Here is a 129,650-nt window from a genome sequence, read left to right as displayed (position 1 = left end):
TTTACACACCATGGTCTGTGCGGCCGTGTCATATAAAAGGCTGACAAAGGGAGGGGGCTCCCTATGTCACTCATTGGACCCCTGCAATGTGATCATGGGGCACTGATGGGTTGCTGTGGCACCTGGAGGGTTGAATACAGCCTCTGGGTTGGCTAGCTACAGTGGCCTATGATGCTCAGCCTCTAGCAGGCTTCTATAATAGATTGCAAACGGGAAACAATTGCATTGTAACTAGAGATGAGCGCGCGTACTCGCTAAGGCAAACTACTCGAGCGAGTAGTGCCTTATGCGAGTACCTGCCTGCTTGTCTCTAAAGATTTGGGTGCCGGCGGGGGGCAGGGAGCGGCAGGGAGGAACGGGAGGGGGGGGGGGGGAGATCTCTCTCACTCTCCCCCCCCCCCCCCCCCCCCCCCCCCCCCCCGCTCACTCCCGCAACTCACCGCTCTCCCCCGCCGGCACCCGAATCTTTTGAGACGAGCGGGCAGGGCAGGTACTCGCATAAGGCACTACTCGCTCGAGTAGTTTGCCTTAGCGAGTACGCTCGCTCATCTCTGATTGTAACTCATCATTACCCCTCAATTGTGTGTGGGGTGAGGGTAAGGGTCAATAGGCTGATGGATTAACTGCTTATGTGCTTTTATTGAGTAATAACTGGTTTTGTACCACTTGACCGAGTATTTTAACTGGCCTTTACATCCTATGCCGCATAGTGCATGTGTCAAACCCAGTTGTGTCAGATTGAAAACCGTGTGATTGTTCTCACTGAGAGAAAACAAGTCCCAAATTCTTCTGTGACGCTGTGACTTAGAGTTGCCCTTGAGTATGATAACTCTTACCTGCTCTATGCTATGTCTCTGACTACAAAAATGTTTTGCTACAGGTAATTCAGTCTGTCCCGCTCTAATTGAGTGGCAATAAGATCTCATCCCGGCTCTCGGTTTTTGTCCTGTTTCCTCAATATAAAGTCCCCCAACAGAATATTTACTGCACAGGATCATGTACACAACATTGGACGTGGAACATATGAATGTCCTGCTGTGTGTTGGGGATCAGTATCCTCTCCGCAGTCAGTATATGTGAGCAGGTCTTACAGCTCCTTACATTACAGGGATAAGTTCCTTTTTGTGTGTCAGAGGGCAATGCACTCCTGATTATAAAGTTCCTCAAATTAGGAGGTTGCCTATAACCTAGATGGGGAGGGTCCAGGAATATGATTTTCAGATGGTCATCCTTGTGTAAGGTATGATGGAGTTTCTTTGCAGTCTTCCTTAGTACCTCTAGCTGTGAATTGTAGGTCACTACCAGAGGCACCTGTCTGTTTTTTTTCTTTCTCCTTGTATTGAAGTAGTTGATTTCTAGGTATCCTGGTGGCATATAAAAGGCTGAGAAAGAGAAGGGGCTCCCTCTGTCACCCATTGGAGCCCTGTAATTTTGATTTAAAAATGTCTTTTTGAGATTGTGTAAATGTTCCTCTCTGTCTGTTGGGTTGGAGCAGATCCACTTGTATCTGATGGCCTTGCTGTAGACTATAGACTTTTTTAATGTGTTTTAGGATGGGAACTGTCCCATCTGAGGTATGTGGGTCGATCAATCTGTTTCCGATATAGGGATATCTGTATTGAGTTGTTCAAAATTTTTATGGTGGTGTCCTAAAAGTTGATTTTCAGTATATGAGTAGCTTAATGTCAGGTTTATGGTGGGGTGGAATGCATTGAATCTCTCATGGAATTTTATTAGTTCTTGTTCGGTGTTGGTCCAGATGATTTATGATGTCATCAATGTAGAGGAAGTAGGCCAATAGTTTGCTGGGGCTGGAGGCCAGAAAGTCACTCTCCAGTTTTGCCATGAAAAGGTTGGCGTATTGTGGTGCAATTTTACTGCCCATGGTAGACCCAGTAAGTTGCTGGAATATCTCCTTGTCAAAGGAGAAATAATTGTGTGTGAGTATGAATCTTGTGAGTTGTAGCACTGACTCGGAGGTAACCCCATTGGCCTCAAGGTGCACCTGGCACCTGGTCCATCTTTGTGTGGGATGTTGGAGTATAAGGACGCCACATCCATTGTGGCTAGGATAGCGCCATCGAGGAGGGGACCTATGGTTGACAGTTTGTTCAGTAGGTCTGAAGTGTCCTGCAAGTAGCTGGTTGTATTCCTCACCAGTGGTTTGAGGACACCTTCCACCCATCCTGAGATTTTTTCAGTGAGGGTTCCCATACCTGAGATAATTGGCGCCAATGGGTTGCCAGCTGTGTATAGTTTGGGAAGCATATAGAATACTCCAACCCTGGGTTCTCCAGTATCAAGTTCAAAAGTCTTGTAGAGCTCACAGAAAGGCTTCTGGTGACCCCTCTCAATTTCCTCACGTATTTCTGAGTCGGGTCTTGATCCAGTTTGGTGTAGTATCTGGTGTCCTTCAGCTGTCTGTCTGTTTCTTTCTTGTAGTCTGTATTCATGAGGATTATAGCGCCACCCTTATCTGCAGGCTTTGGTGATCTCCTTGTTCCTCTTTAGTGCATAGTTGGCCCTTCTTTCCTGCATATTGATATTCCCTTTTCTGTTTGTCCAGTATAGTAGATTGCACCTCATGTCTAAAGGAGTCTATATATTTATCCAAGGTGGGATTGCGGCCAGGAGTAGGTGTCCAATCAAACTTCTTCTCGGTCCCTAGTTTCTCCTGTGTTTGAGTGCTTGGAAGTCCTATCTCCTCTTTGTCATGAAAGAACTCTTTCAGTCTTAGTCTCCTGAAATATTCCTCCATGTCACTACAGAGTTCTTTTTCAAGTTGCAGCGTCACAGAAGAATTTGGGAGTACACATTTATGGCCATGTTTGATACCCTCAAGAATGGAATGAACCTCAGCCCAGGATTCTAGCATAAGTGGAAAATATCAAAGGTCTAAAGGAGGTCAAGAGGGATGTCCTCTTTCCAGTTTTTTTTTAAACTTCATAAAAATTCTGAACTTGACTTGTAATAATGTTGCCATCCACTAGGTGGTGCTGCATCTCCTTCCATGTGCAGGTTGAAGGAGAGAAAAGACTCCTCATAAAACTGTTACATTCCTGAGCTCAATGGACTGAATAAGTAGTGTCTCAGCTCAGTTTTTGTTTTAAGTTTTGAGTGCAAAACAGTCTCAAATTTCTGTGTGAACATTTGTATTTCAATCAAAAGGGGGTGTCCTCTCAGCATTTATATATGTGCCCCATCCAAACCAGTTTTATTTTAGCCTGAGAAACAATCAATAGAGGATCCAAAAGCTTGCTATAACATTATGTATTTTTGTTAGCCATTACAAGGTATCATACCTACAAGATTCCTTGGTTACTCTCACTGAGAACAATCACACTTTGCTCTACTGGCTAACACGGTACCAAACCTTTTTTTCCGTTATACCTAGATTGAAACCAAACATGTCATTGCACCCAGCACATGTAAATGTGTGTTCTGCAATTCAGGAGCTGCCTTGACATTTAAAGTACAGCATACTTTCTATTGTCTACAGGAGAAAATCAGACAAAGTATTCACATTGGTTTTCTCATAGCCTCGAGAGGTTGCAAGTGTATGCAAAAGGGATTCATTGCAGGAGTTACTGCTTCTAAAAGTTATTTAAAACAAACGTGAGTGTGGTTTGATTTTAAAATATGTTTTTTAAGTGTGTGTAACTTAAAATGGATAACTTAGATTGAGCGACTTTATAAGGGAGTCATTTATATTGATTTACTGTTATTTTGACTTGTATATAATATTTGATTTTTATCTGTACCATCTGCATTGAAAATGTGCTCCATGATTCACAATGCCGTCCAATGTACATCTTGTGCTGTATATGCAGTCAATGAGCAGTTGTTCGAGGGTGTATACTGCTATATGTGTGTGCCACTTAAAAATTGGGAGCCCATATCCTGGATCTAAATGCGGAACTTGCAACATTGGGATCCATTACCAAACTGGAAAATAGTTAGATGCTCACTGAGCAGACACTCTGGGGTAGAGGTGGATGGTAGCATGGGAAAGCAGAATGATCAGACAGCTAGCTGGGTTACAGAAGGAGGCTAATCCTGAACTGTCACACCAACAAGTTTGCAAAGTTGGCAGATGGGGAATGCTGTTACAGGGTTACCACTGCTGCAGCACGACATGTCCCCTGACCACAACGGTGGATGTCTGCTCCAATAAGAAAGGGAATAGGAGCACAGGGCAGGCTAGACCTGTCCTGGTAGTGGGAGACTCAATTATTAGAGGTATAGATAGGGCTATCTGCTATAAAGACCAGGATCATAAATGGTGTGTTGTCTTCCTGGCGCTTATGTTCGACATATTGTAGATCAGGTTAACCGCTTTCTCGGAGGGGCTGGCGAGCACCCAGCAGTCATAATGCACATTAGTAACAATGACAAAATTATACATAGGTGGAAGGTCCTTAAAATGATTTCAGGGACCTAGGATGTCGTAAACCTAGGGCAAGGACCTCCAAAGTGGTATTTTCTGAAATACCATGTGCCACACCAGTAGATAAGGGAGGTACACAAATGGTCCAAGAATTCGTTTAGGAAGGAGTGATGTTGGTTCCTAGAGAACTGGGCCAACTTCGCTGCTGGTTACAGGTTCTATCATAGGAATGGGTTGCATCTCAATGGAGAGGCTGTAGCTGTTCGGAGGGAGGAGATGGCTAGTAGGTTGAAGGAGTTTTTAACCTCTTAATGACATGGTCTATGCTGGTTCTAAAAAACATAATGAGTAGAGATGAGCGAACCTACTCGTTTCGAGTAATTACTCGATCGAGCACCGCGATTTTCGAGTACTTCCGTACTCGGGTGAAAAGATCCGGGGGGCGGGGGGAGGCGTGGTGGAGCGGGGGGTAGCAGCGGGGAACAGGGGGGAGCCCTCTCTCTCTCCCTCTCCCCCCCCCCACTCCCTGCTGCAACCCCCCACTCACCCACGGCGCCCTCCGAATCTTTTCGCCCGAGTACGAAAGTACTCGAAAATCGCGGTGCTCGATCGAGTAATTACTCGAAACGAGTAGGTTCGCTCATCTCTACTCATTATGTTTTTTAGAACCAGCATAGACCATGTCATTAAGGGGTTAAAAACTCCTTCAACCTACTAGCCATCTCCTCCCTCCGAACAGGGGGCGTGGCCGAGTACGCTCGCTCATCTCTAATAATGAGTTTTTGGGGGCTTTTCACTCAGAACTGGCAGAACCATTAATAAGTATGCACTTGAAATAGAAAATATTGCCAAAAACTTCTAAACTGCACTAATGATAGAAGTCTGAATAATAAAATTGAACTGGAAGTAGTAATTGTGACGGTAACTGGGTTACAGTGGATTGGAAAGGGTTAAAGGGGACTGACTGTCACCAACCTGTGATGTACTGTTAAGGACCGCTACACATGACCGGTCACATTAACCTTTCAGGCCTTGGGTTCCAAATTAGTTCGTACCTGGATGCATCACGGAGGCCAAGAACCACACAAAGAGTCGGTTTCCAGTTCTCCTCAGATACGTAGAGAGAGCCCCGGCAAGTATACAGCTCACTCTGCTTAAGGCGTACGTACTCTGAATCTTTACTAACTTTTCATAGCGTTTCTCAATACAGGAAAGGAATGCGTCATTAGTCATGGGGTTAGTCTCATTAGGTTAAAAAAAACATTACAGCATAGTGTGAGAATATATATGAAATGTCCTTCAAATGTTAATGTTATCTCGTCCTCCCTTGTGAGTTTGGATGGTCGCAGCATCTTATTAGCGCGATTCGCTCTTTTCCCAGAGCTCAGGGCGTGGGAGGATCTCTTCTGATAACGATTGTTCCAGGCTTGGTTCTCGGAAGAATAAAAACAAATCATTAGACATTGCACCGAATCTCATGCTCTAAAGTTATTTCTGCTTGAATTATTGTTTCACTATGCACAAGCTTATTTACATCTTATAATGCTCCATTTTGTATCTAGCTGCCATTTTGAGACAGATTCTTTATTTTTTATGGACCTGTACCTTCTCAATCCCCCCTAGAAACTGTCTCAAAATAAACGATACTTTATTACTTCTACAGGACGGGGTAAGGTTTGCTTTCCCTATCTCTAGTTTATGGTCTATGCCCTACCTATCATTGTTGGTCAGCTGTCCAAGGGCTAATCCCTTCCCCGACAACTAATCCTAACTAACTAAACGCGAAGACCTAATAGACACAGAAGTGATCTACAACACACATGCTACTCTATTCTAATGGCTGGGAAACCCCTGCTTCTGCTGAGACAGATCCATAAGGGGACAAATCGCCCTGTTGTATTATAGACATATAGCCATTGCTTGGGGTCTCTACATCTACGTATACGGGGGCGACAGGCACCATCTGATCTGTAAGCTTAGCACAGGAGCGTTGTATGCAGGGCACAATACAGACAGAAAGTAGCAGGAGTATGATAAGAGTAACCAGAATCCCTATTCCTATCTGCATCAAGAATTGTTTCCATTGTCCGGTCCATGCAAACCACTCATCCCAGGGGTTAGTTATCCCAAAATTACGCTTCAGCTCTTCTGACAATGTGGCCAATTTCTTTATTGCGATAGTCACTTTACCTGTGGGGCCTGTATTATCTGGAATATACGTACAGCAAGTCTCACCAATCATTTTACAAACACCCCCTTTCTCGGCTAGAATCATATCCAGAGCCATTCGGTTCTGAAAAGTCATGGTGGCTGTGGGGCCTAATTGATCAGCAAGCCCTTGAAGTGCATCTCTTGTATAGTTCACGAACCTTTGTTGGTTGTAATATATATCAACATTCTTATTGATGGTTACTATTCCAAACAGGGACTCAAATCCGGCCTTAACTGATCCCTGGCTTTAAACTCATCTGGCACCCCCCCTTGGCACTCTGATTGCATCTATATATATACATGTGGATCAAACCTGCCACCTGGATCGTCAATTTCTCTCTTAGCACGATGCGGTGTTGGATTCTCACCCTCAGTGTAGTCTTATTGATTGTATTAATTTGTTCTGATCCCTGAAACAGGGGGCTAGTGTACAGTAGTCAAAGGTGTATGTGGCTACTTGTGTGTGTTAGAGGAATTGTACCACAATGTCACTGTGACATCCACTTCCGCCCAGGTCCCCAACCCTGCCCATAGCCTGTAAAGTATATGCAGGATCATGAGTTCTGTGCTCCAGGACCCAGGACCTTTTTGCAGTGCGAGGTGTGGATCCAAGTGGACTTTCTTTCGAGCTTGACTGCAGTTGGGGTGGTGAGCAACATCTGTCAGGGACCTTCAAACCGGGCTTTTCTCTCAAACTTTTTCACATAGACCCCGTCACCTGATTTTTAGATTGTGACACTCGTCTGTATGACCTGAGAGAGAAGCAGAGACTACAGAGTGCGTTACTGACAATTCCTTGGAGAGACCTATGACAAAATTACCAAGAGAATCATTTCCCAAACTTGGCTACTGTGGCATGTACCCTCTGGAGAAAAAGAAAAACTAATGGAAGACACTCAATTCAAAATTTGCCTGTTTCCTCCATTGTCTCTTGTATCTACTTTCCCACTACTCTGTGGTTGGTAGAGTGTGTGAAAAGCCTGGAATATACACAAAGCAGACATGATGTGTTGCATTATTTCACCTGTGAAGTGTGTACCTTTGTTTGACCCAATCACTTCCGATACCCCGTATCTGCGGATTACCTCATTCATGAGCTTCTGTGCGGTTACCTGCTTATTTACTTTGGTAACAAGGTAGGTCTCCAACCTGAAAAGAAATCAACAACAAGCACATATTCATACTTCCCAACAAGTGGGAGCTGAGTGTAGCCAATTTGCAATCCCTGAAATGGGTAGAGTGGTCTAGGCAAGTGTTATGTGGCAAATTTACTTCTGCCCTGCTGCTTACGGCAAAGATCATGCAAAATTGGACAAATGATGCAGCAGCTACAGAAAACCCAGGAGCCACCCGTCCTCGTTCAAGCGCCTACATCATTGCTGCTTTGAGAGGTGCATCTTGGGGCACAGGGACCGTGGTAGGCAAGTTCTGTTGACTGTTCGCCATACACCGTCTTGTTTCTGTTGCTCCCATATTTAGTCCATTTGTCTTTTTCTTCCTTGCTGGCTTGTAACTGTAAAGTCTTTAGCATATCAAAGTCCAAGTTTTTATCATTGTCCAAAGTTTAGTCAATGTCCAAAGTTTAGTCAATGTCCAAAGTTTAGTCAATGTCCAAGATTTTTGTCAAATTCTTCTTTTCTTCTTTTCTTCCATGGCTTGAGGGCCGCTGCCTTTGCTGTGTGGTCTGTGATGGTGTTGCCTCTTGCTTCTCCGGTGTAGGAATTGGTGTGAGCTTTCCACTTTGTTAGGTAGAAGTAGGGCCTCCGTGAGACTCTGCACCGCTGCATCATTCCTAATTGGCTGTCCTGCTGAAGTAAAAAAACTGTCTGGCTTTCCATATTGGGCCGTAATCATGAGCTATGCCAAATGCATACCGTGAGTCCGTGTAAAGGGTTGCCGTCTTACCTTCTTCCACTCTACACGCCTCAGTGAGGGCCTTCAGTTCCGCTTCTTGTGCTGAGACATGCGGAGGCATTCTGCTTTTAGGACATCTTGTTGTGTGACCACAGCATATCCAGTGTGGAGTCGTCCATCCTCACCCTGGGACCATCTATAAAAAACAACTCAAAATATGCATTGTTAACAGGGGCTTCAGTAACCTCTTAAAACTTACATTTTCTTGTTGCATCACTGCTAGACAATTATGCTGATATTCTATTTCAAATAGATCAGAACCTTGTTGCAAACAATTTAAAAATAGCTGATCTGCAATACCTAGATCACCTATTCCTTCTCCTCCCCCCCTGTGAACCAGGATACTCAATTGAAAGAAGAGTAGCCAGGTTCAAAGTAGTGGCAACATTGGAAAGAATGAAAAGAGCACATTGTAGCCGGATCTGGCAGGCCAGAGATAAGTGCTTGGGTTGCACTTGCATGAGTATGCTCTGGATGTCATGAGGGGTGAGGACCACTGGGGGGGGGGGGGGGTGTAGTCCAATACCAACTCAGAAGATTTGTCAACCATTGCCTGTACTGCTGCCACCGCACACACGCATGAGGGAGCTCCTCGAGCCACTGGATCCAGCCTCATGGAGTAGTATCCAAGTGGCCGTGGTCGTCCTCCGTGCTTTTGTGTCAACACTGTCGTCACATGGCCAGAAAGTTCAGTACAGAAAAGAGTAAAGGGTAAAGTGTAGTTGGGAATACCCAAGGCTAGAGAGCTGCTTCAGGGGTGAGAGAGAAAAGAATGATTGAAAGACAGTCATAGAGTAGTTGCATGAGAGAGGAAACCGAGTGGATCCATGGGCGGCAGTATGAAACAAGGCCCAGAAAGGTGCGGACTTTGGCAACGGATGTAGGTACAGGTATGGCCTGGACAGCAGCCTTTTGTTCCTATGTCAATTGTCCAGTTCCTTGGCCTAAACAATGACCCAGGAGAACAACCTTTGTTTTGCAGAACTGGAGTTTGTCTTTAGAGGCTTTACAGACATGTTCTGCAAGAAAAATTAACAGTGTAATTGTGGCTTGTTGGCAGGCTTCCAAATTATCAGCACACAGCACCTACATCACACAGCGCCGACAGCACACAGCGCCTACATGCGGTAGGCGCCTGGCTGACCCTTCAGAGTCTTTTCTGGACTGGAAAAAGAGGGGTGTTTGTTGGAGCAGTTAGTTTACAAGACTCTTCTGAACCGGCACCTGAGGTCTCAACCCGTACCGATCCATCTGGTGAGAATTTGATGGATGCAGATAAGGCCTGTAAGATATCAGTGCCAATAACAGAGACATGAATTACATCAGGGCAGAATAATCTACAAACACCTATTAATATTTGGAATGTGATATTCCTTAAGCAAATTCATTATTAGTCTGGTCCTGCTTGCAATGTCTCATCAAATTTGAGGAAACAAAAAACTTTTACTAGTTGCTCAAGATTGTCACCCCTTCTTTGTGAACGAGAGGCTCCACCCCTTCGATACTGGCTGCTTGCTTCTTTCTTCACACCTTCATTAAAAAACTCCACAGTCTGCGCATCCACATCACAAACAAGTAAAGTCCCATGCAGAGGGAGGAAAAAAACACGTCTAACTTCTATCCCCAGTCAATATCTGCATCACACATCTTACATTCATCACAGTCGGAACACGGGTCATTAACTCTCATCCATCCATGCGGTCAAATCTGGCTCTCTCAGTCAAATGCCTATGATTCACACACACACAATGTTTGCGCTGTTACAGAGTTCAGGAAATTGTGGATACATTGCACTAGGATGCACACCGTTCACACCAGGAGATAACGCGTATGATGCAACTGTCCTCATCTTGCATACAAATGCATTCAATCACTCCCACCCCTCCCTGGAATCAATCAAACGTTAACTGTCTGTAATACTAGAGATGTACAACAGATTCCACAACAACCACTTCATCACTAATATTTCCTATAAAAGGAACACACATTTAGCAATTATGCACACGTCCAACCAATCACAGAACTGACATTTACAAAAAGAACAGCAAAAATATACCTTAGAATTCCTACCTTTCCTATTTTTATGACAGTAAGATTCACTGGATTCATTACGGGTTCTATTCTATTCAAGCAAACATAATTACTGTGCAGGGTTCTCGGCACCCAGGGGCAAACCACAGGGTTGACTTGCTCCCAACTCCCCGAATCCTGCACTCATGCAAGTTAGTGCTTAAGACATACCCAGGCATGCCCTAAAACACTTCGCTGCCACACCTATCTGTTTCTGACAGGTAAATCAGGCAACTTGATTCTGCTCACTGTGTGGATACGAGCGTTCCCAATCCCCACTAGCCGTAACACAATTAATATACCTCTGGGGTTGTGGATTACTTTTTTGAGCCACCAAGGACAAATTAAGTTTTAAGCTTTAATCTAAAAAGGTTAGCAGTGTTTAAATGTACAAAAGGGTAAGGAACATATAAAGTCCACGCAAAACTGTTATTAAAAAGAATAAAATAGAAAATACTAGTCTACGAGGTTGATTCAAATAGTCCTGGTTTTGAGGAGCATGCAGAATGATCCATAGCCCTGCATCAGATGAAACTCCTGGGTCTAACAGTCCAAATCTTCTGGATGGAAGCCAAATGTAATATTTCTGCCATATTTGCCCAAGAGGGAAACTATGGCTATCCTGTTTCATAGCATAAATTTACCAACAATTAGACCTCTAACACTGTATGTACTGGATGATTAGTCCAGCGGGTGTGTGGTTCCATGTGTTTTGGGAAGTGGATGCATTGTATCCGTGATACCATCTCTGTTCAGAAAATATAACTTGTGTCTGGCTAGGTCTCTTAAATCACTCACAATCCCAGTCATTAATTTTTCTTTGTCTCATCTCAGTATATGGCTGTCACAGTCGGTCAGTCTGCCAAATGTGTATTAGAAGACTAGGAAGAACAATGGCATCTCCTGTAATTTGCTAATTTCATTATCTCGGAATATAGGGCTTTGCTTTTCTCAAAAGCAGCAGATAGGATTAAGGACCTCCCATGTACAGTTGTGAATATTGATGAGCTCTGCTTGTCAGGATATATGCTTAAGGCCCTTTTACACTGAAAGTTTATCATTCAGAAAACAATGGAATGATAATTTTCAGTGTAAACATGGCGAATGATTGAACGGTTATTTCCTCATCGGTCATCTTATACAGGCATAAAATCATTGTTCGCTTATTCACAACTTATGTGTAAAGAGAAATTGATCAGTTATTCACATTCACTGGTTTAGTGCATGTGAACGACTGAATAATTGAATTTACAAAATTTTAAATTATTTATCTGCATGTTTAAACTGGATGCATAAGCAAACTCTGTTATAATTCACTCGTGAGAACAATTTCTTATTGTGTGGAAAAAGAGCCTTGGAACCTCCTCGCAAACCTAGAGGAGCTCTCGAGCTGGGCCAGTGGGACTCATGATAAATTCATAGAAACATGGTGCCCGTGGCGGTTCGTGGGGAGGAACAGCAACGTTTGAACTTCCATCCTGTGGCCCGCGCAGAGCAGACGAGAAGTAAAGTCCACTGCAATGGCCCCCATGATAAAATGGACCGGCTCTGGGTAGAGTCCTGTGCCTACAAATGGCCCTGTGGTCCTTCCCAGGGCACAGCCTCAGGCTGGCCCCTTTTACTGGCCTCTCTCACTGGCATCTCCTACTGGCACCTCTTAAAGTAGACTGAGATTTCTTCCCCCATCCCCCCCCCCTTCCCTTTATCCCCTCCCTCCCCACCCCTTAGGTCTGTACGTCTTCTTCAAAGTTAATAAGGGGTCAGTAACACTTTTCTTAGCTCTTTCTTCTTCATTGACACTGTACTCCATAGTTTTGGCTCACTGTTTGAATATTCCTCACCAGGGACTCAATGTCAGCTCGAATTGTTCCTTTATTACCAAGAGTGTACTTCTGTGTCCCGATGAGTTCTGTGTATATTGAGCTCAGACCTTCCTTGTGTTACTCTGTATGCATATACTGAAAAATTCTAATAAACACTGAATTAAAAAGAAAAAGAGCCTTGAACATCTGCCCAAATGCACCCAATTTTCCCACATCAACAGGTGTCTGATACAGATAGATACGCCATCTTTGTGTCGTATCACTTTTTTACAATACTGTCTAAAGAAAACTATGACATAATGGGAATAACTGAGACTTGGTTGGACAAAAGTTGTGAGTGGGTAATTAACTGGTTAATTTACAGGGTTATGCTTTGTTCAGAAGGGATCGTAAAAAACAGAAAGGGAGAGGGGTTTGTCTTAATGTAAAGTCCTGTTTAAAGCCCATACTATGTGAAGATATATGTGAGGAAAATGAAGAAGTGGAGTTTCTATGGGTTAAAATAGACTCCTTCTAGGGGAGGAATTTTTTTTTTTTTTTACAAGGAGTTATTGATATCGAATGAAACTTTCTATGTGTGATTGTAACGCTGATATGTGATTACAATATCAGGGTTAATTTATTGTGGAAAACTGAGCCATTGAAGGGAGGTTCTAGTACCCAGTTGTACCGCTTGTACGCTAGTTGTGATATCTATGAGCATGAAGGCAGCGATTTTGGAATGCGCATGACAGCGTATCTCAGGCACGTTTCCTTGTTTCTTTTGGGTATAAGGCTCAATGATTGCAATCCCACAGAAGAGCTACTGTAGAACAAACTGCTGAAAAAGTTAATGCCAAGAAAACTTGTCACTTGGAGATGATGCAAATGGTGAATAACACTTCTAGAGATGAGTGAGAATACTCGGTTCGGGTGTTTTTGCACTCGAGCACCGCTTTTTCCGAGTAACTGACTACTCGGACGAAAAGATTTGGGGGGCGGGGGGCCGCATGGTGGAGTGGGGGGTAGCAGTGGGGAACAGGGGCAAGCTCTCTCACCCCCGGCACCCCCCGAATCTTTTTGTCCGAGTAGTCAGTTACTCGAGTACGCTCGCTCATCTCTATACACTTCTTTTCCAGCATATTTGCCTAGTGTATCAGATGAATTGTACTTAGATCCTTTTCATTTGTGCTTAAGTCATACCCAGGCATGGTCTAGCATGCCCTAAAACACTCCGCTGCCACACCTATCTGTTTCTGACAGGTAGATCAGCCAACTTGATTCTGCTCACTGTGTGGATGCGAGCGTTCCCAGTCCCCACCAGCCAAAACACAATTAATATGCCTTTGTTATGGATTACTTTTTTGAGCCACCAAGGACAATTAAAGTTTTAAGCTTTAATTTAAAAAGGTTAGCAGTGTTTAATGAATATGTACAAAAGGTTAAGGAACATACAAAATCCACACAAAACGTATTAAAAAGAATAAAATAATAGAAAACACCTGTCTATGAGGTTGATTCAAATAGTCCTGGCTTTGGGAAGCATGCAAAATAATGGATAGTCCTGCATCAGATGAAACTCCTGGGTCTAACAGTTGGGGAGGTGCCCCCCTTTAGTTTTAAAGGCTCTTCAATCTGCACCTCTGCCCTCCCCGCAATGGCATCACAAGAGGCCAGCTAAGTAGATGCCCAAGTCTGCTGGATGGAAACCAAAGTTAATATTTCTGCCATATTTGCCCAGGAGGGAAACTATGGCTATTATGTTTCATAGCATAAATTTACCAACAATTAGACCTCAACACTATATGTACTGGATTATTAGTCCAGCGGGTGAGTGGTTCCATGTGTTCTGGGGAGTCGATGCATTGTGTCCGTGATACCATCTCTGTTCAGAAAATATAACTTGTGTCTTGCTAGGTCTCTTAGATCACTCATAATTCCAGTCATTAATTTTTCTTTGTCTCATCTCAGTATTTGGCTGTCGCAGTCAGTCAGTCTGGGAAATGTGTATTAGAAGACTAGGAAGAGCAATGGCATCTCCTGTAATTTGCTAATTTTTATTATCTCAGAATATAGGACTTCTTTGCTTTTCTGTACATTTATGAATATTGATGAGCTCTGCTTGAGGATATATGCTTAAGGCCCTTTTTACACTGAAAGATTATCCTTCAAAAACCAATGGAATGATAGTTTCAGTGTAAACATGGCGAATGATTGAACAATTAACATAAGTTACAATATCAAGGTTAATTTATTGTGAAAAACTGAACAGTTGAAGGGAGGTTCTAGTACCCAGTTGTACCGCTTGTACGCTAGTAGTGATATCTAGGACTACGAAGGCAGAGATTTTGGAATGCGCATAACGTCGTATCTCACGCACGTTTCCTTGTTTCTTCTGAGTATAAGGCTCATTGATTGCAATACCATGGAAGAGCTACTGTAGGACAAACTGCTGAAAAAATTAATGCCAAGACAACTTGTCACATAGAGATAATGCAAATGGTATTTGCTTAGTGTATCGGATGATTTTTTACTTGGATCCTTTCCATTTGTACAGGAAGAACTTCAGTCATCTAAGACCTGGAAATGAACGCAATTAACTTTCAGGATGTATATAGTAGTTGATAACGTCAGGCAAAAAATACATAAGTTGCAGAAAAGTGCCTGTATTGTCCTCATGTGAACCCCACATCCACCTGTATACAGTAGCTCTCTAAACAGGAAAGCAGCTGCTCCATTTTCCATTTCACTGTTGCATTAGTCTTATATTTATATTATTCTCCTCAAATAAATGGAGGCAAATTAGAGACCAATTAATCCCCTGAATTCTTGAAATGATCTATTTTTGGCATGTTCCCGCCATGGCTGAAAGCAGGGGTTATAATTAGAAGCCTTGCATGTATTTTGATGTACAAAAGATTCTCTGTGCAAACACAAATTAAGAGAGCTTTTCTGTCTAGACTCGCCAAAGAGTAGGATTTCTATTAATCACATCCTAAATTGCTCTGTGTTTGCAGTATGTGCTTGAAAGGAGTAAAAATTGTGCACTGTGTAATGAAGATGCTGAATAATTGAAAATGGGAAAAACATAAATAAGAGCCACTTATAAGGCACAATCACAGCCAATTAGTCTGTGGAGAGCGGATTGTAGAGGTTTGAATATACAGTAATAAAAGATATATATCTGAAAATGTATCCGCTTGAGGGACACTATGTGAGACTAGTTTACTTTTATTTTTCAATATATATATTGCTGATTGATACAGTAATGTTAAACCAACAAAGTAAGGTTATCCTTATCTTATAAAGTGCTGGCATACCTCCTTGTACGCGGTGGTGGTCCAACCTATAAGACCTCCACGTCCCCTGACGATGAAGGCAGAGGAACTGCAGCAGGGCTCCGTTCAAGTGCATGGGGCTGGTTGCAGCTCCCTCTACACAGCATGGTGGCCGAAACATTGTAGTGCTGAGTACTCCTTTAAGGCCTCTTTGCACGGGTGACAGCGATATTGCCGCGAGAAAATTACAGCGATTTTGCAGCTGTGTTCTGTGCGATATTACTGCATTTTCTCATGGCAATATCGCGATTTTGTGGCACGACTTTGTTGCGCTCTTTGCCGGGATTTTCAGGGGAAGGGGGAGGGGGGCTTGAAATATAAGCCCTACCCCGAAAATAAGCTCTGGCTACATTAAAAAATAAAAACAATACATTACCTAACAGGTGCTGTCTGCTTCACCAGACTTCTTCTCCGGCAGTTCTGCCACACTTGCTTGTAGTCTTCAGCCATCGCTTCCTGGTCAGAGGGTTCAAAATCATGCCTCCAGGAAGCTGATTGGTTCTTGAGCTCCGTGGGTCAGCCAATCACAGCCATTCAATGAGATGCCTGTGATTGGTTCATTGAGCGCTGCAGTGATTGGCTGAGCTGCAGCACTTGAGAACCAATCACAGGCATTGCATTGAATACATCGCATTTGAAAATAGAAATTGGGTTTTATGTAATCCCTTTAAGTACCTATACACTAATCAGGGCACGTGCCATGGTGACCTAAGTAAATATGTTCTAGCCTTGTTGACTAATAGGTGGAATAAATAAAGGGCTCGCATGCACTTAGAGCTGACACCCAGATTCTTCTATTGTAACAGTCTGGTTCAGAGCCTCTTGTTGCAACCAGTGCTGGCAGTTAGCATAGTCAGGGGAAGCCAGAGGTATGTACACAGGAACAGCTATTGCAGTATACAGGAGCAGGCAGGTAACGAAGCTTGACTAAAGGCTGAGGGCACAATAATCTCACAGAGGAAGGAGGGACAAAGCCAGGTTTTTATACTGAGTTCAATCAATCAACAGGGTGGAGCTAATAAAGCAAACAGGAGCAGGGAACCAGGACAGGCTAAGCAGAGGAGCTATCCAGAGAGCCTGAATAGCTCAGCAGGAAGAGCCGCCGCCTGGAGCACAGGAGCTCCTGGAGTCAAGTCCTGACATCTATACTGTAGAAACATGTTATCCATCTAGTGAATTTTGGCCAGTTGGATATAGCTCCCACAGGCTGGTGGGAAGTATAGTTACTGTTGTGTATAGCAGCAGAGGTTAACTCATGTGAAGACCTGCTGCATTACTGTTAGGCAATATTCCAGTATGCTGCCCCCATTTTGGGTGGAGTTGTTCTGGTGTGCAGTCCCCTTAATAGCCTCTGCTCTGATGCTGCTGTGGGGGGGTCTTCTACTGATGGTGGTCTTCTATTATCACCACCTAGTTTGGGGACTTTGCATTACTGCTGCTGGTCTTCAGTTGACTACTTTATAAAAGCCAGCTTGTCTGGGGAGAACTTTGACATCATGTCCATTGACCAGTCCATTGACACAAAAAAACACACTGAAAACAACACCTCACTTGGCATCACTGGCGTGAACAATTTGCAAAATCATGATACTGATTAGGGATAGTTACCTGCTGTGACCCTGCATCAAAACACTTAAAAGCCCAAAGTACATAAACGCAGGCATTAATAATAAAGGATTTAAAGGGGGTAAAACAAGATTTAAAAGGGTGGTACCCCTTACAAAAGGAAATAGAGATTTTTTTTTTAAAGCGGTTTTAACTAGTGTTGCAAGTCTTGATCACCACGATTTTCACCAAATCAAACTAGGTATGTCGGCCCCGATTTTTGGTGAAAATCATGGGAAAAGCGAATTTCCCAAAATGCCTGCTACAGAGGTCAGAGTGCAGCCAATCGGTAGCCAGGGTGCCTCGATGATGTCACCAAAGGGCTGCATTGGGGAACTTCTGGAGGGTAAATCAGTGAACCTAATTTTCACTTCAATTGACTTTAATGGGAGTCATAATTGGCCGTCCCGACAATGATTTTCATGACATTGGCCATATCCAGACATGAACCGATTATTTCACTAATTGCTCATCACTAGTTTTAACCACATCTCAACTGCACCATATGAATACATTCTTATAATAATTGTGCTCCATCCACTTGACTTTCACAAGAAGATGTAGCCAGATAGCGCCTCAGGTTGTCATTCAGTGGAAAACGACACTATTCTAATCCTCCAATGCAAGGGGGAGAGCTGCAGAAATAATTGGGGTCTCTCATAAGAGAGTGGTCCCAAAGGAATAAAATGCAAAAAAGCTATCAGCAAACAAAATATTTTCTGCGCTCACAAAATAGTGTGCATCCACAAATAGTATTCTGTCAAGGAAAAAATGCATAGGAGTTACACTTACTGGGGAGGAGGGGGGTATGATGACCATGAGCCCCCTCCTTGAAGTGATGTCTCCCTCTGTCTCCAAATAGCTGTTTCCACACGTATACGAGATTAAATAATAACACCTTTTATTCTCAGACTTCACTTAAAACAACGGGCAACGCGTTTCAGTGCGCACAGGCACCTTTCTCAAGCCATAATAAAACAGTATGATCGTTACATATATATAGTATATGAGTCACTTACATTGCATGCTGCTGGTGTCTCTCAATGGCCGCAGCCATATTGGAGGTGTGTCTCAATTATCAGCGTCATCACGCCGGTCACATGACCGGCGCGCTGGTGTTCCATCACTGCCAATGGGGCCTGGTGTTAGCGGCCATATTGGGGGCGTGTTATAGCAAGCCCACGTCATCGCGCCGGTCACATGACCAGCGTTCCGACGTCCCTCATTATTAGTGTCTCCCGGAGGTTGTGGTAATATTTAGAGGCGTGTTTTATCGATCGTCATCCCGCCGGTCATGTAGTCGGCGCGAATGACGTTCTGCCTCTGCCGAAAAGGCCTGGTGATAACGGCCATATTAGGGGCGTGTTATAGCAAGCCCACGTCATCACGCTGGTCACATGACCAGCGTTCCGACGTACCATTACTATTAGTGTCTCTCGGTGATAGCGGCCATATTAATGGAGGGTTTACCATTCAACAATGTAGGTCACATGATCGGTATTTTGACATACCACCTTAGAAGGGCAGAAGAGTGTTTAAAAGATCACTAGAGTCATATTTAGTATGTAATACATCGTTAGGGTCATAGAATCAACCTCTATTCAGACCCTACCCTCTGAATTAAAAATAATACCAAATCAATAAAACTGACTTCATTCTCTCTGTTATGTAGTACGTTGAAGATGCAGCTGCATCCTGCACAATGTTGTGATATTTCTATCTATACATATCAATATGGTCTTTCTTATTTTACTAATAACACAATCCATTTATAGGCTTATTCAAATGGTTGCACAGTTTGCACTTGCAAAAAAGACAATATTTTTAGTATACACCCGCATCAAGCGTTCACCATAAAAGCTTGTCTACAATAAAATATATATCATTCATACGAGATACCTCAAACTACTATACCCGATCTTATAACAACTACATTAAAACCTAAAAGCCGCTTTTACCCCTTAGATAGCAAAGGTTGCTATATTGAAACTTTTTATCAGAAAGTACTAAAAGATCTTACCATACTCTGTAATGCAAAAGAATCAACATCTGGATATAAAAATCTAAAACAAAAAAGTATACTCCTTAATTTAGCTAATAATGATCAAATCGTAATCAAAAAGGCAGATAAGGGAGGAGCGATAGTGATCATGGACGTTGACTATTATGAAAAAGAAGCTAACAGGATTCTAGAGGACACTGAATATTACACTAGATTATATGAAAATCCCCTGAAGAAAATATCCCATGAATTATATGAATTGATAGATGGAGCGTTAGAAGAACAATGCCTCACGAAAGATGAGAGGAATTACATTTGCAACAAAGAAGCTGAAACCCCATATTTTTACTTCTTACCAAAAACGCACAAAAATAAGGAAAATCCCCCAGGGCGCCCAATAATTGCAGGGATAAATTCGATAACGTGTGCATTATCGGAGTATGTAGATCATCAGCTACAAAGAATTGTAATAAATCTACCAGCATATATAAGCGACACCAGCGACTTTCTGAAAGCCTTAAAAATTAACAACTGGCAAGAAAATTATTGGCTATGCACTTTGGATGTAACATCTTTATATTCGAACATCCCACATGAGAAGGGTATAGCAGCAGTCAATCATTTTTTAACTAGAGATACAACTATGCCAGACCATCAAAAAAAGTTCATTCTTAGAGCAATTAGATTCATCCTGCAGAACAATTATTTTTCCTATAAAGATCGATTCTATATCCAGAATAAAGGAACCGCTATGGGCACGAAATTCGCGCCGGCGTATGCAAATTTATTCATGGGGGCCCTGGAGGAAGAGATAAAAGAAAAAATATTATTTTTTATCATCGCTTTATCGATGATGTGTTTTTTATATGGGGAGGAGAAGAATACGAACTAGAAAACTTTATTAAAAATCTAAACTTGAGGGAGTGGGGACTCGAGTTCACAGGAAGTTTTAGTCAAAATAATATAGTCTTTTTGGACGTCGAAATATTTATTGATAAAAAAATAATCAACACAAAAAACTACTTCAAACCCACCGACACAAACAGTTATTTAAAGTTCACTAGCTGTCACGCGAAATCGTGGAAAAATAACATCCCATATGGTCAGTTTGTACGTATGCGCCGGAACTGTACCAAAGTCGAAGATTTCATCATACAATCAGGAATACTAAAACAACGATTCCATGAAAAACGATATCCAATACAACTTGTAGAATCGGCCTACAAAAAAGCGTTGGCAAGAACAACTGAACAAGGAATAGGTGATCAGGAACGAAGAAAGAAAACGGGAAAAGAAGAGATCCATACCCTCCAATCAAGATTTATAACAAAATACAACACACAACATGGAGGAATTCGAAATATTTTGCAAAAACACTGGAATATTTTAAAAGATGACCCTTTTTTACAAAAAGATCTATCTGAAAGACCAATAGTAACGTTCAGAAGAAACAAGACATTAAAAGATATACTAGCCCCTTCCTGCCCTTTCAAAAAACAGAAAAATAAACAAAATAAAGTCACAAATGATGCGAACCAATTCCTAAAACCCATTCAAGGTACATATAAGTGTGGGATATCCAGATGTAAATGCTGTACACATATCACACATGGAAGAAAAGAGGTACCACTCTCGATAACATCTCCAAAAAAAGCACATAAGATCCAATCCTTTCTAACATGTAGCTCAAAATTTGTGATTTACCTTCTGCAATGCCCTTGCGGATTAAGATACATAGGACGCACTATCAATCCTTTACGAACACGTATCAACAAACATCGCAATAACATAGTGAACGGTTTCGAGAAACACAGCGTCTCAAGACATTTTAAAAAAGAGCATAATAAAGACGCCAGAGGTTTAAAAGTCACACCACTAGAGAAAGTGAAACCTGAAATATTTTCTCTCCTTAAAAAACGGGAGATGTATTGGATTTTCCGATTACAAACACTGTATCCAATAGGTTTGAACGAAACTCTGGAAAAAAATTTAAAAATTTTTTTTATATAAAAAAACTTTTAAACGATTAAGTCTTTTAAATTGAACAAAACATAGCCACGTTCTAGTATTTAAGGATATATAATGGCAGTAAAAATGTTTTGTTGTATGTACGTCCATAATCTATACCTTATGAATGATATATATTTTATTGTAGACAAGCTTTTATGGTGAACGCTTGATGCGGGTGTATACTAAAAATATTGTCTTTTTTGCAAGTGCAAACTGTGCAACCATTTGAATAAGCCTATAAATGGATTGTGTTATTAGTAAAATAAGAAAGACCATATTGATATGTATAGATAGAAATATCACAACATTGTGCAGGATGCAGCTGCATCTTCAACGTACTACATAACAGAGAGAATGAAGTCAGTTTTATTGATTTGGTATTATTTTTAATTCAGAGGGTAGGGTCTGAATAGAGGTTGATTCTATGACCCTAACGATGTATTACATACTAAATATGACTCTAGTGATCTTTTAAACACTTTTCTGCCCTTCTAAGGTGGTATGTCAAAATACCGATCATGTGACCTACATTGTTGAATGGTAAACCCTCCATTAATATGGCCGCTATCACCGAGAGACACTAATAGTAATGGTACGTCGGAACGCTGGTCATGTGACCAGCGTGATGACGTGGGCTTGCTATAACACGCCCCTAATATGGCCGTTATCACCAGGCCTTTTCGGCAGAGGCAGAACGTCATTCGCGCCGACTACATGACCGGCGGGATGACGATCGATAAAACACGCCTCTAAATATTACCACAACCTCCGGGAGACACTAATAATGAGGGACGTCGGAACGCTGGTCATGGGACCGGCGCGATGACGTGGGCTTGCTATAACACGCCCCCAATATGGCTGCTAACACCAGGCCCCATTGGCAGTGATGGAACACCAGCGCGCCGGTCATGTGACCGGCGTGATGACGCTGGTAATTGAGACACACCTCCAATATGGCTGCGGCCATTGAGAGACACCAGCAGCATGCAATGTAAGTGACTCATATACTATATATATGTAACGATCATACTGTTTTATTATGGCTTGAGAAAGGTGCCTGTGCGCACTGAAACGCGTTGCCCGTTATTTTACTGAAGTCTGAGAATAAAAGGTGTTATTATTTCATCTCGTATACGTGTGGAAACAGCTATTTGGAGACAGAGGGAGACATCACTTCAAGGAGGGGGCTCATGGTCATCATACCCCCCTCCTCCCCAGTAAGTCTAACTCCTATGCATTTTTTCCTTGACAGAATACTATTTGTGGATGCACACTATTTTGTGAGCGCAGAAAATATTTTGTTTGCTGATAGCTTTTTTGCATTTTATCCACTTGACTTTCATATTCCCCTTTGTTTACTGTTTTGCCCTGTCCTCCCTTTCTATCACTCTACGTTAGAGGTACTGGTGTAACTACAGGGAATGCAGTTGTGCCTGGGCCCAGAAGCCTTAGGGGGCCTATAAGGCCTCTCTGCTCCATGTAGGGAGCCCAGTACTATGAATAAAGCATTATAGTTGGGGGCCCTGTTACAGGTTTTGCATTGGGTCCCGAAGCTTCAAGTTACACCTTAACGTTAAGGGGTTAAGAGACGTTGGGGGACCCAAAGATGAACTTTTGCACCCGGGCCAATGATCCTTTATCTACGCCCCTAGTTTGAGGGAAATGCTTGTAGTTGCATTCTGACATATTTATTTGTAGTTAAGGTATAAAACAATGAATTAAGCTGAGACTGACAATCTTCAGAGGAACTCTTGTGTTTTGTGTCTTATTTAGCTCAGGTTTGGAGGTTGCCGTTACTTGTTGGGTGGGAGCTCAGCAGTATAGTGTACAGTAGCAATCGACATCAAAAGTCCACCATTATAGATTAAAACAATAATACGCTTTATTAGATACTCATTCAACATCCAGACAAAGAATAATCCACATATACTCAGAATAATATAATACTAGGACCCAACCACTAATGGCTAGACATCGAGTTGAGACAAGGAAAACAGATCAACATCCAATAAGATGTGAAAATTAGGGCGTATGATATATGTCAGGATAGCTTTAATTTGTTCAATATGCAGTCTTAACCCCTTGAGTGGCGGGTTTCTTACCACCCTGTCAGATCCACCAGGGCAGTTTTTTTTAAATGGGCAAATCATTTAATTTCAACTAATTTTCCAGTCGCGTTCCAAGAGCCATAACTTTTTTCATTGACACGGCCATACGAGGGCTTGTTTTTTGTGGGACAAGTTGTACTTTTTGATGGCATCATTTTTGGGTATATATAATGTATTGCATAACTTTTGTAAAAAAATTTGTAGGGAGATTGGGGGGGAAAAAAAACGAAATCCTGCCATTTTTTTTTTGGATTTCATTTTTACGGCGTTCAGTGTGCGGAATAAATAATGTGATAACATTATCAGCACGATTCCGGTGATACCAAGTTTATACAGTTTTTTAATGTTTTGCTATCTTTGTACATTTAAAACATTTCTTTTTTATTAAAGGTTTGCTTTTGTGTCGCCACATTCCAAGAGCCATATTAATTTTTTTCCATTGCCAGAGCCCTAGAAGGCCTTGTTCTTTGCAGGATGAATTCAAGTCTTCATTTATCTAATTTTTAGAAACATGTAAAATTTTGGTCACTTTTTAGTGCATTTTTCTACGGCAAGATTAACAAAATCTGTAATTATGGCATGTTTTTTATTTTTCACTGCATTCTCTGAGCAGTATAAATAATATATTAAAGTAATTCTACAGGCCGGTACGATTTATGCCAATACCAAATTGTAAGAGTTTTTTTTTTCTTTTTTGCTACTTTTTTTTTACAGTTTAAAAAAAAGTAATAAAAGTTTAAATGCCCCTCCTTTTGCCATATCTATAATAAAAAATCTAAATCATAAAAAAAAACAATTTGGTATCGCCGAGTCAGTAAAAGTCTGATCTATCAAAGTAGGGCATTATTTACCCCGCACTGTGAACATAGTCTGAAAAAAAAATAAAGAACACCAGAAATGCACTTTTTCAGTCACCCTGTCTCCCAGAAAAAATGCAATAAAAAGCGATCAAAAATTTGTATGTATTCCAAATTGGTACTAACTAGAGATGAGCGAGTATACTTGCTAAAGGCAATTGCTCGAGCGAGCATTGCCTTTAGCGAGTATCTCCCCCGCTCGAGACTGCAGGTTCGGGTGCCAGCGCTGGGGGAGCGGTGAGTAGCGGCTGTCAGCAGGAGGGAGCGGGGGGGGAGAGAGGGATCCCATTATTTCACCTGTGAAGTGTGTACCTTTGTTTGACTCAATCACTTCCGGTGCCCCGTATCTGCGGATTACCTCATTCATGAGCGTCTGTGCGGTTAGCTGCTTATTTACTTTGGCAACAGAGTAGGTCTCCAACCTGAAAAGAAATCAACAACAAGCACATATTCATGCTTCCTAACAAGCGGGAGCTGAGTGTAGTCAATTTGCAATCCCTGAAATGGGTAGAGTGGCCCCGGCAAGTGTTATGTGGCAAATTTTACTTCTGCCCTGTCGCTTTACGGCAAAGATCATGCAAAATTGGACAAATGATGCAGCAGCTACAGGAAACCCAGGAGCCATCATCATTGCTGCTTTGAGAGGTGCGTCTTTCCGTGCATCAGCCGGGCCATCATGGGGCACAGGGACAGTGGTAGGCAAGTTCTGCTGACTGTTCGCCATACGCCGTCCCTTTTTAGTCCATTTTTCCTTTTCTTCCTTGCTGGCTTGTAACTGTAAAGTCCTTAGTGTATCAAAGTCCAAAGTTTTTAGTCAATGTCCAAAGTTTAGTCAAAGTCCAAAGTTATTGCTAAATTCCTATTTTCTTCCACGGCTTGAGGGCCGCTGCCTTTGCTGTGTGGTCTGTGATGGCGTTGCCTCTTGTTTCTCCGGTGTAGGAATTGGTGTGAGCTTTCTACTTTGTTAGATAGAAGTAGGGCCTCCATGAGACTGCACCGCTGCACCATTCTTAATTGGCTGTCCTGCTGAGGTAAAAAACTGTCTGGCCTTCCATGTTGGGCCGTAATCATGAGCTATGCCAAATGCATACCGGGAGTCAGTGTAAATGTTTGCCGTCTTACCTTCTGCCACTCCACACGCCGCAGTGAGGGCCTTTAGTTCCGCTTCTTGTGCTGAGATATGCGGAGCCACAACTTTTAGAACATCTTGTTGTGTGACCACTGCATATCCAGTGTGGAGTCGTCAATCACCCCTTGTACCATCTATAAAAAACAACTCAAAATATGCATTGCTAACAAAGGCTTTCAGTAACTTTTTAAAACTTAAATTTTCTTGTTGCATCACTGCTAGACAATCATGGTGATATTCTATTTCAAAAAGATCAGAATCTTGTTGCAAAAAATTTAAAAATGGCTGATTTGCAATACCTAAATCACCTATGCCTTCTCCTCCCCCCCCCCCTTTGAACCAGGGTACTCAATTGGAAGAAGAGTAGCCGGGTTCAAGGTAGTACAACATTGGAAAAAAAAAAATTTGATGGATGCAGATAAGGCCTGTAAGATGTTGGCGCCAATAACAGAGACATGAGTTACATCGGAGCAGAATAATCTACAAACATCATTAATATTTGAAATGTGATATCCTTTACGCAAATTCATTATTAATCTGATTCTGCCTGCAATGTCTTATCAAATTTGAGAAGAAAAACTTTTACTAGCTGCTCAAGATTCTCACCCCCTCCTTTGTGGACAAGAGAGGGATGACCCATTACGTACTTTTACATCATCTAGCTCCACCCCCTCGCCACTGGCCGCTTGCTTCTTTCTTCACACCTTCATTTAAACTTTACAGTCTGCCCATCCACATCACAAACAAGTAAGGTCTTATGCATGGGGGAAAGGAACACTTTTATCCCCAGTTAATATCTGCATCACACATCTTCACATTCATCACAGCCTGAACACTGGTCATTAACTCTCATTGATCCATGCGCTCAAGTCTGCCCCGTCACCCCCTCATTGAAGGTGCACCAGTACATACAGATGCACAGAAAAAAAAAGGTTTGACAAACAAACATACATCAGTTGAAAAACATTGAGGTGAGTGCTGTAATGTTATAAAGTACATGATTCTATTGAGATGAGATTGTAAATGAGCTCTATTTTTGACAAATTATGGGAAAAAGTTTGCTGAGTGACTGAGACATTCTCTCTCTCTTATTTACTGAAGCTATTATATGCTATTAGAGATGAGCGAACGTACTCGTTTTGAGTAATTACTTGATCGAGCACCGCGATTTTCGAGTACTTCAGTACTCGGGGGAAAATATTCGGGGGCGGGGGAGGCGTGGGGGAGCAGGGGGTAGCAGCGGGGAACAGGGGGGAGCCCTCTCTCTCTCCCTCTCCCCCCCACTCCCCGCTGCAACCCCCCACTCACCCACGGCGCCCCCCAAATCTTTTCGCCTGAGTACGGAAGTACTCGAAAATCGTGGTGCTCGGGCGAAAAAGGGGCGTGGCCGAGTAGGTTCGCTCATCTCTATATGCTATATTAAATCCTGATATATTTTAGCCCAATTCACAGACGTGACTAACTCTAAAAACTTATATTTATTAATAACTATATTAAAACACATATACTGGGCACTACAATGACAGCACACATATACCAGGTTCCTCCAAACACCTAACAATTGTAGGAGGTGAGTACCACTGGGGGCCTGGAATTATTTTCCACTCAATAGGAGTAAGAAGTGATTGTATGTTATAACAAACACGCTCTACCCGAGATAGTTTCAAGAGAACATAGGATAATTCAAAAATCGGAGTTAGGAGTCCTGAGTTATATTGTATACAAGAAGAACAAGGTGTCGATTCGAACTAACACTTGTAATGATCAGGACAATCACATTATTAGTGGTCCGAACTCCAACTCCAAAATTATTTTATATACAAGCAAGACAAGATCACCATTTTGATTTCTCGCTTGTAACAAATAGTACTTAGACTCACTCGCTAGTAGTGGTCAGTACATAGACTTGTTTGAGTTCTCACTTGTAATGATCAGTACTTAAACTCGCTCAGTTGTAGTGATCAGTGATGAGACTCTGATCAGTACTTAGACTCGCACACTTATAGTGATCAGTACTTTAACTCTACGCGTTTCACCAATAGTTTAGTGGATCATCAGGAGGTATAGTACTAGAGTTTAAAATTCAAAGGTAGAAGAGATTCAATATATTGAGGAGACCATCAGTCTGAGTTAGAGAAAAAAGCTGAATCTCAGATTTCTAAAGATGCAGCGAGATTTATGTAATGGTCAATGTAGTGACCGGGATGGATGTCCCCATTGACCAGAACATACAATTGCTCTTGCAGTTGGGAGCCTGCGTGGGTGAATTTCTAATTGGAGGTAAATTACATGCTAGTGCTCTATAGGTGGATAATGCATAGAGGTGACAAAACTAAATGTCTTGGTTTCCCGCTATGCAAGTCGATACAGATATGGAATTTGAGCAGACAAAGCCCCCAAGGTATCGGGAGAACCTATCGGTCCGCTTGTGAGTTGGAGTCAGGCACAGAAGAAATACTCCATTAGATATATCCGGAGTATTGAATAGTTAACATACCAGAGTTAAGGCTTGGGTCAGTGATGCAGAGAGGAGACACAGTATGTGTGTCTTAATCTCCTGACTCAATTCAATGGGCTCTAGACGCCATGCATAGCTTTTCAGCAGTATGGTCTATTGTGCTGAATTCCAACCCTAAGTGCTTAAATTTAGGTCATAAATATAGGGATGAGACATAAATATATGTCTCGATCACTAGACCTAAATGCACTTTTAAACGCGGTGCATGATTTTTAAGAAGCCGGCTAAGCTTTAGTGCTAGTTCCAACCCAAGTTCTGATTCTAGTCAGCAAGTTCCTAGTCAGCAGTTTCTAGCAAGCAACCCCAGCAATTCCCCCAGATGTAGGGCTCAAGGAAGAGCAGAGAAAAAAAGCATGACCCTTCGCCTTGATAGTAGGCTAGGGAATGAGGAATGTCCTGTCTGATGCTGCTTATGTATCGTATAGACACGCCTCCAGAGGGCCGGCCTAGCCTGACCGGCCAATCGTGGCACTCAGATCCATAAACATGAGATAACTAAACTGTGAAGCGGACTAGTTAGGTAGAATAGCCCTTATACAGAGGACTATGCAAAATCAAACCCGAGGCTGGTTGCTGATCGCGTGTACAGTTACTCGATCGTCCGCCGAGCGCCGGGGGGAAGGACGCAAGCGGCGGTGTATGGCTGAGACGCGTCCCGTCCTGTTACCATAGTGACGGGGTCTTGGGCTAACGTCATCGCGTGCGTCGAGCGCACGTACAGCGCTTCCATTGGGATACGCCCACCTCTTAATGCCGTTGCCTCCTAACCTGGCGTCATGACGTGGGCCCCCGTGCTGTGCTAAGCACGTAACATGGGAGTGTCGAAACCCAATGATTTACCAGGGGGAGGGCACCAAGAGGCTGGGAGAATACCGAGCCGAACAGATCGTGACATCATGTGACACATGTGAGGTGCCAGGTGGCTTAGAAGGCCACTGGGGGCGTGAGTGACTGTCAATTTGACAGCATAATGGAGTATGAACCCCATTATTAAAATAAATAGACTAATGTCTCCCTTATGTTTATTATGTGTGTAATTCAATTATTACAGCTTATACATGAAACATAACCGCTACTGCTTCGCAATGGTATAATTTTTGATAAATGCGGAAGCGGCTTATGTTTGAAATGTAGCGAACCCAAAATGTTTAGAGATGATGTATTGGGTAAAGATTCTCTCAGGGGGATAGAGGAATAATATATGGGAGAAGCAAAACTCCAGTTTCCGAAGAAGACCCCTAAAGAAAACAATTAAAGAGCAATTGTTCATTAAGGCCTGCCGGTTGGATCGTATCACACCGATAGATCCATCCTGCTTCTTTCTGCAATAGCAAAGACTCCACATCACCTCTCCTTCCATCAGATTTTATAACTTCCATTCCCTGGAATTTCAAACAGTTTGCATCACCTCTATGCGATTGTAGAATATGAGTTGATACTGAGGTGGCTTCGTTCCTACCAATGTTGCCTATGTGTGCTAAAATCCTGCGGCGGAATTGTTGCCTTGTTTTACCTATATATTGTTTCCCGCACGTACAGGTAATCAGGTAGACAACATTGGTGGAGAGACAGTTGATAAAGTCTCGTATGGCGTACTCTTTCCCTGTTGTGGTAGACACAAAGGTGTTCCCTTTTTTTATGAATTTGCACGCCAGACAATTATTACATGTGAAAGTGCCCGCGGGAATGGAACGAGAAAGCCAGTCGCCTTGTGATTTTGGTGGTTTAAGGAAGCTCTTAACCAGGTGGTCTTTGATATTGCGGCCACATCGGTAAGTCACTTTGGGATGTGGAGGAATAAACGTTTTTACGTCTTTATCGTTTTGAAGGATATCCCAGTAGGATTGGAGTATCTCTAGGATTTTTTTATGTCCAGTGGCATAGGTGCCGATGATGCGCATTTCTGTTGACTCAAGCCGTTTCTTTGGAATGAGTAATTCATTTCTATTACAGGTGAGAGCATGTTGTTCGGCTTGATCTAAAATATAGGTGGGATACCCTCTTCGTAAGAACCTGTCTCTTAGTTTTTGGCATTCACTATTAAAAGTGTGTTCCCCCGAGCAGTTCCTTCGGATTCTTAAGAACTGCCCCTTAGGGATGCCTTTTCTCAGGGGTTGGGGATGGAAGCTGTTCCAAGAAAGTAAGCTGTTGGTTGCAGTTTTCTTCCGATACAGGTTAGTCGAGATCCTACCATCTTGTTGAATTTCAATGGTTACATCCAAGAATGTCATGGATGATTTGTTGATATCAGCTGTGAATTTTAAGTTTAGATCATTGTTATTCAACCAAGTGACAAAATCTCGGAACTGTGGTTTAGAACCGGTCCACAGGATCAGTATGTCGTCGATATATCTGATCCAAGTTACGATGTTCTTGGACCAGTCAAGATTTTCGGTGGAGAAAACGCATTTTTCTTCCCACCAGCCCAGGAGTAAATTTGCGTACGTGGGGGCGCATGGCGTCCCCATCGCGGTACCCCTGAGCTGGTGGAAAAACTTTCTATTGAACAAGAAATAGTTGTGTGTTAATACGAATTCTAACAGTTGTAAAACGAATTCGTTTTGTGCCCGATAGTATACACTTCTCTGAGACAGGAAATGTGCAATAGCTTTTAGCCCCACTTCGTGAGGGATAGAGCTATAAAGCGCCTCGACGTCAAGGCTCGCCACCCATGTATCTGGGGTAACTGAGATACCTTCAATCTGACGTAGGACATCCATCGTATCTTGCGCAAATGATGGTAAAGCTGAGACGAATGGTCTCAGTAAACGATCCAGGTAGATGCTGGAGTTTTGTGTGATGCTATTAATGCCGGATACGATTGGACGTCCTTTGAGGGGACTGGTGCCTTTATGGATCTTAGGTAAGGCATAGAATATTGCTATTCTCGGTGTGGTTGGGGTCATAAATCTGAATTCTGTTTCGCTAATGCATTTGGATTCTTTAGCAGTACACAGAATTCGATTAAGAGTGGTTTGAAAGATATTAGTTGGATCATCTCTGAGCACGGCATAGGTGGTTGTATCACTAAGAAGATCCATACACATTTCAATATATTTGTCTCTGTCTAACAAAACCACATTGCGCCCTTTGTCGGATGGTTTAATTACGAGATTCTCATTATTTTCAAGATCCCTCAGTGCTGATTTTTCTAGTCTGGTCATATTAGGGGTTTTTACATATTCAGGCTTAATTTTTTTCAGGTCTCTTAGGACGAGTTTTTCAAACAGGTCCAACTCTGGACAATTAATGACTGGTGGGTTGGATTTATTACGGAGTCTACAGTCAGTGCCGGCTGTGGTTGTTTCCTCTTCTAAACTTTGAAGGACTCTTATGGCTGGAATATCAGAACTGGCCAAACCAAGTTCGTTGGCCAATTTCTCATCCTTTATGGAGAAGTATTTTTTCCAACAGAGTTTTCTGACGAAGAGGGAGATGTCCTTTGCCCAGACGAACGGTTGGAACCGGGTCGTCGGGACAAAGGACAGCCCCCTCTTCAAGACTGAGATTTCTTGACTTGTGGGTGTGTATGCGGACAAGTTCACGATCTTCATTTCTTCACTAATTGCTGAGTCACCAGTAATCCCCTGATGTGTTTCGGGGTTAACAGAAGATGTCAATAATTTGTTTGCTGGTCCCTGCGCCCCCGTAAAAAATATTGTGAAATGGGGAGGTCCTGAGGGGATTGCTGATTAGAACGTCCTCGACCTCGACCCCGTGCCTTATTACGTCCTTGATTATGTCGAGGATAACTCAGTCTATAGGGAATTTTAGATCCCTCAGTGTCGGACTGGTCCGTCTCTGAAGAACTCATCTCTGTTCCAGAGTACCTGTTTGTGCCGAAGTATGCCCTATTCTCCTTAAAATCAGCTAGGTCTCTCATAAACAGGGAGTGTTTTCTGTCCTTAATATGTTGTGTATATTTGGAGATGTTTTCTTGTAAATTTTTTTCTAAAGGGGGATATTCTGGGTCTGTGAGAAAGGTTTTAGATTTCTCTATCAGATCTTCTAGCTGTTTCTGATCTTTAGTGAGGGCATTTTTTTCTTCCTCTAATAGAAGTTTGATCAGTCTGAGAGAGGAGTTTGTCGCCTCGTCTCCCACTTTTTGAGAAACTCAGAGTTGCGGCATCGGATAGGGGGCAATACAGAAATTCTCAAACCCCTGGGTACAATTTTGTGCTCCTCATATTTTGACAACCCTTGTATCTCCCACCAACATCTCACGTACTCCCTGTAAACTTTCGTTAGTTCTTTAAAAACGGATCGAATTGAGATACTATCTCGACTAGGGGTATAGCCTTCTTCGGAGAACACGGAATTTGCCTCAAATACCCATTCTGTTGTACAAATATCCCGTGAGAGAAAGCCTGCCATAGGTAATGAATACAAGACTTTCACAGAGGGGGCAGTTAAAGTCAACAAAAGAATATAAAGCCCAATTCACAGACGTTAGTCACGTCTGTGAATTGGGCTTTATATTTTTTTGTTGACTTTAACTGCCCCCTCTGTGAAAGTCTGATATATTTTAGAATGTGTGGGTATCTTTCAGCTCCCTCCCTGTCTTTCCTTCTCTGTCTGTGACCCTGAACAAAGAGTGAAGTCTGAAAGCCCCCACCTTTGCAAAATAACTGTTCTCTCTCTACGAATATGCATTCACCGACTGAACAAAGTTGTTTTAGTTTAACTATTCCCTGCATTTGAACTCATAAATAACACATATGCTGGGGCCTTCTGACAGCTCAACATGTTCTGCATTTTCAACCCCTGTATTCTTAAAAGCCCCCACAGGATGTGAGTGGGGTATAACTTTCTTACACCTGTATGAAAGAGACCAATATGTGCCCATTTGTGACCTCAGAACCCAGTAAGAATGTACCTTAAAACCTTTCCTAAGACAGTATAATTCATTAGATTCATTACAAGCTTCTATTCCATTAAAGCAAGCAAGGCTACTTTCCAAGGTTAGTATTGCATTCTCTCTGCTCTGTTATCTCTTGGCCTTGAGAAGCTAGACTAAGACACTGCAGCTTCAAGTAAACAATCCTTCTCCCACTAAAAGCGAGCTCAGTTAACCATTTGTACATATATATATATACATATATACACACACACATACATCTATATCTATCCACCTAGTATTATACACCTTTTCCTCTCTCTCTCTCTCTGCCACCAAAGCACATGCTTTGTAACTTTCCTCTCGACTTTGCTTGTTCCCCATACTTCTCTCCCTAACTGCCAATGTAACCTTCAGTAGACACTCTCCCGACACCCTCTTGATCACTTACTGTACTTTCCAACATTTCACTTACGGATACTTTCTTAATACGTGTACATACTTAACTTTCTCTGACTGTCACTCTGCTCCTCACTTCAGCACTTTCTAGTAAACCTTGGTCTTTCAAGGCACCCTTCTTGGTCCTAAGGACCTCCTCCCAGTCACCATGCTGTAATCTGCCATGCGGGTCGATGTCACACATTTTCATAAGAGTTTTCTTACAGTTTACAAATTGGGACCCTTGTCTCTCCTCCACCAATTTATCCGCACGGCGGCGGCCCTTGAGGGGCTCCGTCTTCTTTAATAAGGTCTTACGCATATTAGAACAACAACAATAATAATAATAATAACACGCTCCATAGAGTGCATCCTTCTGACCCGAATTGTCAGCCCCTTATGTATGGCAAAACAACTGAAGGTATCTCCTTCTATGGAACCAGTCCCATAGAGAGCATCCCGCTCAGCTAAACCATCAACAACTAACTAAACTAAAACGGAGGGTTCCTTCGTCTATGGGACCTATCTCACAGAGTGCATCACTCTCAGCTAAACCATCAACAACTAACTAAACTAAAACGGAGGGTTCCTTCATCTGTGAGACCAAATGAAAAGAGAAAGAGAAAAAAAATTCTTCAGATACAACAAACAACCTTCACTATTGCTAAAATGCTATGCACTTCAGAGTACAAATAGACTACAGACTAGTTCCTGGGTGAGTGATTGGTGCGCTTATCATGGTTAGTGGTCCGTGACGGCAAACCCGAAGCCCACGAGTTACCATGTAGAACTCTTAACCCAACCCGTCCAGTCACAAAACACAGATAGTCCCTCCTGCTGCAAGACTCCCAGCGTAAAACACAACATAAATATATGCCGGTCTTACCTGGAGTTCTGTGAGTTGATCAGGCTCGGTTTGCAGCAGGACGGCTTCCCCGTGGTGTGGATCCGGGCGTACAGGCCTGCACGGCTTCGGTTTTGTCACCCCACGTTGGATGCGCCATCTGTCAGAGAAATTTCTGCGTACAGCACCAATCAGGCCCACCCCAATGCCCCGCTGCCGGCGGTAAAAAAGAGACACCACACACGGAGGTCTGGTATAGTTCCTCACACGGGGACATGACTGCGCACTTTATTACAGATTACATGGGGTCTTATACCCTTTGGTCACGTCACTAGGAATGGGTAATGGTCTCATTGGCTCAAATTCACCGCATAACCATATATGTGAAGTCCGCATTTCCGCCTGAGGCAGTGTTAGTCATATACGTAGTTACACAGTCGTTATCTAGATACGGCTCTTCTGGGAAAACAGCCAAGCACGTGGCCTTCGTATCCGGTTCTGTATCAGCTCTGAATTTCTGGACACATCTCTCTCAGCCTTGCAAACCTTTGGAATATCTGATGTAAGGCGAAATATTACGTTTTTCTCATTTTAGCATTGAATAGAACTTGCATACAGGTATAAAAGCATAAAAAACATATGGCAATATATACATATACCCTCACACTCTGACAGCCTAGCACCAGCTCTCCCTGCCACAGAGACCATCGGCCGGCTTCTGACAAGCCGATGGTCTCCGTGGCAACCTGTAAACAAAGCAGTGCAGGAGTTCAAAAAAAGAAGCGGAAGGTTGCCGGCAGATCGGTACTATCTTCCTGCTGCTTTTTTTTTTAAAGTCCTGCACTATTCTGTGTGGGACTGTGCAGGCAGAGCACAATGCCACAGCTTATGGCATTGTGCTCTGCAGATCCCATAGTGAAACATAGCCCAGAAATCTTCCAGGCTATATTACTATGGGCAGTGGAGCTCGTCCCGTAAAATCTCAGGCGTGCCACTCAAGGGGTTAAATCACAAAAATAGTGGGGGGAAAAGTCTCTATGTTTTTGTTACTATAAAAGCTCTGTGCCTAAAGACAGAATGAACTACAGAGCAGCTGGAAGGAAGACCCCCTAGTGGCAGCCACTTCAGACATGATTTACAGTGGTAACGCAACAATATTTTTAATGCAAGTATATTAAGGAAATGATTACACTAACCCAAGCTAGTGGATGAGCACAAGTTGTCTGAAAAGTTTGTGCCCCTTAAAATTGACCTGTGTTGCAGATTTAAAATCCACAGCCTGTTTATTTATGCTTCCAATTTTCACCATAGATCTCGCTATTTGTAAAACATAATTTAACTTTCACAATATAAGTAAGTGACTTACTGTGCTACAGCTAGTGGAATCACCTCTACACTGCCTAATATTTCTCTAGTGTCCTCCATGATGCTGTTATTTATATCTGTGTGATACACAGAGTTGGAGAGCAGAATCTGCTGTTTTCTCCATGTGTAGTGTATGCAGCCATCATAACAGCAGTCTCCCGCAAGCTCAGGGACAACTGAGAATTAAATGGTCACTGAAAAATCTCTTTAAAGCGCTAGCCACTAGGGGTCTGCCTTCCTTCTAGTGTGCTGTCAAGTGAAGTCTATCTCTAGTAACAGAGATAACAAGACTGATAACAGGAAGTGGGGGAGGGTGTTCACTTATGCTGTGCATAGAAGTCTATTACCAAATGGAGGACAGATGAAAATTTAGAAATAAAGTCTGCATATAGGGAAAATATTGAAACTTACAGGAGACAGGTCAAATAATGGCCAGAAATAGTGTTATTCATCATGCGCACTTGGAAGCTTATTCTGAAAAGGTAGGTATATAGTTTATGGGTCTCAAAGAGGATGACCAGTTCCCTTTAAAAATTCCCATATCATACTTTCCATAGCTCTAAAAAAAAATCACATCAGCTTGTTTATTTCATGGAATTTAATAAAGATTTCAATGAAATTAGAATTACATGGGATGCCTTAAAAACTTTATTTTTAGGTGTCACTTCTTTAGTTAGATTTAAGAAAGTGTGAAGGGCCCTACTATATGGATTATCCCAAAAGTACATCAACCTGCTAATATATAGTGCAGCCCTCTATGGAACATAAGACTAAATGGGAAAAACTCTGCTTTTCTCCAAAAAGTTGTCAGCAGTTTGTCCTGTCCAAGTTTCAGATTGTTAGAGACACTTCTATCAAATGGTTAGTTTTATAGAGCATTCTATTCCTCTAAGAGACAGTTTCCCTCAGTTGATATATTTGAATTTTTGGAAATCGTTAATCTACCTAAATTGGAAATGGAACAAGCTGACAAGTTAGATTCCCTTGACCCGGGTATAATGGAGTAATTCCCAGCTGTAGCCATACCACCTTATAACACTCCCACAATCTTCCCTTAAATAACCCCATTAAGGACATACGCCAATTGCTTTTTGGTAATTTTGGCCACAACAGCCATTTTATTATAAACATAATTACATAAATAACATTTTGCTAACGCCAGTATTACAGTAACCAAAATGAGGGAAGGTCCCTAGAGTCCCAAAATCCATCACCTCAGCATTTACGGAAAACTAACTATAATGCTTCCCATTGCAAGTACTCTACGCGGGAGACCCAAATTTCTCTTTCAGTTGCCTCCCCATCTCCAGGAGACCCAAAATTGCCTATTGCATCCCCGCAGCAAGTTAACCAACTCAGGAGACCCAAATTGCCAATTGCCTCCAGTCGCCTAACTCCCGGCACAGAGAATCGCTAGCCATTACCAGGTAGACTCCACTATCTCTGCAGGCACTCCGCCCTGTCAGAGCCAAGAGGTGGCACACCCAACATAACTGCATCTCTCCGTATGTGTCCTGTCCATCCGCACAATATAACAAGACTGTACACATTTTACACTGTCTATTTTTGGTGTAAAGCATACGCAAAATACCTCGCAGTTTGCGTAGCATCTTGACGCAGTGCATTATACAACATGATCAACACTAGGGGTAAGGGTCGAGGACGTGGATGTGGGCTTCCGTATGAGGGTGTGGGCAGAGGCCGAGGTGAAACGCCGCATATCTAAGCTCCCTAGCTTCACCTCACAGTTTGCAGGTCCGCGTGGTAGACCATTATTAAAACCACCTTATTTTTATGCCAACTCCAAGGATGCCCACATCCGCTGCTGCTATAGCAATACAACACATTCCCCCCATTTCTCCTTTTAAAACTCAATACAATGAACCTTCCCCATCCCACAATAACTCTTCCATAGAGCGGGTGGGTGCTACTTAATGGTTCTCCTGGTGTTCTCTCTTCTCCTTCTTCTTCTTCAGTGTCTCTTCCGCTCTTCTGTATCTCCTCCTCTTTTGTCTTTTCCCCCCCACTTTTCAACTCTGCCCCTCTGTCTGTTAACCCCTTTCTCCCCACTCCCCATTAACCCTATCATGGGTGGCCTCTGCCTACAGCCCTGCAGACCTCTGCTCCAGGCCTTACTGTTTAGGCTTCTTTCACATTAGGTCTTCTGTATATATTTACCATATACGCTGGAAGCCTATGTGGCACATACATATGGTAATCAGATTCCTAAACCCCTAATTGCCAATGGAATCTACTTTGACCTCTGTTTGGGTGCTTCCTGTCAGGGTTTGTGTGTTCTTTTGCATGGAATATTGACCCTATAATTTCTGCCCATAGATAACAAACACTTAACAAGTATCACCCGTGATTCCACCTTCCTAGATGGGAGCTGTATAGGAACTCTGTGGGTCATTTCAATACATAATTTGTTTAAGAGATCCTCTCTTACCAGAGACTCAATTACGCAGTTATGAATTATAGACATTACTCACTTCTCAGAGAGAAGATAGATATGGGAAGCAGCACATCCAACCAAACAGTGAAGCACTTCCAGGCTTACAAGTGCACGATCCCACACGATGATCCGGACCCAAGGATCAAATAGCAAGAAGTCCATAGAATTGTAGTCAGATCAGCACTGCGCGGTTTTGCACTGCACTCCTCCATGTCCAATTTCAACTGTGTGTGATATTGTTGGGTGGGGTTAGTAGTAAGCGGTTCATATACATCCGGATCACTGAGCTGTGAGATTATCTCACGGTGGTAGTTGGACGTGTCCATAACCACCACCCCACCCCCTTTGTCAGCTGGTCTGATTGTTATGGTGGAATCACGGCTCAGTGATCGTAATGCTGCCTTCTCACCACTAGTTAGGTTAGACGATCTACATGCTCTGGTTGACCTCTTTAATCTCTTAATGTCATTACTGACCGATTTACTGTATGTACTTATAGCCGCATCCTTGGAAGGTGGATTTAACGAGCTTTTGACTCGTAAATCCAGCTCCCTCAAGGTAAAGCAACCTGTATGGTCTACACAACCACCCTCCTGAACGGTAGGACTGTTGGTGTCTGAAAAAAACATTTAAGGTTCAGCAAACGAAAGAAACGCTTACAGTCCAGTTCGATGTTAAACCAGTCGGGCATGTTATTTGGACAGAATGTGAGTCCTTTTGACAGAACACATAGTTCGTTCGGTGTTAGTTAAAGTCTTAGATGAAATATTAATAACAATGGACGTATCAGGAACAGTCTCACCTCCTAAGTCCGCATGCGGGAGCTCGAGCGAGTTGGAATCCTCCTTGCTCTGCCCTTCTGGTGCGATGGTGTTTGCGTCCTCCTCACCTCTTCGATGGTTTCTTGTGCGTGGAAAACCACGACCTCTCGCCGGTGGGCGCTTCTCTAAAAAAGAGACAGAGGCAGTAGAGGGATCTTGGGACGCCGCTGTAAGTAACACGTTTATGCACTATACAATTTATTCAACTTCTGTCAGGTGCTGCAATATGTTTGCTCTATTATCATGTTATTCATCAGCTGTGCTGCCTATCCCTGGCCCAATGGTCATCACTTATGGGTGGGTACAATGTCGTTGTCCTGTTTGTTATTGGGTATGTGGATTTTATCTGTATGTATATAGCTGTGGGTTGTCTGTATCTTCTTTTATGCTTGATAAGGATCCTATCTGTATGGATCGAAACGTCGCAATGTCTTGATGTTGAGGAATAAAGTTGCTACTTTTTAAGAAAACCCCGCAGTGCTGATCTGACTACAATGCTATGGACTTCTTGCTATTTGATCCTTGGGTCCGGATCATCGTGTGGGATCGTGCACTTGTAAGCCTGGAAGTGCTTCACTGTTTGGTTGGACGTGCTGCTTCCCATATCTATCTTCTCTCTGGCTTGTAAGGACCTGGAGAAGCGTGCACCCATGACGTCTATTGATTTATCTATTCATCTGGAAGGGGGACCTCCGGATATCTCAATACCATTTGCTTATTCTACGGAAGATGCGGACCGTATATTGTCCGGGACTGAGTCGGATTCATCATTCCTTAATGATCCTAATATTAGGACTACACAGCGCAATTGTGAGTCTGTTAATCGAAAATTAATTTCTTTGAAATTACATGCAATTATATCACGGGAATACTATACTGCCAAGCGCATTCCTAGGGGTTTACGGCCCCACATTCAACCTACCCTTATGGCACATGACGCTGAATGCTGTGCTCGTTTCATTAACATTACCAACAAGTACGCCTTTGATCTTAATTTGCTGAATCTCAAAATCCTACAAAAGGAAATTGTTGTGTATACCGAAGCGATACTAAGGCTGAGCTGGAGCTACAGGCGCTAATGCACAAAGATGATTGGCAAGTTTTCAAGGATAAATTGAATGAGTCTCTCTCACGATACAAGTCTGATCTTGAAGCTACCAAACGTAATAAATGGCAGAGAGACTTGAAGGACTATCAAAGAGGATTTGTATTTGGATGGCAAAATCCTAAACACAAACCTAATTCCCCAAGAAGAGAATCACGACCGAGGGGCAGAAATAGAATTTTCAGACACAGGGAATTTGGGCATCAGTCTTCCTCTTTCACCTTTGAATCTGCTGATGAGGCTACACGTGATGACCCTATTATAAGGGATAAAGCTTCCTCCTCTACTGCCTCTGTCTCTTTTTTAGAGAAGCGCCCATCGGCGAGAGGTCATGGTTATCCATGCACAAGAAACCATCGAAGAGGCGAGGAGGACGCAAACACCATCGCACCAGAAGGGCGGAGCAGGAGGATTCCAACTCGCTTGAGCTCCCGCATGCGGACTTAGGAGGTGAAACTGTTCCTGATACGTCCCTTATTATTAATATTTCGTCTAAGACTTTAACTAACACCGAACTATGTGTTCTGTCAAAAGGACTCACATTCTGTCCAAATAACATGCACGACTGGTTTAACATCGAACTGGACTGTAAGGCTGGGTTCACACTTGCCGTATTCCCGTCGGAAATCTCGCGGTTTGGCCGCAGCAAAAACTGCGAGATCTCCGCCGGGAGAACCGCCGCCGCGGCTTTGAAGCGGCCTGGCCGCTTGCTTTTCCGTTGCGGCCGGCTCTCCCATAGAGGAGAGCGCGGCCGTAACCTAAATAAACAAAAATCCGAATGTAAACAGACATGCTGCTTCATTTGAAACAGCGGCTGCGGCGGCCGCAGCCTCGGTTTCAATCGGATTTACCGCAGCGGATTAGCCGTCCTGTGTGGACGAGATTTCTGAGAAACCTCGTCCACATGGCTGGCTAATCCCGAGATTAGCGGCCGCGGGCGGTTTTGCCGCGGGCGGATCTGCTGCGGCAGAACCGCGGCAAATCCGCCCTGTGTGAACCTAGCCTAAGCGTTTCTTTTGTTTGCTGAACCTTAAATGTTTTTTTTCAGACACCAACAGTCCTACCATTCAGGAGGGTGGTTGTGTAGACCATACAGGTTGCTTTACCTTGAGGGAGCTGGATTTACGAGTCAAAAGCTCGTTTAATCCACCTTCCAAGGATGCGGCTATAAGTACATACAGTAAATCGGTCAGTAATGACATTAAGAGATTATAGAGGTCAACCAGAGCATGTAGATCGTCTAACCTAACTAGTGGTGAGAAGGCAGCATTACGATCACTGAGCCATGATTCCAGCATAACAATCAGACCAGCTGACAAAGGGGGTGGGGAGGTGGTTATGGACACATCCAACTACCACCGTGAGATAATCTCACAGCTCAGTGATCCGGATGTATATGAACTGCTTTCTACTAACCCCACCCAACAATATCACACCCAGTTGAAATTGGACATTAAGGAGGCTGTATTGAATGGGATTATAGATAGTAAATTAGTGAGCTTTTTGTGTCCGAAGCATCCAATTCTACCTATTCTGTATACCTTGCCTAAGGTGCACCAGGGCGTCCAATAATTTCGGGTCGGGGTTCTCTGTTTTCCAATGTGTCCAAGTTTTTGGATAAAGTGTTGAGGCCACGTGTGGAGAACAGCAAATCATATATTCGTGACACCATATCCTTTCTGAATAAAATACAAGGAATGGAAGTAAACGAGGGTTGCCTCCTAGACTCGTTCGATGTCATGTCGTTATAAACGATTATTGATCATCAGCATGGATTGGAGTCCGTTAGGTGGCACCTGGCGAGATCTCAGTTAACGGACAACTAGTTGAACTTTACTTTGAGCCTGCTGGAGGATGTGCTGTGTAAAAATGTATTTATATACAACGGCAGTCTTTACAGACAGCGACGTAGGACGGCCATGGGGTCAAACATGGCCCCCAATTATGCCAACCTTTTCCTAGCGCATGTGGAGGAAACACTCATCTATACCTCCCCAGCCTGGACCTTTGCTCAGGCTTGGTGGAGGTATATTGATGATGTGTTTTTTGTTTGCAGGGGCTCTGAGGAGGATCTCATGACCTTCCACTGTGAGCTCAATAATCTCATGCCTTCTTTAAATTTACTATCACCTACTCCCATGAGGAGATTCAATTTCTAGACGTTAAGGTCATTAAGAGAAATGATAAACTCATTACCGACATGTATCGCAAGCCAACTGACAAAAATAATGTTTTGAATTATTCTAGTTTTCACCCTCCGGGTACTTGAAGATCCCTTCCCAGGAGCCAAATGCTCCGTGTAAGGAGGATAGCTGATGATGAGTTTTTTGAGACCAGATTGGAGGACATGGCAAATAGATTCCTGAATCGGGGTTACCCCAGGAATATAGTACAAGGGTACAAAAATTCAGTAAAAGAAAAATGAGAGGCGAGTTATTATCTGCTAAGAAACCGTCCAGGGGTCTCAACCGTTTTTCCTTTGTTACAACGTTCTCTACAATCAGCCAATCATTATCCAATATTCTAAAAAAACATTGGCATATCCTTTCTGTTAGTCATCCTGGTATCCAAGAGTTCCAGGAACCTCCCCTAATGTCATACCAGAGGGGAACTAACATTCGGGATAGGGTGGTATGTACCAACAGAATGGTCTCCCATGGGATGCATGATACTACGACTACCGACAGGAGGTGGTGTTTCCCCTGTATGGGCTGTGCGTCATGCGGCAATCTGATTAAGGGGGATTCTTTCACCCACCCAAGAACGGGCCGCAGATATCAAATAAAAGGTCATTTCACATGCCGCTCGACCTATGTAATTTATATGATAGTCTGCCCATGCGGTATGTTCTACATTGGAGAGACCGCGATGGAGATACGTCAGCGTGATACGTCCAAGCACAAAAGCACAGTGCACACGAAAAATAAAGATGTCCCTGTTGCTAAGCATTTTTCAGAAGCTGGCCACACAGTTAGCCAGCTTCGTTTTTGGATTATAGACGAGGTGCGTGACTCCCCAAGGGGAGGTGATCGGAAAGGCAAACTAAAGTTCCTGGAGTTAAAATGGATCCACGAACTCAACACATTAACGCCGGAGGGACTTAACTTTAATGTGGCACCATATATCTAAGCTAATTAAGCTGTGTATGGACATGTGCTGAATTTAACTGCATGTATAAATATTGTAGTGCGTTGTTATTACTTGTGTATATTATGCAAGTTGTGAGCTGCATTAGGATATAGTATACTTTTGGGATCATGCTTTTAATTTAGTGTCTTTTTGTATGCTTCTCAGGTGATGCACCAGGACCAGGACTATGCTGCCAGCTGATACGAGTTTCTTTCTTTAAACGTGGTTTACAGAATTTTTCTGAATCTATAATAAAGGAATTATTGAGCATTCATATGTTGCAGCATTTTCCTTGTGTTCCCCTTCTTTGGGTTTTTCGAACCACTGGTCAGGTGTCAAATATAAGGACTATTATATCATGCAAATGTCGAATAAAATAATTTTTCAGTTGGATTTGTTTAACATTCCCCTACTTTATTAATTTGGCTGCTACGGGTAAAGGAGCTTTAGATCGGCTCATTTACTATTATGTAACCTTCCCATGTGTAGCTTGTGCCAGACTTTGAATAGTGGAATAATACATGCAAGTGGAGCGGAATAACACACACTGATGTGATTGATAAGTTGTCATCTTTTTGCAATAATATATGGGGGATTAAATACTTTGGCCTGTATATAAGCTATAGGGGCTTTGCTTGGCAAAGCATATTTGTCATTAGCGCTATGGTTGGGTCTGCACATGCGCAGATGAGACCTTCTGCCTGTCTTTGGTATGAATGCAGTTCCTGATGACGAGTATAGTGACGTCTCCTGATGACATCAGCGGCACATGCGCGATAGGGCTCTCGGGCAAGGATGTATTCCCTGACAGTGAGGTAGTCTGACTACGTCAGTGGCGCATGCGCAGTTGGCTTGTTCTGCCCGTTAAGGATATGGGCGCTTCTCCTACTGGATGGCAGTGAGCGCCTGCACGGTAGTGATCTTGGGACGCCGCTGTAAGTAACTCGTTTGTGCACTATACAATTTATTCAACTTCTGTCAGGTGCTGCAATATGTTTGCTCTATTACCTTGTTATTCATCAGCTGTGCTGCCTATCCCTGGCCCAATGGTTATCACTTATGGGTGGGTACAATGTCGTTGTCCTGTTTGTTATTGGGTATGTGGATTTTATCTGTATGTATATAGCTGTGGGTTGTCTGTATCTTCTTTTATGCTTGATAAAGATCCTATCTGTATTACTTACTTCTCTATTTTTACCGTAATCAGCACAAAAAATACTGTTAAACCCACTAATTAAATATGCTACAGGTTTAATATATGCAATTTGTGGAGCCAAGGACTTAATTTCACTATTAAAGCCCTAAAGAGCTCCTAAAATGTCACGTAGCGAAGGCTATCGCAATAACTCATCATTAGGTTGCACATTTAAAGCACTGGCAGTTGCCCAGGGTTTTCTTGCCCCACTGGTTCTATTGTCATCTTAGCAGGTGCTTTAGTAATTGCAGGCAATTTAGAATTGGGCAAGGATTACGTCTCCCGGAAACAGCCAGCACTAATGCCTCACTACAATTGCCCAATAGGGATGCCTTATTCATTCCCATAGATTGGGAAAGCTTCCATATTTATCTAACTTTGAGGCCTCTGCCCGTATGAAGACCCTATTTGATATATTTTTTCCCCCATCACTGGCAGATCGTGTCATATTTCATACAAAATGAAATGTGCAAGTGCCTGTTAATGCTACAAATTCCCTTTAACGGTATCCTTGCAGAGCATAGAAGTTAATACATCAATGCAAATAGATATATTAGTAGCAGGGGTAAGGATTTAGGTAGCTACTACTATGGTACTAATACATACACTCATTGTCAAATAAATTCCATCCCCTAGAACAGTGATGGCGAACCTTTTAGAGACCGAGTGCCCAAACTGCAACCCAAAACAGATTTTTTTACCGCAAAGTGCCAACACGTCAGGATGCGGGGCTTATCACAACGTATGATTTTACCCTCGTTGTTCTAAAAAAGGACAGGGCTGATTCAAAATAGAGAGGTTGCGGATTTAGACTGCTTTTTGGATGCGGAAATACTGCAGTGGAAATTTCTGTTGAAAATTCTGCAGCATTTCCACATCCAAAAAGCAGTCAAAATCTGCACCCTGTCTATTTTGAAACAGCCCTGCCCATTACCGCCACATGTGGTAATAGTGACACCCCACAGCGGCCCCCAGCATAGTAGTGACACCCCACAGCGGCCCCCAGTGGTAATAGTGACACTCCACAACGGCCCCCAGCATAGTAGTGACAGCCCACAGCGGCCCTCAGAGTAATAGTGACACCCCACAGCGGCCCCACAGTATGTGCTGCAGCCGCTCCGTATCCTGCTCTCCAGCTGCTGCCGCCGCTCCCTCCAGCCTCCGCTGGTGGTGGCTGTGCTCATGCCACTGGCGCTCTGTCTCCTGCTGCCAGCACCGCTCCCTCCAGCATCCCTGCTGCTGCCTCCGGCGCTCCGTGTCGTGCTGATGCTGCCACCGATCTCTCTGCTCCGTCCCCCGCTGCTGGCTGTCATCGTGGCACCGCCCGTGGCTAACGTGATGCCAGCGATGCCACTGCAGCTTCCCCTCCTAAGGCCACACACGCCCCCAGCCTATCAGAAGCTGGGGGTGTTACAACATGTCAAACTCCTGTATTATGTCGCCACCCCTAAATTCCGGTGGCGACATAATACAAGAATACCGGGGAGCCGTGGTCCCTGCCAGTATTCACAAGTGGTGAGCGGCCGATGGCGGCGCGTGCCAGCAGGGAGGGCTCTGTGTGCCGCCTCTGGCACGCGTGCCATAGGTTCGCCACCACTGCCCTAGAAGGAGTTAAAATCGAATGAAACTTTCTCTGTGATTGTAACACTGATATAAGTAAATGATTACATTATCAGAGCAAAAGGAGAATTTATTGTAGATAACTGAACTCTTGAAGGGAAGCTCTAGTACCTGTTGTACCGCCTCTAGCTTGGATACAAGATGTGATATAGGCGGGCATAGAGCCTCTTGTATCCTGTTGTACTGCCTATAGCTTGGATACAGGTGGGCATGGAGGCTCTAGTACTACCCTGTTATACTGCCTCTAGCTTGGATACAAGCTGTGATACAGATGGGCATGGTGGCTCTAGGAAACTGTTGTACCGCCTCTGGCTTGGATACAAGATGTGATACAGGCAGGCATGGAGGCTCTAGTATCCTGTTGTACTGCCTATTGTTTGGATAAGGGCGGGCATGGAGGCTCTAGTACCCTCTTGTACCGCCTCTAGCTTGGATACAAGCTGTGATACAGATGGGCATGGAGGCTCTATTACCCTGTTGTACCACCTGTCGCTTGGATACAAGATCTGATATAGATGAGAATGGAGGTTCTAGTACCCTGTTGCACTGTCTCTATCTTGGCTACAAGATGTGATACAGGCAGACATCGAGGCATACAGGTTCCATATGGTATCCTGTGGCATATCAGTCCACATTTTCTGTAACTGAGCCTCTAGATCATGCAAACCTGTAGGCTGTCAAAGTTGGAGTCCAAACGGTTCCATACATGTCCTATTAGTAATACATATTGCGACTGGGCAGTGACGGTAATGGAAAATGCCTCTTGGAAGCCCTGCCATGAGAGGAACACATGTGGCTGCAGGATGTCCTGCGCATATCGTTGAGCTGTAGAGATGAGCGAGCATGCTCGTCCCAGCTTGATGCTCGTTCGAGCATTAGCATACTCGAAAGTACTCATTACTCGAGCTAGTACCACGCGGTGCTCTAAAGAATTTCACCCTCTCCTCCCCACATGTTTAGCGGCTTGCACATGCAGGGAAGGCTTTGGCACCCCCTGCTATGACGTGCCAACCCTGTGCACATCTCTAGCAGTGACTGGCTGGCCGGATCAGGTGACCTAGGATCATAAAAACTCAGGTCACCTGATGCTTGCCTCACACGGAGTCTGGAGGGACAGAGCTGCTGTGAATGAGGGAGAGCGTTAGTGTAGGTTAGAAGGAGCTTTTAGGCAGGGATCCATTTTCAAAGAACCCAGCAGTCCCTTTTAGCACTACAACTCCACTTTTGTGCATCATCCTGGGTGGGGTGAAACAGTGCCTGCTGCTGAGGGAGAAGTAGAATGCCGCGTATCTAAGCTCCCTAGCTTCATCTCACAGTTTGCAGGTCCGCGTGGTAGCCTATTATTAAAACCACAAATATGCGATCAGGGAATGACGTGGATAGCGGATAACACGTCCAGTAATTTATTCAACACCCAGTCTTTCACGCAGTCCACTCATGCTAGCCAAGGGACTGGACCTGTTAATCCTCATGCTGATCCTCCTTCCTCCCAGCCTGGTCACTCCAGGAAAAGGCAAAATTCAGAACAGGCATACTCACAGAAACTGTTCTCAGGTCCCTTCCCTGAGTCGCAAACAATGGTTCATGAGCCACCTGAGGAGTTTGTCGTGACCGATGGCCAAAATTTGGACCTTTCACAGTCTCAGGGTGATGAGGGTGGGGACTTCCAAGTAGTGTCTCAAGCGGTATTTGTTGATGATGATGAGACACAGTTGTCTGTCAGTGAGGTTGTTGTTAGGGCAGTTAGTCTGACGGAGGAGTAGACTGAGAATTCAGGGGAAGAGCTGGTGGATGATGAGGTGACTGACCCAACCTGGGTTGGTAAGCCTACTGAAGACAGCGCTTCAGAGGGGGAGGCAAGTGCAGCACCAGAACAGGTTGGAAGAGGCAGTGGAGTGGCCAGAGGGAGAAGCAGGGCCAGAGCAAGTAATCCCCCAACTGTTCCCCACAGCACCTCCTCGCGGCAAGCTCCCGTGCAGAGGGCTAGGTGTTCGAAGGTCTTGAGGTTTTTTAATGAGAGCGCGGACGACCGACGAACAGTGGTGTGAAAACTGTGCTGCACCAAGATCAGCAGGGAAGCCACCACTACCAGCCTGACCACCACCAGCATGCGCAGGCATATGATAGCTAAGCACACGACAAGGTGGAACGAAGGCCATTCACCGCCTGCGGGTCACACCACTGCCTCTTCCCCTGTTTCACATGCTGGTACTGAGATGCAATCCCCCTCCCAGGATGCAGGCATGAGCGTCTCCCGCCCTGTACCCACCCCTTCACCTGCACGATCCTCTACTGCCTCCACCAATGTCCCAGCGCAGCGTTCAGCTGTCCATTACACAAACATTAGAGCGCAAGCACAAATATGCAGCCACCCACCCACATGAACAATCGCTAAACATGCATATATCCAAACTGCTGAGCCTGGAGATGCTGCCATATAGGCTGGTAGAAACTGAGGCTTTCCGCAACCTCATAGCGACGGCCGTCCCTCGCTACTCGGTCCCCAGTCGCCACTATTTTTCCCGCTGTGCTGTCCCCGCCCTACATGAGCATGTGTCACGAAATATCAACTGTGCCCTCACCAACATGGTTACTGGGAAGGTCCCATTAACCACCGACATGTGGACAAGTGCTGTGGGCAGGGACACTACATCTCCCTGACGGCACATTGGGTTAACCTGGTGGCTGCTGGGAACGAGTCTGACCCTGGGTCCGTTCACGTGCTACCCACACCGAGGATTGTGGGTCCTACCTCAGTCATGATTTCTCCAGCTTACTATGCCACCTCCTCCAACCCCCCCTCCTCCTCCACCTCTCAATTACCATCTGTGAGCACATCGCCTTCAGTCGGTAGCTCGAGGCTCTGCAGCACTGCCATAGGTAAGAGACAACAGGCCGAGCTGAAACTCCTGAGCTTAGGTGACAAGAGGCACACCACCCAAAGCTGTTACAGGGTTTGACGGAGCAGACAGATCTGTGGCTTTCGCCGCTGAACCTCCTACCAGGCATGGTCGTGTGTGACAATGGGTGTAACCTGGTGGCGGCTCTGCAGCTTGGCAGACTAACACACGGGCCATGCCTGCCCCACGTGTTCTACCTGGTGGTTCAGCGCTTTCTTAAAAACTACCCCAAATTGTCTGAGCTGCGCAGCAAGGTGCGTCGGGTGTGCGTCAGAAAGTCCACCACAGATGCTTCCACCCTCAGGACACTGCAACAGCGCTTCCAGCTGCCAGTTCACCGACTGTTGTGCGACGTGCCCATGTGTTGGAATTCAACTTTGCACATGTTGGCCAGGGTTTACGAGCAGCGTAGAGCCATTGTTGAATACCAGCTGCAATATGACTGTCGGAGTAGTAGCCTCCCCAGTTCATAGAGCAGGGCATGGATGTCTGACATCTGCCATATCTTAGTAAACTTTGAGGAGTCTACACAAATGGTGAGCGGCGATGCGGCCATTATCAGCGTAACCATCCTACTGCTTTGCCTGCTGAGAAGGTCGCTGCTAAGCATTAAGGCCGACGCTTTGCGGATAGAACAGGAGATGGGGGATGACAATATGTCGCTTGATAGCCAGACCACCCTCAGGTCTGTTTCTCAGCGCATATTGAAGGAGGGGGAAAAAACTGCTGCCCACACTGCAAAGGGTACCCATGCTGCTTTCTTCACATCTGTTCAGCGTGTATGGGCTGAGGAGGAGGAGGAGACTGAGAGTCATCCTCCAAGTGAGGACACCGATGTGTTGCGTACTGGGACTCTGGAACACATGGCTGACTTCATGTTAAGCTGCTTTTCTCGTGACCCGCTCGTTAGATGCATTCTGGCCAACATGGATTACTGGGTGTTCACCCTTCTCGACCCACGATATAAGGAGAACCTTTCCACTCTCATTCCCGAAGAGGAACGGAGTACGAGAGTGATGCAATACCACAAGGCCCTGGTGGAAAGGCTGATACTAAACTTCCCATCTGACAATGCTAGCAATAGAGGACGTAGTTCAGTGGGCCAACTAGCAGGGGAGACTAGGGGAACAGGCAGCATGTCCAGCGTAGGCAGGGGAACACTCTCCAAGGCCTTTGCCAGTTTTATGGCACCCCAGCCAGACTGTGTCACCACTCCCTAGTCTAGGTTGAGTCGGAGGGAACATTGTACAAAGATGGTGAGGGACTACACAGCCGACTGTACCAACGTCCTCCGTGATCCCTGTGCTCCATACAACTATTGGGTGTCAAAGCTGGACACGTGGCACGAACTTGAGCTGTACGCCTTGAAGGTGCTGGCCTTCCCTGCCGCTAGTATGTTATCAGAGAGGGTGTTTAGTGCTGCTGGGGGGGATTATCACGGATAAGCGTACCTGCCTGTCAACTGACAGCGCCGACAGGCTTACACTTATTAAGATGAACAAAGCCTGGATTTCCACAGACTTCTCTTCTCTACCGGTGGAAAGCAGCTAAACATAAAGTATCTTTAAGCTGGAACTGGAGAACCATGCACCCTCTATCACTCCAAAAAAGGGTAGAAGTTGCTTGGTCTACCCTTCACTGATCTTCCTCCTCCTCCTCCTCCTCCTCCTAAACCAGCCTGTCAGGATGCTGAACAGCCAATTCTTCAAAGGGCCAAAAGGCTATGTAAAAACTAGTTTCTTCAGAGGGCTGCCTCCAGGCTCTGTCAAAAAATGTTTTCTTAGGGCCGTCTCCAGGTTCTCGCCCCTAATTTTGAAGAGGTTCACTACTAGAGTTCAGCAAATGTGCTGGTTCCAGCTTCATGCGCCCACAGAGTCCACAAATGTATCCCAGCGCAGTGTCCAGCTATCTGACACCGAGACAGAATGAATTGTCCTGGTTTGGCCACTCTAATTTCTTCATAGTACATGCTGTCTTTCCCTGGGGCACTGGTTAAAAAGCCCCTCGGGGAGAGGCAGGGGCTAGGACAGGCGGTAGCTTGCCTGTTGGTGGAACGCCACCTAGATCCCATTAAGCAAGTACGAGCTCTATGTTAAAAAAATATTTCAGGGGTTTACCTGCACTCTGGGTAAACAAATCTTTCAGGCGTTCGCCTATACTCGTGGTAAACAAATGTTTCAGGGGTTCACCTATACTCTTGGTAAACAAATACCCTGCACTCTTGCTCAAAAGATCTTTCAGGTTCTCACCGGCAATCTTGGTAAAAAAAAATTCTTCTTTTTAAAATGGGTTGTTTTCTTTATTCAAAATGTAGAAGTACTGGCCTCTGAGTCCCCCCTATGTGTTTTGTGGCTAATGAAATGCTGCAACGGAGGTGGCCTGGGATGGCACTTACAATCATACATTAATTTGTCTGCGATTTGTCAGCTATGAAGCACAATTTTAAAAGGGTCACACGTCGTACAGAAACTTATCCCAGCGCGGTGTCCATCTTTGGCCACTAATTTCTTTACAGTTCATGCTGTCTTTCCCTGGGGCAGTGGTTAACAAGCCCCTCGGGAAGAGGCAGGGGCTGGGACAGGCGGTAGCTTGCCTGTCAGTGGACCGCCACCTGAATCCCATTAAGCAAGTACAAGCTGTCGCTCAAAAAATCTTTCAGGTTGTTACCTGGACTTTTGGTAAGCAAATCCTTTTAGGGGTTCACCTATACTCTTGGTAAACAAATTTTTCAGGGTTTCACCTGCACTCTGGGTAAACAAATCTTTCAAGGGTTCAACTACACTCTTGGTAAACAAATCTTTCATAGGTTCACCTGCACTCTGGGTAAAAAAAATCTTTTGTTTTAGAATGGGTTGTTGAATTGTGGAGATGTGAAATACTGGCATCTGAGTCCCCTTTATGCCCATGTTTGTGGCTCATGAAATTTTGTGACGGTGGTGGCATGGGATTGGAATTATAATCATACGTTAATTTATCAGCAATTCCAATCAGCATTGTTGGCTATCACCCACAATTTCAAAGAGGGTTGCTGCTAGGCCCTGCCAACCCTCTGCAGTGTGTGTCTCCTGTTTCTCCTCATACAATACGCACTTATAAAAAGACATAAGGGTGGTGTGGCTATCAAGCGATTGTATGGAATGGGGACAGCTGGACATTGCGCTGCGAAAAATTTTAATATGCTGTGGACTACTGCGTAGGCAAAGGGGTGTGCCTTACCCCATCTGGGTTGGGGCAAGCTGGAGGCTGCACTGGTAAAAGTTTCAGTACGCTGTGGACTACTGAGTAGGCGAAGGGGTGTGTGTGCCTTACCCTGTCTGGGATGGGGACAGCTGGACGCTGTGCTGGGAAAAATTTCAGTACGCTGTGGATGCAGGCTCGTGCCTGCGTCCTGGGGGGGATTGGACAGCAATGCCAGCATGTAACACAGGAGAGGAGGCAGTGGTGTCACCCGCAGGCGGTGATTGGCCTTCGTTTCACCTAGTGTGGTGCTTAGCTAAGATGTGCCAGCGCGTGTGCCTTGCTGATTATGTAAATTGTTAGGGGGGTGACCACCAGGCTTTTGCCCACAATTTGGCTTAATAGTGTGACCTGGGAGCCTCAGATGCATCCGTGCATGCTGCCCCTGCTGTTCCGTATCCATTTCTGTGGTGTTTCCATCACTTTCTGATGTTTTCAGGTGAATCACACACCCTCCCCTATGCAGAGCATGGGTCACCTTGAAAAATGCTCGAGTCTCCCATTGACTTCAATGGGATTTGTTACTCGAAACGAGCTCTCGAGCATTACAAAAAGCTTGGCTCACATAACGAGCACCCGAGCATTTTGGTGCTCGCTCATCTCTACTGAGCTGTCATTGTCCCTCGTACCACTACTAGGGGTGACTGACTGTTGTATGTGTAGTGTCCCAGAACAACGTCCTGGTCCCCTCCATAATTGTCATACATGTATTATTTAATGCAGATGCACTTTGCAAATCTGCTATGTCAATCTTCTGTATGTGTGTTTCACAGCTGCAGCGTCTGAAGGGTTAACTCACTTAAAATCATTGCCTGTCAGCTCTGCTGCGGAATGTATCTATTCTTACTTGCAGGTTAACCCAGCACCAGCTTCATTGTCTGACGCCGTGCCGAGTTAGCCAATCAAAGCATTAGCTTTCTGCCGGCATGGAGGAGAGAGCGACAGCCTGCAGCAGCGCCGCGGGAGGCGAGTATTGATTTTTTTTTCTGCAGCGTATTCCCAGCATATAAGTCAACAGTTGGGGGTCATCTTATACGCCGGAAAATACGGTATATTCTAATCATTAGTAGTAAAACAGTTCATTGTATAAATGTAGCTCCAGAACCAAGCTCAGTACATGCTTACAGCACCAGTACCAACCTCAGTACATAGATACAATAGTACAACCAAGCTCAGTACATAGATACAGCAATAGAACCAAGCTCAGTACATAGATACAGCACTAGGACCAAACTCAGTACATAGATACAACACTAGAACCAAGCTCAGTACATAAATACAGCACTACAACCAAGCACAGTATAGGTGTACAGCACCAGAAACAAGATTAACCCCTTAGTGACGGCGCTATCGTAAAACTACGTCCTGCTGTTGCAGGACGTGTATGGAGGGAGGTAGCGCCTCTATCTCCCTCCATACAGCGCGGGCGTCAGCTGTTTATTACAGCTGACACCCGCGGGCAATAGCCGCGCTCGGTCGTTCGGCCGATCGCGGCTATCAACCCTTTAAATGCCGCTGTCAATTCTGACAGCGGCATTTAAATCCCCCGAACGCTGTTTGGGGGTCCCGCACGGCCCCCCCGCGGTGAGATCGGGGGAGCCATGCAGGTGTCATGGCAGCCGGGGGCCTAATGAATGGCCCCAGGGCTGCCTTAGCAGACTGCCTATCAAGCCATCCACACAGGGTGGCTTGATAGACTGCCTGTAAAAAAGCAGTATGACGTAATGCTATAGCATTACGTCACACTGCAGGAGCGATCAAAGTATCGCATGTTAAAGTCCGCCAGGGGGACTTCAAAGTAAAGTAAGAAAAAAGATCAATAAAGTTTTTTAAATTGTAAAAGTTATAAAAGTTTAAATCACCCCCCTTTTACCATATCAATTATTAAAAAATCTAAATCATAAAATAAAAATATGTATTTGCTATCGCTGCATCCGTAAAAGTCCGATCTATCAAAGTAGTGCATTATTTTTCCTGCACGGTGAACGTTGTCCGAAAAAAAATAAAGAATGCCAGAAATACACTTTTTTAGTTACCCTGTCTTCCAGAAAAAATGCAATAAAAAGCGATCAAAAAGTTGTATGTATTCCAAATTGATACTATCGGAAACTACAGGACATCCCGCAAAAAAATGAGCCCTTGCACAACTACGTCGACAGAAAAATAAAAAAGTTATTGCGCGCACAAAATGACCGCAGAAAATAATTGAAAAAAATTAAATATCTTAAAAAAAAAATACAAGTACTACAGCAAAAAAAAAACTATATAAGTTTGGTATCGTAGTAATCATACTGACCCATAGAATAAAAATATCAGGTCGTTTTTGTTGCAGTTTGTGCGCCGTAGAAACAGGACGCACCGAATGATGGTGGAATGTCGTTTTTTTTTTTCCATTTCTCTCCGCTAAGAATTTTTAAAAAGTTTTTCAGTAAATTATATGGTACAATAAATAGTGCCATTGAAAAATACAACTCGTCCCGCAAAAAACAAGCCCTCATACAGCGACGTCGATGGATAAATAAAGGAGCTACGATTTTTTAAAAGGGAGTAGGAAAAAACAAAAAAGCTCTGTCACTAAGGGGTTAATAAAAGAGATAAACTGTAAAGTCAAGTCAGCACCTGCCGTTTACCATTGTACAGGTCATATTAGGAAGTTCAAACTTAAAGGGGTTGTCCCGCGCCGAAACGGGGTTTTTTTTTTCAACCCCCCCCCCCCCGTTCGGCGCGAGACAACCCCGATGCAGGGGTTAAAAAAGAACAATGCACAGCGCTTACCTGAATCCCCGCGCTCCGGTGACTTCTTACTTACCTGCTGAAGATGGCCGCCGGGATCTTCTCCCTCGGTGGACCGCAGGGCTTCTGTGCGGTCCATTGCCGATTCCAGCCTCCTGATTGGCTGGAATCGGCACGTGATGGGGCGGAGCTACCAGGAGCCGGTCTCAGGCACGAGCGGCCCCATTCAGAAAACAAGAAGACCGGACTGCGCAAGCGCGTCTAATCCGGCGATTAGACGCTGAAAATTAGACGGCTCCATGGAAACGAGGACGCTAGCAACGGAGCAGGTAAGTGAAAAACTTCTGATAACTTCTGTATGGCTCATAATTAATGCACAATGTACATTACAAAGTGCATTAATATGGCCATACAGAAGTGTATAGACCCACTTGCTGCCGCGGGACAACCCCTTTAACGTATGATGGGAATTGTCAGTTCACAAACAAGAATGCTATTACTCATCATCACTCTACAGACCAAACAGTGATTATAGGACTAATCATAGGTAGTCAGTGGGAGCATAAACATATCCTGGTCTCCTCCATAATTGTCATACATGTATTATCTTATGCGGATGCACTTTGCAAATCTGCTATGTCAATCTTCTGTATGTGTGTTTCACAGCTGCAGCATCTGAAGGGTTAAAGGGGTTGTCCCGCGCCGAAACGGGTTTTTTTTTTTTCAATAGCCCTCCCGTTCGGCGCGAGACAAACCCGATGCAGGGATAAAAAAAAAAAAACAGATAGTACTTACCCGAATCCCCGCGGTCCGGCGTCTTCATACTTACCTTGTGAAGATGGCCGCTGGGATCTTCACCCTCGGTGGACCGCAGGGCTTCTGTGCGGTCCATTGCCGATTCCTGCCTCCTGATTGGCTGGAATCGGCACACGTGACAGGGCGGAGCTACGAGGAGCCGCTCTCCGGCACGAGCGGCCCCATTCAGCAAAGGAGAAGACCGGACTGCGCAAGCGCGTCTAATCGGGCGATTAGACGCTGAAGATTAGACGGATCCATGGAGACGGGGACGCCAGCAACGGAACAGGTAAGTGAATAACTTCTGTATGGCTCATAATTAATGCACGATGTACATTACAAAGTGCATTAATATGGCCATACAGAAGTGTATAACACCACTTTGTTTCGTGGGACAACCCCTTTAACTCACTTAAAATCATTGCCTGTCAGCTCTGCTGCTGAATGTATCTATTCTTACTGTGTCATGTGGTACAAGTGAGGTTATAAAAGGGAGTGTCTGAAAGCGAGAAAGGGTCTTCTTCAATCTGTGTTGGCGCAGGGTTCCATCTTACCTGCTGCTCGGAGTTAACACAGATCCGCATGAGAGCACCATCAGCTTTCATGTTGGCGAAGATGGAGGAAAAGGAAAGACTACCCATGTAGAGTGGATGTCACATGAGTGAGTCCATGCCAAAGAAAGAGAGAGCGCACAACCCCCAACATCCTACTTCATACAAACCAGGTACCCGTTCACACTACAGACATTTATTTTGTGGCCGTCCGCCAATAGGATCACCACACAGAGATACGTGATTTTGACACCCATACGGAGAATGTGCGGAGTGCTTCTAGGCTAAGCCTTCTTTTAAATAATTTTCTTGCCAGAGAGTAAGTGGAGAGGTTCTTGTCTTTTTACCTCCTTCAGAGTATATTTCATGTCCAGGACCGGTGACATATAGATAACTTGGACTATAGGGCCGTATTGTTCCTGTGTATTTTTCCTCCCAACCTCTGAGCTTCTGCCTGTAACTGCTGCTGTGAATGTACCTGTGATTACCTGTTTGCAAAGTTTATTCACGTAAAGTTTTACCGGGCCTCAACCATTCCTGAGGACCCGAGGTACGATACACTTGTCCAGTGTTTGTTACTCCGTCGCATAGAATAACAGTGTGGGAACGGTGGCGTCACGACGTGATATACATATAGACTTCCATAAGCATTTCCTCTGTTACCACTCGGTTACACTGTGACAAGGACTAGGCCTCCAGCCATACCCACGGTAAGTGGGATTGCAGAATTGGGGTCCATAGTCCGCCCCGTGCCTGTTGCAGTTTGGCATCCCTCACAGGACGTTACACATGCGATGGCTCCCCAGATCATCATTCCAGTAGGGGGGGCAGTGTACCGTTCCATAGCAAAGGCAGGACTGAGGTGCTCATCCTTAGGTCACCAGATACAAAAAGTGCTGTTGTCAGTGCCCAAACTAAACCTGGATTCATCACTGTAGACAACCCAGTTCCACTTCGTAGCAGTCCGGTTTCGTCATTCATGACACCACTGCAAATGGAGGCGATGATGGTTGGCTATAAATTACAGTACACATAATGAGTGACGTGAGACCAAATGTCATTCAGCCAAATGCCTGGAAATTCTTCCAATTGACAAAGAAGTCGGTAACGGGGATGCCACCTGTCTCTGGATGGCACATAACGAAACTATTGGAGCTGCTAGTGCTTGTTCAAGGATCAGACAATCCTCACTACTGGTGCCCTTTCGAGAGCATCCTGAGCCTGGTTGCCTTGTGTGCATGCCCTCTTGCATCCACTGGTCCCAACACCTACTAACAGTCTGGTCAGAACGGCCCAGGTGGTGGGCAATTCGTCAATACAACCATCCAGCTTCTCACATTCCAATAATGCGTCCCTCTCAAACTTTCTGATTGCATTGTAGTGGTCAACAAGATCTACACAAGTGGAGCCTTTTTATAGTCCAAAGGTAGAACCACTGTAAGGGCCTCAGGTGTCAAGACCGTTCATCTATTCATACCACAACTGTAAGCATTTACAGTTTTGGAGCAAAAGGACCAATCCTTCTAGAGAAGCAATTTTTTTTTACAAAGAGTGTAATTACAAAACCGTTATATCCAGTGACTCAAATGTGACATCTTCTGTGATTGTAGATCCTAGAACTATAGTAACTGAGAAGAAGCGTTTCATGAGAGGCAGATAGGAAGGGAAGACTGAGGAGACAACACAGTCTAGAGTGGTACAATGGGGTAGGAAGAAGAGGGCAGCCTCGGCAAAGGAAGGAATGATCTCACACAGCAGAGGGAGGTGGAGGGACAGTTATATGTGCCTTGATTGACAGCCCTATATTGTGCTCACCCCTGTGAAGTTAGCCTTAAGACCCATTTACACAGATTGATGATCGCTCAAAAATCGCTAAAAAGCGTTCGTAAGAAGAATCATCGTTGCATCTAAACGCACGGCCATCATGCAGTTTTCGTGCACTGCTAGCTGATCGTTAAATTTAGTCCAACCTAAAAATCGTCATGCGGTCTTATCAGCAGTTTTCCACGGGCATTGTTTCCTGTCAGAGAACAAAGGAGCTGAAAGCAGATAAGATTAACTGCTTTCAGCTAAAGGCTTCATTTGCACACTAAATAGCTATTAAGTAGCTGAGTAGCTACTTAATAGTTTATGCAAAATGATCGCTCAAAGCTGTCACTCAAACTGTCATTTGAGCAATCTTTAAGCGATCATCACTCCGTGTTCAAGTTTTTTGTTACATTTTTGAACCACTATTAAAATCATATCAAAAGAAACGCATGCAGGATTAAAAACCACATGTGAATTTAAACAATACATGTGTTTTTTTTTTTAAACTGTGTGCAGGTTTTTCATGTGTTTTTTAATCGTGTGTAAAGTGTGCAATTACCGTATTTTCCAGCGTATAAGACGACCTTTTAACCCCAAAAAATCTGCTCTGCAGTCGGGGGTTGTCTTATACACCGGGTATAAAGTGTGAGAAAAAAAATCAATACTCACCTCCTACGGTGCTGCTGCAGGCTGTCACTCACTCATGCAAGCCGGCAGAGCATTGCTTTCTGCAAGTGGGGCTTGAATGCCCCGCCTCTAGAAAGCTAATGCTCTGATTGGCTAACTTAGTCTGGCGTTAGCCAATCACAGCCATTCATGACGTCATTGAATAGCTGTGATTGGTTAACCCAGCGCCGGCTTTTATTGGCTGGCGCCACGCCGAGTTAGCCAATCAGAGCATTAGCTTTCTGGAGGCGGGGCTTTCAAGCACCGCCCTCAGAAAGCAATGCTCTGCCGGCACGGAGGAGGGAGCAACAGCCTGCAGCAGCGCCGCGGGAGGCGAGTATTGATTTTTTTTCTACAGCGTATTCCCGGCATATAAGTCGATAGCTGGGGGTCATTTTATACGCCGGAAAATACGGTATATTCTAATCATTAGTAGTAAAACAGTTCATTGTATAAATGTAGCTCCAGAACCAAGCTCAGTACATGCTTACAGCACCAGTACCAACCTCAGTACATAGATACAACAGTACAACCAAGCTCAGTAAATAGATACAGCACTAGAACCAAGCTCAGTACATAGATACAGCACTAGAACCAAGCTCAGTACATAGATACAGCACTAGAACCAAGCTCAGTACATAGATACAGCACTAGAACCAAGCTCAGTACATAAATACAGCACTACAACCAAGCACAGTATAGGTGTACAGCACCAGAAACAAGATTAATAAAAGGGATAAACTGTAAAGTCGTCAGCACCTGCCGTTTACCATTGTACAGGTCATATTAGGAAGTTCAAACTTAAAGTATGATGGGAATTGTTAGTTCACAAACAAGAATGCTATTACTCATCATCACTCTACAGACCAAACAGTGATTATAGGACTAATCATAGGTAGTCAGCGGGAGCATAAACAAGGACATTGTGACTCACACGGGATGTTATGTCTAACAAGGATTGGCATTTTTTTCATCCTGTCTAGATTGCCAGTGCAGGCCCGAATGCAGCCAGCAGAATTGCCACCCCCTATACTGGGAAAGTGCTCATCTCACCTCATAGACAGTTCAGTGCCCTTGTATAAGCCCTATCTTCTGCAGCAGGCCTGCAGATTACCTATAGTGTAAAACCAGAGGTGTAAACACCAAAAAGGGTTTAAGAGGCTGGCCTCACATACTATCCTTTGTGTGGGAGTTGCCACTTCAACCAACGCCAAGTGATCTGGAAGCATGGTATAGCGTCAGAAGTGCTCCTCTGCTCGGTCAGTCTTCTCACCACTGCTTGTGCAACGGTTGAGCTGAGCATGCCAAAGTGAGGGTGCTCTGCTCAGGGGTTGTGCAGTGGCCTAAACAACATACCGTGGTACATGTAACATATGAATCTGTTGTTGTCACGGGTGACGCCTGTACTCCTTTTTGGGTCTCTCGGGATGGCATACCAAAGAAATAAATGAGACGAGTCAGGTAGCTTGTAATGGTAAAACTGGGAGTACTCAGGTTTACTAAGCTGTTTTACAAGTACAATTTCAACATACACTTGTAGATGGCAGTGATGCAGTATTACACTTGATGATGGTAGTAATGCAGAGATTTCAATACAATGTACTCCTGAAATTGTGAAGGAAATACTTCAACGTTCTCTCTCTTTTCTTACTTTCACTGACTTGAGACAATTCCCTGCTAGCTTGATTTAACTGACTGTGAGCAGGGGGTGGATGAAGGGAGATTTAAGGTGTTCTCTAGAGCATCGTGTATTGGGGCTTCGCCGAGTATATTGAAACTCACTGTTACAATGGATGATCAACATCCGGAATTTCTTCTACTCACTATCACGGAAGCACCAAGGAGCGGAAAGGGAACCTCGCTCAACCTCGGGATGATGAAGGTGAACTTCTTTCTCTCTTCTGTCTGGATCTCCTCCTCTGCTGACACGACTGACTGCACCCTCTGACACTCTGACTGGCTGAAAGCCAGAAGCAAAAAGCCAAAAGCCCCTGACTGCTCACTCACTACTGCTTTTATCTCCTCTTCTCATTCCCACACTTTTTTTCTACTCCTCCCACTCTGCATAAGGACTTGTATTATTGTTTTCCCGCTCCTGGACTCTGCACCAATGGCTGTGAAACTGACTATCAGCCAATAGGAAACCACTTGATTTAAGGGTTAAGCTCAAGGCTTGGTAGAGAAAAGGGGAGAAACAGGGTCTTTCCTACGGACGGCACCTTCTCTGTTCAGGGACGGCACATAGACAGGTGTGACAGGAGAGATGTTGCTGCAAGTGTTCTGTAGGACCCGCTGAGCCACTACACTTGTCATAGCTGCGGTGCTCCATGGCCACTCCTTGTGCTCCATTGTATAATGGCAGAAAGAGAAAAAGCCCTAGGAAATCTTGAATCCAAAATTGGATTGCAAAGGGTTAAACCCATTCATGTATGTCCCTTGCACAGCAGTGGAGCAGTGTAACAACTGGAGCCACAGAGGGAGCACTATGGGAGCCACAGAGGGGAGCATTTTGAAGGCCATAGAGGGGAGCATGTTGGGGGCCACAGAAGGGAGCATTTTTTTTGGGGGGGGAACTATAACTTAGTGGGGACATCAATAGTAAGCTCTGTCCAAGCAGAATGTGTATTAGTTTGTGGGACCACAGAAGGTGTGCTGGTATTATGATGGGCCAAAGATGGGGCATTAGTACTTTAAGGGTAAGGAAGGGGGTAACTGAGTGGTTAATTGAGGCTAATGGAGGATGGGGATAGTGTGCAGAGAAGAATAATGGCTGGAAAAAGTCTAAATGGCAGTCTGGGCCCAAATAAGGAAGAAAACGCATAACACTGTTACCTGGTAAAGAACACGTGGCGCACGAAGATTGGACTCTTTTCAGATTCCTCCGTCCTCTTCCATACACGTTTATGGGAGAGTGCGTGTGCACACGTGAACCTGAAGAGACTCAGATTTTTGTACCATGTACCAACTTTATCGGGTAACAGAACTGGATCTTGATAGCAAGAAAGTATTAAAAAAAAAAAAAACAACACCCAACTGCCTGTCACATCCCCTAACAGTGTCATAACTTAGTTTATGGTGCTATGGGGTTGTCCCAGGTTCCCTTTCAGTCCCTTTCCAGGGTGAAATAGGCAACACAATCGTCAGGGGTGGTTGTTGTCCTTCTGTTGCAAAGAGGGACAGATTGCTATCAAGGGTCAAAACATAGTTTGCAGAATTTTGTTTCTCTGTTACAGTATAAGGCCGGGCTCACATGACCGTATCTCGCACCGTGCAGACTGCGAGGTATGCCTGCACAGCACACAGCCAGTACAGATGGTCCCCGACTTGCGAACAGGTTCCGTTCCAGGAACCTGTTCGCAAGTCGAACAAATGGTTGTATGGAGGGGATCGCGGGTGGATCCCGCTCCATACAACGTCGGGTGCCGGCTGTTCTTACAGCGGGCACCCGGCGGCAGCAGTTCCAACGAGCCGCGACGCTCGTCTGAACTGTTAACACTTTAAATACCGCTCTGACAGCGGTATTTAAAGTGTTAACAGTTCTGCCAAGCGGCGCGGCTCGTCAGAACTGCTGCCGCCGGGTGCCCGCTGTAAGAAACAGCCGGCACCCAGCGTTCAGGGGGCCCGTATAGCGTTCCACGATGAGATCGCGGGACGCTGTGTGGTTGCTAGGCAGCCGGGGACCTCCTGAAAGGCCCCAGGGCTGCCTATGCAGAGTGCCCATCAAGCGCACGGCTTATTAGGCGCTCTGCATAGACAGCCCTAGGGCCTTTCAGTAGGTCCCCGGCTGCCTAGCAACCGCGATCTGACCGGACAGGCTTCTATCAGGCTTGATAGAAGCCTGTCCGGTCCCTGTACAGTATAATGTAATGCTATAGCATTACATCATACTGTGCAGAACAGATAGTTCGTATTTAGCGAAATTCGTAACTCGAATGTTCGCAAGTAGGGGACTATCTGTACACAATTACATTGTGTACTGGCTGTGTGCTGCCCATCGCCATGTACTATCTTGGCATGCCAGCATGAATAATAAGCGCCAAGATAAAACATACTGCGATGTTTCTTGCGCGCATCTTTCGTGCAATTTTTGTAAGCAGTAACATGGCTGCCTGTGGGAGATTGGTATAGCGTATTCGCTTACCTGTTACAAAGGCAGGAACAGTCCCGCAAAAGATATAGCAGGATCTATACTTGTATAGGTCTCATCAATCATATTATAATAGAGGTATAAGAACAGCACCTTGGCAAGTCCAAAAATATCAAGATGACATCAAAAAATGAACGGGAACTTACCCGATGCAAGTGGTGGTCATGCCAAAAAGGATTGGGGAGAGCGCTACACCCAGAAGTTGCCCTCAGAAACCAGTACAGACCTCTTACAGAATCTCACGCTCCCGAAGTAGAGAAGAACTTCTGGATCCACCACCAGGTACCGCCAAGGTTACTAGGATGAACAATGCAAAAAAAAATATTGTGAAAAAAGGGATCTTGCGCTCTTTATGGGGTTGGTAACTAATGCAAAGTGAAACAATATTGTTCACTTACTTCTTGGGGGATCTTCTCCCTGAAGATCCCCCTAACTTGAAGCAGAAACATTCAAGATTCCGTGCCAATAGAGACCTCCGAACCCAGTCCAGGGTGGTGTTTCAATCCAAGGCAATTATGTAATTTATGAAATGACTATTTATACCAGCACACAAAACAGCTAAATCAAACATACTACATAAAAAGGCATAGGATATGGAAGCGACACGTTTCAGAGTGTCCTACCCCTTTATCAAGCTGTCCTACTTACAGATTAGTCCTGGTGCCATTTTTATAAACAGGTTAAGGGTATAAGGACCCAGTTGGGCTGGCTATACACTAACAAACCATGCCCGCCCCTAGTGGCCAATGCACACACAATTATGCCAATAACATGTATTGCCATGGTTTGTCTTGGTATGGCCAGCTGCATTGTTGTTTCCACCTTAAGGGCGAAGTCAGACGAGCGTTTTATTATGTGCGCCTATGTGTGCAAAAAAAGCATGTCTAATAGAACCATGGGTTTCCTGTCATGTGTTCACATGTCCGTCTTTTACAGGCGCAGAATACTCGCACCTGCAAAAGATAGGACATCCATGCGCCAGGAATGTCCGTGCTGCGCGTAAAGATTTCCTGCGGGGAGTCCCCTCATCACTGAACACTGTGACAGCACTGTCACAATGTTCACTGATGATGGGACTCCCCGCAGGGATGAAAGAATTCCCTGCCACAGCTGTCACAGCTGTGGCAGAGGACCCCGATGCCTTCCCATTGCTTTCAATGGGGCTGGCGCTACTGCTGCCCCATTGAAAGCAATGGGAGTGGGTCGCTTACCCCTGCTGCGGCTGTGACAGCTGCAGAAGGGGATTCCTTGGATGTGATAACCCTGGGTGCTGTCACATCCAGGGGTTTCACCTTGTTCTCAATGGGGCCGGTGGTAGCCCCGCTGGCCCCATTGAAAACATATAGAGAAGATCGCGATCCTCTGCCACAGCTGTGACAGCTACGACAGGGAATTCCTTCATCCCATGGGAACGCAATATTCTCCCGAGGGCTTTCAATGGGGCCAGCGCTGCTGCCACTGGCCCCATTGACAGCAATAGGATGCAGGCAACCCCGCAGAGATTTTAGGAAAAGGGCTTTAAATATAAGCCTGATCGCAATTATTTTACAAATGCAAAATATTGTATTTTCTTTTTTATAGCTAACAAGAAACTAAAATCTATGCAGATCCGTGATGAAAGCAAACAAGTCTAAAGTCTAAAAGTCAACAGAAAGCGGTTATCAATTTTATTCAGCTTTTTTCTTTCTTGATGGAGAAAGTACACGACCTTTAAGCTACTTACCTCGGTTATGTAAAAATGCACAAACACAATGTAGAACTTGCAGAACAAACTGTGTCAAACGTGACTACAGTTCATGGTAATCGCAGTCCGCTGTACAAGATGTGCTGAACCAGGTGACTCTCTTCATACAGGAACACATAAGATCAGGTTCCAATCTGTAACAGGTAGCCACGTGTGCAGGACGTGAGATCGTTGGGTTCAAGCCAATTGTCCCTGTTTGACCACATCAAATAAAATAATGAAAATGTAGTAAATATACAGTTGCAAGTAAAGCTATGTGAACTCTTCGGAATTCCCTGCATTGATTAGGCTACTAATAAAATGTTGTATGATAAGTTACAATAGTAGGCAAACACAATCTAACTAAACTAATAACTAGAGATGAGTGAGCGTACTCGCTAAGGCAAATTACTCAAGCGAGTATTGCCATTTTCGAGTACATGCCTGCTCGTGCCAAAAGATTCGGGGGCACTCGCTCATCTCTACTAATGACCCAAATCGTTACTGCGGTTTGGGTTATACTGCGCACAGTTCTCGTCACCGGTGCTCAGGAAAGATGTTACAGTACTGGAGGGGGTTCAAAGACGAGCAACTAAACTAATACATGGAATGGGAGAACTGGAATACCCAGAGAGGCCATCAAAACTGGGATTATTTACTCTAGAAAAAAGACGGCTAAGGGGTGATCAAATAACTATGTGTAAATACATGAGGGGACAATACAAGGATCTCTCCCACGATCTGTTTACACCCAGGACTGCGACGGTAACAAGAGGGCATCCGCTACGTTTAGAGAAAAGCAGGTTTCATCACCAACATAGAAAGGAGTTCTTTACTGTAAGAGCAGTAGACTGTGGAACTCTCTGCCTGAGGATGTGGTGATGGCAAAATCCATAGAGGAGTTTAAAAGGGGACTTAATGTCTTTCTGTAGAGGAAGGATATTATAGGCTATAAATCTTAGGTTAATTGTTAATCCGGGTTTACAAGCAGGTAGGAACTATTAGGTGTTGATCCAGGGATTAGTCTGATTGCCATTAGGGAGTCAGGAAGGAATTTTTTCCCAAAAGGGCTATTTGGCTCCTGCCTCTTAGGGTTTTTTGCCTTCCTCTGGATCAACAAAACAGGAGGATAGACGGGCTGGACTAGATGGACATTGTCTTCATTCGGCCTAACGAACTATGTTACTATGTTACTATTATACAATTCATGTCTTTTATTAAGCACATTGACTAAATATCCATGATGCAGGGAAATAAGTAAGTGAACCCTTGAATTTAATAACCAGTGGATCCCCTTTGTACCAATAGCTTCCACCAAATGTTTCCTGCAAATAAGATTTTCACAACGTTGAGGAGGAATTTTTTATTTCAACATATTTTATTGATTTTATGTTGCATGTATAACATTACTTAACAAGTAGCATTAGTAGCGTGAAATTCACATCTCAAACTGATTGTTGCAACTATTAAAGAAAACATTATGAAAAACAATGTTATTTTGTGTAAATTCTCTTCTGTTACCTGACAGACACGGGAAGGTGGTGGGGGGGGGGGGGGGGTAAGATATTAGAGGGAGAGCGAGGTCAGGGGGGGGAGGTGAGGGTGCGGTGGGGAATCCAGGTTGAAACCCTTTGGTTTTTATTCACAGTCGCCGTCCCGTAGCCACCTAGTGAATACGGGAGTTACATGCGTCTATCCAGGCTGCCCAAGTGCGGTAGAAATTCTCTCGTCCGGTTGTGTCGTCCTGTGATCTCAGTCTCTCTAATTTCTATTTCATCCATTGCCCCTACCCACGCGCCTCTGGGGATTTCCATGTCCTGTTTCCAGAATCTGGGTATTACCTGCCTCGTAGCCATGATAAAGAATTTCAGCAGGCCTTTTTTGAGCGAGTGGGTTCCTGAGGGAGGAATGGATAGAAGTGCCACCTCAGGTGTCAGGGTCAGTGGTTCCCTGCACACCTTCCCGTATAATTTTTCCATGTCTCGCCAGATGGGTCTGATCATGGGGCACTCCCACCATATATGTATATGCCATCGAGCCCACTTCCCCAAGGCATCGCCAGCAGGTATTTGAGGCCGATGGGAAGAGGGAGCGAAGCCTCTCTGGTGTCATGTACCATCTTGATAGTATTTTAAAGTTCAGTTCCTGCAGCTTACTGGCCACCGACATCTTATGGGTGTGTTGGAATGCTTTGCTCCAGAGCTCTCCGGGGAAGGATCTGCCCAGGACCTCCTCCCACGCAGTGATCCACCCGGGGGTATGACCATCAAGTTTCTCCTCCAGTAGCTGACTGTACAGTATTGACACGGTATGCCTCGGCGCCTCTTCCCTACTGCATAGTTTCTCAAATGGGGTAAGGTTTAGGTTCCACCCCTGTTCAGGTCTCACCCTCCCCAGGTAACTACGAATCTGTAGGTATTGCATCCATGAGCCCGGGGGAGTTCCCCCTGTTCCCTGCATGTTCGCCAGGTCGCGCACGCCCTGAGTGTCTATCACCTCCCCTATTTTAGCTTCCGTTCCGAGGGGTAGGAATCCCAGGCTGCGAATGCCCAGTGTTGCAGGGATCTGAGGGTTTCCGGTTAAAGGGGTGAGGGGACCCGGGACTGTTGTCCGGCAGCCCCCTTTCCATGCCCCCAGGAGGGTGGTCATCAGACTTGAAGCCTCCGCTCTCTCCCAATTGACCCCTTTCGGGATCCAAAATGCTCCTTTTGGTGAAAAGGTGTTATTCTCGTTTTCGATTTGTACCCATAATTTATCTGATTCGTGGTGGTGTAGATCTAGTATTAGGGTTCCTATAGTGGCTTTATGGTAGAGGGGAAAGTCGGGTAGGCCCGCCCCTCCCTTAAATTTTGGCTTGGACAGGCTTTTATAACTGAGTCTTTCACAACCTCCCTTCCATATGAACCAGAGTATCAAACTTCTCAGTCTGTCGAAGAAGATTCTCGGGGGGTTACATGGTGCTGATTGGAAGGTATATAGTATCCTAGGGAGGATATCCATTTTAACTGCGCTCATTCTGCCAAACCATGACAGTGAGCCTCTAGCCCAGCCTTCCATGTCCTTTTTCAGGGTCGGTAGTAACGGCTTGTAATTCAATTCGAACAGCTGAATTGGTTCAGCTGGGATGTGAATTCCCAGATATTTGAGTGAGTCGTTTCTCCATTGAAATGGGAAAGCTGCGGCCATATTACTGGCCTCCTGTTGTGGGATAGTAATATTTAAGACTACAGATTTCTGGGCATTTACTTTATAATTGCTAAGCTTGCCAAAAGTGGCGAACTCTTGTATGATATTGGGGAAGCTTACGTGTGGTTCGGTGGCATACAACAGGAGGTCGTCCGCGTATAGTGATAGCTTTCGTTCCTCCCTACCAGTCTGTATTCCGCATATTGAGGGATTGTTCCTAACTGCGTTAGCTAATGCTTCCATGACTAAGATGTATAATGTGGGGGATAGGGGACACCCCTGTCGTGTGCCATTCCTAACCTCAAACGGGGTTGACAACTTGCCATTGACCCTGACCTGTGCCGAGGGGCAATGATAGAGGGCCATTATCCGGGCTAAAGCTCTTGGTCCGAGTCCCACCTTGCGGAGAGTTGCTTCTAGGAATTTCCAACTGATTCTGTCGAACGCTTTTTCAGCGTTGACAGATAACAGGCATAATGGGATTCTTTTCTTTCTTGCCCGGTCGATCAAGGCCAGGGTCTTTATGGAGTTATCTCTCGCTTCTCTCCCCAAAACGAAGCCCACCTGGTCTCCATGGATAGATAATTCGGGGGATTGTAGGATTTAACCTATTTGCTATCATTTTTGAAAATATTTTTAAGTCACAGTTGATGAGAGAAATTGGTCGATAACTGCCACACGACAGGGGGTCCTTCCCGGGTTTGGGTATCAGGACGATGTGGGCCTGAAGGGCTTGAGGTGGGAAGGGGCAGCCCCCTGATACCTCGTTGAAGGCTTTAAGTAGCATATCTGAGATCAGGTCTCCACAAGTCTTATAGAATCTCGGGGAGAACCCGTCTGGGCCTGGGCTTTTCCCTGGTTTAGTTTCTGAAAGCACCTGTTTGAGTTCCTCTGGCTCAAAGTCCTTTTCTAGACCCTCGGATTCCTCTGGCAGGAGGGGCCCTGGGGCATGAGAATCCAGATATTCTGATAGCCTTTGTGCATTTTGAGTCCCTGCTCCCTCCTCAGTCTCACGTATGTTATATAGTTTGGAGTAAAATTATCTGAATTCCCCTAGTATTTCTTGTGGAGCGTGGACCCTCCCCCTTTCGCTGAGTTAATGGAGTGTATGTGTGGATGTGCCATTCTTGGATGTAGAGCTTTGGCAAGCCAGCTACCGCACTTGTCCTCGTATTCGTAATAACCGGCTTTCAGTTTGTCTCTATTACATAATGCTCTTTGATCTAATATGTCTAGGATTTTGTGCCAGAGTTCCGATATCTCTGTTTGTAGAGTGGCCGACGACGCTGTTTTGTTAGAGATTTCCTTTATGTTAAGATCACATATTAATTGGGTGAGGCGTGCGGTGTGGTCTCTTTTGATCCTTGCGCTATGTGAGATGAAGACACCTCTCAACACGCACTTTAGAGTTTCCCATTTTATTGGGGCGCTTGTGGGGTCTGATTCATGATCCTTCTTAAGGTTTTCTATAGTTTTTCTGATGTCCTGTGCACATGCGGTGTCTTTGAGCAGGCTGTCGTTGAGCCGCCAAGTACGTCCCCGTCCCCCCCCCCCCCCCGGTGTCCCCCGTGCCCAAGGATGCAAATACTGGGGAGTGGTCAGACCAAAGGAATATGTCTAAGGAACACTTGGGGGCTCCGTCGAGCAGACCGTGTGAAACAAATATGTAGTCAATTCTACTGTATGAGTTATCTGCCATCGAGTGAAAGCTGTAGTCACGCTTACCCGGGTGGAGGATGCGCCAGAGGTCGATTAGGTCTTGAGGAGGAATTTTAAACTATTCTTACCTGCAAATATGTTCCATTTCCTCATTATAAGCTTTGCTTGCACGGTTCGCTTCAGAGTTTGGCGGATCTAACATGACCATGTGAGCCGTATTGCCGCACACGAATCTCTCTCCCGCAGGCACATAGCAAGTACGCAATGGCATCCAATACTTGCTACATGCCACCAATCCCCATTCACTATATTGCAGTGTATGCAAGTGTAAAATGCGCAAAAATAGTGCATACCGCAAACAGAAAAATGCTGGTGTGAGTGGCCCAATAGAAATCAATGGGCTATTGGCATCACATGTCGCTTGTGGGCACACTAAGTAGTCCGCCCCTTCTAATATTATAATGGACGGAGTACTTAGTAGCAGCACTCAATGCATTGAGCAACAGCTTTCAGTGTTGAAATCTGGAGAACGACAGGGAAGGCAAGTCTAACACTTACATCCCCGGACTCAGCAGGTCACCTACCTACAACCCATAAGCTTAGCTTATAAATCTCTAAGTAGTTTTCTGCCATCAAAAAGTTGCCAATTTTTTGCGCAAATAAGGTCTTGCTCAAAATTTTTCGGTTGTATGCCTCCCACTCCTCTCTTCCAAGGTGTCTAGGCAAAGTGTTTAGGCCACCTGCACCCGGGGTGGATTTGCATTACAGAATCCGGTGTGGGCGTCTGCCTCTGGGTTCCACAGCAAATACCGCCCGTAGCATGCTATGGAAAAGTAATTCTTTCTGCACTTGAGCAGAAACTAATTGCACTTTCTGCTCACGTAGGAAAAATCGCAGCATGCTCAATTTTTGCACGGATTCTGTCTGGACGGCTTCCATTGAAGTCAATAGAAGCCATTCGATCCAAGGCCCTTTTGCAATTAACAATGCACGAAAAGTCACAGATTCTGCGTCATCACTAGGCATTGATGCAGGAAAAGCAGGAGTTTAAAAAATAAAATCTGTACTGCGCGAGCTATGTGGACCATCCGCAGTACAGATGAAGAGAAAAGAAAGCAGGTACCTGCCGACGGCGCTACTGCTAAGGACGGATTCCGCTACAGGATTCTGCATGCAGAATCCAACCCGCTAGTGTGCGGGCGGCCTTAGACAGATTTAAGAAATGCAACTTTGCAAAGTTGCAAACATTGTTGTAGTCTCACTCCAGTAGCTGGGCGATGCAAAAAGTGACTCCACATTTCTAGATCTATTTAATAATGCAACTAATTTATCCTCCGAGTGCAACTTTTGATACATTTGTTGCAAATAAAAGCAATGTGATCTCCAGCAAAGTGGACTTCAAAAACACTACACAAGATAAATTCCCCCCATAGAGTTTGGCTGGAGTCAGGAAGGGGGCTGGGCACTGCATGGAGGAACGGGGCAGCAGGTATCAAGCACTCGCAAACGTAACTTCTCCAAATTAGCGTGATTTCACATCTGCGCTGGCACCTCCATTAGGATCCGTCACAAACTACAGGAAGAAAAAGTGCTACATGCAGAGCTTTTTCTTCCAGTAAAATGCCAGACAGCAGAGCGGAAACCAAACAGACCCCTTTATAGTCAATGGAATAAATTTGGTGCTGTTCGGTTCCTTCATAAGACAAACCCGTTCTGCCAAGGGATCCCCTTTCTTGCTCCCCAAACAGAGCAGGAGAACAGAACACCCATGGCAGATGTGAAAGCCGCCATACATGCTCTTTCGAGTGCTCTTCTGTGCCCTACAGCTTCTCCACTGGATACAATGTTTGTGACTAATCTAGAATTGAAACATGATATTTTATAACAGTCTAAGTATGCAGTCGTTCTGCTCTTTGAACGTCAGAGAAAGTCAGTTTTATTGCACTTCAATACAACTATTATATATGACCTTGATATACAGATAAATATAACCAACAATACCTGACGTTACTTTATAGTCAATATCTCTTTTTTTTCAACAAAGAAGAACACCTTGCTGAGAGAAGAGGAAGATATGTTAAAATAGATTAATTGCAGCCGGCTCATATGTAAAACTTTGTTGAGTCACCATTGAGACTACTAGATGAGAAAAAGAGAATAATTGGCAGCCACCAAGCTAGGCAAGTCATTGGTGCAGAGCAGGGAGCTCAGTCTCCTCCTTAAGTGAATACTGTTATAGCAAAGCTATTAAGAGGCATTAGATTACTCTGTGACAGAGCTTGTACCTATCCTGCTTATAGACACTTTGCACTTCTGAGCTGCTATGGATACAGTTCAACATATCTTCAAAGGCACTTTTATACATTCAACTACGAGGTGTGACTGTGAGGTAATAGAGAACCACATCTTGGGTGTAGACCATGCTGGGAAAGTAAGTATATTCTTCATTAGTAAGATCATATGCATGTATACAAGTACTAATGGTCATAAAGGAATAGAATTGGATTGCATACTTATATAGTTGTCCATTTTTGTATAAATTCAATTTAAATTTCTATTTACATATTTAGCCATTTGTGGGGATGAAGGAAGCAATCTTCTTGTCACTTATTACAAAAAGCACTGTGTGGGCATATATCATTCATTTACTGTCGTTACACTTCTGTTAATTTGTGGGTGGCAAGTGTCATATCTGCTGCATCCGGGAATTTTCATGCTGGATCATAAGTGGAGGGATCTGTAATAAACAGGAAGCATCTTTCAGAATTTTTGTATTATCGCTGTTTGTTAGTCTAATAATAATTGGAAAATCTGATCATCTGGACCTTAGTGTTTTTTGGTCTGTGATTGCATGAAAAAATATAGGACTAAATGTCTATTTAGACACAACGATTATCGCTCAAAATTCGCTCAAAAGCCGTCTTTTGAGCAATAATCGTTCTGCCTAACTACACTGAAATCATGCAGTTTTCGTTAAGTAGTTGGAATTCACAGCGGGATACAGCTGATACTATTGTTTCAGCTGTATCCCTCTCCCTGATGACAGGCTGGGTATGAAGAATAGAGCGTTCCAGCTCTGTTCTGCATACCCCACTCGGAGCACTCGGCTGTATAACAGCCAGGCGCTCCGAGCAGAGAACAACTGAATGCAGAAGACAAGCGGGGCCAGCGGGCTTGTCTTCTGCATCCTCTGCTCGAAACACAAGGTGATCATGGGGATCGTGAGTGATCATCTTGTGCTGTAAATGACACGATGATTATCACTCAAAAGACGTCTTTTGAGCGATAATCGTTGGGTCTAAATGGGCCTTAAAACATTGCTTTTATTATAATGGGTTTAAACGCAAATAATGCAACAAACAAGAACACAAAAAGCAATATTTAAAGTTGTAAAAAAAAACAACTATCTGTGGGAGTAAACTCACTTAACCCCTTGAGTGGCACGCCCGGAAAATTTCCGGGACGAGCTCCACTGCCCATAGTGATATACCCCGGAAGATTTCCGGGCTATGTATCACTATGGGAGCTGCAGAGCACACTGCCACAAGCTGTGACAGTGTGCTCTGCCTGCACAGACCCACAGAGAACAAAGCAAGGGCTTTGAAAAACCAGCAGAAGATATTGCCGATATGTCGGCAATCTCCTGGTTTGTTTACAGGTTGCCATAGAGACCATCGGCTTGTCAGAAGCAAGCCGATGATCTCTGTGGCAGGGAGAGCTGGTGCTTGGCTGTCAGAGGACAACTAGGTACTAGCTCTTACAGCAGAGATCAGAGAAAACCTCCGATCTCTGCTGTGTTAACCCTTTACATGCTGCAGTCTATGTGACTGCAGCATGTAAAGGGCTGTCACTGCAGCATGTAAGGGGCTGTCACCATCGGACCCCCGGAATGTGATCAGGGGTCCTGATGGGTCCCTGTGGAAGTCCCCTAAAGGGACAAAAAAAAAAAAAGTTAAAAAATTATATAAAAAAAATAATAAAAACACTTGTCTCCCTTTACTTTGTAAAAAAAATCAAAAATACAATCACACATGTGGTATCCGTGTGCGTCATAATGACCCAGAGAAGGAAGTTAATACATTATTTAACCCCTTAATGACATGGCCCCTTTTTTTCTTTTTTCCCCATTTTTTTTTTCTTCCCCCCTGTTTAAAAAATCACAACTTGTCCCGCAAAAAACAAACCCTCATATGGCCGTGTCAATGGAAAAATGAAAAAGTTATGGCTCTTGAGACTCAACTGCAAAATTAGTTGAAATTCAATGATTAGACCATTTTAAAAAACCTGCCCTGGTGGGCACGACAGGGTGGTAGGAAACCCGCCACTCAAGGGGTTAAAACACCCTACATAAATCTGCTTGATAAATAAACCCCTATGGGCTTTTATATAGGGCATTATTTTGCATTTTAAACCTATTATGATAAAACTTATGTTAATGCAGATATTTTCCAGTATTTTGAATGGTAACAAATCTCCTTACTTAGTGGTCAAGATAAACGCAATGTCAACAAAAAATTCTCAATTGCTTTGGACAAGACTGGAACCTGGCAGCGGATGTTCTAACTTATTGGCAGTCATATGTAATTATGGTAAAAGGCAATATAATATATATAGTTTGAATGCTGTAGCATTGGCAGCCATATCTCTGTAAATGTAAGATAACCAATAGTAGGTACGGGGAAGCGTGGATTTTTGTATTATATTCCTTGCTTTATTTCAAATTCATGCTTTACATGGTCAGGCACATTGCTGCCCATTCTTTTAAACACTAAAAACAATTAACCCTAGTTAAAAAGCACCTGATCCTTTAACCCCTTCATGATCATTGTTAAATGTCTGTTCTCTTCCCTCAGAACATTCACTTTTACATTTTACATATAACATACCTTTAATAACACTAGTATCATGCAATACAATAAATATCATTATTATTGATAAAGGACAATAAACTATTGGAATATGCACATCTACTTATCTGTAGTTAATAATCCACCTTAGATTGTTCAGGTTTAGCATTGCATTTATTGCATTTTGGTAAAACGGGGAAGGGGGGGGGGGGGGGTTCGTGGATATAATGTAGTTTGTTACTTATGACATAATCTCTTTGTTATATTATGATTCTATTTATTTCTTATGCATGTTTTTTTCTTTCTGTCCCTTTTTCTTCAGCATGCAGCAAAACCGCATGCGATAACGTTCCTTAACATGCTTTCAACTTTGATGTACACCTTCTGTTCATTCTATACTCAATAAAATTTATTCAATTATATTTAACTTTGCTTTATACTTCTGTCACAATGTGTTATTATTATATATTCAATTTATTATATTTTATATATATATATATATATATATATAACATCCAATGCGCATCTCACATTACATACATTAATGGCTTGATGTATATTTATCTTGTGCCGATATGTTATATATACTACTCTTATATTCTATTACATGATGAGATATATACATAAATTATAATGCTGTTAATTCTATTGCATACACCGTGGATACTGTGAGTTGATATTCTTTATTAGCGCTGATCCACACTATGAATTATATGCCCTATAATCTACAGAAAGTTTTCTTCTTATTAATTATATAGCATTATTCCCCTCATACAGATTTGTTTTTATGATGTTCCGATGTGAAAGATATTATATGCAATAACATTTTTTATATACATAATATTGATTCTATTCAAATAACAACCTTATTTTCGTTGCTTCCACACTCTCCCATAGTTCTTTCACATGGAACAGCAAAAGAAAAACCTTCATCTATTACCTGGAATAATATCTAGTGCTAACTATATAGTTACTATGTATCGCATTGTCTTGCATTCTCGTTATTTTACCTTATTACTAGTATAAGTATAGAAGATCTGTCTTTATGTTTAGCCCCTTTGGATATCTAGTATCCAACGTGAGTATCCAGTATCCTTCTTTTTTCATCACTGCTGATCGATCCACCTTTTGTTTCCTTTTTCTGTTGATTTTTTCAATACCATAATAAATTAAATGTTTAGTACTTCCCCCATGTTCCTCCACAAAATGTTTTTCTCCAACTATTGCAAACCTCACTATGAGTTTTTGGGAAACTAAATTCATTTTTTGTGATGCAAATCTGTTTAGGAGCCGCATGGTGTGGTATGCTCGTTATATTGATGATGTGATCATTGTCTGGAAACAAGAATCGCAGGATACTATGGGCATTGTAAGAGATAGATTTCATGCATACGTGAATAACAACACATTACATTTTAAATTCAAGTGTGAATGGAAGGACAATGAGGTCTCCTTCTTAGATTTAACTTTGATAGGATCGAGGAAATCAGGCAAAATTCTTTTGAAACCATACAGAAAGAAAACGGCAGGAAATACCATATTGCATGCACAAAGTGCACATCCCCAACATGTGAAGAGTGCAATACCTATGGGAGAAATGATCAGGGCCAAAAGAGCATGCTCCATTAACAAAGATTATAAAATTACAGAAAAATAAATAATTGAAAGACTAACGGAGAGAGGCTACAATAAAAATGTATTGAGGAAAACATCTCAAAAAATAAAAAGCAAACAAAGGAGTCAATCGTTAGAGGATAATGATCAGAAAAGAGAAACAAAAAATCAGAATCGGCTCGTATTTTCCACCATGTATAGTAGAGAATTTCATACTACTAAAAATATATTTTTAAAATATCTTCCCATTCTAAGTCAAGATAGAATAACAGACAACATCTTACGTAGTGGGGTAATGGTGGTAGCCAAAAGGAACAGAAACTTAGGGGACTTACTATCCCCAAGTTCCTTTTCTTCAAAAGCCATCAATGAAAATAAAAACTGGTTAGCGTATAAAGGTTTCGTGAATTGTGGAAGTCCCAAATGCAGTACTTGTAGTTTTGCACACAAATGTAACACATTCTCTGACAGCTCTAAAACAAAGGAGTTTCAAATAAAGGAATACATCAATTGTAACTCTTTCAATGTCATCTATGTGGTGGCATGCACGGCCTGCAAGAAATTATATGTAGGGTGTACAACGAGAAAATTGCGGGTATGCATCGCCGTACATATAAGGCATATCAATAAAGGCAATAAAAACCATTCTGGGGTGACAAAACATTTTGTGGAGGAACATGGGGGAAGTACTAAACATTTAATTTATTATGGTATTGAAAAAATCAACAGAAAAACGAAACAAAAGGTGGATCGATCAGCAGTGCTGAAAAAAGAAGGATACTGGATACTCACGTTGGATACTAGATATCCGAAGGGGCTAAACATAAAGACAGATCTTCTATACTTATACTAGTAATAAGGTAAAATAACAAGAATGCAAGACAAGGCAAAACATAGTAACTAGAGATGAGCGAGTGTACTCGGAAAAGCACTACTCGCTCAAGTAATGTGCTTTATCCGAGTATCGCTGTGCTCGGGTCTGAAGATTCGGGTGCCGCTGCGGCTGACAGGTGAGTCGCAGCGGGGAGCAGGGGAGAGCGGGCGGGAGAGAGGGAGAGAAAGATCTTACCTCCGTTCCTCCCCGCTCTCCCCTGCAGCTCCCCGCTCCGTGCCGGCACCCGAATCTTCAGGGACGAGCACAGCGATACTCGGATAAAGCAAATTACTCGAGCGAGTAGTGCTTTTCCGAGTACGCTCGCTCATCTCTAATAGTAACTATATAGTTAGCACTAGATATTATTCCAGGTAATAGATGAAGGTTTTTCTTTTGCTGTTCCATGTGAAATTTACATAAGAACTATGGGAGAGTGTGGAAGCAAGGAAAATAAGGTTGTTACTTGAATAGAATTAATATTATGTATATAAAAAATGTTATTGCATATAATATCTTTCACATCGGAACATCATAAAAACAAATCTGTATGAGGGGAATAATGCTATATAATTAATAAGAAGAAAACATTCCGTAGATTATAGGGCATATAATTCATAGTGTGAATCAGCGCTAATAAAGAATATCAACACATAATATCCACGGTGTATGCTATGACACTCAAAGGGTGGAGGAAAATAGAATTAACAGCATTATAATTTATATAATAACACATTGTGACAGAAGTATAAAGCAAAGTTATATTCAGCTTATCACGCGATTTGGGAACCATGGCTGACTTTCCGAAGGTCAGTAGACTTCAATGGGTAGCTGCGGAGGGGCGACTCGCCCGACCGATAAATAACTCAGGGACTAATGGGCGCACCGAGATCTGAGGTATAAAGAGGTTTTATTTACCCCACTGTACTCTACCTTCTTTCTCTTTACCAACCCCCCCCCTTTTTTTTTCTCTCTTTTGTGTGTTTCTTTTTTTTTCTTCTTCTCACTATTTTTCATTCTCTTCTCCCCAATACACCATATGATCAGTTCACAAGCAACACTATCAAAAGTTGTATAGTCATCCGACGACCACCACGTCCTGGTTATACCTGGGGCGGGGTGGAAGCCGGATAACAGAACAAAAGTAAGTTTAAGCAGTTATAATGTTGGCAGTTCAAATGACTTAAAGGGGTTGTCCCACGCCGAAACGGGTTTTTTTTTTTTTCAATAGCCCCCCCGTTCGGCGCGAGACAAACCCGATGCAGGGATAAAAAAAAAAAACGGGTAGTACTTACCCGAATCCCCGCGCTCCGGTGACTTCTTACTTACCTTGTGAAGATGGCCGCCGGGATCTTCACCCTCGGTGGACCGCAGGTCTTCTGTGCGGTCCATTGCCGATTCCAGCCTCCTGATTGGCTGGAATCGGCACACGTGACGGGGCGGAGCTACGAGGAGCCGCTCTCTGGCACGAGCGGCCCCATTCAGAAGGGAGAGGACCGGACTGCGCAAGCACGTCTAATCGGGAGATTAGACGCTGAAGATTAGACGGCACCATGGAGACGGGGACGCTAGCAACGGAACAGGTAAGTGAATAACTTCTGTATGGCTCATAATTAATGCACAATGTATATTACAAAGTGCATTAATATGGCCATACAGAAGTGTATAACCCCACTTTGTTTCGCGGGACAACCCCTTTAAGTAGCAACGCTAGATACGAAGATAAATTCAGCTGGAGGACAGTGTTGAAGTTTAAGGAGGCATTTATTGTGTAAAATGAGAACAGATAAACAATGTATGTTCTACATTAATTTCAGTTTAATTACCATAATTGGGGAACAGCGCGAAAATTGTTTCCAGGAGCAACATGAAAAGATAATGTTGTGTACTGTATCGTGCAAAAAACCTCAATAAAATACTTTTGAACATAAAGCAAAGTTAAATAGAATTGAATACATTTTATTGAGTATAGAATGAACAGAAGGTATACATCAAAGTTGAAAGCATGTTAAGGAACGTTATCGCATGCGGTTTTGCTGCATGCTAAAGAAAAAGGGAAAGAAAAAAACATGCATAAGAAATAAATAGAATCATAATATAACAAAGAGATTATGTCATAAGTAACAAACTAAATGATGTCCACGGAAACTCCCCCCCCCCCCCTTTTTACCAAAATGCAATAAATGCAATGCTAAACCTGAACAATGTAAGGTGGATTATTAACTACAGATAAGTAGATGTGCATATTCCAATAATTTATTGTCCTTTATCTATAATAATGATATTTATTGTATTGCATGATATTAGTGTTATTAAAGGTATGCTATATGTAAAATGTAAAAGTGAATGTTCTGAGGGAAGAGAGCAGACATTTAACAATGATCATGAAGGGGTTAAAGGATCAGGTGCTTTTTAATTAGGGTTAATTGTTTTTAGTGTTTAAAAGAATGGGCAGCAATGTGCCTGACCATGTAAAGCATGAATTTGAAATAAAGCAAGGAATATACTACAAAAATCCACGTTTCCCTGTATCTACTACTGTTTATCAGAGAAAGCCATTGGACCGAATGGTATGTGGAATGTGAGTATATCATTGCATTTAAAAACAGACAGAACAGCGGACAAGAGAGGTGAGATACTTTCTATTACGGTATATGCTAAATGTAAGATACCTTGCATTAAATTGAATAAAACAACCCTTTGGTTTCAGGACAAACCTCTGTCCCAGGACCGGAGGGGGGGCATTACCTGAAGTTGTTCTTCTCTGCAATTCCTTCCTAAAACTTTTGACTGGTTCATGCGCAGCTACAATCCATAGCAGCGAGCGTCCTTGCACATTCGCTTGTCTGTTGAAGCCCTAAATGTAAGATGCCTAGCTGTCAGGGGGTGGAACATCCTTTTAAGGCTAGCTTCACACGGGTGGATTCCTATTGCAGAATTCGCGGTTGGTGTCCGCACAGAGAATCCGCAGCAAATCGCACAATGAAAGGCATGTAAAAATCAGTTTTTCACTCAGACTCACAGATACAAATTTCATATTCCGCAAGAGGAAGAAAAAAAAATAAAAAAATCGCAGCATGCCGTATTTTACTCCAGAGTCCGTGCGGACGGCCTCCATTTTAGTCAATGAAGGCCATCCGACCCACAGTCCATACGCAATTAACACTGCATATGGGCCGCAGAAACCCGCCTCATTACTAAGCGACAGCACGGGAAATACAAATTTTGAAAAAAAAAACTGTACTGAGCATGACCGATGGCGAGCTGCCACAGTTATCCACAATACAGAAACTACAGGTACGCAGGGTCACCCGCTGGGCTCACAGCCAGAATCCGCTCTGGTCCTCCCGAGTGCAGAATTCGGCCCGGTCATGTGAAGCTGGCCGTACTGTCAGCATCCTGTGATGTCTCCATTGTTTAAAAAGTTTTTTTTAAATCATATCCTTTACTAAATTCTGGGTTTCTGAGGCGCAAGGTACTTAGTGAAATAGGCTAAGCCATTGGACACACACAGTTTACTACTGCAATGGTATCCTTAATTAGCAAGGAATATTTGACGTCTGGTGTCAGCGCAGAGGATTTAGCACGCAGTGAGGCATCTACACGCCGGCTGGGCCAAGTTTGTTTCCCAAGTATAATTAGAATAGAAATCTAAACGCTGAATCCAGTCCGATCTGTCGCAACAGTCCTGCTTAATTATACCCGCTAATATCAGTAAACTGTACTCTTGTCCTGTCCATGGGAAGCATTAATTACTTGAGTAATATCCTCACCCATATTTGTAACCAGCGCAGTATGTGAGCCCGGTATGGGGAAGCTGCACAGTACAGTAGTAATAAAAGCTCTTTACTAAGGCAACGGAAGCACATAGTACAATGATAACCAACCTCTATAATCTTCACCAAGCAGTGTTCGCAATCTTCTTACTTTCAACGGAGATATAATATTCTTAGGGTGTTCTTACACGAATGGATTCTAAGTGCAGAATCCGCGATCACCGTCCGTGCGGAGGATCCATGGCAAAACGCAGGCATTGAAAGGGAATCCCCTGCCACAGCTGTCACAACTGAGGCAGGGAAGCGCGATCTACTCCCTATGTTTTCAATGCCAGCCCCATTGACAACAAGGTGAGACCGCTGGATGGGATATCAACCAGGGGTTTCACATTTTTTACCTTCGGTCACACGTTTTTAACAAATACGATAAACGTATCGATGGCCCCATTGAAAGCAATGGGATAGCATTACACTCCTCTACTATCGCTGTCACAGCTGTGTCAGGGAATCGTGATCTACTCCCTATGTTTTTAACGGGGCTGGCGCTGCTGCCACGGGCCCCATTTACAACAAGGTGAAGCCCCTGGATGTGATAGCATGCAGGGTTTTTCACATCCAAGGAATCCCCAGCTGCAGCTGTCATATAACTGGCCGCTCTGTTGTTGGGGGGCCTCTCCAGCATGTCCCATACTGCAGTACTGGCTCTAGGCAGCAGATGGCGCCATTGTAAAATGGCAGAAAGAGAAAGCCCCCTAGGAAACCCTGAATCCAAAATTGGATTATAAAGGGTTAATATCACTTAGACAACTGTAATGGTATATTTATTGGGGTAGTTGTAGAGACACCCAAATCCGGTACATGTCTGAGCATATTGAATGATGTAAGGATAGTATTACTATCTTACTATGCTCTAACTAGGAAAACATTTTTACCATGAAAATGCAGGTCATAAAATAGAAACTGGAAATAAAGCGAATAAATTTATTATCACCAGACCAAAATTCACTTAAAAATACACACATACTTTGATTCCTTTAAAAGACAAGATGAGCTCTGTCATTACAGGGTTAAGTAACTCACAGGATGGCAAAACTACAGGAAGATCTTGGTAAATATCATTAGCATTGCACTGATTTGCATATTCAGGAAGTTGCACTGGTTTATTATACAGACTTGGCAATGTATAAATAATGGAAGAAACTTTCTAGTATGTCATAATAGAAACAGTAAAGAGTGTATGAGCTGTCCGTATGAGCTGTCCGTATGAGCTGTCCGTATGGGCTGCGCCCTCTTCAGAACTAAGGAAACTTTTCAGATTAGCACCAACCATGGGAAACCATCTACAGGAACGCATTTTAGGAGTAATTGAATCTCTTCTTGTGACATGCAGAGAAATTCCTCGTTTTGCGCTCGGTGTACAATACTAACTAACTTTAATGACAAAATTCTTTTAATTCAGGAGTGTTACAAGATCAGATTCAGCAAATCAAGGATTCCTAGCAAAACAAGAAAAAAACATGAAATGTTTGGTCTTTTTTGAGAAAAAAAACTAGTTTGTCACAACTATAGTGTGTGTAAGGGGTTAACAAAGACTACAGTTACCGAAATTTCAGTAAGCTTTTATATGACACCATGGATAGGCCATCAATGCTTGATCAGTGGGGTCTGAAAGAGAGCGCAGGCAGGAGACATCTGACAAGCTCCATGCTCCTTACAGTCATTTCTGAAGAAGGGGTGTATCCCCGAAACGCGTTATATTGCCTGTTCTTAAATTTATTAATAAAAGAAGAGTCACAGTGGCCTATAAGTCCTCATAGAATTCAAAGATAATCTTTCACCGACAAGAACTTTACTAATACTAAAATCATAAATTTTATTAATGTTTCTTAAAAAAGGGAGGGAAAGGGGGAGGGACCATATACAGACATACATAAATGAAAATACTTTTTTTGAAAATCTTGGTCCGTCTTTTGGATAATTTGACCAAATCTACACTCACTACTCTATTATCTTCCGAGTGTAGACGTTACTTCTTTTCTTATTTCACTGCCCATATAACTTACAAGTGCTATAGAGGATTAGTACCTTTTGCACAATGTTATATTGGGAAGGGTAATCATAGATATCGAAGGTGATGGGATAATTTAGCTCTGTCACCAACGCGTTATACTTATACGTCTTCTGTCAGATAAAGTCAAGAGCGTTTGTTAATATAATACCCCTAGATAGTATCAGCAGAAAGGATCAGCACTTATGTTGTGCTTTCTATATCTGTACACACTATAACATGGACAACCTCAGATTGATAACATAAAGGAGTCGATGTTTATTAGCACTTTATATTGTACTTTTTTGTCAATACACACTGTCACATCAACGCGTTTCTGTGACACTATTTTAACGTGTCACTTCATCAGGACGGACTGGCTGTGTACATTTCGAGTCATCTATTTGCTTAATTAGGGTTAGTGCTTTGTTAGCTATTCACTCTCTGAAAGGTCAAAAGACTGTACTGATGACGACAGGTCACAACTTACTGCGTACGCGACACGAAAGGAGGGTCATTGATGTTCTTTAAAAAAACAGCAACAAATGATCCGTCGTGGCTTGACGCTACCTACTCCTCTTCAAACCACGTTGATATAAAGTGGCAAGAAAGTATCCTCCTCTTCAAACCACGTTGATATAAAGTGGCAAGAAAGTATCACAACTCCTCAAAAAAGCGTATGTATGTCCACAAAAAAGGGGGTCTTAATGAATAATAAATGCAACCGCATTAGATTACTTCAGATGCTGCATATGTTATTTCTCATAGTGAATGCACAATTTCTCTCAAGACAAAACCCACATTTACGGGGTTAATATATTGAAGCCAAGCCTGCCAATGCACGATTAAATTGATAATGATAAAGATTCATGCGTCAGCTTTAAATTCCTAAGGTTATAATGTCCCTGACCTCTTAGATTGTATACCTATTTTACGCGATGCAAACCCACATTTAAAGGGTATATGCGCTTAGGTAATTAGTTCGGTCAGGAAAGGTCCTTAATAAATTAGCCTCAATTTATTGTAGTTGATATATAAAGGGAGCTTCTTGAACTAGACACATAATTCAGCTGATGAAGGAATCCATATTTAGTGAATTAGTTCATAGAAGCAAATCCCGCATAGGTATAGTCTGATTAATACTTGTGCATCAGAGAGTTTGTAGAGCCCACATTTGCGGAACATAGAGAGAAAAGTAGCCCACATTTACGGGGCAGAGGAGTAAAAGAGGCCCACATTTACGGGGCAGAGGAATAGGGAAGAAGTAAAGAAGCCCACATTTATGGGGCAGAGAGTGTTTAGGAAATCCACATTAGTGGGATAGAAAGATATAGATTAAAGTCACGTCGGCTGCATTAGATAGCAAGCAGCCAGCGTGACCATCAGGAGACTTTATATATCAACTACAATAAATTGAGGCTAATTTATTAAGGACCTTTCCTGACCGAACTAATTACCTAAGCGCATATACCCTTTAAATGTGGGTTTGCATCGCGTAAAATAGGTATACAATCTAAGAGGTCAGGGACATTATAACCTTAGGAATTTAAAGCTGACGCATGAATCTTTATCATTATCAATTTAATCGTGCATTGGCAGGCTTGGCTTCAATATATTAACCCCGTAAATGTGGGTTTTGTCTTGAGAGAAATTGTGCATTCACTATGAGAAATAACATATGCAGCATCTGAAGTAATCTAATGCGGTTGCATTTATTATTCATTAAGACCCCCTTTTTTGTGGACATACATACGCTTTTTTGAGGAGTTGTGATACTTTCTTGCCACTTTATATCAACGTGGTTTGAAGAGGAGGATACTTTCTTGCCACTTTATATCAACGTGGTTTGAAGAGGAGTAGGTAGCGTCAAGCCACGACGGATCATTTGTTGCTGTTTTTTTAAAGAACATCAATGACCCTCCTTTCGTGTCGCGTACGCAGTAAGTTGTGACCTGTCGTCATCAGTACAGTCTTTTGACCTTTCAGAGAGTGAATAGCTAACAAAGCACTAACCCTAATTAAGCAAATAGATGACTCGAAATGTACACAGCCAGTCCGTCCTGATGAAGTGACACGTTAAAATAGTGTCACAGAAACGCGTTGATGTGACAGTGTGTATTGACAAAAAAGTACAATATAAAGTGCTAATAAACATCGACTCCTTTATGTTATCAATCTGAGGTTGTCCATGTTATAGTGTGTACAGATATAGAAAGCACAACATAAGTGCTGATCCTTTCTGCTGATACTATCTAGGGGTATTATATTAACAAACGCTCTTGACTTTATCTGACAGAAGACGTATAAGTATAACGCGTTGGTGACAGAGCTAAATTATCCCATCACCTTCGATATCTATGATTACCCTTCCCAATATAACATTGTGCAAAAGGTACTAATCCTCTATAGCACTTGTAAGTTATATGGGCAGTGAAATAAGAAAAGAAGTAACGTCTACACTCGGAAGATAATAGAGTAGTGAGTGTAGATTTGGTCAAATTATCCAAAAGACGGACCAAGATTTTCAAAAAAAGTCTTTTCATTTATGTATGTCTGTATATGGTCCCTCCCCCTTTCCCTCCCTTTTTTAAGAAACATTAATAAAATTTATGATTTTAGTATTATTAATAAAAGAAGAACCGGGTATAATACCCATTGAAATATTTGTGAGTGTTGCATCAGTTAAGTCCATCATTTTTCTCCTCAGTCTACACGCTGCTCTCCATGTATATGGTTGGCATTAGTGGACAGGTAGCACCTCACTCCATTTCTTATAAGGAATATTAACCCTATAATCGCCCATCTGAAGGAATGCTTTGGAATCCAATGCTTCACAAGGTCGCAATTTTTGCCCAACGGTTTATTGTGGCAAAATAGTCGCAATAAAACTGGCAGGGAGCTGGGGTCCGGGAAGTCCCTGAAACTACCCGCAACCCCTGTCCCTACCTACTTGCCCCCCTAAGCTAGGCCCTAGGGCAACAACTGGGCGACAGTCCCCAGGCTCGCTAGGGATGCGGGGCAGGAGTCAGACACACGGACAGAAAGGCAGATCAGGCAATCCAGGTCAGCAACAGGAGAGAACGAGCTACAAGGGGTCAGGTGAAGGCAAAGTCAGGTCTGAAGCAAGCGAGTCAAAACAGGGAATCAAATCACAGGACGCCGGGAGTGAACAGCCCCCGGCACTTGCTAAAGACAGGCAGCGACAGAAGGAACATGCCCAGGTGTTATGGCAACGGGAACACGGTAACCTGCCGCGTCCCCAGCAACCCAGCTATCTAAGTGCACGGGAGTGCACGCTCGGAGCTGGCGTACCGGATCACGGCAGCCAGGGGAGGTCACCAAGCTCCGCGGCTCTGGGAGTCTCTGCACCGCTCCCCCGCATCCCTTGTAATAGGACTGGTAGTGCAGGCACGGAGACCCCCAGAGCCACCGGACCTGACAAAAGCGTTTGCGTATATAAGGCCTTACAAACATATAATAAACATAGTGATTAATGTCTTGAAGGGCTTCTCCATGATTAATGACTAAGGGCCCATTTACATGGGGCAAGTGTCGGGCAAACGATGCCTGACAGTGCGTCCCAGTGAAGCTCGGTCCTGTGCTGATACACAGGAGCGAGTATCGCTGGCATCGCTCAGAGCGTGGCCAGCAGGGAGGCCGGGGAGCATCGTCCTCCCGGCCGCCTTCATTCACTCTAAGCAGGCAGTCATTCAGTTTCAGCATGCATTTACATGAGATGACTATCATTCAAAACCTGTGGGAGTGTAAAAGGGTCCTAATTAGAGATGAGCGAACACCAAAATGTTCGGGTGTTCGTTATTCGGAACGAACTTCCCGTGATGCTCGAGGGTTCGTTTCGAACAACGAACCCCATTGAAGTCAATGGGCGACCAGAACATTTTTGTATTTCGCCGATGCTCGCTAAGGTTTTCATGTGTGAAAATCTGGGCAATTCAGGAAAGTGATGGGAATGACACAGTGACGGATAGGGCAGGCGAGGGGCTACATGGTGGGCTGCATCTCAAGTTCACAGGTCCCACTATTAAGCCACAATAGCGGCAAGAGTGCCCCCCCCCACTGTCAGCATAAAGATCGTCCTCCTCTGGCACAGCTGTAACAGCTGTAGCAGAGAAGAACGATGTTTGCCCATTGAATTCAATGGAGCGGCAATACAGCATGTTCCACTGAATGCAATGGGCTGCCGGCGATCGCAGGATGAATGGTCGGAAAGGGGTTAAATATATAACCCCTTTCCTGCAATTCATCCAGAAATGTGTTACACTAAAAATATATACCGGCGTATAAGGCGACCGGGCGTATAAGACGACCCCCCAACTGTCACCTTATACGCCGGCAATACAGTGGAGCAAAGAATAAAAAGCATTACTTACGTTTTTAGATGATCTACGGCGCTCCTGCAGGCTGTCACTCCCTCCTGGTCCACGGCAGACAAGCTTTCTCTATGAAAGGCTTTAAATCCCTGCCTCCAGGAAGACACGTGCCTTCAGCCAATCACAGCCAATGACAATGATGTCATTGAATGGCTGTGATAGGCTGTGTTTCTGGAGGCGGGGATTTCAAGCCTTGAAATCCCCGCCTCCAGAAACACAGCCAATCACAGCCATTCAATGACATCATTGTCATTGGCTGTGATTGGCTGAAGGCACGTGTGCTTCTGGAGGCAGGGATTTAAAGTCTTTCGTGGAGAAAGCAATACTCTGCCGTGGACCAGGAGGGAGCGACAGCCTGCAGGAGCGCCGCAGATCATCTAAAAACGTAAGTAATGATTTTTATTCTTTGCTCCACTGTATTACCGGCGTATAAGGTGACAGTTGGGGGGTCGTCTTATACGCCCGGTCGCCTTATACGCCGGTATATATTTTTAGTGTAACACATTTCTGGATGAATTGCAGGAAAGGGGTTATATATTTAACCCCTTTCCGACCATTCATCCTGCGATCGCCGGCAGCCCATTGCATTCAGTGGAACATGCTGTATTGCCGCTCCATTGAATTCAATGGGCAAACATCGTTCTTCTCTGCTACAGCTGTTACAGCTGTGCCAGAGAAGAAGGATTTGTCTTCTATATGTTCTCAATGGGGTCAGCGCTGCTGCCGCTGGCCCCATGGAGCGCATATAGAATGCATCCATAGCGAGCAGCGGGAGGGGCAGATTTCAATACTCGGGTGACACCTTATCTCCCCAGCCACTCACAGCAGGGGGGTGGTATAGGGCTTAAACGTTGCAGGGGGAAGTTGTAATGCCTTCCCTGTCTTTATATTGGCCAAAAAAAAGCGCTAACGTCTCAGGGAAGAAAGTTTAATTTACCAGAACACCGCATGGTGTTCGTTACGAATAACGAACATCCCGAACACCCTAATATTCGCACGAATATCAAGCTCGGACGAACGCGTTCGCTCATCTCTAGTCCTAATTTGTATTTCATTTGCCACTAAAACTTTTAAAAAGTTTGTAACTTATACACACTAATCACCTCTCTCATACTTTTGTATATTTTATGTAAAAGAGTATTTAATACCACTTTATTTTTGCTCTTCCACTCATTGGAATGTAGTGTCCCTACCTGGTATTGAGCATTTCTACCGAGGTTGAAGTTAAATCAAGGCTGTAGAGCTAAACAAAACTAGTAACAGATTAAGGCTCTGCTTACACTTCCATCTGCACTTTCCATCCAAGGACTCTATAATAAGTGAAGGAAAAAATAGAACAGCATGCTGTGCCATTCTTTCTAGTAAAAGGACAGAATCCCTGGATGGAACCTAATACAGTCAATGGGTTCGGTCAGGCTCCACTGGTTTAGTCACTGTCACACATCCAGAGGCTGTTTTATTTTCATTTTTCTGTGCCATAATGACATAAAAGAAGAGAATTGTGGATAGAGACTACCCTTTACATACAGGCCCTGTTACAGATTTTAAATTGGACCCAGGAGCTTCAACTTATGATTCTGGTTAGACAAGACAGATGTGCAACTACGCAGCATAAAGTGTGGCTGCAGCTGGAGTTAGACTTGCAAGATAAAATAAAGTGAAACCTTCGCAATAGCCTAGATTTCTGCATTAATTTAGCCAAGTTGTGGCTAAATCTCTCATTTTCTAGTCCATTTAGATGGCTGGTCTATCGCATATATACGCCACAGCCCAGACTTCCGTTGGCCGGAGGGAGAGACCTTAGTGCTGCTAAAATCTCTCCCCCTCCTTCCACCTCCCTTTTCTGACTCATCGCGGCAATAGAAGTTCTCATAGAAGACTATAGGAGCTGCTGGCAAAGGGAGGGGGAAGGACTTTAGCAGCACTTTCTATGCTAATTTCCCTCCCCTCTCTCTCCAGCCAATAGGAGCTGCCGGCAAGAGAAGGGGGAGGGACTTTAGCAATGCAAGCTGCTGCTAAACTCCCTACCCCTCCCCGTTTCTGACGGCTCTCACAGGAGACTATAGGAACGGCCTGCATATTCCAGCTCAAAAATAGGACAAGTCCTATCTTTTCCGGCCACGCTATCTATTCTGCCCATCTGAACGGATGCATTGGAATCCAGTTCTACAGGTAGTCACGATTTTCGGCCGGTGTTTAGTTTCGGCAAAATAGCCGCGATATAACACTCGTGTGAAAGAGCCCTAAGTATTATTAATATGTAGACCTGTTAGTATCCAGACTTTGTGTGCCTTTATTAAATGGGCAAAGCACCTGTGAAACCCACACTTCCAATCTCATCTCCTTAATTGTAACCTCTTTTGCCAATTAGCTCTTGGAGAAGTTATTAACACTGAAGTTCACTCACTTTTTTGCAGCAATTTTATACTTTACAAGTGTATTTGAGACAGACAGAACAAAAATATGTAAATGAGTTACTTACAAACTCTTTTCACAACATTTCCAAACAAAATTGATGTGAGTAATTACGGTATGTTGCAGCATGTTCCATCTTGGCGCATATTAGGCCTCCTTCCCACGAACGGATTTCCGCCGCATAATTCGCGGCGGAAATCCGCTGCGTTGCCCGCAGCTATTAGGTTCTATTGAACCTAATAGCTCAGTGCTCACGGTGCGGAATTCCACCGCGGAATTCCGCACCGTGAATTCACCCGTCCTCACCAACGGCATGCTCTATTTGCCGCGGGTGTACACGCAGACGGCTTCCATTGCAGTAGCACAGCGGAAGATAGCGTGAAAATGCTTCCCCGCCCACCGCCGCCGCGTCATGTAATGCGGTGGGCATGTCACATGACGCGGCGGAGGTGGGCGGGGAAGCGTTATGCGGGAGCGAGGACGCCGGATCCGCAGGTAATTATGGGGTCTCCTGGGGGGCGCCGTGACGGGCTCCGCCGCGGAATTTCGCGGCGGAGCCCGTCACGGCCGTGTGCAGCCGGCCTTACTCACACAAACATACCAAGATAGTACCTGGCTATGGGCAGCCCGCAGCCAGTATGCAATGTCATTGTGTACTGGCTGTGTGCCACGCACGTATATCTCGTAGCCCGCATGGTGCCAGATATGTTCGTGTGAGCCTGGCATAAGGCATAAACAAATCTGACCACTTAATAGCTGTATCGGGATTAATTTGAAATGGAATATTTCCCACAAATGTTGAACGAAATACCTAAGGCTAATGTTTCAAGACATAAGTACATGGACACAGAGCCTACATTACATTGTGTTACACACCTCTACAATCGGTACTAACAATACTGATTGTCTTTTCTCATATTCTATTATTTTTAACCATTTCCGGATTCTCACCTAAATTGATCCAAAACCACAGAGGGTATATTCACACACAGCAGAAAGGGGTTGATGGATTTCTACCAACCCCCTTTAGAAGTATGGGATAGTCACATACATTTCTGCATCAAATCTGCTGCAAGGGAATATACCCATTGAAACGTAAATGGCCGTTCTCAAAGGCTATTAACCTCTTAACAAATGATTTATTCCTTTTTACATCATATTGCCTTTTTATAGTGACTGTTTAGGGTACGTCTGATGCTGACTGCCTTTTGATCTGCTGCTAGTTCGGAAGAAGCGGCATACGGCTTCTTCCTCCTGAAACTTGGACTGTTGCTAACCTCATTGGGGTTCAGGGCAGCGATCAGAGACCAGTAGAATAAAATTGGTCTCCGATTGTGTTATTGCCATAGTGACCAGTCACAGCCATCACAAACTTTTTACAACAAACTTTAGTCTTTCCGGATTTTTCTTTTCTCCTCACATCTACAGCATCTAGTGCTACTGCCGCTGCTGTTAAATATCAAGCAAAACAGAATAGGCACACCTATATACAAGAGAAGCAGCGGAATAGGAAAAACAGTCTTACTTTTACCAGTATGTCATACAATGAGTCATAATGGCATGTGTCACATTTGTGAAAAAATGCCATTTTAACCCCTTAAAGGGGTTGTCCCACGGCAGCAAGTGGGTCTATACACTTCTGTATGGCCATATTAATGCACTTTGTAATGTACATTGTGCATTAATTATGAGCCATACAGAAGTTATAAAAAGTTTTATACTTACCTGCTCCGTTGCTGGCGTCCTCGTCTCCATGGTGCCGACTAATTTTCGGCCTCTAATGGCCAAATTAGCCGCGCTTGCGCAGTCCGGGTCTTCTGCTGTCTTCAATGGGGCCGCTCGTGCAGAATGCCAGCTCCGTGTAGCTCCGCCCCGTCACGTGCCGATTCCAGCCAATCAGGAGGCTGGAATCGGCAATGGACCGCACAGAAGCCCTGCGGTCCACAGAGAGAGAGGATCCCGGCGGCCATCTTCAGCAGGTGAGTATGAAGACGCCGGACCGCCGGGATTCGGGTAAGTACTACCCGGTTTGTTTTTTTAACCCCTGCATCGGGGTTGTCTCGCGCCGAACGGGGGAGGGGGTTAAAAAAAAACAAAACCCATTTCGGCGCGGGACAACCCCTTTAAGGAGTAGGGTGTTTCAGTCCTAAAGGACTACACACTTTTTAGGGATTTTACTGCCTATTTTCTTATCCTCATTTAACCCCTTGAGTGGCACGCCCGGAAAATCTCCGTGGCTTGCTGCACGGACCATGCAGTTAAACCCCGGAAGGCTTCCGTGGACAGCTCCAGTGCTGAAATGTACTGAGCACTGAGATGTCCGCTGAATTTCTGGGGTTTTTACTGCATGGGGAGTAAAAGGGACTCCCTGCAGGAAGTAAATAATCCCCTCGCACATCTGTCACAGTTGTGACAGCTGTGGGATGGGACCGCATAGCACTCCTATTGATTTCAATGGAGCCGCCGCTGCCGGCAGCCCCGTTGAAGGCAATAGGAAGCTGGCTGACCCACAGTGATTTTCTGGGAAGGACTTAAAATATAAGCCCTTCCCATAAAATCATTTCTATCAAGTGTAAAGAATAAAATAAAATATATACTTACCGCTCTGTGCTGCCGGGGCTCAGGCGCGTGTCTCCGCTCAGATCCCGGTACTGTCAACATGATCTTTCAGCTGGAGAACATAATCAAACTGCCGGGAGGGGACCGCATAGCACTCCTATTGACTTCAATGCAGCTGCTCTGTGCTGCCGGGACTCAGGCGCGTGTCTCCGCTCACGTCCCTGTACTGTCATCATGCTCCTTCTTGAATTCTATGAATAGACCGAGCGCTGCGTGTGATTGGCTGAGTGCTACGCGGTCCCATCCCGGCAGTTTGATTATGTTCTTTCAGCAGGCGGGGATTTTAAATCCCCGCCAGCTGAAAGATCATGATGACAGTATCGGGATCTGAGCGGAGACACGCGCCTGAGCCCCGGCAGCACAGAGCGGTAAGTCTGTATTTTATTTTATTTTCCAAAATTGTTATAATCTATTCTTTCTTTGCAAAAAAATATTGCAAAGCGATTGTTCTGTTCCTAAATAAATACTTGCGTGAGAAAATTGCATTGTTGACTTATTTAAAAAACCTGCCCTCTGAGGCACGACATGGTAACAGTAAACCTGCCACTCAAGGGGTTAACTAAGGGTGGATTCACACGAGCATGTTTATGTGCGTAGAATTGTGCGCACAAAAACACGCTCCTATTAAAACCATTGGTTCTCTATAGTGTGTTCACATGTCTGTGTTTTACAGGCATGCAAACGCACGTACCTGCAAAACATAGGACATGCGTGCACCATAGTGGTGTATGTCAATATTCCTCAACGGGGAGTCCCCTTGTCACTGAACACCGTGACAGCACTTTCACAGTGTTCAGTAATGATTGCACTCCCTGCCGGGAGTAAAGAATCCCCTGCCACAGCTGTCGCTGCTGCGGCAGAGGATCGCAATGTTCTCCCATTGCTTTCAATGAGACTGGCACTTCTGCAGTGCCATTGAAGGCAATGGGCTGCCGGCAAACCCTGCAGGAAATTTCGGGAAAGGGCTTTAAATATAAGCCTTTTCCTGAAAATCATCCCTAGAATGTGTTAAAATAAAAAAAAAAATATATATATATATATATATACTCACCTCTGCTCAGCTGGCAGGGCTCAGGCATGTCCAGCGTGTCTTCTCCCAGCACTGCTCTGACTCTGTTTCAGCAGGCGGGGAATTAAAATCCCCACCTGCTAAAAGTGCTGTATCTGATTGGCTGAGTGCTCAGCCAATCACAAGCAGCACTCAGCCATTCATTGAATGACAGCTAAGTACTGCCTGTGTTTGGTCACAGCAAATAGAAATCAATGAATGGCTAAGAGCTCTCTGTGATTGGCTGTGTGTTGTGACCAATCACATCTGAGCCCCGGCAGCTGAGGAGAGGTGACTAAATACATTTTTTTCGGGTACGAAAATACTACTACTATTAACCCCTTAAGGACCAGGGTGTTTTGGTCCTAAAGAACTAGATAGTTAAAGGGGTGGTCTCGCGAAACCAAGTGGGGTTCAGCACTTCTGTATGGCCATATTAATGCACTTTGTAATGTACATCGTGCATTAATTATGAGCCATACAGAAGTTATTCACTTACCTGCTCCGTTGCTAGCGTCCCCGTCGCCATGGATCCGTCTAAATTCACTGTCTTCTGGCGTTTTTAGACGCGCTTGCGCAGTCCGGTCTTCTCCCTGGTGAATGGGGCCGCTCGTGCCGGAGAGCTGGTGCTCGTAGCTCCGCCCCATCACGTGTGCCGATTCCAGCCAATCAGGAGGCTGGAATCGGCAATGGACCGCACAGAGCCCACGGTGCACCATGGGAGAAGACCTGCGGTGCATCGTGGGTGAAGATCCCGGCGGCCATCTTGGTAAAGGAAGAAAGAAGTCGCCGCAGCGCGGGGATTCGGGTAAGTAATAAACTTTTTTTTTTTAACCCATCCCTTGGGTTTGTCTCGCGCCGAACGGGGGGCCTATTGAATTTTAAAAAAAACCGTTTCGGCGTGAGACAACCCCTTTAAGGGGATTTTACCCATGTGGTGGTTTTGTTGCCCTGATTTTATTTTATTTTTTTATTTAAAATCAATAAAAATGTATTGTTGGAGAAAAAAAAAGGAAAAATAAAACAAAATAAATGACATTCGTTACGTTGAAGAACTTGTTCAGCATGGCATTATACATGTTGTTGTACGTAACATACTTTAAGATATGTTATTACATCAGGTTAAGCTAATGTTCTTATTCAAATCTGATAAAGAATAGGAAATGTTGTAAAAGAGCAATAAAATACATCATTAGTGTATTAAACAGTAACTAAGAATTGATAACTTGCATGAACCGCATGTAACGTAATTGTTTTGAGAGCTGGGGGCTATAATAAAGAGAAAATATTTGAAAATGTATGACGATCAAGACGTTCAAGATATTGAGAAATTAGTATATTTACACTAAAATAAAGCATGGGTTCCTCATTTTGTCTCAGACATTTTGATATAGCTTTGAATTACAGGGCACATATGGCGCCGGTTTTGGTTGGCATTGGGGATCGGTCATTTTTTTTTATATGTATATATTTTTATTTTATTCTGTAATTTTTTTAAACTTATTTTTATAACTGTATTTTTTAACACCTATGTCCGCCGTGACGTCATAAGACCTCTGGGGGTCATTGACATTAAAATTTAAAAAAATACATTTTTCCACTGTAGTTGGGGCATCTATAGGAGCCCCAGTTACAGGGCAAAACATCCCCTTCTAGTGACATTAGTCACTAACAGAACTGATCTAGGTCTGCAAGGACCCTGCAGCTCTGCTGTGCCAGGGGACACCCGGCAGTCACGTGATCGCCAGGTCAATTAGGGGAAATAACATTTCCACTTTCTCTCTACACTCACTGAGCATTATGTAGACTGGAAATGAGATGACAGAAGCAGATAAAAACCACAACTGAGGTTTCGACCTGCTCCTGCTTGATTGCAGGAGCAGGAACTTAAATCCCACGTGGTACTTTTGCTATCAGCCAGGATTAAAGCCCAGGACTAAAACTTAAAGGGTTAAAATGTCATTCCCAATCCCAGAGACACAAGAATCTGGGAGCTCAAATAATAACATCTTGTGATATACTTAGAACAGGAATGAATGTGTCACATCAATTTAGGTTACTCTACATCACTTACATCTCATATACTTCTTCACAATATATGGCCGAAATGTCTGATAGGTGCAGGTCTAGCCGGGACCCACAGCTATTTCATAAACTAGCCCCCAGATCCGTCCGGGTTTACTTCTGCAGCCTTAGATTGCTGGGACTACAGCAACAACCACACTGGCTTTTCTATGCCCTTTCCATAACTCCCCTCGAAGTGAATGGAAATAGCCTAAACAGCAAAGTTTAGCAAGATGTGCAGTTTCCACACTCAGAAGTTATGGAAGTAGCTTAGCTCGTTGGTGGCCACTACATTCAGTTGGCTGTTTATCTCTCAGCCATGTTTGGCTGAAGTGAGAAAACCCCTTTAAGGAATGTGCTTCTTGGATCTTCGAGGGGCATCTTAACCATGGACCAAACTTCAATCATTGGACAATGGAACTGTCACACTTCTTACCTATGGACTGCTCCAACTGTTTACTGCCTCCTCATATTGATGCTTTACATCACTGTCTCAATTACTAGACTGCTCCAATATCCTTTTCTTTACAAATATGTCACCCATTAGAAATTATGTCAAACCACCATGCCTCATGAAGAGATCTAAGTAGACTCAAAAGCGTGATGCTAATCATTTTTCTTTCTTGGAGTTAACAATTAAAAGGCATCAGCAACCAAGGACTGTCACTGGAGGTCCCATAGATGGATAGCAATGTACAGAGTACACAAACAGAAGCATGGTGGCTCAATGCTTAGTATTGGGGTGCTGGGTTCGAATCTAAAGAAGAACAATATTTGCATGGAGGTTGGACGTTCTCCCCGTGCCCCCACCCCTCCCCTCCACACACACACACACACTCCAAAAGCATACTGATAGGTTAGGTTAGAATTTAGATTGTGAACCTCAGTGAGGACAGTGTGTGATGTCTATCTCTGTACAGTGCTGAGGAATATGTCGATGCTATAAATTACGGTAATACAGTAAAAGTCAGAATGTGAATCTGTGAAACCGGTTCCACAAGGTCAAATGCCCAACTTTGTTCCTCTTTCTAGATTTTGTTCTTTGAAGATGCCCGGAAACAATCGAAGTTGGCTCAGAAGTGGGGATTTGATGAAAGCAGCATTCAAGAACTTGGCAAGAAGTAAATATCTGTTAAGGTCACTCTTTTAGTAGATCATAACAGTCTGGCAATGGTGATCACTTTGGCAAGCAGCAATATGTACCTTCATTAGTTGCGGATGCTCACCATCTCTTAGGGATTAACACTAATACATGTAGAGCAAAGGCGTAACTATAGGGGATGCAGTTGCCCTTAGGAGGCCCATAAGGCCTATCTTCTCCATATAGGGAGCCTAGTAGTATGAATAAGGTATTAGAGTTGGAGGCCATGTTACAGGTTTTTCATTGGGCACCCAGAATCTTCAAGTTACGCCTCTGGGTATAGATAGAAGGGGGGCCCAGCTGAACTTTTGCACCTGGCCATGCACTCATCCACTTGTTCGTTTTATCTGTTGCTGATTCTTGACCTGGAGGACAACCAATATGGCCAATGAATAGAGGCTCACCTCACCAGCAATGCCTCTGGTACAGAGGAAAAAACAATATCTGTTTCCCAGCGGGAGCTCCGTCCTCAGATGGCTGTTGGCAATCGGCTAAACTTCATGAGAGGAACTGTGGATATGGAGGAGGGCTTCAACCATTGAAAAGAATAACTTTATTGATTAAAACTCATACATCTAACAGGTAAACGCTGAACGCGTTTCGGCCAGACAGGGCCTTTACCAACAGCTGAGAAATGTAGTTAAAGGGGTTGTCCCGCGGCAGCAAGTGGGTCTATACACTTCTGTATGGCCATAATAATGCACTTTGTAATATACATTGTGCATTAATTATGAGCCATACAGAAGTTATAAAAAGTTTTTTACTTACCTGCTCCGTTGCTGGCGTCCTCGTTCCCATGGAGCCGACTAATTTTCGCCCTCCGATGGCCAAATTAGCCGCGCTTGCGCAGTCCGGGTCTTCTGCAATCTTCTATGGAGCCGCTCGTGCAGAATGCAGGCTCCGTGTAGCTCCGCCCCGTCACGTGCCGATTCCAGCCAATCAGGAGGCTGGAATCGGCAATGGACCGCACAGAAGAGCTGTGGTCCACGAAGACAGAGGATCCCGGCGGCCATCTTCAGCGGTAAGTATTGAAGTCACCGGAGCGCGGGGATTAAGGTAAGCGCTCCGGTAAACTTCCTTTACCTCCCTGCATCGGGGTTGTCTCGCGCCGACCGGGGGGGGGGGGGGGGTTGAAAAAAAACAAAACCCGTTTCGGCGCGGGACAACCCCTTTAACACATAACATTTGTAGTAAGATGCAAATCTATGCCCCTGATTAGAAGAAACACAGTACCTGTGTTAGTCAGCCCAGGGGAGTGTATGAGTCACTGAGTGGGTGTTTTAGGAGTATAATACTAACACCTGTTAAGTCATGAGAGCTGGGGGTAAATTTAGGGGGTTTGTATAAAATAACAGGTAGGGAGGAAAGCCAGGCATAGGAAAAAATATAAAGATAACAATAATCATGTATATACGGATGTGAAAAAAAACATAGAGATTGTATACATAGGTATATATAATATATGCAATATACATACCCCAAGTAGGAAACTCCGATGTCAGATAAACATAATTCTATACATAGAGTGTCACTGGATCAAATCTAGAACATATATAAGTTTCAATACGGTGTTTGTAAATCTATATTGCAAATTGAAAAATTAATGCCTTTTAGGGTGCGTTCACACAAGCGTGTTTTTGTACGTACATACGCACGCACAAAAACACGCTTGTATTTACAACAATGCATTCCCTATGGTGTGTGCACATGTCCGTACTTTGCAGGTGCGTGCCTGCAAAGATAGGACATGCGTGCACCATTGGGAATGCCCGCATTATTTTCAATTGAGCCGCGGCTGCTGCCAACGGCTCCATTGAAAACAATGGTCTGCCGGCACCCCTGCATTCTTTTTCAGGGAAGTGCTTTACATATAACCCCTTCCCTGAAAAAGAAACATTTTAGTAAAGGGGTTAACAGTGGGCGGCGCATCTCCGATGCCCCCCGCTGTCGCAGCGGGAGGCCAGCTACTAGTGACAGCCGGCTCCCGCTGCGGGATAGCACGAGATCTGCTATGATCTCGTGCTGTCCCTATGACGTAAGGGTACGTCCTTTTGCGGGAAGTACCCTACTCCCATGACGTACCCCTACGTCATGGGGAGGGAAGGGGTTAAACATAAGCCCTTCCCTAAAAAACCAAGAAAAGTAGTGTAAAAATTTTTTTAAAAAACATACTCACCTCCCTTCAGCTGCCGGGGCTCAGACGCGACTTCTGGCGCTGTCCCCGGCTCTGTAGTTCTCAGCTATCAGCAGCCGGGGATTTAAAATGCATGCCTGCTGGTAGCTCTAATTGTGATTGGCTGAGTGTTTCAGCTAATCACAATCAGAGCTACCAGCAGGCGGGGATTTTAAATCCCCACATGCTGACAGCTGAGATCTACAGAGCCAGGGACAGCGGCAGAAGTCACCGCTGAGCCCCAGCAGCCATCAATGGCTTTTCATTGGCTTTTATTAGTGTGAAAAATAAAAAGTACACATACTCACCTGCCGGGGCTCAGCCGTGGCTTCTGCAGCTGTCCCCGGCTCTGTAGTTCTGAACTATCTGAACAATCTCTATTGTTTTTTTTACATCCTTATATACATGATTACTGTTATCTTTATTTTTTCCTATGCCTGGCTTTCCTTCCTACCTGTTGTTTTATATTAACCCTCTGAATTCACCCCCAGCTCTCATGACTTAACAGGTGTTAGTATTATACTCTGAACGCACCCACTCAGCGACTCATTCACTCCCCTGGGCTGACTAACACAGGTACTCTGTTTCTTTTAATCAGGGGCATAGATTTGTATCTTGCTATAAAAGTTATGTGTTAACTACATTTCTCAGCTGTTGATAAAGGCCGCTGTCTGGCCGAAACGCGTTCAGCGTTTACCTGTTAGATGTATGCGTTTTAATCAATAAAGTTATTCTTTTTATTGGTTGAAGCCCTCCTCCATATCCACAGTTCCTAATATGGCCATAACACAGCTTCCACTAAGTTTAGCTAATTGCTTATTTATGCGTACATATGCCACAATATTGCTTCATAACTAGGATGACGTATGAAGGAGATAATGTCCCCCCCCCCCCCCTCCATTCTCTGCCATATCACATTAGAAAAACCTTACCAAAATTCTCCTGGCTAATGTCTACTTTAGAACAATTTTATTGAACTAGTCAAAACCCAGATACTTCTGCAAAATTATCAATTCCTTTATGAATGAAAGTCACTCTATTCCCTTTAATTATAGGTGTACGGCCTCAGTTTTTGGCCAGTTTTACATACTTCTAAGGATGGAGTCCGTGTCTGATATGTTATGCTTTATAATTTTAGTGAATTCTTTATGCCTGGAATGATTGATACCCATATCCATGCACCCCAGTATTCCTTCATCGGGACAGGAATGGAAAGGCCTCTCTTGGAGTGGTTGGAACATACTACATTCCCAATAGAAGATACATTCTCGGATGTAGACATTGCTAGGAACATGTACAGCGCAGTTGTGGTAGGTCTGCATAAATAATGTATTTTTCATTCTTATTGGCTTCAGTATCGGAAAACAGTCTACAAGTACAGTATGCAGTTATTCTTGGAAACTGAATAATTCAAAGCTTTCTTCAGATTTAATTAGTAGGCGGTAATATTATTTACCATAGGACATACAGAACAGATATGTAGCGGGAAATGTATCTAGCTGCTGACGATAGTTTTCTGGTAGAAAAAAGTTGCAGATCTTGGCTTACTACTTTTGATCAAATGTGGGCTGGCCTAGAAAAAGGAGCCTGGCCTCCTACGAAAGATTTACTGTAATTTACACCAGAAATTGGTGTACATCATAGGGCAAATTTATGCAATCCCATAGCTGGTGCAGATTTCACTTTCTGGTGCACTGACTGGCCAGAGATAGGTGCTTAAGAAATGTCACTCAAGGGCACTTTAAGACCGGCATATAAAACGATAGCCTAACTAAATTACCCTATAACTTTTATATAATGAGCATAGTATGGCTTTAGTTCTATAATCGACTCTCGCCCATTAAAGGATCAGGGTTTTCTTAATCTGGACTGTAATACAATGTAAACCTTAGTGACATTAATCAGGTAATCAATTGTAATTTGCTGTTATCCTTGTTAAGCAATTATTACACAATACTTCACACTGGATCTTAGGGGCCGTTTACATCACTTTTTAATGTATGATTAGCATGTATGTTTGACGTACATAAACAAAAACATCTACAAATGTATGTCATTTTAAGCTTTCATGTATGTTTTTTTAGCATATATGTTTCCACACTTTTGTGTCTGGTTTTACATAACCAAAGTTATATGATTTAATAAAGTTGTATGTTAGAGTTCATGTTAAGTGTATGAAAACATATAACTTTGTCCCTGCTAATTGAGTTCAAAAGTGGCCTGTACGTCTTTCTTGAGGGTTACAATATTACATGTTATAGTCACTAATTACTTCAGAAAGGTTGGTGATGCGGGGATTATTCCGATTGCCAGATTTGGAGTTAGGAAGGAATTTTCTCCTAAAATGAGAAAAATTAGCTTCTACCTCATAAGGTTTTTTGCCTTCCTCTGAATCAGCATTGCAGGATAAGGCCTTGGGCAGATGAGAGTTTTTTGCGCACAAATAGCCGCGCTATAAAAATCGCTGCTTGCGTGTGTTAAAATCGTGTGAACGGGCAGCTGCTCCAGGAGGAAAGAGAGAAGAATCCCTGGAGGGCTTTGGGGTTTCCCCATAGCAGGGAGGGAGAGAGCCAAGCTACAGGGGATTAATCCATAGCTTGCTCTGTCTTTTCCTGCTATGGGTTAATCCCCCATAGCTCCACTCTCTCTCTCTCTGCTATGGGGGATTAACCTATAGTTTGCTCTGTCCCTCTCTGCTATGGGTTAATCCCCCCAAACCACGCCCTCTATCTCTGCTATGGGGGATTAACTCATAGCCTGCTCTGTCTCTACCTGCTATGGGATATATCTGAGGGATATTCCCATAGCACGAAGAAAGGTGGCATAGCTACATGGTATGTAACAGGGATTACCCCGCTGCTTACAGCAGGACATATGAGACATGCTACCCAGAAGCATATTTTAAATCTCCCGTTGTAAATTCCTGTTAGTCCCCACGGGGATTAATAGAACCCTCTGGTAGTCTCCTCATCCCCACAGGGACTAACAGGAGTTTACAGCTGGACATTTAAAATATGCTTCTGGGCAGCATGTCTTATATGTCCTGCTATAAGCAGTGGGGAATTTCCTTTTCCTGTGCAGGAGTTTTCATAGACTCCGGCTCCTATAGGAGTCAATGGAAACTCCTGTGCAGCTCGCACCAAAGATAGGACAGGTCCTACCTTTGGTGCGCACCATGACGCTACATATGACCTGCAGCATGTTCTATTTTTGCTAGGTGCGTGCCGTTTCGCGTGCCTAACATTCTCCCATGTGAGCGCTTCAATAGGAACTTATTGGTTCCTATTAGAAGTGTGTTCTGTGCGCTGCTAGCAGGGTGAAAAAAGCGCTCATCTGACCGAGGCCGAATAGGCTCATCTGGATGTATATCTTTTTCAAGCCTAACATATTATGTTGCCATGTTTCCATAAGTTTCCTATTGGCTAATGTAAAAGCATATTTGCTTTTCCACCCCACAAAGCAGCATACAATCGTAAGGGAGGTCAAATGTAGCAAAGAGTACTGCATTTACTTTTCAACTACGTTTGACCAATATTAATTTATGGGTACATTGAGCAATTTTTTATACTTTTAAAAAAAATTAAAACATGTATGCTTGATAGAGGACTATAACATGATGTGACCTTATAAAATTTTCCAAAAAGATGAAAAAATTGAAGGCAAATGCAATGAAATTAAAAACAAAACAAAAAAAATAGTACTCACCTCTTAACCCCTTCAGTGGCAGGTTTATTATTACCATATTATGGCAGGGAAATCTCTGGGGCTTGCTGCACCACGTATGCAGTAAAAACCCCGGAAGATTTCAGATGACAGCTCAGTGCTCTACACATTTCAGCACTAGAGCTGTCCGCGGAAATTTTTTAGGGTTTAAAGGGGTTGTCCCGCGCCGAAACGGGTTTTTTTTTTTTTCAACCCCCCCCCCGTTCGGCGCGAGACAACCCCGATGCAGGGACGTACAGACAGCTTACCGGAGCGCTTACCTTGATCCCCGCGCTCCGGTGACTTCTATACTTACCTGTGAAGATGGCCGCCGGGAACCTCTTGCTTCGTGGACCGCAGCTCTTCTGTGCGGTCCACTGCCGATTCCAGCCTCCTGATTGGCTGGAATCGGCACGTGACGGGGCGGAGCTACACGGAGCCGCTCTCTGGCACGAGCGGCTCCATAGAAGACTACAGAAGACCCGGACTGCGCAAGCGCGGCTAATTTGGCCATCGGAGGGCGAAAATTAGTCGGCTCCATGGGAACGAGGACGCTAACAACGGAGCAGGTAAGTAAAAAACTTTTTATAACTTCTGTATGGCTCATAATTAATGCACAATGTACATTACAAAGTGCATTATTATGGCCATACAGAAGTGTATAGACCCACTTGCTGCCTCGGGACAACCCCTTTAACTGCATGGTTAGTGCAGCAAGCCCCGGAGATTTTCCGGGCATGTCACTAAAGGGGTTAAATCTTCCAGCAGTTCAGTGATTCCATGTGAATGCTCTGGTAGTCTCCCACAAGTTTATGTTTGTAGGCTACCATACCGGTCACTGGTCTCCACAGTCACATGACATAGTTTCTGGCGTCACGACTAAGGTTCTACTGAAGTTTGACTATAATTACTTTATTATACTGGAATGCCCCGTTTATCTAGAATAGTTTACTATTACAATATAATAAGTTCTCTGCTCTGTTTCTTTGATGCACAGATTGTTTTTATAGATTCACAGATTTGTTAAATGCATTCATTTCTTCAGCACAAGAGCTGCATTGGAAGCCGGATGGAAAACCCCTAATTAAGTAGATTACAAAATGCAGTAATGTGTAATATCTGCAGTGGTCTATAAATAAATGTATATTGGACACTTTAATATAGATCCTGGAAAAAGTTCACACATAGAGATGAGCGAGCGTACTCGCTAAGGCAAACTACTCGAGCAAGTATTGCCATTTTTGAGTACATGCCCGATCGTCTCAAAAGATCCAGGGGCTGGCGGGGCGCGGGGGGCGGCAGGGGAGAGGGGGAGGAATGGGGAGGAGATCTCTCTCTCTCCCCCTTCCCCGCTCTGCCATGCTCACTCCTGCAACTCACCGCTCACCTGCGCCGGCACCCGAATCTTTTGAGACGAGCGGGCATGTACTCGAAAATGGCAATACTCGCTTGAGTAGTTTGCCTTAGCGAGTACGCTCGCTCATCTCTATTCACACATTAATATGTATATTTTTTTCAGAAAAGAACATTGAGGAATGGCACAACCACAGCTTGTTACTTTGCTACAATACATACTGACGCTTCCATTGTATTGGCTGATGCTGCAAGTAAGAACAACAGTACTTCCCCCATTATTGGGATCTTATACCCCATTTGATAACTTTATATTGAATAAAGAATTGTTACCAGGTTTACATATTGTGCCCAGGGGTGTAGCTAAAGGCTCATGAGCCCGGGTACAGAAGTTTATCTTGGGGCCCCCCAATTTCTTTTAACCCCCTTAACCCAGAGGCGTAACTTTAAGCTCCTGGGCCCCAATGCAAAACCTATAACAGGGCCCCCAACTATAATGCTTTATTCATAGTATGGAGAAGAGAGGCATTATGGGCCCCCTAAAACTCCTGGGCCTGGGTGCAACTGCATCTCATGCATCCCTTATAGTTTCGCCAGTGATTGTGCCTATAAGCTATGGTAGTCATTGTTAGGGACTAGAGATGAGCGAACCTGCTCATTTAGGACAATTACTCTATCGAGCATCGCTTTTTTCGAGTAACTGCCTACTCGGGCGAAAAGATTCGGGGGGCGCCGGGAGTGGCGGGGCGGAGCGGGGGGTAGCGAGGGGGAACAGGGGGGAGCTCTCTCTCTCTTAGCGTTACTGCGTTTGACAGCATTTTAACACACCCCATCATTATGGTGGGGTGCAGTAAAAACGCAGAAGCACATGAAAATAGAGCAGACAGCGCTCGAAGATCGCGGCATTAAAAATGCAGGTCTGCAAAGCCCCATTAAAATCAATGGGAGCGTTCTATGCAGTTTTAGCAATTAGCGCAGTTTTCAAAACATTGTGGTAAAAAGCCCCAGTGTGAGAGTGGCCTAAGTGAGGTGTCCCATAAAAGAATGAGGGGCCTGCATAATTTGTCAGTAATAGTATTGTACACATACCTATGTTATAATGTTATTATGTTTAACCCTTTGGTATTTTTTTTTTTTTTTTTTTAATCTTAACAAAAACTTAATTGAAAACAGAGCAATGGGCCTACATTGAACCATACTGGACGCTGTAGTAGTCAACATTTATATAATGATTTTTTTTAAATTCTGGTTCAATATGCAAAACTATTAACACAGATAAGAATGTCTGGATACAAATAAATGAGTACTCAAAATAAAGATGAAAAGTGATTTACTTTTTTCACACCTAGGGGCTCAGTCAGACGAGCATAGTTTACACGCTGCTACAGCAGCATGTAAACCACGCTGCTATAGAAACCAATAGGTTGCTATGGAAGTGCTCACACAGACGCTTTTTAGAAGTGCAGATTCTGTGCTTCTAAAAAAGAACAGACAGCAAGTGCCGATTCGCCTGTCAGCTCCGTGGTGCGCGCTGTCCAGGGTGCTTACCATAGTCTCCTATGGAAGCCTTGGAAGCACGCAGCCTGCACCACGGATGTGTGACCGGACTGCTCCACGGAGCTAGAGACAGCCCGGTCACATGATCTTTTTCAGGATGACAGCAGTGTGGTTTACACGTTGCTTAGCACGCTCGTCTGACCAAGCCCTAATAAGCACTAATAAAGCAAAAAAATTGAAAATAAATAAATTACAAGGTATTTAAAAGCAGTTTTGTATGTCAGGGGAAAAGAAAAACACAGCAAAAATAAATTGACAGCCCAAGAAAAAAAAAAGGGGCCATAAAACCACCACATGCATAACGCCACTAAAAAGCTTCTGCTCCTTTGCGACAGAAACACTCTGGTTGTTAAGGTGTTAATTCTGCATCATGTGAATGCATGGTGTGTCTTGTTAGAAATCTACACAAAAATCAATCCACGTTACAAATTGTAGCAAAATCTGTCTCTAATATATGCAGATTTTGATGCAGATTCTAGTGCATGTCTGGACCAAAATCCACAACATATTTTCTGCTGCGGACATAATTATGTTCTCCAAAAGGTGACTTTCCTTTCTTGGAGTGCCTTAGGGACCTTTCATATGGGACAGAATGAGTCCGTGCGGACATTTGTGTCACAATCTTAGTCCTATGCAGCTTGATCTCCACTGGTCTTTACTTATTGGGATTGCTTGTTCAGCTGAACCAAGAACAACTGGCAATTTACTAACCATTGAATGGTTAGTAGCATAATCATTAGCTACTACTTGGTGATCATTGTTATAGTTGGAATATTTAGCATTTAAACCAAGGTGGTCAGGAGTACATTCCACATTCTGTGATTGGTTAGCAGTGGAATATACGACATTCTGACCAGTGGTGGTCCAATGGGAGCTTTGTTGATCCTTGAGACCCAGTGGGGTGAGTCATGCAATCCTTGATGTTTCATTGGGCTATTTCATCACACAGAGCTCCATCTTTATGCCATGCATAATTTTCAGTGCCAAGAGTTGGGCAAGAATTGGGGGTCCTTCTGTTAGCCAAGCATGCTTCACTAGGGCTACAAAGGGCTGTCTGAAAACAGCTGATATATTGTTTTCTCTATTTTCTCATAGGTCAGTACGGTCAAAGAGCGTTTATTGGAAAAGTCTGTATGGACCGCAATGATACATATCAAAAATATAGTGAAACTACTGAAGAATCTATTAGGGAAACTAAAAGGTATTGTCTATTCTGCAACTGTTTACAACAAGACCACATGCTTTACATGAGTCTTACATGGTTCGATAATTATCTGAGCAATCATCCTGATAAAGACAGCCTCATATCATGAACTCAATGAGCTGGTCTCTCCCTAGATGGTAAATATACATAAGGCAGGTACATGACAAAAGACCACGAGAACAATACGAACGCAAGACAATAGAATAGAAAGGACAAGACCCAAACATCCACCTACCAACAGATGCAGGGGAACAAACCATATGAGACTTGGGTGTCCACCCACCAACAGATAGGTAGGTGGGCATACACGCAAGAACTAGGCATCCGCCCACTAACAGACTGCTGGAACAAATAGAACATAAACTTGGCATCAGAAAACCATTCAGACGGGTGGTAACGAGGGACTCAAACCAGACCAAACTCAGACATAGACAGATAGACAAACTAAAAATCAGACCGACAGAACTTCTGTACAGCATGCATGCACAACAATATGACAAACAATGGGATTCAAACAGAGCTCCTGGCCTAACAAACAGAACAGGAACCAAACAGCCAGGGCTCTGGAAGACAAGCATGCACACAGCAGACTTCAGTAGAATAACCAGCACCCATGACAGGGCGTGGTCAGATTATACACCATCAAATACTTGAAGATTGGCCAACTAGGGGAACTACCTCCTTGACAAGCAATCAGAACACGCACTACAGAAGATAATGCAGCAGGGAAGAGAAAGCCCTTAGGTATTCCCAACACATGGAACCTCTGAGTGACAGAAAATGGATTCCTGATTGTGGCTGGCACGCTGCAATGCTTCTTCTCTTCTTCATCCTCAAGAGCAACTGTTTCCCAGATAGAATGGTGATTGACTGACTGGATCAAGACCAAACATAGATAAAACGGATGAGCAGATGCAAAATCCAGACTACCAGCCAAGTCACACTGTGACAAAGCCTCTAATCTCTTTACGAAAGCCAATGAATTAAAAGTATTTTAGGCTCTCACCATCAAATAATCAAAAACATATGAAAGCTATACATTTTACAGACAATTTACTTTTGATGGAAACTAACAATAACTCATAATGTGACCTTAAATAATGATCAGAATTGATTATGGTTTCCTATGTGGTACAAATGTTCTGTCCAATGGGCATTTATTCCTTCTGGACAAGTGTGTGATATGTTCAATATCCTCTTCCCAACATCCGCCATCCATGTTCAGCAGATGTTGGGCGTCATTGTATAGAGTGGGTGTTAGTGGTGGTCAAGAAAAATATGCAATCGGTTTCCCCATTTTCAGCAGGTGTCTAAGGGGCTATGATGTCAGTTGTCGACCATGACGTTTCCAAAACTTAGATAGATGTCTCAAAATATTTTAAACCACATTTCTGCTTATAGATTGAGGTCAAAATATGAAAAACTTTCACCAAATATGATTAGCCTTAAAGGGACATCTGTCACTAGGCTCATGTTATGTGCATCACAGGCAGCATGATGTCCAGACAGGCACCCCCATTACAGGGATGTAGGTTTTATTTTGAAACATTGTGGCAGTCTAAAACAAACAAACAAAAAAAAAAAACGCGATCGAGAAAACTGCCAAAATGGGGAGAAGAGTCAGTTATGTGGCCTCGCCAGCTTCTCCTTGCTAGACCTCTCTCTGTTTGTAGATAGGGAGAAACCTGTCAATCCAGATGGGGAGAAGCAAGTGTCGCCCCGCCTCTGGGACTCTTCTACCGTTCCCACCGACTTTTAAAGTAAATGTTTTCTGAAGCACCTCAGAATAAGACAAAAATCCCTGTAATTTGGGTGCCTGTCCAGACTTCATGTACATGAGGTGCAGATAGCATCAACCTGGAGATAAGTTTCCTTAAAACAAGTGAGGACTTTAATAATTGCTTTAATGGAATCAGCTGAAATCGTTTTATATACATTTTCATGACAGAAAGGAAAGTGCAAGTCTATATTTCACGCTATATTTTCACAGGTTTGTAGACGTTCTCAAAAAGAAAAAAGTGAGTATACAATCGCAAGTATATTAAATCCCATTCTTTACACTTTGGCGTTATTGGCCATTCCCTTATGTACTGTGATTCTGTTTCATAAATTCAGCTGTTAAAGAGAATGTATTGTCAACTATTGACCAATTATGTAAATCAAGTTTTCTTCTTAAACATATTTTTATTAATTGTTGGTGCTTTTTCAGTTTGCCATGTTATTCATTATCTATATGAAATCTTGGCCCGCTTTTTGTTCTGTAGATAGGGCCTTCATCAGGGATTTCTGGATGTCATATATCCAAGCAGTCTGGGCCTCCACCCCTCTCTCTCATTACTGGTGGGGAGGGATTTGCAACAGAAAGTGGCAGGAGGGGAGCATAGGTGAGATACAAACTGAGAGAGGTGCAGGTCGGAAATAGTAGGCGGCAAGGACTTGGTCTCTAGTCTCTCTTCCTTGCCCTCCTACAGATCTGTGTGGAGAGGAGAAAAGGTTTGGGGGAATAAAAAGCGGCAGGGGTGGGAGGGAAGCCCGATGGAGATATAACTTGACAGTGGCACTGTGAAAAAGCAGAGGGGAAAGAATAGGTGTGTATGGGGTTTTTCAGTGCTAAGTTTTAATTTGCGGAAAAAAAGTAGGTAAATAAGTTTTTAGATCTGATGCAATTTGTGTACCGAGGGCTACAACTGTAGAGAAGTCAAATTTCCCACGGCCGATTTCTCCAAGACCATTAGCAGAACACAATGCTCATTCTGTCAATGGATGAAGCAGTGGGGATGTCTTGATGCCCATTAGCGCATTGCTACTGTCCATTTGTCCTCCCCATTGGTAGAATACATCCATTATTAAAGAAAAGTAACAAACTTCCAATGTGTGACATACCGTGACCTCCCTCCATACAGATCAAGAATGAAATGTTCATAGATAATAGTTTCACTTGCTACTTATCTTTTGATCATCTCAAGTCAAACCTCCAATTTCATATGACATTTATTTTACAAGTTCCAGTTTTATGTAAAAGAGCAACACTGGTGTTATTACTATGTCCTGCCTTCTGTGCTCAGTTCTCAGTGCTGTGTATGGAGAAGCTATGCTGCAGACAGCTTCTCCCCTTCACATTGCCCATTCCCCACCGCCGGACCTGATGCACTATCAGGGTCTTAGTGCATCAGATTGGGACATTCACTACTTTACACCTGATGCAATGAAACCCTGACAGTGTATCAGGTCTGGTGGCGTGGGGCACTGTAAATGAGTGAAGTGTTGTAGCACAGAACAGCTTCTCCATACAGAGTGTCGTGGACTCCATACATAGCGATGTGGAGCACCAAAGGCTGGATACAGTAATAGCACCAGCGCTGGAGACAGATCTTGGGGCACAGGACCAATTAGGTTTGCAAATAAATAAAATCTAAAAGTAGACATGCATTAATAGACTCTTAATATGGAGCTTAATATGTAGTTGCTCTTTAAGGTATTTTGTAACATTTTTTTTTACATCTCACTGTATCAAGTGCTCAAGTTCTGCTCTTTGTGTCTAGTTTATAAGCAAATTACACAGAAAAAGCAACTTAGACTATAGAGGAATTATAGACTAATTGCGATGTTCTTGTGGTTGTTAGTAATACATTGTATCTTTTAATTGACTTATGTTAGGTGATCATTTTAATAATGTAACCTTTATTACTTTCTTAGTATGACAGAGTAAAAGCCATTATAACTCCTCGGTTTGCAATATCCTGCAGTGAAAGGTTGCTGAATGAGCTTGGCAAATTTGCTGAGGAGCAGAATCTACATATACAGGTATAAGTATGTGAACCACATGACATAGTGAGTGTAATGTATGTAATAAAAGAGGTTGTCTAGTTTAGAAAATCCTCCTCTTTCCCTCCGCTCACTAAAACAAAGTGACTAGTGGCCGGGTTGGTTCTTGCTTAGTATGAACAGGCAGTCGTTCACCTTTGAATGTCTGCCTGTTCACAGTGAATAGAGGTGGGCGGCAGGAAGTTGTCCCAGATAAAGCCACCCTTACTGCAGACTGGGCAAAGGACAGAGACTGCGGCTTCAGCATGGTGTATTACAGCCTGACACAGGACAATGAGAAGGAGGAGGGGCACATGGCTGATCTCCAGGGAGACGTACAGAATATGTCTTGAAATATATTTTTAGTTTTAATTGTGATATAAGACAAAATAGGATCAAAGGAACAGAGGAAACTAAAGACAGAAGAGTTGGGATTCTTTTAAAATCCTTTTGTGCATTTTCTATGTTTAGAAAATGTTCACCTATTCCCACAAAATCAGGGGCAGGCATGCATAGAATTCACAAGGCCCCATAGCAAAACGCAGAATTGCCCTCCTTACCCTCAAAAAAGAATTATATTAGCGGCAGCATATCTATAACACAGCAGGTTTAGATACATCAGCTCAACTCTACTAACCTAAATAATTCAGTCACCATATAAGTCAGATACCAGCAATGCATCATGATAGTGATTACAGTGCAGTTACCTCCACTGATTACAGATGGCGTCTTGTCTGGTTTTCTTTATCTGGGCCTAGATGACATAAAGATTTCCTCTAGCTGCAACTCATCTCTGCACACTCTTACCATCCTGCCACTGCCCCCAATGAACTTTTCAGTAACTCCCCCATAGTACTAGTGTCTCCTCTGTGGCCCCTCAAAAGCACTGATATCCCCTCTCTGTGTCTCTACAAAGTACTGTTGTCCCCTCTTTATGTCCGTACAAAGCATTGGTGTCCCTTCTTTGTGGTCCCACAAGGTAACTGAGCCCCATTCTGTGTTTCCCCCTTCCCCTGAATGTCCAGCAGGACAACTTTCACTTACAATGAGGGGAAGAGGAAGTCACAGCCTCCTGAAAAGTCATGCTAGGGGACTGTCCAAGTATGAAACACAGCTTCCTGGACTCCATATCACCTAAACTATAAGCACTAGAGATGAGCGAACCTACTCGTTTCGAGTAATTACTTGATCGAGCACCGCTATTTTCGAGTACTTCAGTACTCGGGTGAAAAGATTCGGGGGGCGCCGGGGGGCGGGGGGAGGCGTGGTGGCGCGGGGGATAGCAGCGGGGAACAGGGGGGAGCCCTCTCTCTTTCCCTCTCCCCCCCCCCACTCCCCGCTGCAACCCCCCACTCACCCACGGCGCCCCCCCGAATCTTTTCGCCCGAGTACGGAAGTACTCGAAAATCGCGGTACTCGGGCGAAAAAGGGGCGTGGCCGAGTACGTTCGCTCATCTCTAATAAGCACCATAACTTTGTTTATGGTGCTTATAGTGAATGACAGGGTCCCTAATTTTTCACATTTAGCATGCTTCCACAAATTACAGTAAATTTTGAACTCTTCTCTTAGAGTCACATCAGTGAGTCCCCTGCAGAAATTAAAGAGGTTCTAAGACTGTTTCCTGATTACAAAAATTATACTGAAGTATATGATAGAAATAAGCTTCTGACAAACAAGGTGAGTTTACATTTTGTCTTCTTTGCTGGTTAATTGCTTGGAGTTTCTCATGGGACCAAATATTCAGCAACAGGCACAATATGCCTTACCTGAATTCTGCACCAAAATCTGCACTGCTAACTGCGGCTTTTGATGCGGAATCGTCAGCAGGATTCAAATTTTAGTGCTGAATATTCCGTAGGAAGCATGGAATTCCGTAGTTCCAGATTTCGCTGCGTGCTGCAGCATAATTCTATCCTGTGTGAAAGGTCCCTTAACCTCCCTTTTATCCAAATGGCAATACAATATCTGATTGTTGCCGAGTTGTTATCTAGAGATAACGAGCAAGTAAAACTATGGTCACTTGCTAACTGCCAATTTAATTTCCGAGTGAAGCATTACTCATAGAATACAACTAGACTCATCTAAATTTGGCTTCACATTGTGTTATAGTGTGTGTCAAGCCTTTCCACCCAGGGTTCCATCAGAACTTGCCGAAAACTGCATTCAGACTGAATCTTGGATGGAAATATAGAGTTTAATTTAAAAAAAAAAAAAAAATTAAAAAATGGTCAAGTGTTCTGCACACCGTACACCTAAATCAACCCGATGCTTGTGGAAAGGAAATCCACGGGACTTGCTAAACGGAGACCAGAGATGGAAGGTTTGGTTTTCATGTGACTTGGTTTCTGATCCGGTCAGTTTGTTTTGGGGGACAGAATAGTGTCGTTGACTACAAAAAAAAGGTTGTGTGTGACGGAAGCTGAAGGCCCCCTTCACACGGGTGTATGCGTATTTGCACATGCCTGAGAGCAATTTATTTGCAGACTGAACAATGTATTTTTGTGCTCAGACATGGCGTATTTTACTGTACTTTTTGCACCTGCAAGGCATGTTCATATGCGAATGAAAAACAGGGGAGCACCAATTGAAATGGCTAATTAGTCTAATGAGTTGCAGATGTGTTCTTTTTAGTGTGCAATTACGCAGTGTTTCACGCATGTCCTAGCGTATTTTGCACATATTTGTGCATCCCCATTGATTTCTCTGGGGACTTTGGGCGTGCAAATGTGCAGGAAAATAGAGCATGCTGAGCTTTTTTGGGCAACTGGAAAAAAAAAAGTGCATATGAACGAATTCATTGAAATTAATGCGTTCCATTCTCTGCGTATTGCACATTTTTATGTGCGCAAATACACCCCGTGTGAAGCCGGCCAACAGTGCTAAATCATTAGCTAACGTTTAATGATGCATTTAAACCTTTTTCGGTGCATTTTACCCAACATAGTGTTGTATCTTCTGTGCAACAGAGTTAAAGATCATTTCCGTTGTATGGAGCGAAAAGTACACCACTGTAGGTTCTTGTACACTCAAGGCTGAATGCTTGTTTGGCATCAATGAGAAAAGTAATGTCAGTTCAATGATTCTATCTCTTTGGTGTAATCATAGTATGATCCTGAAATAGGCTCTATTAAAGGAACACTCCAGGAGATGTGATACTCTGTGTAAAGTGACTCTTTGGTCCCGGACAAACAAGAATGGCCAAACGGTTTCTCCGACTACCTGATGCACACTGTGTATTAGTATGTATTATTAGTCAGAAAAGTGGTTTGACCATCTTTCTTTGTCCAGGACTGGGAATGGCTTTAACATCTACGCAGGAGACTCCAATTGGAGGATCCAGTGCAGATCCAGCATAAAATGAAATAGTACAAAAAAAAAATCTGCACTATTTTATCCTTGAAAATGGTGAGCAGCATGATGTAAGCTCAATGGACCCCATCATAGTCAACTAGGTCTGTTGAGGGCGATTAGTTTCCATCATGCAGATGGAGCAGATGAGAGTTATCATACTGAAGGGCAATTTCAAGTCGCAGCGTCACAGAAAATTTCGGAGTACAAATTTATGGTCATGTTTGATACCCTCAAGAATGGAATGAACCTCAGCCCTGGATTCTTGCATAAGTGGAAAATATGAAATGTCTGAAGGAGGTCAAGAGGGATGTCCTCTTCCCAATCATTTTTTTTTTATTTAAACTTCATATAAATTCCGCACTTCACTTGTAAGAATGTTGCCATCCAATAGGTGGTGCTGCATCTCCTTCCATATGCAGGTTGAAGGACAGATAACATACATCATAAAACTGTCACATTCCTGAGCTCAGTGGACTGATTAAGTATTTATGTCTCAGCTCAGCTTGTCTTGTGTTTTAAGTTTTGAGTGCAAAACAGGCTCAAATTTCTGTGTGTGAACATTTGTATTTCAATCAAGAGGGGTGTCCTCTCTGCATTTGTATATTATATATGTGCCCCATCCTAACCAGTTCCATTTTAGCCTGAGGAAGGATCAATAGAAGATCCAAAAGCTTGCTGTAACATCATGTATTTTTGTTAGCCATTAAAAGGTATCATATCTACAAGATTACTTGGTTTCTCTCACTGAGAACAATCACAGTTTTCATCATGTGATGGACACATCCCAGTCTGACTTTTTGTTTTCTGGTTAACATGAAAACGTAAATGGAATGCCACAACAACAACACAAGTGTGAACAATGCCTTAGTGTATACATTTGTCCATAAATATAGTGTGGTCATAACTAACTGATATGTATATTATTGATATATTCTCTTTTCCTTTTTTGTTTGCTATGTCAGACAGTTATGGCTCACGGCTGCTACCTGACTAATGAGGAGCTCCATGTATTTAGAGAGAGGGGTGCTGCAATATCACATTGCCCTAATTCAAATATTTCGTAAGTTCATGTCAGATTATGGAAATTTCAAACAATATATGACTTTTAGAATTCATGATGAGCATTTATTGTGTACCTCAAGTTCAAAAGTGTTCGGCTCAGTTATGAGTGAATTAGGGGTGATCTTTAAACAAGGTAGGCAAGCTGCAATAAAAACATTTCCTTGCAGTCCACAGCTTGTCATACCATCATTAACATATTGATTGCTGTAAAGGTCTGTTTATAAATTTTTGCCTCCAGACGTCATGGGAAATGACAGAAATCTTTAATTCTTCCATGGCTGCCGATTCTAAGGAGGAACCCTGCGTTAACAGAAGAGATATTTACTCAAAATTCATAATTGTGAGAACAGAAAGTAATAATATTCAGCATGAAAGTCACAATTTCTTTCCAAATTATTTTTTAAAAATTCTGAGAGGAAAAGAATTATGAAATAGTAACTCACGACTATGAAATATTAAATCATACTCGTACCTGACATAATTATGAGGTCAAAAGTCCTAATTTTATTTTGTTTATAAACAATTTGCAAACTTTAAGGCCTCTTTCAAACGGGTACTAAATCTCACTACAAAGCGCATGTATGTGAAGCTAATGGTTTCCAATGGGTTCTTTCAGGCTACAAAATATCTCTTAAGTGAAAGAACCCATTGGAAACCATAGGCTTCACATCAATCGTTTTGTAGCGATTATTTTGTAGCCCGTGTGAAAGAGGCCTGAAAGCTGCATACCCTTCCATGAAAGTTTTCAAGCAATGTTTGACAGCAAGGCATAAATTTAGCATGTACAATAATAAAGTGTCTAAAGATTATGACTTAGGGTGGCTTCACACGAGTGTGTGCATGTGCGTACATAGGTGCGCACCCCTGCACATGTAAAAACACGCGTGTGTGAAGGTCCATTGCCTTCAATGGATGACAGGCCAGAGCAGCCTGTGATTGCCTGAGCGCCTTAGCCAATCAGAAGCAACTCTTTCAGCAGGTGGGGAATTCCCCCGCCTGCTGAAAGATCTTCAGTGCAGAGCCGGAGACAGCGCAGACAGGACGCGGCTGAGCCCCAACAGCTGAAAAAAGGGGAGTATGTTTTTTTTAAATTTTTTACACTAGTTTGCCTTGTTTTTTAGGGAAGGGCTTATATTTAAAGCCCTTCCCTGAAAAACAATTACAGGATGCCGGCAGCTGAATCATCTGTGACAGCTGCAGTAGGGAATTCTTTATTCCCCGCGGGTATGAAGAATTCTTTTGCCGCATCTGTCACATCTGTGATAGGTGCAGCAGGGAATTCTTTATTCCCCGCAGTGATGAAGAAAACATTTGCTGCATGCGGCAGATGTGTTCTTCAACCCCGTGGGGGATAAGTAAGTGTGTGTATATATATATGTATATATATATATATATATATATATATATATATACACATATATTCTTAACACTAAAAGGGATGATTTTTCAGGAAAGAGCTTATATTTAAAGCCCTTCCCTGAAAAACAATTACGGGGTGCCAGCAGTCCATTGCCTTCAATGGAGCCGCTTGCAGCAGCCGCGGCTCCACTGAAGGCAATGCACGGACCTTCACACATGTGTCTTTGCACTTACAGGGGTGCGCACCTATGTATGCACACGCACACACTTGTGTGAAGTCACCCTGAGTCTAAAATATTACTTACTTAGAAAGTAGTAATGTCTTAAAATAATATTTGTTGGCCTCGGGTTTGTTCCATGTTGTATAGAAAGAGCTCTGGTTTGAGACTCAAAATATTGCTCTACCAACATTGGCTAGGAAAGCATAGAATTTAATTCATATATCTTTTCTACTACTTGCAGATTGTGCAGTGGCCACCTTGATGTTCGAAATGCTCTAAATCATAGAGTTAAAGTGGGGTTTGGGACTGGTAAGAGATGAATTTTATGAAGTTTCTAAAGCACATACTATTGACATTGATCTCTATTTTTAGTAATACATTCATGAAAACATTATTGTAAGAAGATCTAAAACTATAAATGTAACATCTCCATTAGATGTTGCTGGCGGATATTCCGTATCCTTACTTGATGCTATACGTAAAGCAATAGAAACTTCCAAAATACTTTTCATGGAAAGATCCAAATGGGACAATAATAAAACAGAAAATGAAGTGAAGGGAAGCATGACACCAAAGGGAATAAATAGAGATGCTCAAAATGACAAAATGGAAAAGAATAATGTTTTAAGTTACAAGGAGGCATTCCGGCTGGCAACTCTTGGAGGAAGTGAAGGTAAGGCCACCATTTTAAAGAATACGCAGGTGGTTTTTTTCATCTAACGTGTTTCCCCGAAAATAAGACAGCGTCTTATATTAATTTTTGTTCAAAAAGGTTTAACTTTTTTTACATGTATAGCTGCCTGGACACTATTTAAATTGACTTTTTTAATTAACTGTTAGCAGGGCTTAATTTTGGAGTAGGGCTTATATTTCAAGCATCCTCAAAAAGCCTGAAAAATCATTTTCCATCCTCAAAATTTCTGGAAAATCTTGCAATGTCTTATTTTCAGGGAAACAAGGTAGTAAATATTTAGTATTCAGTGGACTAAGAGGTTGCTGAGTGACGGATTTATAGAACAGTCATCAATTTTCCAACGTCCCCACATTCTTAAATATCCCCTATAGAAATATCATTCGATCAATACATCATGTGAAAAATTGCATGTTCAGCGATGTGATGATCTCCCAAATTGCAACGCACTCGCAGTCAGTGTTTTACAAGTGCAATATTGGTCTGAGTTTCTCAGGCCGATATCATACTCAACCCTGTTAATGTTCCCTCAACTTTCTCTTCTTTATGTATTTATTCAGAGCCATATATCGCTGTGTTTTAAATGATTCTGGATTAGATTCTTATTATCTTCTTAATTTCTTTCCAGCTTTGAGCATTGACCACATAATTGGGAACTTTGAGGTTGGCAAGGAATTTGATGCACTGCTAATCAACCCTGATGCTAAAGACAGCCCCTTCGAAGTATTTTCTCATATCCCTAAAGAGGTATCAGCATTCAAGTATTTGTATATTTTATTGTACATATGATTCTAGGTTGCACATACCTCCAGTCTACCATCAAGACTGGAGGCTCTACTTTTCATTCCTGTTTTATTTTTTTGGTGAACCTCACCACAAACTCTATTTCACTAACTACTTGGAAGGCATTCTTCAGAATAGTGCTAGGGTGCTAGAGGGTGTTTTGGACTTATATATCGGGGTTGTGGTCTGGACACTGACAGGGGTTTGGGGCCTTTACTTTAGGTTTCCAAATTGATACAATTGAAATCCTCCATTAGGAAAATTTGAATCACCATCTAGTTCCGGACCCAATCAATAACCATCACATGTAGAGATAAGCAAATATACTCGTTTCGAGTAATTACTCGATCAAGCACCGCGATTTTCGAGTACTTCCGTACTCGGGTGAAAAGATTCAGGGGGCGCTAGGGGGCGGGGGGAGGCGTGGCGGAGCGGGGGGTAGCAGCAGGGAACAGGGGGGAGCCCTCTCTCTCTCCCTCTCCCCCCCACTCCCCGCTGCAACCCCCCCACTCACCCACGGCACCCCCCAAATCTTTTCACCCGAGTACGGAAGTACTTGAAAATCGCGGCACTCGGGCGAAAAAGGGGCGTGGCCGAGTAGGTTCACTCATCTCTAATCACATGCAATAATGGGATGGTGTTTGGGGGATTTTTGATTATCGTATTCCTTTTCATGGGAGACATCATTCTCCACTTCCCCTGACGACCACCATATTAAGATAGCAGGACAAAGAATATCTCTAGCCTTCATCTCTATTCTTTGAGTATTTGAACCGATCAGGTGTTAGTTTCTCAAGTTGACATTCATGGTAGACTGGCTTTTATTGCAGAGATTACAGAATTTGGTTCACTAAGGCTCCTTATGAGCCGCTAATATGATAGAAACACATTGAGCCAGTGAGCACTGATTTAACGCTTTCCAATCCACTGTCTGACATCTAAAGACATTATGATTTAAGGCTGTACAGCTCCGATGTTGGAAGACATCCATCAGGGTTCTCTTACTGTATATTGCCAGCCTCTCTGCTGTTGGAACCTATCCAACTTGTCACTTCATGCAGTACTGGCTTTAGCCAGCAGATAGCGCCATTTTATAATGGCAGAAAAAGAGTAAGTACCCTAGGAAAACCAGGATACAAATTGGATTGGAAAGGGTTAAGGAATATCATGTCCAGCAAAACCCTGAGACTAGTTACTCTTTGAATTCAGTCTGCATAATCTATCTATCTAGTGGATATAGTGACTACAATGATTTATTATTAGTCAGCACATGACTCTGACACTGTCTAGCCCCTGGTCTGCTTAAGTGGGTGGAGTTCTTCATTTCAGAACCTCCATCTTTATGCTCTACGTATTTCTGTGGACCAGTCCTTTCTAGTTTGGCTATTAAAACACACATTTGGATGGGATGTTGGTTGAATATCTAGACCACTAATTCTGCCGTGTATCTGTGACCCTAGAGGGATGGATTAGAGGAGTTACTTCCACGTGTGTTTGTCCTTTTTAGCTTTGCTATTTTGGCGTACATATTATTAAAAGTTAAGTTTTACAGCAATTTCTACAGTGAAAACATTAAATATAAATAAAGTTCTCTGCCGCGGTGAAAGCTAGGTTCACATCTATTCGGTTTTCTGCTTTTCTGTTCCATCCTGGAGCAAAAAATAAATAAAAAATGGAAAAAAATACCCCACATCTTGTAAAATCCAAGTTGATATTAATGGGCCTTTTTTCTTCAAAGTTTGCTTTAGTTCGCCTCTTTCTGCTTGGCTTCCGTTTTTTTTTTCACAGAAAAAAAAATTAAACAATTGACCCGCGTACCTTTTTTTCAATGCAAAATAAAGGAAGCTGGATGGAAGAGTTTTTTATTTTCTTTTTTCTTTTTAACATTGCTATTAGAGATGAGCGAATGTACTCGTAACGAGTACTTACGCACCCGAGTACCGCCATTTTCGAGTACTTCAGTACTCGGGCGTAAAGATTCGGGGGGCGCCGGGGGGCGGGGAGAGGCGCGGCGGTGCGGGGGGGAGCAGCGGGGAACAGGGGGGAGCCCTCTCTCTCTCCCTCTCCCCCCCACTCCCCACTGCTACCCCCCGTGCCGCCACGGCGCCCCCCGAATCTTTACGCCCGAGTACTGCAGTACTCGAAAATGGCGGTACTCGGGTGCGTAAGTACTCGTAACGAGTACGTTCGCTCATCTCTAATTGCTATCAATGGAGGATGGACACAAACAAGCTGTTCCATTGGTATCTGTTTACTAGAAGTGTGTATGAGCCGTTGTAGAATAAAGCAACATTACAAAGAAAAATTGGATCTGTTACAAACTCCTCAGAACAGATTTCTAAGTGGAAACTATTCATTTTTGTGATCGATCCGTTTGCTTCGATTTGCATCAGACCGCCATTTTTTGGTTTTGAAATAGAAAAAAAAGAAAAAAAAAAAAGACAGGTCCATTAATGATGAATAAAAAAAAACGGCTGATGTGAACATAACCTTCCAGACACATAAGAAGCCACATCTCTATTTATGTTGTTTATTGCAGATGTCAGTAGCTGAACAGACTTTTGCCACTAATTTGACCTTTTAGAAACATTTCAGCTCAAATCTACAAAAAAAGCGGAAAAACTTTGCCAATAGTCGAAACAACCCTACATTACTGGGGAAAAATTTCCATCCTGCTAAAAGAGGGTGAAGGAGGTGTGTTTCCTGCAGTTGTACGTCAGTTGTACGGCCCCTCCGATCTGCCAATTCTGGGCCCCATTTTTAGGCGTGCAACATGGTTGCAACAATTTCCTAATTAAATAATGCACAGGGTGCACTACTCTCTGATTGGCCAGTGCTGATCATGTTAGCTACTCTGACCAATCAGAGAGCAGGTATAGCGCATTAGAAGTCTAACACTAACGTACTGTGGGGATTATGTAGAAGAAGATTGTGTTGGCCATTTTGGATCAGAGGGACAGCAGAGAAGAACAGCTGCAAGCAATATACGGTACCTCCCTTATTGTCTACTCGCCCCTACAGCACTCACCAGTCAGATGTGATGGACATCTTCCATAATACTTCTTTCTCTGGTTTATATCACAACTGCCTGACATTAGTTCGTGGAATTAGCGATAGCGGAGTGTTGTTTTCATTGGGGAGACATTGCATGGCACTCGCGTGCACCTAGCACATGGTGCGGAGCTGCCGCATGCTCACTCAGGTGTATCACCTCATTTAAAAGAATGGGGTTCACATTCGTGCGTCTCACAACAAACAAATCTCACACGATTTTCTCGGCAGTGTGAAAACGGCCTAATATAGCACAACGTCAGGAAGGCATTTAGAAAGCCACCATATATTTTATGTACATAAAAACTGTGCAATTTTATTTTTATTAGGAAATGCTGCAGAAGTTCCTCATCCTCGGTACGTATACACGGAATTTCTGTTTAATTACTTAATGTGGCTTTTCAGTCAGCAAAACTCAATCAACAGCCAGGACGCTTTGATGGGGTCATCAAGTGTGTCCTCTATCTTGCATATGGGCAGCAGTTTCATTGGACGCCTGCATCACATGACCTAGCCATATATACATTGGAACAGTGTAGCCAGCGGACATTTCACAGTTGAGGACAGGACAGTGCGTTTCAGCAGCCTCAGTCATACTTCAAAGTCAGCAGTCCAACCAATACAAGTTATTTGCATGCCTTATGCACCTAGCAGTGCTTTTCTGCAAACTACGAAGTAAACTGATAAGTTACAGAAAGCTACACTAAAAAGTGAGCACAAAAAAACTTACTAAAAAAATGAATAAAAAGGAAATATGAAAAAAGCATATGGTGGAGTGTTAGAGCTCCATACACACTGCAGTGGCCAGAGTTGGTATTGTAGGTTTCAATTGGACTCAATGGCTAACTGAGGATCAGTCATCAATAGTTTAAAGATAGGCAACTCAATTAACTAAATTACTCTAGCTACACCTGCAGAATGATGTATTAAAAAATTTAGCATAAAATGTTGGGTCGTGTTTAATTCCTATGATTGATATGTTTTGACTATTGCACTTGCTCATCAATTGTCTACTCTAATTTACTGTAGGTGACGACAGGAACATCAAAGCAGTTTATGTGGCTGGAAGATGCACAGTTCCATTCTCTAGCAATACCTAAAGTAGCCTAGTATATTTTTCTTAAATTTCCTATGAGATTTACTTTTAATATGAGCGCCACCACCAGGTTAACCATTGTATTACAATATTCACTTGGCATTGTAAAATAATTGATGTCATTTCTTAAATATTCTTTAAAGGAACTACCCTGTTTCCCTGAAAATAAGATATACCCTGAAAATAAGACATAGCATGATTTTCCAGAATTTTTGAGGATGCAAAATGATTTTTCAGGCTTTTTGAGGGGATGCCTGAAATATAAGCCCTACTCTAAAATTAAGCCCTGCTAACAGTTAATTAAAAAAGTTAATTTAAATAGTGTCCAGGCAGCTATACATGTAAAAAAGTTAAACCTTTTTGAACAAAAATTAATATAAGACACTGTCTTATTTTCGGGGAAACACGGTACCTACATACCAATCGGAGTTCTAGTATTTATTTTGGCTCACAAATTCTTAGTACTATTTTAATATTTTGCTATTTTAAGAAAAAATAGAAATATATTATTTTTTCAGTGAAAAGTTTACTTCTACTTTATCATTAAAGGGCCAGTCTGGCACAAGCACGTTTTTTCCTTCCCTGCACCTCTCAACTGTCTGTCACACTCTGTCTTCTGTTGGGCCTCGTGTGGCGCTAAGTGTTAAGCTCTTGCTTATGACCTGAAGCATGTGAGTTCAATCCCTGCTGGCTCCAGGTTGACTCAGGCTTCCATCCTTCTGAGGTCGGTAAAATGAGTACCCAAATCTATAAATGACCTGAAAGTGCTGCGGAATAAGTTGGCGCTATACAAATAACAAGTCCCTTTCCCCTTTCTGTGTATATAGCAGTCAGTTCCATGCAGTGCAGCCTCCTGTCTGATGCTTACCATTGACCATCTTGATGTTGAAATTTGTCCCTGCTTTCTCTTTGATTATTCTTTGCCATTAATCCCACCATGTATACTTTCTTGAGTATCCAGCTTTCGCATGTATATGTACTTATTAGGCAAATAAGTTCATTGATTATTGGGATCTTTGTTGTGATGCTGATAACTTTGCTCTTCCATATCTTCGCCATTCCTTGCATTGCACTACGACCAAGGCTGATTTCGTCTGTTAGATTTCAGGCCTCGATTCGCCACTGCAGTCGATCTTGGATCTAAGGAAAGTGAAATCTTGGACTGAATCAATTTCTTTGTGTTAATGAAGATGATGATTTAATTCCACATCCTTTTCAATATCATATGTTGCACACAGCATTGCACATCTGCAAGTTTCCTGAGCTGTGTGCCATGTTATTCATTGGACGCTGCTAATGGACAGGTTTGGTCATGTTCCCCAACTATCGATGACCATGACCAAGAATCGAAAAGTGAACCGTGCTTCTTACTACTTTGCACTGCTCTCACGACATGAGGCTGTAAGTAAGTGTTCCATTACATGGTTTCTAGCCTACCTTTTCATAAAATATAGAAAGTAGCCCAACAGTTTTGTACAGTATGCTGTTACATTTTTATGGGTCAATCATTTTTTATTAAACATTTATACAAGCAAAACAAATATGATAATCCAGAAGAAAAGAAAAAATAAGGACTTGGTCCTCAGCTGATGCACGGAAGTTTAACATTACTACAACTTATTTTCATAGCTGATTGTAACTGACAGATTACCATGTAAAATAAAATATAATTAAGAAAACTCACATCCAAGACTCCTGGAATGTGTCTATTGGGGGAGCAATGGGTGAGGTGAAGGGTTAGATGGAGAGGGGGGGGGGGGGGCGATAGGGGAAGAAGGGGGGGGGGTGAAGGGAATGGGCCCCACTCACTTCTGTGGTCCCGAATCAAGGAGACCATAAAACAACCATCATTTCTGCAATCTCCTGATGAGGGCTTCTTTGAAACAGTCTCTCCTGAGCAGGGGCTCAGCATCCTGTCTCCAGCCATCTCTTAAAGGGATCAGATTCCCTCATGTATATCCACGGTCTCCAGATATCATATATCCTGTCATGCTCTGTCCCATTGCCTACTACTCCTTCCTCCTCATACCTCATTAACACGTTAAGTTTCTCCACCCAGATGATCGTCGTAGGGGGAGAAGTAGAAGCCATTGGCCAGGGATGGACATCATCACCACAAGCCTTGGCAGTTCAGACTCAATCTTGGCAACAGATCCAGGGAGCACCAGGAGGAGAGCCATCTCCGCTGGGAAGAACACCAACCGCCTTGGTCATGGTGTTGTAGAGTTGCTCCAGAGGTCCCTTATCGGGGAACACTTCCACCATATATGCAGCATAGTTCCTGGGCTACCCTGGCATCTTCAGCACATGGGGGAGATCTGGGCATCCATTTGATGCAGCCTCGACAGTGTCCTATACCAGCAAGAGAACACTTTAATGCTCTGCTCCTGGAGTCTACCAAACGCAGTGCTCTTATGGCACAAGAGGAGGGCCTTTTGCATTCGAGCCTGGAGAGGCCCCTTCCAAACTTTTTCTCCCAAGCTCCAGTGTAACCCGGAAAAGTGTCCCCTGCCTCGCCAACTAGTAGCAACCCGTATATTACTGAAACCCCATGCTTGGTTGGGAATGACGACATGGCATGAGCGGTAGGCCCGTGCAACTTCCAGGTACCAGGGATCCCACAAAACCCCTCACCTGGAAATAACTAATCCATGCCCCTGGGGGGATTGCAGACTCCCCTAGAATGTCTCCTAGAGGTTTCACCCCCAAATGGGTCGCAACATCCCTGAGTCGAGGGATCGGGGATCTAGGGAGTACTAGAATCGAGGTATTATGAAACATGGCTGGGAACTGAGGATTGGCCACCGTCAGAGTAAGAGGCCCCGGAGAGGACACCAAGCCCAACCTCGGGATGAATATTCCCCACACCCTAAGTGTACCCAACATAAAAGATGAGAGGGCTGAAAGTCCTCCCAAAAACTGCCTTGGGATCCAGGGGGCCCCCTGTCCCTACCTTGTATTTGTCTCGTGCTCTATTTCCACCAAAAGTTTAGATGACCTGCTTTTAACAGGGTGAGGATGAAATTAGCCAGACAGGCCTTCTAGTACAATGAAAAATCCCTCTACCTCAGGGCGCATGAGAGGCTGTATTTTAAACGAGATCTGCGACCCATCTACACGAAATTACTAATCAGAGATCATATGTTGAGAAGGTATTGCCGACCGAGGTGGACCGGCAGGGTCTGACACAGATATAAGAACTTCAGAAGGGAGTCCATTTTGATTTCGTTGACCCTACTGGTCCATGATATAAAGAGCGGGTTCCACCTTCCCAATACCCTCTGAGGCTGGCCAAGTACGGCTGAAAGTTTTTCTTAAATATCTGAGTTGGGTTCGCAGGGAACTGTACCCCCAAATACTTAATTGAGGAAGATCTCTACCTGAAGGGGAAGGCCTCCAACATTTCTTCCACCTCCCAGTGGGGAAGTGTCACATTTAGCATATCTGATATTTGTACATTAACCTTAAAATTACTTTCTCCCCCGTGTCTCTCAAATTCCTTCAATATGACGGGCAATCCCACCCGTGGGTTTGACAGGAACAGGAGGAGGTAGTCAGCAAACAGAGCCATTTTATGCTCAGAGGGTCCCACCACCCGTCACCACCCACCACCCATCCCACCGTCCCACCACCCGTCACTGATCCATTCTTCCTAATGGCATTGGCTAAGGATTCCATTGATAGGACATAAAGCAGAGGCGAGAGAGAGCACCCGTCGGGTCCCATTATGGATCCAGATGGGGTCTGACAAAGCTCCATTTACCCTAATCCTGGCCGTTATATAGAGTCATAATTAGAGATGAGCGAGCATACTCGCTAAGGACAATTGCTTGATCGAGCATTGTCCTTAGCTAGTATCTCTCCGCTCGGAAGAAAAGGTTCGGCTGCCGGCGTGGGTGACAGGTGAGTTGCAGCAGTCAGCAGGGCGGAGCATGGGGGAGAGAGGGAGAGAGAGATCTCCCCTCCGTTCCTCCCCGCTCTCCCCCGCCGCTTCCTGCCCGCCGACGGCAGCCGAATCTTTTCTTCCGAGCGGGCAGGTACTTGCTAAGGGCAATGCTCGATCGAGTAATTGTCCTTAGCGAGTATGCTCGCTCATCACTAGTCATAATCTTCTCTCTCATCCTCAGCCCCAGCCACACCTTTCGAAGGGTCCCCTCGAGAAAACTCCACCTGACCCTGTCGAAGGCCTTTTCCGCGTATTTTACATTTTTAGAAGTATACTACACTGTTCAATATATTTTTAGTTATTTTAGAGCTCTGTATGTGAAAATCAGATCACCAAATCCCCTGTATAACGGTAATAGTAAACAATAATACTAGATTGAAGGGTTTTTTTAGTTCTTTGACCAGAAATAAGGGAGCTCTAATCCCTAAATAATCATAGGCTGTTGGACTTCTTATAAAACAGTTGTTGAACAGGCTTAAAGAGTTTTGATCTCTGGGATTCTAAAGCAAAGATAAAAGTTCATGCATTCAGGTCACTGATTTACAAATAAGCTTGAACTTTAAACAATAAAAGTGTCAAGCTAACCAGATACTTCAAGAGTAAACATGTTCCCATTCTAGCATTACAAGTATGCACATGATATGACCTTTAGCAATGAACATGTACCAGTGCACCGTGTTAGTATTTTTATTACTTTCACAGCAGATATGTGCAACAGTAGTTATACCAGGACATGCAATAAAACAGGCAGAGAGGAGAGGGAGTTCCTTGTGCCAACCACTCAGGTTAGAGATTTTGACACCGATATTACAACATGCACTAGTAGAAGAAAGCCCATCCCGAGACGCAACAGCAATATATATATATATATAATATATATTTATTATGCAGACCCCTTCACTTCTTTTTACATTTTGTTATGTTGTGGCAAGTTAAAAAACAAACAAGTCTTTCCCACCATTCTGCACTGAATACCCCATAATGACAAAGTGAGAACATTAGAAATCTTTGTAAGTTTTCTAAAAATTAAATTGCTGATTTTTATCATACCGCTTTCCATAAAAACAGAACAAAAAGATTTAAAAAGTTAGATGCACCCCAGAATGGAACCAATGAAAATATCTCATCTCATAAAAAACAAGCCCTATGGAGCCCCATAGATGGAAAAAAAAGTTGTGCGTTTCTGAATATAGCGATGCAAAAACAATTGTTTATGGAAAATGCTTTTATTGTGCAAAAGATATAAATTTGGTATTGCCATAATCGTACTGACCCACAGAATAAGCTTAACATGTCAATTACACAGTACAATGAACAGCATACAGAAGAATATAAAACAAGCTTTTTGTACATCTCTTAAGGGCCTAAACAAACGAGCGTAGCTCGCCGCTCCAGAACGTATTTGCGGATGAAGAAGTCAAAATTCTTTTTTACTATTTAAATTTAGCGCCATTGCGTGAACTAAGAAAACAAACCCCCCCAGAAATAGAGGTTCTGCCCCATCTTTTGTCGCACGTAATATTGCATGAGAATCGCACTAGTCGAAAAAAAACCATTGAAATTAATGTTTTCTTTTTGTCCCGTTTTGCGGGCGTCATTTTCCACACCCACAAAACGGGACGAAATCACGGTCATCCGTTGAAGCCCTAAAACACACAATAAAAAGTGATAAAAATAATCTTTACTCCAAAATGATACCAATGAAAGCACAAGCACATCCAACAAAAAGAGCCCTCACACAGCTCCATAGACAGAAAATTTTAAACATTATGGCTCCCAGAATATGTTGGCACAAAATATAGAAAATTCAACAAAGCTGTAGAAAAAAAACAACCCGCCGCCACATGGACGCACACCACATATTATACAGTTATCCATGGCTTCTCAGCAATATTTATAAACATGAGGCTCTTTGATACATTTTGATCAAACTGTATAAACCCACTAACCACTTCACAGCCACCTCTTTTTAGTAGATCCCTACACTACCGGGCACAGCTTTGTTCGGCAACCCCTGCCACCACAACACAGCAGAAGGAGCAACCCAGCCCAACACTCCCACTACTGCCAAGCTTTGCCACCATGGCTCTGGGTCCCCCCACCCCCAGACACTGCACCATAATAACCGAGGCCACCATGCAGCACTACACCGTGTGAACAGGACTCTAGAGCTTACCCCTCCATATCTTCCCAGAAATGGTCTGAGAACCAAGTAGGCAGTTGCCCCTTTTGCAGTCTCCTACTAATTAAAAACACCTGTGCCGAATAGGTTGGAGTGCTAGCTCAAGCAAAAACCAGAAGAGGGCAGACTATGCAAATTCAACAAAGCTGTAGAAAGGAAGACATGGGCGCACATCCACATATTATACATCGATCTAGTGCTTCTCAGACATATTTATGAACATGCCATGCTGGATGCCGCTGCCTGCAGAGGGGTAAGTATATCTCAGCCCTATGTAAGTGGAGCTGTCCAGTAACCAGACAACCCCTTTAACCACTCAAGGATACTGCTTAGTTTGAGGGAGTAAATAAACGTCACAATTTTTCCATAAATCAATAATACAAACAAAGATTAGAAACTTTTTAATATAGATTTTTTTTTTTACAAAAAAATGTCTTCTTCACTTACCAGCCGTCTCTCCCCCCTCTTCCTACACTGATCCCTCTCTCTGCATTTACTGACAGAATCGCTACACAAAAGTCCTTACACTAAGGGCTTATTCACACAGGCGTATATCGGCCATGTTTTCACGGCCAGCCGATATACGCTGCCCCTCTGATGCATTACTTTACAATGCATCAGTGCACAGGGGCGAATTTCTGTGACATAAAAGCGCCCTCTGCTGGCTGCGTAGACTCCCATGGGAGCCGATGACAGCTACTGGAGAAGGGAGGTGGGAGGGAGTTTAGCAGCGTGACTCCTTAACTCCCTCTCCTTTCTCTCCGCCCCTTGCCGCTGTTTGCAATGGGAGGGAGCGAGGTGGGGCTGAGCTAAGCTCCACCCTGCCCCTAATTGCAAACGGCGGCAAGCGGTGGAGAGGGGGCGGGAGCTCAACACACGAGCTCCCGCCCCGTCCCACCTTCTCCCCATTCAGAGAGCTGGACAACAGCAATACGCCGAGCCCCGAATCACATAGTAGCGTATATCGGTCGGCTGTTTTCATGGGCGGCCAATATGCGTTTGTGTAAATAAGCCCTTAGGTCTCATTCACATGGGTGTATGGAATCTTGGTTTGTAAAAAATGCATCGTTTTCACTGTATGTGTATGCGCATTTTTGGTGAGAATGTAGTTTTTTTTTACTACATTCACATTGCATCCATATTGACTGTGTTTTTCATGTGCGCAAAAAGGCCCAATTGAGGTCACCATCTCCTGGCAACATGCATGAAAAACGTAGAGAATTGGCACGTAACATCTGTTTTCACTGTAAATTTTTACACTTCCAAAGACTTCCATGGGCAATTTTGGTTCGTGGTATGGGCCAAAATAGGACAACCTGCATATTATTTAACACGTACAAAATACAAGTGTAAATACCACACATCAATGAGTTTGGATTCAGTCAGTAAACGATACGGACTTAGGGCGCAACTACGTACAAAACGCGGCTGGGGTGGTAAAAACGAAACCCCTGAAATCCCATAGAGAACAGTGGTTTTATTTTGTCGCATTATACTGTATACGGGCTCATATACGCCTGTGTGAATGAACCATAAAGCTGGTTTCACTCGGCCGAGAAACTCGTGCGAGGTTTGGGCAGTTGCGAGACACACGAATCTCGCACGAATATGAACCCCATTCTTTTGTCCTACCTTCTGTGTTCCTAGGGATGCTTCAATCATTGTTTTCCCCCCAGTGGTTTAAGAAATATTCTTTTCATTTTTCTATCTAGGAAGTAATATATACTGGTCTTTAGCGACATCTTGTGGCTGTTTATGGGTATTGCAACAAACAAGAGATTGAAACCCTAGTCCTCTCCACATTATTAATATTAAGAGGCATTCATGAGCAGCAGTTTGAAGGGGGGGGAGGGGGGGGGGGATTGTGTCCAATACATCATTTAAAAAATGTATGCATTTTATTATCATTCATCATGTAGTAATAGTAGTAGGGGCAGTAGAATAGATAAAATGTTCATGGATATCTAACCAAATACATACAGCAGAACAGGAAGAGGAGTTGGTGGGATAGTTATTTTGGTAATAGATGTAACGATTATTGCCTCATTATTACTGGATGCCCTGGCTCTGTGTTCTGCCAATCTAATCTTTGTCTTGATATGTCCAACATACTTT

The 129,650-nt window shown here is 43.5% G+C and overlaps 1 protein-coding gene across 1 annotated transcript; it reads left to right on the top strand.

Moving 5' to 3' along the window:
• Positions 1 to 71,432: 71,432 nt before the first annotated feature.
• Positions 71,433 to 123,084, top strand: GDA (guanine deaminase). Its single transcript, XM_066604172.1, has 14 exons — positions 71,433 to 71,597; positions 95,891 to 95,979; positions 99,311 to 99,482; positions 103,394 to 103,481; positions 105,880 to 105,985; positions 107,979 to 108,006; positions 109,685 to 109,792; positions 111,363 to 111,470; positions 114,107 to 114,204; positions 116,028 to 116,095; positions 116,223 to 116,459; positions 117,106 to 117,224; positions 120,641 to 120,668; positions 121,341 to 123,084. Exons 1-14 carry the CDS (start codon positions 71,490 to 71,492, stop codon positions 121,409 to 121,411), a joined length of 1,428 nt encoding a protein of 475 aa, XP_066460269.1. The 5' UTR covers positions 71,433 to 71,489; the 3' UTR covers positions 121,412 to 123,084.
• The last annotated feature ends 6,566 nt before the right edge of the window (positions 123,085 to 129,650 follow it).

Source organism: Eleutherodactylus coqui, chromosome 5 (assembly GCF_035609145.1).
Source record: "Eleutherodactylus coqui strain aEleCoq1 chromosome 5, aEleCoq1.hap1, whole genome shotgun sequence".
Classification (NCBI taxonomy): Eukaryota; Metazoa; Chordata; class Amphibia; order Anura; family Eleutherodactylidae; genus Eleutherodactylus; species Eleutherodactylus coqui.
This window is presented reverse-complemented; position numbering and strand designations above follow the sequence as displayed.

Coding starts and splice junctions, on each gene's coding strand:
- GDA (XM_066604172.1), top strand. CDS start 71,490: ATGGATACAGTTCAACATATCTTCAAAGGCACTTTTATACATTCAACT. Junction 71,598..95,890: donor GTGTAGACCATGCTGGGAAA/GTAAGTATATTC, acceptor TCCTCTTTCTAG/ATTTTGTTCTTTGAAGATGC. Junction 120,669..121,340: donor GCAGAAGTTCCTCATCCTCG/GTACGTATACAC, acceptor AATTTACTGTAG/GTGACGACAGGAACATCAAA.